The sequence below is a fragment of the Eurosta solidaginis genome, chromosome 2 (genome assembly GCF_040869045.1).
Source record: "Eurosta solidaginis isolate ZX-2024a chromosome 2, ASM4086904v1, whole genome shotgun sequence".
In the NCBI taxonomy this organism is placed as follows: domain Eukaryota; kingdom Metazoa; phylum Arthropoda; class Insecta; order Diptera; family Tephritidae; genus Eurosta; species Eurosta solidaginis.
This window is the reverse complement of record NC_090320.1, coordinates 263,794,934-263,916,829: the sequence shown is the minus strand read 5'-3', so window position 1 is coordinate 263,916,829 and position 121,896 is coordinate 263,794,934. Positions and strand designations below refer to the sequence as shown.

Below are 121,896 nucleotides of genomic sequence, written 5' to 3'. Positions count from 1 at the left end.
GAAATCCGACAATGACCACGCCCACTTTTTCGATATCGAAAATTACGAAAAATTAAAAAAATGCCATAATTCTATACCAAATACGAAAAAAGGGATGAAACATGGTGAGGTAATTGGATTGGTTTATTGACGCGAAATATAACTTTAGAAAAAACTTTATAAAATGGCTGTGACACCTACCATATTAAGTAGAAGAAAATGAAAAAGTTCTGCAGGGCGAAATAAAAAACCCTTAAAATCGTGGCAGGTATTACATATATAAATAAATTAGCGGTATCCAACATATGATATTCTGGGTCACCCTGGTCCACATTTTGGTCGATATCTGGAAAACGCCTTCACATATACAACTACCATCACTCCCTTTTAAAACTCTCATTAATACCTTTAATTTGATACCCATATCGTACAAACACATTCTAGAGTTACCCCTGGTCCACCTTTATGGCGATATCTCGAAAAGGCGAACACCTATAGAAAGAAGGCCCACTCCCTTTTAAAAATACTCATTAACACCTTTCATTTGATACCCATATCGTACAAACAAAGTCTAGAGTCACCCCTGGTCCACCTTTATGGCGATATCTCGAAAAGGCGAACACATATAGAACGAAGGCCCACTCCCTTTTAAAAATACTCATTAACACCTTTCATTTGATACCCATATCGTACAAACAAAGTCTAGAGTCACCCCTGGTCCACCTTTATGGCGGTATCTCGAAACGGCGTCCACCTATGGAACTAAGGATTACTCCCGTTTAAAATACTCATTAATACCTTTCTTTTGATACCCATATAGTACAAACAAATTCTAGGGTCACCCCTGCTCCACCTTTATGGCGATATCTCGAAACGGCGCCCACCAATGGAACTAAGGATTACTCCCTTTTAAAATACACATTAACACCTTTCTTTTGATACCCATATTGTACAAACAAATTCTAGGGTCACCCCTGGTCCACCTTTATGGCGATATCTCGAAACGGCGTCCACCTATGGAACTAAGGAATACTCCCTTTTAAAATACTCATTAACACCTTTCTTTTGATACCCATATTGTACAAACAAATTTTAGGGTCACCCCTGGTCCACCTTTATGGCGATATCTCGAAAAGGCGACCACCTATACAACAACCACCACTCCCTTTTAAAACCCTCATTAATACCTTTAATTTTATACCCATATCGTACAAACACATTCTAGAGTCACCCCTGGTCCACCTTTATGGCGATATTTCGAAACGGCGTCCACCTATAGAACTAAGGCCCACTCCCTTTTAAAACACTCATTAACACCATTCGTTTGATACCCATATTGTACAAACAAATTCTAGAGTCAACCCTGATCCACCTTTATGGCGATATCCCTAAACGGCGTCCACCTATAGAACTCTGGCCCACTCCTTCATAAAATACTCTTTAATACATTTCATTTAAAACACATGTCATACAAACACATTCCACGGTTTCCCTCGGTTCATTTTCCTACATGGTTATTTTCCCTTATGTTATCACCATAGCTCTCAACTGAGTATGTAATGTTCGGTTACACCCGAACTTAACCTTCCTTACTTGTTTTTTATTTTATTTCCTTGATACCTATATTTGACGTTTCTGTTAAGTAAGTTACAAAAACATATATCGCTTCTTTAGAAGCATAGGGCAAAAAAGAGTTCTCTCCACCGAGTTCTGGTATTGGCTAGTCTCTTGACCTCTCTCCACGACCCTTCCGATCGACATTCCGCGTGGAAAATTCTAATCCATGTCGTCCGGGGTCGTCCCCTCCGCCGAGTTCCTTGTGTGTTCCAGTCAAGCACCCTTTTTTCTATACATAATTCGCTTTTTCTTAGTATATGGCCGATCCATCGCCATTTTCTTCTCTTTTTGGGTGTTTGAATCAGCTCAGTGTTCGTCAGTCTTAAAAGATCTTCATTTTGAAATAATGTTGGGCCAGAATATATGGCATATTATGCGGAAGCATTTGTTTACGAACACCTGTAGTTTACTGCTGATGAGTTCCGTCACTTTCCACGTTTCAGAGCCGTATTCGATTTCACGTTGCTGTTGAATATTTTAAGTTTAGTGCTGCGGCTGAGTGTGCTAGATCGCCACACTTTTCCCAGTTTTTGAAACGCCACCCAGGCCTTAGCTATTCGTGAGCTTACATCAATTTCAGCTCCGCCATCACTAGCTACTATACTTCCGGAATAACAGAACTTAAAAACATTTTCAATAGTTTCGGTTGTATCGTCGAGCAGATCTGTCAGATCCTGCGTGTTTTGGGTTTGGAGCCGCATTAGCTTATTTTTCTTTATGTTTATTTTCAGTCCCATTTTTGCTCGCGTTATTATTAGCTTGTCGATCTTTATTTTAATACCAGAAAAAGAATGCGACAGGAGACATATATCGTTCCCATAATCCAAATCATTTCATTTTTCGCGTAATCCCCACTGAATGCCATCTGGCACTGTACGATTTGTTTCAGCTAGTACGCCCATGATGGCATGTGATTTGTGTAGTACGCCATCTAGCACAAGCGTAAACAGCAGCGGCGAGAGGACGCAGCCTAGGCGAACGCCTCTCTCCCATATATGGCAGTGCAAATCTTATTTTTTTAGTCAGCACTTTTCGAAAAAATATTCAACACATGACTTAACGATTTTGATTAACTAACGGTGTCAAAATCTAAACACAATGTAACCTAAATCAATTATGAAATATATCCTATATATTTGGAAAATATGACCTATATTCATTACCATATTTCTACGTAAGTTAGTAATAAAAACTAGCAAAAATTATATACTTATAAACGAGATTAAGAATAAACTCTGTTCAAAAAACTTGCCTTTTACAATTAACAATTTTTCATAAGAAATCATTTTCAAAGCTTTTTTTCTGTAATAGGAACGGGTTTCGCTTCCATTCTGTTGTCAGGGATTCAAGGGGTTGATAAGCGCTATTCATAGCTTCCGCAACCAAATTGTCAACCTCACCTACGCGAGGAGAATCCTGTTACATATGCGCATGCATCATACCCATAATTAGCAGACCAAGCTCTAGCGAGTGCAAGTTCCTAATGGCTGGCCTGGAAGGTTCAATGTGGTCATAATAAATCGTTCCCGCACTGGTCGGGCTTGTTATCAGAACGTACCGGATCTATATCCGGCAAAGTACCATTAACATCGATAGCATTCTTCAAATTTTCGTGGAGTGTCTTTATCGCTAAAACAACAACTACAACTTTGTTGTCTGCCTTGTGCGGTAAAAAATAAAAATTTTTCGACAGATGAATTTTGCGGTGCGTATGATTTCTTTCCACAATAGAAAATTGCATATTTTGTAGCTTAAGACGTTATGGCTGCTATGACTCGATATTTCCCTCTTCGAAAAACTAGATGTCAAACATTTCACTAGCGATTTTCGCAAATATTGGTACTAAATATAAATGTCGACTACTATAAAGCCAAACATCAAAGATTTTATTTAACTTCAAAGTAGTAAACAAATGTTTATCATTTTGTTTTGGCGTACTTCCTGTTGCAGTATGACGATCATTAAACGAAACAACAACACCTATGAAAAGTTGATTAGCTATAAATGTAAAATGAAAAAAAAAAAAAAAATTTAAAAAATAAAAACTACACAACAACGAACATATAAAATTCATTATACATTTTTTGCTACTTTTTCATACGAATTAAAGAAAAAAATTCTCTTTTAACGATTCGCAATTTTTGTGGAGCTCAAACCACATTTGTACTCACCACACAATTATTTCCCAACAAACACTGAAAACAAAAATCTCAAATGTTTGAGAAAAACATTCATTCTCAGTTTGATATTGAACATTATTTATCATTTGAAACAAAATATTTTCTCGGCTTTTTCTCAAACATCGATCTTCAACTTGAGAATAATTTGAGACATATTTGGACATTTTTTTCTCTCAAATGTTTGAGGAAACATTAATTCTCACTTTGATATTCAGCATTATTAATCATTTGAAGCTAAAAAACTCTCAACTTTTTCTCAAATGTTGTTCTTCAACGTTCGTATTCAAGATTCAATAGGCCGATAAAACAAAAACAATTGTTGTTCTTCAACTTGAGAATGGTTTGAGATATACTTGCATTTCGTTCCATTCTGGTTGAAAACCATGGATATCATGGAATATTTTCCGGCTTGAGGTCTGATGATTTGGAAAATAAAACACAGATGTTTTAAATTTTTACCAATATATTTTTGTTATGCACGATAACCAATGGAATATTTTCGTTGATAATAATGTGAATACTTTTTGCGCCAATGTGTCTAAATTTTAAAGTACATAATAAGTGTTCATGAAACCCAAAAATAAAATAAAACATAGTACAACATGCTTATTTTACATCAATGCTATCGATAGTGTCGTCGATAGTTCCGTTGATAATTCGTCGATCTCTAATTTACATACTTTAGCTGGAAATGTAAACAAGCGACTTTGCTGACCTAAGTTGGACATAAGGTAAAAAATAAGGAAGTATTTTACATTTAAATAATATTAAGTGATATTGTACTACATTATGCATAAATCTAAACGAGTTAAAAGTGAAGTGAGGCAAATAATAAATTTGCTTGCCGAAAGTGGCACAACAGTGGATTCTATTTCGTTCCGCTTTATTATCGTTTGAGAAAAAGTTGAGAATCCAAAAATTCTCAATTTGAAAATAAAGAAAAATTCCATATTAAAAATGTGCCTTTTAGCTTGAGAATGCTATCAACGGTTATTTGAAATGCATTTGAAAACTACCGTTTGAAATGTGAGAAATGGACTGAATCTCAAATGTATCTCAAACTGAGAATTGACAAAAATGTTTATTGGGTTAGAATTACCCCCAGCATTATTGTGGTGTTGTTATTATTATTGTCCGTTGTCCAAAGCGCAGATACATACATTCTCACACACACATGTGCATTTTTTTATACTCAGTTGAGCAGAGCTCACAGAGTATATTAAGTTTGATTGGATAACGGTTGGTTGTACATATATAAAGGAATCGAGATAGATATAGACTTCCATATATCAAAATAATCAGGATCGAAAAAAAATTTGATTGAGCCATGTCCGTCCGTCCGTCCGTCCGTCCGTCCGTTAACACGATAACTTGAGTAAATTTTGAGGTATCTTGATGAAATTTGGTATGTAGATTCCTGGGCGCTCATCTCAGATCGCTATTTAAAATGAACGATATCGGACTATAACCACGCCCACTTTTTCGATATCGAAAATTTCGAAAAACCGAAAAAATGCGATAATTCATTGCCAAAGGCGGTTAAAGCGATGAAACTTGGCAGATGGGTTGAAGTTATGACGCAGAATAGAAAATTAGTAAGATTTTGAACAATGGGCGTGGCACCGCCCACTTTTACAAAAAGGTATTTTAAAAGTTTTGCAAGCTGTAATTTGGCAGTCGTTGAAGATATCATGATGAAATTTGGCAGGAACGCTACTACTATTACTATATATGTGCTAAATAAAAATTAGCAAAATTGGATGAAGAACACGCCCACTTTTTAAAAAAAATTTTTTTTAAATTCAAATTTTAACAAAAAATTTAATATCTTTACTGTATATAAGTAAATTAAGTCAAAATTCAACTCCTGTAATGACATGATGCAACAAAATACAAAAATAAAAGAAAATTTCAAAATGGGCGTGGCTCGGCCCATTTTCATTTAGTTTGTCTAGAATACTTTTAATGCCATAAGTCGAACAAAAATTTACCAATCCTTCTCAAATTTGGTAGGGACATAGATTCTATGACGGTAACTGTTCTCTGTGAAAATGGGCGAAATCGGTGGAAGCCACGCCCAGTTTTTATACACAGTCCACCGTCTGTCCTTCCGCTCGGCCGTTAACACAATAACTTGAGCAAAAACCGATATATCTTTACTAAACTTAGCCCACCTACTTATCTGAACTCACTTTATCTTGGTATAAAAAATGGCCGAAATCCGACCATAACCACGCCCACTTTATCGATATCGAAAATTACGAAAAATGAAAAAAATGCCATAATTCTATACCAAATACGAAAAAAAGGGATGAAACATGGTAAGTGGATTGGTTTATTGACGCAAAATATAACTTTGGAAAAAACTTTGTAAAATGGGTGTGACACCTACCATATTAAGTAGAAGAAAATGAAAAAGTTCTACAAGGCGAAACAGCCCTTGGAATCTTGGCAGGAATACTGTTAGTGGTAATGCATATATAAATAAATTAGCAGTACCCGACAGATGATATTCTGGATCACCTGGTCCACATTTTGGTCGATATCGTGAGAACACCTTCACATATACATCTAAGGGCCATCGCTTTTAAAAGCCTCATTAATACCTTTAATTTGATATCCATATCGTATAAACACATTCTAGAGTCACCCTTGGCCCACCCTAATGGCGATATCTCGAAAAGGCGTCCACCTATAGACCTAATGCCCACTCCCTCTTAAAATGCTCAGTAACACCTTTCGTTTGATACCCATATCGTACAAACATTCTAGAGTCACCTCTGGCCCACCCTAATGGCGATATCTCGAAAAGGCGTCCACCTATAGACCTAATGCCCACTCCCTCTTAAAATGCTCAGTAACACCTTTCGTTTGATACCCATATCGTACAAACACATTCTAGCGTCACCCTGGGCCACCCTAATGGCGATATCTCGAAAAGGCGTCTACCTATAGAACTAAGGATTACTCCCTTACTCACCCATATCGTACAAACATTCTAGAGTCACCCTTGGTCCACCTTTATGGCGATATCTCGAAAAGGCGTCCACCTATAGAACTAAGGATTACTCCCTTTTAAAATACTCATTACCACCTTTCTTTTGATACCCATATCGTACAAACACATTCTAGAGTCACCCCTGGCTCACCCTAATGGCGATATCTCGAAAAGGCGTCCACCTATAGACCTAATGCCCACTCCCTATTAAAATGCTCAGTAACACCTTTCGTTTGATACCCATATCGTACAAACACATTCTAGCGTCACCCTGGCCCACCCTAATGGCGATATCTCGAAAAGGCGTCCACCTATAGAACTAAGGATTACTCCCTTTTAAAATACTCATTACCACCTTTCATTTGATACCCATATCGTACAAACACATTCTAGAGTCACCCCTGGCCCACCCTAATGGCGATATCTCGAAAAGGCGTCCACCTATAGACCTAATGCCCACTCCCTCTTAAAATGCTCAGTAACACCTTTCGTTTGATACCCATATCGTACAAACATTATAGAGTCACCCCTGGCCCACACTAATGGCGATATCTCGAAAAGACGTCCACCTATAGACCTAATGCCCACTCCCTCTTAAAATGCTCAGTAACACCTTTCGTCTGATACCCATATCGTACAAACACATTCTAGAGTCACCCCTGGCCCACCCTAATGACGATATCTCGAAAAGGCGTCCACTTATAGACCTAATGCTCACTCCCTCTTAAAATGCTCAATAACACCTTTCGTTTGATACCCATATCGTACAAACATTCTAGAGTCACCCCTGGCCCACCCCAATGGCAATATCTCGAAAAGGCGTCCACCTATAGACCTAATGCCCACTCCATCTTAAAATGCTCAGTAACACCTTTCATTTGATTCCCATATCGTACAAACACATTCTAGAGACACCCCTGGTCCACTTTTATGGCGATATCTCGAAACGGCGTCCACCTATGGAACTAAGGATCACTCCTTTCCAAAATACTCATTAACAGCTTTCATTTGATACCCATATCGTACAAACATATTCTAGAGTCACCCCTGGTCCACCTTTATGACGATTTCTCGAAAAGGCGTTCACCTATAGAACTAAAGCCCATTCCCTTTTAAAATACTCATTACCACCTTTCATTTGATACCCATATCGTACAAACACATTCTAGAGTCACCCCTGGTCCACCTTAATGGCGATATCTCGAAAAGGCGTCCACCGATAGACCTACGGCCCACTCCCTCTTAAAATGCTCAGTAACACCTTTCATTTGATACCCATATCGTACAAACAAATCTAGAGTCAGCCCTGGTCCACCTTTATGGCGATATCCCTAAATGGCGTCCATCCATAGAACTATGGCCTACTCTCTCTTAAAATACTCTTTAATACCTTCCATTTGATACACATGTCATACAACCACATTCCAGGGTTACCCTAGGTTCATTTTCCTACATGGTGATTTTCCTTATTTTGTCTCCATAGCTCTCAACTGAGTATGTAATGTTCGGTTACACCCGAACTTAGCCTTCCTTACTTGTTATTTTTCATTTTCGCGAAAAAACACGATTTTCATTCTTTACTCATTACGTGAAATTTTTTGCGTGTAAATTTTATTCTGCAACATTGTCAACAACATTTTTTAACCAGTCAATATACAAAGATGGGAGTGACAAAGAGGGTAAAGTCAAGAGAGAAGTTTGATTGCAAATAATAAAAATTCATGCTTGCATGAAATTACAAAATAGCGCTGCAAGGAAAGTTCTTACGAGGAAACTACTGGCAAATCAGGCAAGCGTTGAACGTCAGCGAAGCAAAAGAAATTGTAGAGGTGACAATGGCAACGTCAACAATGCCATTAACGGTTGACGACAAACGATGCGAGTGAAATGTTGTTGTTGTTGACATGTATAACACAGCAGTACAACTCCATGACATGACCGTCTCTCATGGTAAGCTAGTTTTTGGTGGGTTCCAATTTACGAGAGGACTTACAGAAGTTCGATAAGCTGGGCGGGAAATTTAAAAAAAATTAGAAAAAATAAGTGGGTCTAACGCAAATCATTTGTAAAGGGAGCAGAAGAGAACATGGAGCAGAAAAAAAAAATGGAAAATTGAAATTGAAAAGAGAAAGCTAAAGTGGGAATTGAAGAGACAGATGACTTCAAAAAAAGGTTTTAACGTAAATGAAAACAAAATGTGAAGAAGATTAAATAAAACGTGAGTACTAAGTACGCGTGAAGTTCAATGTACAAACATATGGGTGTATCTCTAAAAATTAAAGCTTTTAAGTTAACTAAAGCTCACCCAGGGGTCGAAGTTAACACAATAATAGAGATAACAGTACCAGAAATCAGTAGTTTCGGGGATTTTGAGAAGAGGTTCACCGGTTTCTTATCGATAATAATCGATACCTACAAGTATTGTTTTATTATAGGCTCTCTGATTATCGATAGCAAATTATACCGTCGAGTTATAGGTTTGTTAAAGGGTCATGGTCTTCTTATTGATTTCCTTTCGGCTTGTTATCGACTGGTTAAGGATGTGTTATGGATTTTATATAGAAGTTGTATCGGTATTTGCTTCAAAATAAATCGATGTGTCGTAGACTACAAATCAATAACACGCCGATAGCAAATTGATAGCGCTGGAACCAAAAACATTTCTATATCAAATTGATACATTTTTGATAAAAAGTTGATAATCTTTCGATAATAGATCGACAACTTTTCGCCGATAACAAATGGTTAAAATTTCAATTAACAAGTAAGGATGTCTAAGTTCGGGTGCAACCGAACATTATATACTCAGTGTGAGCTTCAATTCGTTTTATTTCAGATAAATTATTTTTCTACACAACACGTGGCACCGCCGGTTTAAAAAAAATGTCTCCCCATTTCCTCTTACAATAAAATTTGATAAGTGAAATATCATTGATTCAAAAATATTTTTTGCTAAGTTATAGCTTATTATTCTTGTTTACGACCCTTTTAGTCTTGTTTTATATTTATGTTGCCGTGGTTTTTAACCGGTCCCGTCCATTTTTACTAGAAGTATTTTCTACTATGGGGAACATTTTTCTACCCAATTTTTAATAATAAACCCAACGGATAAATACCCTCCAAAGCTCGCCCAACCGACACGAGGGGCGACTCCTAAATCAACAAAATCATTTACTGGTGCAAAACAAAAATTACTAATTACGTAAGAGACTGCTGGCAAAGATCTTCGAGAGAGGCACATGAATTTACATTTATTGAGATTCAGCGGCATTGAGTTTGCGTTGCACCAAGCAACTAAGCAGTTTAAAACCGCTTGAACCAAGGGACGTTCATCAATAGACGCATAGGACCTAAAAAGTTTTACATCATCAGCATACATTAAAATTTTGGAATATTTTATTGTGGTACAGATATCATTAATAAATAGCAAGAACATAATTGGACCGAGATGACTACCCCGTGGGACGCCAGAGGGAACATTAATAACATTTGAAAGAGTATTTTTAAAAATTACCCTTTGCGTTCTACCGCAGAGATACTGCAAAGAAAACTTGTATGTGCCATTTATGGAACATCGATATACAAGCACACTGGCCTGTGATGAATTCCGTTAGTGTTCTCACTGCAGACTTGGTTGGCTTGAGAAGAAAAGCTCTTTGGGACTATAAAGTCCGGATCAAGTACCTTGCTCGAATAATGTGTATCTGGACCATGTTCGGGAGATAACTCAGTGATGCTATTACGGAGCTGTCTGCCTCGTTTATATAAATTCCTGAACTTTTCCCTTTCGGAAAGTTTCGTGGCCATCTAAAAACAAATGAGTTTAATTCAGAATAGCCCAGGGAACCAACGAAGGAAGGCATATAGAAAACTTAAAAGCATCAGGGAATGTTAACACCTCCGCAGTATATCCGATTATATGTATCAAGCTGAATTATATTGCTTCAATGCTGCTTGAGTGCCAAAAGAAAACTGAAAAGCAGCAATAATGGAGTCTATATCAAAAGGATACAATTTATAGAAAAAACCCTTTCTGTGGGTTTTGAATTCCGAATTGAACTTGTCAATTTAAGAATCATCAATTAGTCGAAATTTTGTTAGAACCGCCGAAAGGATGTGGTTGCGCGTGCTTGGGTATTTGTTTAGTTTGCTTTAGAAAAAATTTACCAACATTATCGGCGCCATAATCAACATCGCTATTGCTATCATAAAAGCGTATGTGAGCATAGTTTAATTTACCCTTATGTTTCATTCGCAGAAAGAAAAGTTGTTGTTGCGTTGTCAACATGCAGCGGTATATGCAACATGTACATATTTATATATGACATGAGCTTAGCACATGAAACAGCTGTCACCGTTGGGTGCCCTGCATCTTATAAGACCACTACGCTAATGCATCATTTAACATTATACTATGAGGGAAAAATACAAATTTCGAGGGTCGGTTGCGTATACGCCATGCCGTTCAAGTGCCACGTTGCAGCGCGTTTAAAATGCTGTGTATGTGTGTGTATGCGTTTTGGTATGACTAGGAATATAATGCGCGTCGACTTATAAAAGTTTAATAACCACAAAATGCGACATTAATTGTGATTAAATTTATCACAATTTAAGATTTTTATTGCTGTCGTTTAAGAAATTAAAGGCCGACCCAATTTATTTGTTTCCAGAAGTTTGTCTACTGATTATCTGAAATTATTCCTTTTCTTCCTGTTACCAGCTGGGTCTATATTCCGGAATGTCTCGAGTTTTATTCAACCAAGAGCGGCGGATGCCGTGGTGTGGTGGTAGCGTGCCCCGTCTCCAACACCGACGGTCCTAAGCTCAACTCCCAGGCAAAATAACATCAAAAATTTAGAAACAAGATTTTTCAATTGGAAAAACAAAAAATCTAATCATGGTCGTCCCTCGGAAGTGATTTGGAAAACACTCTGAGTGTATTTTTGCCATGAAAAGCTTCTCAGTGAGAATTTATCTGCCTCGCAGATGCCGTTCGGAGTCGGAATAAACGGGATATAACGTTGAGAAGCGTGGTTCTTCAAATGAGAAAGGAAGTGCCAAGCTAATCACGATCAGTGATTCCTTGCCGCACAAAACCCCAAAAAAAAACATAAGAATCGACGCAAAAGTAGGCGAAACCAATCTCTTTCGTGTCGCCTGGTAAGTTTCGGAAGGTTCCAGCACCGGAATGTATCGAATTCTTATCTAACGAAAGACTGCCTATATTTTGATAGATATTTTTGGATTAGGAAAAACATTTTTCGATTAAAGGTGAAACAACAACGTATAGCTGATAGTGTAGATTTTAGGGAAAAAGCTGGTGATAATAATGCTAATGAGAAGATGGAATCGAAGACGAAGATGGGGATGCGGGCATGGCATAAGACGAAGTCGGAAATAAATTGACGTAGCCTTAAGTATTTTTGCATTATGGCCACGATTATCGACGAGGTATAGACGAGTTATCAATTTGTTATCGAAATGTTATAAATTTGCTATCGATAACAAAGGCATCCGATGTTGTGTCGATTTTACATTTCCAAGTTATTGATTTGTTACGAAAAGTAATTGATTTTCTAGAGGTAAGGTATAAATATGTTATCAAATCAAGATATCTGATGCTTTATCGATTTTGCATCGTCAAGTTATAGAACAGTGATTGATTTGATATAGATAAATAAACATATGTTATCAACAAGTTATCGATTTGATATCTATTCGTTATCGGATTCATAATAATTTTTTATCTGCGTTTTATCAATTTTCTTACGAAAAGTAATTGATTTTTTATGGCAAAGTTAGTGATTTGCTATCAAAACGTTATCGATTTGTCAATGTATAGTTATCGGCAATCTAACGACAAATTATCAATTTATAATTGAAATGTGAGAGATTATTTATCAAAAATATATCGATGTGTTATCAAAGATTTATCGATTTCTTATCAAAAAATTATCGATTTATTATAGGCATATTATCAATTTATTATCGGCGTGTTATAAATTTGTTATCGAAAAGTTGTAGATTTTTATTGATTACTTAGCAAAAATTATGGATTTGATATCGAAAAGTTATCAATTTCATATTTTAACACTAACAATTTTTTTTTCGACGTGTTATCGATTTGTTATTGATGACTCATTGGTGCGTTATGAAAAAGATACCAATAAAACTTTAATATATATTTGATGTCACTTCTGTAAACCGCCTATTCGAGGTGTTAAGAAACCAATAAAAATTCTACGACTCAGCAAAAACAAGCCCATAATAGACCGGTAACGTGACGATATCAGCGTTTTGGAATTGGTGTTACCGATAAGAACCCCCACGAAGCTCTTTTAAAATGGCCGAAATTATTTCCTTCTTGTAAATCTTCCTCTGTTCCGAGATTTCGTTAATTCAAAAACATTCTTAACATAAACCTGCATGTTTACATATCGCACTTAACTACTACTTCGAACTCATGCATTTCCTTAGGTAATTTTTGAAACTTAGTAGCGCGCAAAACTTTTTAACATTTTAGATTAAATAAACTTACCAGGAAGATACACTTGCTGCTCTATGTCATATTCTATCCCACTGCTAGTTGGAACATAAATACACCAATTATTGTCCCTGCGTTCATAGTTCATACAGAGATTGGTAGGTTTCTAAGGCAACACAATTACCTTTGTATACATGTGCGTATTTGGTATAATGCTATCTTTGGCTGTGCATTTTGTATGTGCAACACAATCTTTGTAAGAAATCCGGTCGCCTAGCTTACTTTCCGTCGACCGCTGCTTTCGAACGGAAGTGAAATGCAATACAGCAGCTGCGGATGTGCTCGCTTTCATTTGCATGTGCAATGATTCATTCAAACACCCGCTAACCTAGGTTTACTGTTCCTAGGCAACGTTCGCATCATTTCTGCATGATCTGCTTGCTTCTGCATTTGTGGTGGAAAGAATTGGTGTTTTTTGCAGAAGTTCATAAAGTTGCTTTATTGTTTTTGCTTATGCCTTTTGAGTGCTACCGTTAGCTGCAAAAGATTACTGCAGCAGGGACGGGACTCAATATTCGGTGCTGTGCGTATGCCTTGGTTTGCTCTGACCTCTTTGCTTTTGTTTACATTTTGACTGTTAGAATATTTGCGGCCTTTTACTGCGCAATTTCTTAATAATAATAATACTAATTTTCTATTTATGAAAGTATGTATGTATTTATATTTGAATATGACTTCTATGCAAAGAGTATTTATTTATGTGCGTCTATTTCATTTTCAGTGTAGTTCTTCTTCTTTACTACATTTATAGTTTTATCACGAACCGCAGTCTGTCCGGGCAGAAGTATTTGTGTGAATATAAGTTTGTGCTTCAGAGTTTTGCTTTAAACCAAATATTGTTGTCCAATTTTCATTGCTATTTGATCTCGGTTAGTTTACCACAATTGACATCTGAGGGTTATCGTCTTCTCTGGAAAAATAAAAAAAAAATAGTAAGTGCTCCTCTAAGTTCATAGTTTTAAATTTCAGGCTCATAAGAGGCCATGACATCATGTCTTATAACAAAATATGGTCAGACCAACAATTTTCCTCAAATTGCAACTAATGCGAGCTCTGCTCAATGCACGAAAATAGCGATAACTTAAATAGTCCATATAATGTTCTATCTAGCGTATTGTGCATAAAAATGGAGTCTATTGTAGAGAAATTGATTAAACCTTCAACACGTTTCCACACCTTAAAAGCCTTTACCACTCAGATAACTGTGCGCAAGCTCTTCAGGCAAGCACCACGAAAGGAAGAGTGGGAGAAGAAGTTAGGAAAGCTAAAATAGAGGAATTCGCCACATTTTGTGAATGCATACCGAAAAAGGTTCAGTGATAAGCTGTACGAGTTTTACACAGACGCTCCGGCTAAGAATGTATTTTTTATCGGAAACCGCATAAGGTAGCGGAGAAAGAGGGCGGCCACTACTCCGCTGGAAGGACCAGGTGGAAAACGATTTAAATTTCTTTGGTGTGACCAACTGACGCCAGTTAGCAGATCGGAGAAGCGGATAACGTTTTATAAGACGGCACACCACCTAATTTTTATCAAAAATTATCAAAGGTGGTATCAAAAGACGCGTCTCGACCTCCGCTTTCAGAATCCGAAAGCGAAAATTTCAATTTTTATTTCTGTCAAAAAATAAAGGCAACAAGTAAGGAAGACTAAGTTCGGGTGTAACCGAACATTACATACTCAGCTGAGAGCTATGGAGACAAAATAATGGAAAATCACCATATAGGAAAATGAACCTAGGGTAACCCTGGAATGTGTTTGTATGACATGTGTATCAAATGGAAGGTATTAAAGAGTATTTTAAGAGGGAGTAGGCCATAGTTCTATGGGTGGAAGCCATTTAGGGATATCGCCATAAAGGTGGACCAGGGGTGACTCTAGAATGCGTTTGTACAATATGGGTATCAAACGAAAAGTGTTAGTGAGTTTTTTAAAAGAGAGTGGGCCTTAGTTCTATAGGTGGACGCCTTTTCGAGATATCGCCATAAAGGTGGACCAGGGGCGACTCTAGAATTTGTTTGTAAGATATGGGTATCAAACGAAAGGTGTTAATGAGTATTTTAAAAGGGCGTGGGCCTTAGTTCTATAGGTGGACGCCTTTTCGAAATATCGCCATAACATCATCCGCCGGGTAACACTAATTTATTTATCTATGTAATACCACGAACATTATTCCTGACAAGATTCCAAGGGCTTTTGATTTCGCCATGCAGAACTTTTTCATTTTCTTGTACTTATTATGGTAAGTGTCACACCCATTTTGCAAAGTTTTTGCTAAAGTTATATTTTGCGTCATAAACTAATCCAATTACCACGTTTCATCCCTTTTTTCGTATTTGGTATAGAATTATGGTTTTTTTTTATTTTTCGTAACTTTCGATATCGAAAAAGTGGGCGTGGTCATAGTAGGATTTCGGCCATTTTTTAGAAGGACAGATGGTCGAATGTGTATAAAAACTGGGCGTGGCTTCAGCCGATTTCGCCCTTTTTCACAGAAAACAGTTATCGTCCCAGAAACTAAGCCCCTACCAAATTTAACAAAGCTTGGTAAATTTTTGTTAGACTTATGGCATTAAAAGTATCCTAGACATATTAAATGAAAAAGGGCGGAGCCACCCCCATTTTTAAATTTTCTTTTATTTTAGTATTTTATTGCACCATATCATTACTGGAGTCGAATTACTTATATTCTGTAAAGATATTAAATTGTTTGTTAAAATTTGACTTAAAAAATTTTTTTTTTATAGGCGGCGTGGTCGTTCTCTGATTTTGCTAATTTTTATTAAGCATACATATAGTAATACAAGTAACGTTCCTGCCAAATTTCATCATGATATCTTCAACGACTGTCAAATTACAGCTTGCAAAACTTTTAAATTACCTTCTTTTAAAAGTGGCGGTGCCACGTCCATTGTCCAAAATTTTACTAGTTTTCTTTTCTGCGTCATAAGTTCAACTCCCTAGCAAGTTTCATTGCTTTATCCGTCTTTAGTAATGAATTATCGCACTTTTTCGGATTTTCGAAATTTTCGATATCGAAAAAGTGGGAGTGGTTTTAGTCCGATATTGTTCATTTTAAATAGGGACCTGAAAGCAAATTTCATCAAGATACCTCAAAGTTTACTCAAGTTATCGTGTTAACGGACAGACGGACGGACGGAGGGACATGGCTCAATCAAATTTTTTTTCGATACTGATGATTTTGATATATGGAAGTCTATATATATCTCGATTCCTTTATACCTGTACAACCAACCGTTATCCAATCAAAGTTAATATACTCTGTGAGCTCTGCTCAACTGAGTATAAAAAATCGGCTCAAATTTTTATGTGGTTGGTGTTTTTTTTGCCAGATTTATTGTACACACACACACACAGTAATGCAGAAAGGTGTTCCGTGCGCATTTAGTTTTGATCCCCAAGCCGGTGTCGGACCCACCCAGGGTAATTTTTTATAAGCGCGGCCGAAGACCGCCAACGCAGAAAGGTGTTCTATGCAAAAAAACTATGGACCGGGATCCATATTTCGGAGCCTATCGGGGTCAATTTAGGGTTTTTTGTAAACAACTTTCGACAGAAATAAAATTTTTGATTTCCGCTTTCGGATTCTTAAAACGGAGGTCGACAAACCTTTGAGAGCCCTAGCAATAAAACAAAAAGACGCAAGACTATTAATGAAACTTCCCGCTAGAATCTACTCCTGGAAGAAGAAGAAAACGACCTGATTACAGGCCGATTTCCGGATGCTATTAGGAAGCGACTCGAGGGTTAAGACCAACCCTCACAGACTGGAACCACACCAAAAACCTATTTAGGTAGGCAATAAGATCACTTAGAGCTCCAATAATCTCCCGAAATGGATGACATTTATTCAGCCTCGTACTGGCTTATATTACAATGGCTAAAAATGACTATTGCATTTTGAAGTCCTTCAGGTCGAGAAGCCCGACATGTTTTGCGCTTAAAGCAACGGAGAAGATTATAGACCATGAGGCCAGATGTATATAGGACTAGCAGGTCGACAGACCGCACTATTTCACCTGACTATAGAAATTTAAAGTGCGATCGGATGCTGAGAGGTGCTATGAACCTTTTTGGACTTGGATGGTCATTGATAATTCACATAATAGTGGGAGTTAAGCGCTTAAGTCAAGAGAGGTTCAGCGGCAAATCCGCTCTATTGCGTACAAAGATTGACCACAACTCAATTTTAGATGGCACGGTGTAGAATAGGGCCACAACCGGACCATTTTTATACTCAGTTGAGCAGAGCTCACAGAGTATATTAAGTTTGATTGGATAACGGTTGGTTGTACATATATAAAGGAATCGAGATAGATATAGACTTCTATATATCAAAATAATCAGGATCGAAAAAAAATTTGATTGAGCCATGTCCGTCCGTCCGTCCGTTAACACGATAACTTGAGTAAATTTTGAGGTATCTTGATGAAATTTGGTATGCAGGTTCCTGAGTACACATCTCAGATCGCTATTTAAAATGAACGATATCGGACTATAACCACGCCCACTTTTTCGATATCGAAAATTTCGAAAAACCGAAAAAGTGCGATAATTCATTACAAAAGACAGCTAAAGCGACGAAACTTGGTATATGAGTTGAACTTATGACGCAGAATAGAAAATTAGTAAAATTTTGGACAATGGGTGTGGCACCGCCCACTTTTAAAAGAAGGTAATTTAAAAGTTTTGCAAGCTGTAATTTGGCAGTCGTTGAAGATATCTTGATGAAATCTGGCAGGAACGTTACTTCTATTACTATATGTACGCCTAATAAAAATTAGCAAAATCGGAGAAGGACCACGCCCACTTTTAAAAAAAAAAATTTTTTAAAGTAAAATTTTAACAAAAAATTTAATATCTTTACAGTATATAAGTAAATTATGTCAACATTCAACTCCAGTAATGATATGGTGCAACAAAATACAAAAATAAAAGAAAATTTCAAAATGGGCGTGGCTCCGCCCTTTTTCATTTAATTTGTCTAGGATACTTTTAACGCCATAAGTCGAACAAAAATTAACCAATCCTTTTGAAATTTGGTAGGGGCATAGATTTTATGACATTAACTGTTTTCTGTGAAAATGGGCGAAATCGGTTGATGCCACGCCCAGTTTTTATACACGGGCGTCCGTCTGTCCTTCCGCATGGCCGTTAACACGATAACTTGGGCAAAAATCGACATATCTTTAATGAACTTAGTTCACGTGCTTACTTGAACTCACTTTATCTTGGTATGAAAAATGAACGAAATCGGACTATGACCACGCCCACTTTTTCGATATCGAAAATTACGAAAAATGAAAAAATGCCATAATTCTATACCAAATACGAAAAAAAGCATGAAACATGGTAAGGTAATTGGATTGTTTTATTGACGCGAAATATAACTTCAGAAAAAACTTTATAAAATGGTTGTGACACCTACCATATTAAGTAGAAGAAAATGGAAAAGTTCTACAGGGCGAAATAAAAAACCCTTAAAATCTTGGCAGGTATTACATATATAAATAAATTAGCTGTATCCAACAGATGATGTTCTGGGTCACCCTGGTCCACATTTTGGTCGATATCTGGAAAACGCCTTCACACCACTCCCTTTTAAAACTCTCATTAATACCTTTAATTTGATACCCTTATCGTACAAACTCATTCTAGAGTCACCCCTGGTCCACCTTTATGGCGATATCTCGAAAAGGCGTCCACCTATAGAACTAAGCCCCACGCCCTTTTAAAATACTCATTAACACCTTTCATTTGATACCCATATCGTAAAAACATATTCTAAAGTCACCCCTGGTCCACCTTTATGGCGATATCTCGAAAAGGCGAACACCTATAGAACGAAGGCCCACTCCCTTTTAAAATACTCATTAACACCTTTCTTTTGATACCCATATTGTACAAACAAATTCTAGGGTCACCCCTGCTCCACCTTTAAACCGATATCTCGAAACGGCGTCCACATATGGAACTAAGGATTACTCCCTTTTAAAATACTCATAAACACCTTTCTTTTGATACCCATATTGTACAAACAAATTCTAGGGTAACCCCTGGTCCACCTTTATGGCGATATATCGAAACCGCGTCCACCTATGGAACTAAGGATTACTCCCTTTTAAAATACTCATTAGCACCTTTCATTTGATACCCATATCGTGCAAACGCGTTCTATAGTCACCCCTGGTCCACCTTTATGGCGATATCTCGAAAAGGCGACCACCTATACAACAACCACCACTCCCTTTTAAAACCCTTATTAATACCTTTAATTTGATACCCATATCGTACAAACATATTCTAGAGTCACCCCTGGTCCACCTTTAGGACGATATTTCGAAACGGCGTCCACCTATAGAACTAAAGCCCACTCCCTTTTAAAATACTCATTAACACCTTTCGTTTGATGCCCATATTGTACAAACAAATTCTAGGGTCACCCCTGGTCCACCTTATGGCGATATCTCGAAACGGCGTCCACCTATGGAACTAAGGATTACTCCCTTTTAAAATACTCATTAACACCTTTTTTTTGATACCCATATTGTACAAACAAATTCTAGGGTCACCCCTGGTCCACCTTTGTGGCGATATCTCGAAATGGCGTCCACCTATGGAACTAAGGATTACTCATTAACACCTTTCATTTGAAACCCATATCGTACAAACGCATTCTAGAGTCAACCCTGATCCACCTTTATGGCTATATCCCTAAATGGCATCCACCTATAGAACTATGGCCCACTCCCTCATAAAATACTCTTTAACGCCTTTCATTTGATACACATTCCAGGGTTTCCCTCGGTTCATTTTCCTACATGGTTATTTTCCCTTATGTTGTCACCATAGCTCTCAACTGAGTATGTAATGTTCGGTTACACCCGAACTTAACCTTCCTTACTTGTTAAAATAGTAGTATTTTTTGTGAAACGGACGCACCTACGATATACCTAGTCCTCAAGATTAAGAATATGGATATTAACTAGCGATCTAGAAAAGAAAATAGCGAGAACAATACACTAAAACACTAAAACTGGTAGACGCGACGCGGTAATATACTTATCCCATGTAAAAGTGCTGAAAACATAAAAAGAGAAACAAAAGTTTTAAAACATAAAATATACATTATATTAAAAAATTATTAGACATAAAATAAAAGTGCAAATTAAGTACGATATATTAAAAAATACATACTGTAACGAATTTACTTGCAGATCCTCTTATTTGCAATCCTCTGCTAAGTTCGAATCACTAAACTGTTGAATAAATAACTCCGATTTGTAATAATGCAAAATGGCCTTTATTAAAGTACTTCACAATAACACTCAAACTGTGCAACGAATATCTTGCTTAATAACCAAACTCATTGATAGCTCAAATGAAACTCTACTATTCAAAATAATACTGCTCTTGCTCGCAACTCAAATCAAACCGAATTCCAGCGCCTCTACAATTGTCGCCTTTTATACTCTTTGATTTCAACCTTCGCATCTTCTAGGCGCTTCCAGAACCTACTAGTCCAGTAGCTCTCAAACTTCTCAGATGTAACTACAATTGCACAATTTTATAGTTTTTCTCATTGCATACTTATAGGAGTATCTCAGATATATGCATGTGTTTGTGTATTGACTCTCCGCTGCTCATACGTATATGGTACATATATGTAGACGCAGTTATTGTTTCGTTTATGTACGAATGACGATAGCATCGCTCAGTACTGCTAACATTCGTTACAATACATACAAATACAAATATACAAGTACAGAAAAAATAAAAGCAATAAAAGCACATACCTACCAATATTTACTTAGAAAGTGAGTGAGGTGAAGTGAGCAACGCAAACGGTGAAGCTACAGTGGCTAAGTGCTGGAAAAAAGGGTGAAAAATAAAAGCATAAAAACCTAGAAATTATTAAAAAGAAAAATAAAAGATATTATATAGGAAAAAGTTGTCGAAAAACAGGAAGAAAAACAAAAGTTTGAAAATATTAAAAAAGGAAAGAAATCCCTACATTCTTTAAAAGAATTTCTATAAAAAAAGAACGATTTGTATTAAAGAAAAAAATATATAAAACAAAAAAGGTGGAGCGCTTGTTGGGAAAACTAAAAATTAAACCAAACTAGACAAAAATTTACAAATAAAAATATTATCAAAGAGGGTTGGAAGTGCATCCACAAAGTTATTTAATTTTTTTAAACCACGAGCAGTAGACCTGCATAAGTGGTACCAGAAAGCAAAACCCACACAACAACAACAAAGCAGAAAGAAAAAAATGGAGCACAGGACTGCCGCCAACGCATCAAATGACAACAGCATCAGCGACACCGAGAGGCAACAACAACAACAACAATCCCGCAACAGGCCAGAAAAATTAGGTGGTAAAAAACAAAAATATGCCAAAGTAAGTACACCTTGCCCAAAATATGTGCATATATAAGTGTAGCAGAATTCCCCTAAGTAAATAATCGCAATCATCTACGGTAAATTTGACAGGATCTTGGAAAGAATCCGTACAAAACACCGTTTTTGCAAAATCTCTCTCATTTAACCAAATCCCGCTAAGCTCTTCTTATATATACATACATATTGTAACGAATTTACTTGAAATCCTCTTATTTGCCCCTTTTGCTAAGTTCGAATCACTAAACTGTTGAATAAATAACTCCAATATGTAATAATGCAAAATGGCCTTTATTAAAGTACTTCACAATAACACCCAAACTGTGCAAGGAATAGCTTGCTTAATAACCAAACTGATTGATAGCTCAAATGATACTCTACTATTGGCCGCCAGATCGCGTGCTTAATCAATAACTGCTTGATAGCTCAACTCAAACTGAATTCCAGCGCCTCTACATTTGCTGCCTTTTATACTCTCTGATTTCAACGTTGCATCTTCTAGGCGCTTCCATTTCCAGAATCTTCTAGTCCATCAGCTCTCAAACTTCTCAGTGTAACTACAATTGCACGATTTTATAGCTTCTCATTGCATGCTTTCAGGAGTATCTCAGATATATGCATGTGTTTGTGCATTGACTCTCCGCTGCTCGTATATGTACATGGTATATATGTGTAGACGCAATTATTGTTTCGTTTATGTAGATACATAATGATTGAATTATTGATGTGAATTCACGTCACTGCTTAGCATCGGCTTAGAGATAGCAACACCCCTTAGTTTTGCTAATATTCGTAACAATATGTACATATATTGGTAATATTCTCAAATTTGTGATTTTTACATATATCCATATATATACATATATCACATACTCCCATCTTATACGTTTTTTCGGCGTTTCTTTCCAGATCCAAGGATCGAGCGCTATGAATCCGCGAAGGCACCTTTAATGGGCGCCTGTGACTCTCCGATAAGTTGCCGTTGCTGCGGGCTAGCACATCATACTCTGCTTCACAGCAGATTGATTTCTCCTAAATAGATTGGGACGTCTTACCCTTTATCTTCTATCCCTTTATGACCGGCAACCCAGTAAAGATGTATGGTCGGTCCTGGGCGAAGTTTTTCCAATGCTTTTTTGCATTCCAGAACACTTCTTGCTGAAGTACTGTGTGAGATTATTGCCTTAATCGCAGCCTGACAAACAATATATATACATATTGACGCGACTGCAGCTTAAGCACGCTTACTTCAGAATTTCTGCTGCTTTCTTCACTGCTAAAATTTCCGCGTGAAAAACGCTGCAGTAATCTGGAAGCCTGTAGGATCTACTTATTTCTAGGTCGACATAATAAACAGCAACCCCTTCCATTAACTTGGAACCATCCGTATACACGTGTATAGCATATTCTGTAATTTTTGCACTTCGGCACCAACCCTTAGGCTCAATTGTGGCCCCAATATCTCTATCAGCTATCATTTTATCCATTTTCCCGATATAAGATGGCGCTATACTGCTGTGGCCATAAGGCCTGCACTCAATCTGCAGCGAGGCCTTAAGCCGTGTTGCCGTTGCTAATGCGATATTTATGACCGTTAGGTATGTAGGCGGGATGTGTAGAATGGCATGCAATGCTCCTGTCGGAGTAGATTTTAAGGCTCCCGTATTATTAAGAGTATAACATTATACTAAAATTTCACACAATAGTGCCATGGAAGGTACGCAAGTTTGAAACATTTTGAAAACTTATTTAGTCACGTCCCTTTTTTGTAAAAGCACTAAGTAGTACAAAAACTAACTTAGCGCAACCAAATTTGTTAGAAAAGTTGTTTTTTATGACAAAAATGTGCGCAACTGGGAGAAGAGGGAATTTTTTGCGCTTTAATTGACAACACTGAAATGCATTATAGCTCAAGCTAGTTGCATGATTCCCTTTTTTTTACTTTTTACATGCATTTATTATAGTTGCAGTTTTGCTTAGATTCGCATGCATTTCGCAAATGTGAGAGCTTCAGTCACTTATCGCTATTACAAGAAATGACACATTCGTTAGTAGAAATTCCACAGGCCGAGTGGCCTGCATTGCGTGATATTTACATAGAGCAAAAAAAATTTTCCAATTCCTACAACACAATTCAGTGTTTAATTGAATGGAAAGCAGCTAGTAATGAAATTGATATTAAAATATATTCGTTAGGTGGTGATTGGCGAAGAGATGGTACATATTTAGCAATTGTAAGTTTGTGAAATGAAGTGCATACGGAGATTTTGACGAATGACAACACAAACATACATAGTTCATATGTGCAGTAGCGAGCAAGATAATAGCAGTGGTACTTTTTATAAAATTTTATCAATTAAGTTTTTAAATTTTTCTATAATTTAAGAAAAAACTTACACTTTTATACCTGAAATATGCACAAACATTTTCGAAAAAATTCGGATACTCGAAATTTTTTCGAAAACTTGGATTTTTTATGTAGAGTTTCCTGAAGTTTCATGGATTTTGAAACTAAAGCTATGCAAACTATTCTTAAAAATCGTTTTCAAAAAACTCGAAATTTTTTTTCGAAAACTTCGTACTTTTTATTAAGAGATTTCCGAATTTTTTGAGTAAGCAGATTTGCACCGCAAACTATTTCAGTCTAACTTAGATTTTCTTGAAATTTCATATATTTTGTAACTAAAGCTATGCAAGGTTAGGTTAGGTTGAACTGGCTGGTCCATGAGGACCTCACATAGACTGATTGAGTCCGTAGTGTTTCCAGACATTTGTTTTAACGACCAAACTGAAAAACCCTATCAAAAACCAGGACCTATGTTATAAAATAACTCCGTCCTCTTGGCAAATACTAGAAGCTTCCTAGTACTTAAGCCACTTGCTGCTTCTAGGTCTGACAGCTGTATCACTCCTAATAGCTGGAGTCTTAGCCTGGCAAGTGCAGGGCACGAGCACAGAACGTGCTCGATCGTTTCCTCCTCCAACCCGCACTTCCTACATCTGCTATCACTAACCAAGCCTAATTTAAAGGCATGTGACGCCAGAAGGCAGGGTCCAGTCAGAATATCCGTTATGAGTCTACAGTCCTCCCTTGTTAATGATAGAAGGAACTTTGTTAGTCTAAGGTTGTAAGACCTACACATAATTTTCGACACTTTAGAGCCCCGCGCTTGAACGCACACCTTTCCCGCTTGGTCGATCATGTGCACCTCTCGCCTACGATTAATCTCGCCCAGGTCTAATTGGGACGTCTACGGAGCAAGCTTCAAGGGGTGCGCTCTTTTTAGCTAGTTCGTCCGCTTTTTCATTCCCATCTATTCCCATTGGCCCTGGGACCCAATATAGATGTATGCTTCTCCCTGTCCCGATTCTCTCCAGAGACTGCTTACACTCTAACACGCATTTAGATGCTGTGCTATGCGAGATTATTGCTTTAATTGCTGCTTGACTGTCAATAACGCTATGCAAACTATTCTCAAAAACTATTTGAAAAAAACTCGAAAAATATTTTCGAAAACTTCGTATTTTTTATTAAGAGATTTCTGAAGAGATTTATGAGACTAGAATTGATGGGGCTACAAAACTGCATACTAAAAAAAATTCACAAAACTCGCTAGAGTTTTTTGATTTTTTTTTTCGAAAACGTTTTTGAGATTGAGTAGGAGCAAATATGAATATAAATATTTTCTTTTAAATGAAGTCAAGCATTTTTGTTAGTAGTTTTTAAATTTTATTTTATTAAATGTTGGGTAAAAGATTTGAACAATTTAACATCAAGATGGGCCCGACGACAGCTGCTTCGATTATAACTTGTAAATATCTTCAAAGCATTTGCATAGTTTCAGTTGCAAAATACATGGAAATGCAGAACAATTTAAAATAAAAATATTGAAATTTTCGAATTTCTTTTTTCAATATTTGGAATTTTTTTCGAAAATGGTTTTGAATTTGGCTAGTTTAAATTGCGAAATTCATAGATTTTTTATTTTCTTAAATTACACAGGCCGACAAAATGAGACCGATTTTTTTGACCATAAACCAGACCATACTTTCCTAAAGGTTTTCGATGCGCTGAATTCAAATCTGGTCGCACAATTGCTCTATCACATCAGGATTTTGAGATATCCTAACCTAAATGTGCAAAAAACACCGTTTTTGCCTATTTTTGAGGTTATATATAAACGACAGGTTTTTTGTTTTTTAAAGCACACATAGCATCTTAAAGAAGAAGTCTTTCTCTTACGAATGGCGTTGAGTTTGCTCACATATCTTTTTTTTTTTGCTAAGATAGAGCAATTTAAAATTTATAAATTACTACTACTGCATCATACCTACGTTAATTCAGTGGTTTTTCAGCTATAGGAAAATTAGCAAATTTATAAATTTTAAATTGCTCTATCTTAGCAAAAAAAAAAAGATATTTGAGCAAACTCAACGCCATTCGTAAGAGAAAGACTTCTTCTTTAAGATGCCATGTGTGCTTTAAAAAAAAACAAGTAAGGAAGGTTAAGTTCGGGTGTAACCGAACATTACATACTCAGTTGAGAGCTATGGTGACAACATAAGGGAAAATAACCATGTAGGAAAATGAACCGAGGGAAACCCTGGAATGTGTTTGTATGACATATGTATCAAATGAAAGGCATTAAAGAGTATTTTATGAGGGAGTGGGCCATAGTTCTATAGATGGACGCTATTTAGGGATATAGCCATAAAGGTGGATCAGGGTTGACTCTATAATGCGTTTGTACGATATGGGTATCAAATTAAAGGTATTAATGAGGATTTTAAAAGGGAGTGGTGGTTGTTGTATAGGTGGTCGCCTTTTCGAGATATCGCCATAAATGTGGACGAGGGGTGACTCTAGAATGCGTTTGTACGATATGGATATCAAATGTAAGGTGTTAATGAGTATTTTAAAAGGGAGTAATCCTTAGTTCCATAGGTGGACGCCGTTTCGAAATATCGCCATAAAGGTGGACCAGGGTGACCCTAGAATTTGTTTGTACAATATGGGATCAAAAGAAAGGTGTTAATAAGTATTTTAAAAGGGAGTAATCCTTAGTCCCATAGGTGGACGCCGTTTCGAGATATCGCCATAAAGGTGGACCAGTGGTGACCCTAGAATTTGTTTGTACAATATGGGCATCAAACGAAAAGTGTTAATGACTATTTTAAAAGGGAATGGGCCTTAGATCTATAGGCGGACGCCGTTTCGAAATATCGCCATAAAGGTGGGCCAGGGGTGACTCTAGAATTCGTTTGTGCAATATGGGTATCAAACGAAAGGAGTTAATGAGTATTTTAAAAGGGAGTGGGCCTTAGTTCTATAGGTGGACGCCTTTTCGAGGTATCGCAATAAAGGTGGACCAGGGGTGACTCTAGACTTTGTTAGTACGATATGGGTATCAAATGAAAGGTGTTAATGAGTATTTTAAAAGGGAGTGGCCTTAGTTCTATAGGTGGATGCCGTTTCGAAATATCGCCATAAAGGTGGACCAGGGGTGACTCTAGAATGTGTTTGTACAATATGGGTATCAAATTAAAGGTATTAATGAGGGTTTTAAAAGGGAGTGGTGGTTGTTGCATAGGTGGTCGCATTTTCGAAATATCGCCATAAAGGTGGACCAGGGGTGACTCTAGAATTTGTTTGTACAATATGGGTATCAACAGAAAGGTGTTAATGAGTATTTTAAAAGGGAGTTATCCTTAGTTCCATAAGTGGACGCCGTTTAGAGATATCGCCATAAAGGTGGGCCAGGGGTGACTCTAGAATTCGTTTGTGCAATATGGGTATCAAACGAAAGGAGTTAATGAGTATTTTAAAAGGAAGTGGGCCTTAGTTCTATAGGTGGACGCCGTTTCGGGAAATCGCCATAAAGGTGGGCCAGTGGTGACTCTAGAATTCGTTTGTGCAATATGGGTATCAAACGAACGGAGTTAATGAGTATTTTAAAAGGGAGTGGGCCTTAGTTCTATAGGTGGACACCTTTTCGAGATATCGCCATAAAGGTGGACCAGGGGTGACTCTAGAATGAGTTTGTACGATATGGGTATCAAATTAAAGGTATTAATGAGAGTTTTAAAAGGGAGTGGTGTGAAGGCGTTTTCCAGATATCGACCAAAATGTGGACCAGGGTGACCCAGAACATCATCTGTTGGATACCGCTAATTTATTTATATATGTAATACCTGCCAGGATTTTAAGGGTTTTTTATTTCGCCCTGCAGAACTTTTTCATTTTCTTCTACTTAATATGGTAGGTGTCACAACCATTTTATAAAGTTTTTTCTTAAGTTATATTTCGCTTCAATAAAACAATCCTTACCATGTTTCATCCTTTTTTCGTATTTGGTATAGAATTATGGCATTTTTTTCATTTTTCGTAATTTTCGATATCGAAAAAGTGGGCGTGGTCATAGTCGGATTTCGTTCATTTTTCATACCAAGATAAAGTGAGTTCAAGTAAGCACGTGAACTAAGTTCATTAAAGATATGGCGATTTTTGCTCAAGTTATCGTGTTAACGGCCATGCGGAAGGACAGACGGACGACTGTGTATAAAAACTGGGCGTGGCATCAACCGATTTCGCCCATTTTCACAGAAAAGAGTTAGCGTCATAAAATCTATGCCCTTACCAAATTTCAAAAGGATTGTTTAATGTTTGTTCGACTTATGGCGTTAAAAGTATCCTAGACAAATTAAATGAAAAAGGGCAGAGCCACGCCCATTTTGAAATTTTCTTTTATTTTTGTATTTTGTTGCACTATATCATTACTGGAGTTGAATGTTGACATAATTTACTTATATACTGTAAAGATATTAAATTTTTTGTTAAAATTTTACTTTAAAACAAGTAAGGAAGGCTAAGTTCGGGTGTAACCGAACATTACATACTCAGTTGAGAGCTATGGAGACAAAATAAGGAAAATCACCATGTAGGAAAATGAATCTAGGGTAACCCTGGAATGTGGTTGTATGACATGTGTATCAAATGGAAGGTATTAAAGAGTATTTTAAGAGAGAGTAGGCCATAGTTCTATGGATGGACGCCATTTAGGGATATAGCCATAAAGGTGGACCAGAAAGGTGGACTAGAATGTTTGTACGATATGGGTATCAAACGAAAGGTGTTACTGAGCATTTTAAGAGGGAGTGGGCATGAGGTCTATAGGTGGACGCCTTTTCGAGATATCGTCATTAGGGTGGGCCAGGGATGACTCTAGAATGTGTTTGTACGATACGGGTATCAACCGAAAGGTGCTACTGAGCATTTTAAGAGGAAGTGGGCATTAGGTCTATAGGTGGACGCCTTTTCGAGATATCGCCATAAAGGTGGACCAAGGGTGACTCTAGAATGTTTGTACGATATGGGTATCAAACGAAAGGTGTTACTGAGCATTTTAAGAGGGAGTGGGCATGAGGTCTATAGGTGGACGCCTTTTCGAGATATCGTCATTAGGGTGGGCCAGGGATGACTCTAGAATGTGTTTGTACGATATGGGTATCAAACGAAAGGTGTTACTGAGCATTTTAAGAGGGAGTGGGCATTAGGTCTATAGGTCTACGCCTTTTCGAGATATCGCCATTAGGGTGGGCCAGGGGTGACTCTAGAATGTTTGTACGATATGGGTATCAAACGAAAGGTGTTACTGAGCATTTTAAGAGGGAGTGGGCATTAGGTCTATAGGTGGACGCCTTTTCGAGATATCGCCATTAGGGTGGGCCAGGTGTGACTCTAGAATGTGTTTGTACGATATGGGTATCAGATGAAAGGTGGTAATGAGTATTTTAAAAGGGAGTAATCCGTAGTTCTATAGGTGGACGCCTTTTCGAGATATCGCCATATAGGTAGACCAAGGGTGACTCTAGAATGTTTGTACGATATGGGTATCAAACGAAAGGTGTTACTGAGCATTTTAAGAGGAAGTGGGCATTAGGTCTATAGGTGGACGCCTTTTCGAGATATCGCCATTAGGGTGGGCCAGGGGTGACTCTAGAATGTTTGTACGATATGGGTATCAAACGAAAGGTGTTACTGAGCATTTTAAGAGGGAGTGGGCATTAGGTCTATAGGTGGACGCCTTTTCGAGATATCGCCATTAGAGTGGGCCAGGGTGGCTCTAGAATGTGTTTGTACGATACGGGTATCAAATGAAAGGTGTTAATGAGTATTTTAAAAGGGAGTAATCCTTAGTTCTATAGGTGGACGCCTTTTCGCGATATCGCCATAAAGGTGGACCAAGGGTGACTCTAGAATGTTTGTACGATATGGGTATCAAACGAAAAGTGTGACTGAGCATTTTAAGAGGGAGTGGGCATTAGGTCTATAGGTGGACGCCTTTTCGAGATATCGGCATTAGGGTGGGCCAGGGGTGACTCTAGAATGTTTGTACGATATGGGTATCAAACGAAAGGTGTTACTAAGCATTTTAAGAGGGAGTGGGCATTAGGTCTATAGGTGGACGCCTTTTCGAGATATCGCCATTAGGGTGGGCCAGGGGTGACTCTAGAATGTTTGTACGATATGGGTATCAAATTAAAATTATTAATGAGGGTTTTAGATGGTTTAGATGTATATGTGAAGGCGTTCTCGCGATATCGACCAAAATGCGGACCAGGTGATCCAGAAAATCATCTGTCGGGTACTGCTAATTTATTTATATATGCAATACTACTAACAGTATTCCTGCCAAGATTCCAAGGGCTGTTGATTTCGCCTTGTAGAACTTTTTCATTTTCTTCTACTTAATATGGTAGGTGTCACACCCATTTTACAAAGTTTTTTCCAAAGTTATATTTTGCGTCAATAAAACAATCCAGTTACCATGTTTCATCCCTTTTTTCGTATTTGGTATAGAATTATGACATTTTTTTCATTTTTCGTAATATTCGATATCGATAAAGTGGGCGTGGTTATGGTCGGATTTCGGCCATTTTTTATACCAAGATAAGGTGAGTTCAGGTAAGTACGTGGGCTAAGTTTAGTAAAGATAAATCGGTTTTTGCTCAAGTTATTGTGTTAACGGCCGAGCGGAAGGACAGACGGTGGACTGTGTATAAAAACTGGGCGTGGCTTCAACCGATTTCGCCCATTTTCACAGAGAACAGTTACCGTCACAGAATCTATCCTCCTACCAAATTTGAGAAGGATTGGTAAATTTTTGTTCGACTTATGGCATTAAAAGTATTCTAGACAAACTAAATGAAAATGGGCGGAGCCACGCCCATTTTGAAAATTTCTTTTATTTTTGTATTTTGTTGCATCATATCATTACTGGAGTTGAATTTTGACTTAATTTACTTATATACAGTAAAGATATTAAATTTTTTGTTAAAATTAGAATTTAAAAAAAATTTTTTTTAAAAAGTGGGCGTGTTCTTCATCCAATTTTGCTAATTTTTATTTAGCACATATATAGTAATAGTAGTAACGTTCCTGCCAAATTTCATCATGATATCTTCAACTACTGCCAAATTACAGCTTGCAAAACTTTTAAATTACCTTCTTGTAAAAGTGGGCGGTGCCACGCCCATTATCCAAAATCTTACTAATTTTCTATTCTACGTCATAACGTCAAACCATCTACCAAGTTTCATCGCTTTAACCGCCTTTGGCACTGAATTATCGCATTTTTTCTGTTTTTCGAAATTTTCGATATCGAAAAAGTGGGCGTGGTTATAGTCCGATATCGTTCATTTTAAATAGCGATCTGAGATAAGTGCTCAGGAACCTACATACCAAATTTCATCAAGATACCTCAAAATTTACTCAAGTTATCGTGTTAACGGACGGACGGACGGACGGACGGACGGACGGACGGACATGGCTCAATCAAATTTTTTTTCGATCTTGATTATTTTGATATATGGAAGTCTATATCTATCTCGATTCCTTTATATATGTACAACCAACCGTTATCCAATCAAACTTAATATACTCTGTGAGCTCTGCTCAACTGAGTATAAAAAATGGTCCTTCTCCTATTTTGCTAATTTTTATTAAGCGTACATATAGTAATAGGAGTAACGTTCCTGCCAAATTTCATCATGATATCTTCAACGACTGCCAAATTAAGGCTTGTAAAACTTTTAAATTACCTTCTTTTAAAAGTGGGCGGTGCCACGCCCATTGTCCAAAATTTTACTAATTTTATATTCTGCGTCATAAGTTCAACTCATCTACCAAATTTCGTCGCTTTATCTGTCTTTTGTAATGGATTATCGCAATTTTTCGATATCGAAAAAGTGGGCGTGGTTATAGTCCGATATCATTCATTTTATATAGCGATCTGAGATGAGTGCTCAGGAACCTACATACCAAATTTCATCAAGATACCTCAAAATTTACTCAAGTTATCGTGTTAACGGACGGACGGACGGACGGACATGGCTCAATCAAATTTTTTTTCGATCCTGATTATTTTGATATATGGAAGTCTATATCTATCTCGATTCCTTTATATATGTACAACCAACCGTTAGCCAATAAAACTTAATATACTCTGTGAGCTCTGCTCAACTGAGTATAAAAAATCTGTCGTTTATATGTAACCTTAAAAATAGGCAAAAACGGTGTTTTTTGCACATTTAGGTTAGGATATCTCAAAATCCTAACGTGATAGAGCAATTCTGCGTCCAGATTTGAATTCAGCGCATCGAAAACCTTTAGGAAAGTATGGTCTGGTTTATGGTCAAATTTCTTGTCCGCCTGTGTTATCGAATACAGAATGTTGGAAATTTTCAAAATTTTTTTCTTTTCAAAATTTCTTTTTTTTTTCGAGTTTGGTTTGCACAGTTTAACTTTGCGAAATTTGTAGAATTTTTTTCTTAAATTATCGGAAACACAAAGTTGGAAATTTTCGAAAACTTTTTGAGATTGTGTGGGAGAAACAACCACTAACCATGATAGTTATGTGTAATTCAAAAGCGGGGATTGAAAATTTGCTTTTAAATGCATTCACGCATTTTGCAAGCAATTAAGAATTTTATTTTATTATATTTTTGGAAAAAAATTTAGACAACTCGACGCACAGTGTCGCGAAGCGGCCAAAAGTCAAAAAAGTTCATCGATAGATATTTTTATAAAACTTTGACAAACGGGAATATGGGGAATACATCCATTAAATCATTTCGAACAGAATTTTTAATAATAAACTTTTGCTTTTATCGTAGCTTCCCTAAACCCGGGAATTTTGTTAATTGATAATTTTGCCCACGGGTTTTTATGAAAAAGGTCACTGAAACAAACCTAAATTCAGATCTTGTTAGTTAATGTAAATATCTCAAATGAATTCTATATTATATTTGGAAGTTTTCCATACTTTTTTATTTATTCATCGATCAGGTGATGAGTACCGTTACTTTTTATAAATGGGAAAATTTAAGTGAATTTTTATTCGAAGTTAAAAGTTTAGAAGGGAATAAAAAAAAAACTCATGCTAATTTCATCACAATTTTTGGATATATTGTCACAAGTAATGTTAGCTCAAAATTAAGACTAGTAAGAATGTGCGCTAAGTTGCGATATTTACACTTTTTTACTTTATAGTGATACCTGCTATTACGGTTGGCGATGTTTGTGACGTGTGGTTTTTCTTTTGCAAAGAAATGACGTTTACAAATTCTGTTTCACATATTAAAGATTTCATAAATTTTAAAGCAGACCAGAAATTGAATTTTTCCAATTTAAAAGGGTAAACGTTAGTAGCATGCATATTGAAGCCGCATAAGAACGTGAATGAGACTTCATTTTAAAAGATTGCATTATCCAATTTTTCTCAAAACATTTTTTTTGTGGGCGTGTTTAAGGCTCGATCTCTACGAAATTTTACTAGTTGACTTTTCAGGTTAGCACAAATGTATGTACCAAGTTTAATTATAATCTGTGCAGATTTAGTTTTACCGCCCACTAGTGTAGGGGGCGTGACAGTTGTCCAATTTTGATTATATTTGAAATTTTTTTATCTACAGTAAGTGTAGGCTCCATGATGAACGACAGCGAAATTGCAGCGCGACAAGTAGTTTTGGCCGCGCTTATATGGGATCGCGACACTGTGCGACGTCAGGACGGACAAGAGGACCGACGTCTGTTTAGGTTATACCGTGTAAATAGTTTCAAAGCCTTTTTTCTGTGAATGGAAGATTGCCTTGCACATTTTCAGTTGAAAAACTCATGGAAAGGCAGAACACTTCAAAATAAAAATATCGAAATTTTTGGATTTTTTTTTAGTTTGGAGTTTTTTCGAATTTTTTCTCAAAATTTCGATTTTTTTCGAAAATAGTTTTGAGGTTAGTTTGCAAAGTTATAGTTACGAAACTCACACAATTTTTTTTCTTAATTATCGGCAACAGGAAGAAGAAGAGTTTAGTTTACGAAATTGAATAAATATTGCTACTGATATTTACGTGCTCGCTGCTGTATGTACTAAAAGTGTAATGAATATATTAAAGAAAGTATCGTGACCTTTCTTCTAGAAAAGCAAGTAAATTTCAACTTAAAAGATATAAAAGAAAACTAACTTCCAAAATATTTGCTTTGCTTGATTTGATATTAATCATTTTTTTTTTTTTTTTTCAAAATTTATTAGCTGGCATGTTAAAGTAGATATTTGTTAGATATCTTTCTTTTTTAGCTATTATTTGTAACAAATTATTGAGAGCGGCGTTGAAATTACACAAATTACATTGAATGAAAAAAGATATCGATCGGTCCACATGCATGCGAGCGTCTGTGGTATTATTTTATTTTCTGTGTAAAATATAACTTGGGTAATAATTCATTTAATTAATGGAATCTGCCACTTATATGCAATGTATAATAATTAAGTGTGAGAAATAAGTATAACTTAGAATCGAACAATTGCTTTTTTTATATTAAAAATGTTTATAACTTTAAGTAAAATAAAATGGTTTATTGACATGTGTATACTAAATCAGAGAACTCTACGAGTATTTAGTTTGTTTACTATCCAGACAAGGCAAAGTAGTTGATAGTATTTGAGTTCATTGACTCTCCATTACAATGCCATTCAATAAATATATAGCATATGCCAACATCTTATCATGTATGCTATTGCTCCATAAATATGAAAAGATTTACAATTTAAACGCTTATTTACTTCACCCATGTAAGTAGAGTTAAATGCGCTTCTTTTTGCGAGAATATGTGGCTCATGTCTTAACGAGATATAATAATAATTTTTGAAATCGAAGTATCGAACATACTTGATTCCAATGAGTACTTCGAAACTTTTACCAAAGGTGATGAAACTTTGTATTTTTTGTATATTGTTTTCGCTTATCAAATAAAATACATCGCTTATTGTTTAATTCAAAGCTGATTTTTATTGTCGCCTTGCGCGCTCTCTTTACAATACTGCTTTGCTCTACACCCAAAACGAAACTGATTCAATATGGCATACTCTCGCTTGAACATCCTCCGGCCTTGAGACTCGATACAGCTGGAGGCTCAACAGGTTCTATTGGTAAGATACAAAGTTTCTGCACGGGACGACTAATGGTATTTTGCCCAGTCCAAATATTACATTGCGTACTAATCCATCACTACCTGGATGCAAAGCAGTTACTCGTCCCATTTTCCATAAAGTCGGTGGTGTTACTTAATTTTTTATAACTACCAAGTCGCCCACCTTCATATTTTGTCTAGCTTCTCGCCATTTTGGACGCCGTTGTAGCTCATGTTGGTAACTGTCACTCCAAAGTTTCCAGAATCTCTGCGTTATGAGCTGCCGCGATTGCCAGTAGCTGAGCCGATTCTCCGGCCGTTCCACTGGTATTTGATCACCTAAACCTGGAACCAAAGCTTCGCCAATCAATAAATGCCCAGGCCTCAAGGGATTCAAATTCTGAGGATCTGCAGTTTGAGCGCATAATGGTCGTGAATTGAGAACTGCTCCTATTTCTGCCAATAGCGTTTGCATAACTTCTATGGTTAATAGTCGGGCTCCCATCACCCGACGCAGATGATACTTGGTTGCCTTCACGGCTGCTTCCCATAACCCACCTTGGTGAGGAGCTGATGATGTAATAAAATGCCACTCGGTTTGCCGTGTTGATAACTGCTCAAAGAGATCTTAACCACGCCAAGTCTGCGGCATTCGACTCAGCCCTCGTTCCGCACCAACAAAATTAGTCCCATTGTCGCTCCAGAGATGCAGACAGTGGCCATATCGAGATGTAAAGCGGATAAACGCCATTAGGAATGCGTTGGTGGACAGATCGGATACAAATTCTAAGTAGTTAGATACCATGCAAACGAAGACGGCGATATAACCTTTTAGAACCACATTGCCTCTGCGACGGTCTGGCCGCACCTGGATGGGCCCCGCATAGGCTACTCCCGAATGCAAAAATGGGCGAGCTGGGCGTACTCGACAAGGTGGTAAGTTTCCCGTCATTTGCTCGCACGTTTTTGCTTTTAGCTGTTCGCACTTTAACACAGTGTTTGATCAAGGACCTTGCTAATGTCCGCATCCCTATGATCCAGTATTTCTGCCTTAATGCAGCTGTCAACTACTGTGCTCCGCAATGCAGTAGCTGCAAGTGTGTCGAATGTGCTATTAGCCAAGCTAATCTTCCCTTTCCCGGTAGTATAGCTGGATTACGCTGGCAGTCTGGTAAATCTGTCTCTTGCAGACGGCCTCTCATTCGAAGTATCCCATCTCGAAGAAATGGAGTCAATGCTTCGATCGCATTTGACAGACGGAGCCCTTTACTATTAACCACACCTTGTCTAATGTGTTCCATTTGTCGTATATCGTCCCCAAAATGGTCGCGTTGTTCTTGTTTGATCCATATTCCAGCGCGCCCTCGAGTTCACTAATCTCTAAATATGATTTCCGCCTGGTTACTGATGGTGCTCGACAATTTCGCACGAACCTAAACACCCAAGCTGTTACTCTGATTACTCGAGTAAAGGACGAATACCGTTACAATAATGACTGATCTTTTATTACTACTACGCTTATACTGACCATAGGCTGATAACCGTCCCCCCTTGATTCTCGACTAACCCTGACTCGGCATTCATTATTGACACTTGTCCGTACTTCTTCATGTAACTCATCTGGTGGCTTCGGCCACATAGCTTCCGGGAGCCGTAGAAATTCGGGTCCCTTCCACCACAGCTCGGAATTAATCAACTCGTCCATTGACACGCCTCTGGAAATTGGATCGACCGGATTCGCGTCGGTGGGCACATACCTCCACTTGCAAGTCGATGTGTTTCTCTTTATTTGTAGTACCCTATTTGCCACGAATTGTTTCAGAGAGGCACTATCTCGTTTTAACCAACATAATATTACCATAGAGTCCGACAAGCAGTAAGCCGAATGAATTTTGATCTTATGATGTGTTTCGCCAATTGTCATTACACGCTGCATTAATTCACGCAGCAACATTGCCACCCGTAATTCAAGTCGAGGTATTGTTTCCTTTTTCAATGGTGCTATCCTAGATTTTGCCAGCAGTAGATTTGATGTTACTAATTCATTATCGTATATAACTGCATATATCGCTGCTCCAAAGGCTTGAATCGAAGCGTCGGCAAACCCATGCAACGCTATGTCAAGTCGTCGTGAAAATCCAATCCAACTCGGAACTCGTACGTTGTTGAATTGATGTATTTGGGAAAATATTTTCTGCCACATAGTTTTTAGCGGTTCAGGTAAGATCGTATCCCACCCTAACTTCTCCTGCCAGATCTTTTGGAGAAAAATCTTGGATTTTATTATAAACGGCGATGCCAACACATCGGGGTCAAAAATCCGCGCAGTGATACTTAAAACCATGCGCTTAGTCCAAGAGTTACGATCTACATCAGTTAGCGACTTCACGGCAAAGGACAACTCGTCCGTAGAAGGAATCCATTTTAGACCCAGCACAGATGCTTCATTATAGGTATTGAACCAATTGTCATTATTGTCAGATTATAAATTGAGAGATCGTTGGACATGGTTCGAATTTGACCGCCACTTGCAAAGCTCGAAGCCTCCCGCTGCCAAAATCTGTTGCAACTGCTTGCATAGGGATAGTAGCTCTTCTTCCGTATCAGCCCCAGACAAGCAATCGTCCATGTAAAAATTGTTCAGCACGACCTCTGCCGCTTGCGGCCAGTTTACCGCTTTATCCCTAGCACACTGCTGCATGGCTCTAACTGCACAAAAAGGGGCCGAAGCCATGCCAAATGTCACTCGGGTAAGCCAGTACTCACGTATTTTCTCCGTGTGGTCTCTCCAGAATATTCGTTGAAGGTCCCAGTTACGCGGGGATATTTTGACTTGATACCGATACACCATAAGCGTACAAGCGAAACCCCCAAAGCAGGTCGATCAAGTCTCGTTGCAATTTAGGGCCAATCATCTGGACGTCATTCAACGAAACCCCGGTATCCGTTGAACAGGGAGCGTCGAACACTACTCGACATTTCTTTAAAATGGCGTGGTGGGGAATGTAATATGCCTTTCCTTCTGGTGCTCTCGTTGCTAGCATTAAGCAATATTTGGCTATATATTCGTTTACGAAGGCCTTATATTTTTCTTTTAGTTCGGGTTCTCGCCTAAATCGCTGCTCCAACCGTTAATATCTTTGCAATGCTGTTACGCGATTAGAGCTAATACGATCCCAATCACGTCTAAGCGGAAGCTGCACAACATATCGTTTCTCCTGTAATTCAAACGTGTGCGTTTCCAAGAAATGGTTTTCGCACTCTTGTTGTTCTTCTGTCCAATTTGATTCGTCCCCTGCTAAAATTTCCGCTTCGAAAAGATTTCGTACTAATTGCTCAAAATGTTCATCAAATTTCGTAGAATCGCCGTCGGCTATATTGACCCCACAACGTGTGAGTTAGTGGGGGGTTCGCCAAATAGAAGTCAGCCTAAGCGAGCCTCCTGCGCCACAAACCCCGAAGATAGGCGACGCATGTTTTCCTGCATCAGCTGAGCCCACGCACCAAACCCCAACAATATTTTTACTTATGCTGGTTGATAGAAAGTCGGATCTGCTAAGAAATTGGATATGGCACTTGGTAAATTTTTCATCTGCATTTCAGTCTGGGGCAATAGCTTTCCTCCCAAAACCGATGAAACCACTAGGCACGTGATAGGAATCCGAAATTCGTCGTCGTAGAGTGACATCAAATACACGGTAATACACTTGTTACAGATATTACTCTCAGTCCCTAAAGCAGAAGAGACACCAAATAATGTTCGTTGCATATGGATTTGATTATGTGTGACTATATTTTTATTAATTAAATTTTTCTGATCGCGATTTTGACAAACAAGCGCAGGACATCGATGTAACGCATGATCCCCAGCACAGTTTAAACAAGGTTAGTGTTTATCGAAACGTTTGCTCCCATACGCAGATTTGTTCGAGGATTATTAGTTTGATTCTCTCTGTAATAAGTTATAGGTTGTGTTGCATGGCTTAAAAGTCCACTACTTCGACGTTCGAGCCAAGCAAAAAAATCATTCTTTAAATTTGGAATGCGATCCGTCGGACGAACCATATCTCACTGTGTACGCGATGCGCTGTCCAGACGTGATTTCAAAAAATTTAGTATAAACAAGTCGCGTTGCTCCTCAGGCCACAATTGTCTTGCCACCATTCGCATGCTGTTACGTGTAACATCAAGCATATTTCTTATTAGGGCATGGGTGGCCTTCGACCAATATGGCAAGTTGTATATTGCTGAGCAATGTGCGGCATGACATAAATATTCATTGTAATATGCCAAACACAACGTCCGCCACGCATCGGCAAAGCTATCGTTACGCTGGGGCCAAAACCCTAACGCTCGAGCTGCACCGTCCTTAGCACAACTTTGAAGTCGACGAAGCCGCTGCAGATCTGTAAGATGCGGATTTTGTAGCACTTTCGCCGTAAAAATATCACGGAATTGAATCCACTCACGAAGGCTTCCATAAAATATAGGAAGACGACCTGCCAACGGCAATTCTGCAAACTGGTATTGCAACGCTCGGCTAGTGGTAGGAATACATACTGTTGTAGAACAACTAGGCTCTGTCACTTTGATTTTTGTGTTTAAATTTGACCTAACCCTAACAGACAAAGACCCATCTGCTCGCTGCAATTCTTCTGGAGATATCTGCCGCAATTCACGATCTTTCACTTCAAACCTATCCCAATCCCTATTTAGGATGTCCAAACGAGTTCTCAAAACCTCAACACTCATATCATCAAAAGTGGCCGAAGCCAACCAATCCGCTTGACGCTGCATTTATGCCACAATGGACTTTATCTAATTCTGAATGTGGACTACAACATCAGTATTACCAGTAACTGCTCCACTAACAATTTCCGGAGTCACTGCTAACATCTGCGCCCCAACTGCTTACGCCATGGTCACTTGCTCACTTGGACCCAATTCTCCACTAACAATTTCCGGAGTCACTTCTAACATCTGCACTCCAACTGCTTTCGCCATGGTCTCTTGCTCACGAGCTAAAAATAGAAAATGAACAAAACGATTTGCAAGTATTTTCAACAGCTCCAGGTCTTTTAAATTGTATTTAGCCCGATTTAAACTATATAAAGGAACTCAGGTTCCCGTTTATTACAAATCGCAGTAAATCGCTTTGAAAATTTACCAAGAAGTAAACATGTTCATTTCTATCGCCGCTTAAATTATTTCATAAATATTGCGCCAAGCTACCCAACAAAAGTCAATAACAAAATTTATTGCAATTTCATCATGTCACAGCAAAAAGAAATATAAACTTTATTCGCAGAGGTATTTTACATAACACATGTATTTTACAAATATGTAACTATGCATAATCTCCTCAAGTTGCAGCTATGCCCGTGATTGCAAAGAAAACTCCAAATCGCCGATAACTTGCAAAAAATTCGCTGTACCTACATATACCACTTCTAAATACGCACCATTATTCTGGTTTTTTTTTCGTCTTTGCCTCCTCGCACCTTGATTCGCCTACCCTCTTCTTGCCTTTTCCCGCTGAAGATTGCGTTGTTTTTGCTTTCGGCATTGTTCCACCAAATAATACCAATTTATCCAGAAATGCGATTAAACAATCAATTAAATTCCCTTTGGGACAATCGAAAAGCCAAAAGATAGTAATTTGTTAGAAAATTCCAGAAATTTACTTAAAACCTTAAATAGTTTTGCATAATCCGAATCGCAAATTCCGCCGTAAATTTTTGTATCAACAAGTACTGTTAAACGAAATTTGAAAAAACTAAGTTTTTCTCACAGCGCCTGCATTGTATATGGGCCGTCACTTGTTGCTGTTTTCTTTTTTTAATCGCAGTAGGTCATACTCTGCCAATATACACAGCCTACTTTCTTCCTCATGCATACAACTCTATACACTGCTGTCTGCCTTGTGTAAATAGGTATCATGAGAAAAAAAACAAAAACAAAAAAAAAAACAAGTAAGGAAGGTTAAGTTCGGGTGTAACCGAACATTACATACTCAGTTGAGAGCTATGGAGACAACATAAGGGAAAATAACCATGTAGGAAAATGAACCGAGGGAAACCCTGGAATGTGTTTGTATGACATGTGTATCAAATGAAAGGCATTAAAGAGTATTTTATGAGGGAGTGGGCCATATTTCTATAGGTGGACGCTATTTAGGGATATAGCCATAAAAGTGGATCAGGGTTGACTCTATAATGCGTTTGTACGATATGGGTATCAAATTAAAGGTATTAATGAGGGTTTTAAAAGGGAGTGGTGGTTGTTGTATAGGTGGTCGCATTTTCGAAATATCGCCATAAAGGTGACCAGGGGTGACTCTAGAATTTGTTTGTACAATATGGGTATCAAAAGAAAGGTGTTAATGAGAGTTTTAAAAGGGAGTTGTGGTAGTTGTATATGTGAAGGCGTTTTCCAGATATCGACCAAAATGTGGACCATGGTGACCCAGAACATCATCTGTTGGATACCGCTAATTTATTTATATATGTAATACCTGCCAAAATTTTAAGGGTTTTTTATTTCACCCTGCAGAACTTTTTCATTTTCTTCTACTTAATATGGTAGGTGTCACACCCATTTTATAAAGCTTTTTCTAAAGTTATATTTCGCTTCAATAAAACAATCCAATTACCTTACCATGTTTCATCCCTTTTTTCGTATTTGGTATAGAATTATGGCATTTTTTTCATTTTTCGTAATTTTCGATATCGAAAAAGTGGGCGTGGTCATAGTCAGATTTCGTTCATTTTTCATACCAAGATAAAGTGAGTTCAAGTAAGCACGTGAACTAAGTTCATTAAAGATATGTCGATTTTTGCTCAAGTTATCGTGTTGACGGCCATGAGGAAGGACAGACGGACGACTGTGTATAAAAACTGGGCGTGGCATCAACCGATTTCGCCCATTTTCACAGAAAAGAGTTAACGTCATAAAATCTATGCCCTTACCAAATTTCAAAAGGATTGTTTAATTTTTGTTCGACTTATGGCGTTAAAAGTATCCTAGACAAATTAACTGAAAAAGGGCGGAGCCACGCCCATTTTGAAATTTTCTTTCATTTTTGTATTTTGTTGCACTATATCATTACTGGAGTTGAATGTTGACATAATTTACTTATATACTGTAAAGATATTAAATATTTTGTTAAAATTTTACTTTAAAAAAAAATTTTTTTTAAAAGTGGGCGTGGTCCTTCTCCTATTTTGCTAATTTTTATTAAGCGTACATATAGTAATAGGAGTAACGTTCCTGCCAAATTTCATCATGATATCTTCAACGACTGCCAAATTAAGGCTTGTAAAACTTTTAAATTACCTTCTTTTAAAAGTGGGCGGTGCCACGCCCATTGTCCAAAATTTTACTAATTTTATATTCTGCGTCATAAGTTCAACTCATCTACCAAGTTTCGTCGCTTTATCTGTCTTTTGTAATGAATTATCGCAATTTTTCGGTTTTTAGAAATTTTCGATATCGAAAAAGTGGGCGTGGTTATAGTCCGATATCGTTCATTTTAAATAGCGATCCGAGATGAGTGCTCAGGAACCTACATACCAAATTTCATCAAGATACCTCAAAATTTACTCAAGTTATCGTGTTAACGGACGGACGGACATGGCTCAATCAAATTTTTTTTCGATCCTGATTATTTTGATATATGGAAGTCTATATCTATCTCGATTCTTTTATATATGTACAACCAACCGTTATCCAATCAAACTTAATATACTCTGTGAGCTCTGCTCAACTGAGTATAAAAATTTGAGCTACGTAACGCACAAGTCGAACTATTTAGAAGATTAGGCCATACCTTCATGGCTAGCCTCCTGAGTGTTGCAGGCGTTGTAGAATTCTACCTCGTTGAAGGCCCAACTCAATGCACGTCCTTGCATACTTTTAGGCGTACGCGACTTTCACCACGATTCTTTTAGAATTTCAGGCGTATGTGAATTTCACCACGATTTTCAGCTGTAGAAATTAAGTAGCTGAAAAACGATGTGGAATTCTCTTCTTATGATGTACGTTCACCAGCAATGAAAATTCACCACATCATCAATTGTGTTGAACTTACTTCCTCAACAATTGTGATGATATTCACCAACATCGATTGTGTTGCACTATCCGGCTTTGCCAATTATGAGAATAATCGCCAAAAAGAATCATTCAACACATACATCCTCTTTGTCCAACTCACCCGCTCCACCAATATCAAGAACATCGAACAGCTATCATAATTCACCGGTTCATATTGTGACGAATATGAGTGACACTAAGTGATACTCACATCCCTAGTCTGATCCTAAGTAAATGAAGTCACAACAACAATAAAGTAGACAGTCACTTGTATCTACATAAACGAATAAATTATTATGTCTACACATATGTACGTACACGCAGCAGAGAAGAGATGTACAAACACATGCAGATATCTTATCCGAGTTGCTCCCAAAAGTATGCAATTGTTATTGTTAAAGTGTCGCTCACAAATACGCGCATATGAGAAGCTATATACGTGCATCTGTAGTTATATTTATATGGCGGTAACTAAGTAAATTCTGGAAGCGCCTAGAAAATGCCACGAGGAAATCACAGAGTATAAAAGCACAAGCGGTAGAGGCGCTATAATCAGTTTCAGTTAAGCACGCTATCTGTCGGGCAATAGATCAGTTTCATTTAAGCTATCAGTCAGTTTGGTTATTAAGCAGGCTAGTTGCAAAGTATAAGTGTTATTGTGAAGTACTTTAATAAAGGCCATTTTTCCATTATTCAATATTGGAGTTATTTATTCAATAGTTTAGCGATACGAATGTTAGTAGAAGATTGCAAATAAGGGGATTTGCAGTAAGTTCGTTACAATTGGTGTCAGAAGAGGAATTGTTGAATAAATTCCGAATATTGCGAATACAACTTGGACATGGCAAAGTTGAGTGAGTTGAGGATCCAGCCACTGAAGAAGGAGTTGGAGAGCCGTGGATTGAATACAACCGGCAATAAGATCGAACTTCAAGCACGGCTACGAGAGGTAATGGAGTCGCAAGGAATTTATGTGGAAGAGTATGTCTTTTACCCTGATGGGGACGAGACAACAACAAAAATTGAAGAGAAGAACGGAAGGCCGAATCCAGTTGCAAGCGGCGAGAATAATGCCATATTGTCTTTGCTATCACAGATATCGGCAAAAATGGAAACCCAGGAAACACGCATAACAAAAATGTCATCACAAATATCCACAAATATGGCATCCCAACTAGAATCCCAGGAGAAGCGTATAATATTCAAGATGGAAGAACAGAAGACACGTATTGCAGAAATGTCTTCAGAAATAACATCGAAGATTGAAGCACAAGCAACGCGTATTTCAGAAATGTCGACATAGATTACATCCAAGATGGAAGCACAAGAGGAGCGCCTATCATTGCAGGTGGCACAAATGTCTTCGCAGTTAGAAGCACAGAATACAAAAATTGTACAGCTCGAGGACAAAATGGATGCCGAGATAAAAGCTTTGAGAAGTCGTATACAGGAGTTGCAAATAAATCGCCCAACAGTTTCAGCGAGTAATCCAAAGGTAAAGACACCATCCTTTGACGGTTCTGTTCCTTTCCAGGTCTTTAAGCTACAGTTTGAGAAGACCGCAGCAGTGAACGGCTGGAATGCTGAATATAAAGTTGCAGCTCTATTCGTAGCATTGAAGGGGCCAGCAGCCGAAATCTTACAGACGATTCCCGAAGGAGAGCGGAACAACTATGAAGCATTGATGGCCACTGTAGAGAGACGTTATGGAAGCGAGCATAGAAAACAGATATTCCAAATAGAATTGCAAAACCGTTACCAAAAAGCGTATGAGACTTTGCAAGAGTTTGCTTCGGATGTTGAAAGGTTGGCTCATTTGGCAAATGCGGACGCACCCGTGGAGTACACCGAGAGGGTGAAAATCCAGAGTTTTATAAATGGCATACGGGACGTAGAAACGAAGCGAGCAACATATGAAAACCCAAACCAACATTCACAGAAACGGTATCCCATGCGCTGACTCAGGAAACAGCTTCACTTCTGAGTAACCCCACATACAAAGCTCATCGCGTGGAAGTGGAAAGGCCAGACTGGGTAGACACAATTTTGGAAGCATTAAAAGGAACGCAGCAGAAAAGCGATGGTGCCGTCAAATGCTTTAAATGTGGAAAGCCAGGGCACATTGCACGTTATTGCAGTACAAATCCTAACAGTTCCAGCAGTGTGCGTGGCCGTAAACGCAGAGCTGAAGGTGAGGAGCAAATCTCAAAATCCACTCAATCGTTAAACTAAAACGAGTCAGCCGCAAGGGGCGACAGCTGGCTCCCTCAATTGAATGCCCCATAATCTCTATCTCGCAAATTGAAAGAAGGTCAAGCAATTTTACTGTCGGAGGACATGTGGATGGAAAGCAACGTTTACTGACTGTAGATTTAGTCAACAAAAAGATAAGACCATGGCTTGGAGCAAGATTACGTACAGCCACGGGAGAGGACACCCAGGTAATTGGAGAAGTAGAATGTGAAGTAGCAATTGGGAACGTCACGGTACTACACAATTTTATAGTGGCAAATATTGTTGATGAAATCATAATTGGAGTGGACTTCTTAATCAATCAAGGCATCATCGTCGATATGCAAAGCAAGACGATGCGATATAAGAACATGGATGTGCCACTTAATTTTGGCTACGAGAGGGGCTACAGCTGTAAACGAGTGCTGGTGGAAGAGAGTCAGCAAATACCACCAAAATCTGAAGCAGTCACCTGGGCAAAGGTTGATGGAGATTGTGGGAAAAACAAATTGTGGTTGTCGAAGCAGCAAACAAATCAGCACTGAACATACTTGTAGGAAAAACCCTGGCTATGACAAAGCAAGATGGACGTATTTTGGTAAGAGTACTCAATGAGTTCAAGTGACCAAAGGAGCTATTTTGTGAAGATGCCAAGAGGCTGAAGTATTTATTAACTGTGAACAGATCCAGGAACACGTTTCATCTAGTAATACTGATCTTTCAAATGACATCACGGCATGGCCGCAGGGGCTAGAGGAAGCCTATCAGAGTAAGGCAAAACAACTGCTCTTAAAGCACGCGAACATATTTGACCAGGATGGTTCCAAACCAGGCCGCACCAATGTTGTGAAACATCAAATTGACACTGGAGACGCGAGGCCGATACGTCAAGCTCCTCGTAGTGTTCCACTGGCAAAGCGGGAAATTGTGAGTCAAATCGTACAAGAAATGAGCGACAGCGGCGTCATCGAACCATCAGCTAGTCCATGGAGCACACCTGTGGTACTTGTGAAGAAGAAAGATGGGAAAATGAGGTTTTGCGTGGACTACCACAAGTTGAACGACGTCACGAAAAAGGATAGCTACCCATTGCCAAGAATTGATGACACTCTGGACTCGCTCTCTGGTATGAAATGGTTTTCCACATTGGACTTGAAAAGTGGCTACTGGCAAGTGGAGGTGAAGGAGGAAGACAAAGAAAAAACCGTCTTCAGCGTCGGAGATGGTCTTTGGCAATTTACAGTAATGCCTTTTGGACTTTGTAATGCAACAGCTACTTTTGAGAGACTCATGGATCAGTTATTGAAACGACTGCACTGGAAAACATGTTTGGTATACCTCGACGAGATCATCGTATTGGGAAAGAACTTCGATGAACATCTTAGAAACTTGGAGGAAGTTTTCCAGAGAATAGCTGGCGCTGGTCTGAAACTAAGTCCCAAAAAGTGTACGCCGTTTAAAAAGGAAGTAAATTATTTGGGTCACAAAGTAACGACAGAAGGTATCCGTACAGCAAATGAAAAGCTAAACGTAGTAAAGGATTGGCGAAGACCACAGAACTTGCATAAATTAAGAAGTTTCCTTGGGCTGTGCACATATTACCGGCGATTTGTACCAAACTTTTCCAGCATAGCCCATAACGTCCATGAGCTTACAAGAAAAAATAAAGCTTTTGAATGGAAGAAGGAGCAAGAGTGGCTTTCCAAACATTGAAAGAGCGTTTGTGCACTGCTCCAATGTTGGCATATCCGATTCCAGGAACAACCTTTATTCTAGATACAGATGCTAGTGGATATGTTATCGCAGGCGTTTTATCACAACTGGTCGATGGACAGGAGAAGGTAGTTGCATACTACAGCCGTTCGGTTGGAAAACCAGAGAGGAACTATTGCGTTACACGGAGAGAGCTGTTGGCATTGGTAGAGTGCATTAAAGATTTTCACAAACACCTCTACGTCCAGCGATTCCGCGTCAGGACAGACCTCGCAGCGTTGAAATGGCTTCTGCAGTTCCGTAATCCAGAAGGACAATTGGCACGGTGGATCGAGCGACTACTGAGCTATGACTTTTCCATTGAGCATCGGAAAGGTAGTACCCGTGGGAATGCTGATGCAATGTCACGAAGACCATGTAGTTTGGAATGCAAGCACTGTTCAAAGGCCGAAGCTAAAGAAGACATTATAGATGTCCGGCTAATGACTATAACATCTGCGGATGAATGGGACAAGGAACAACTAAAGAAGTGTCAGCTAGGAGATACGGATCTGTCACATGTTATGCAAGGGCTCGAACGAAACGGAAGACCAAATAGAGAGGAGATTTCAGCAGTGAGTCCCATTGCAAAGTCATATTGGGCACAGTGGAACAGTTTAGAATTGATATCCGGTTGCTTGCATCGAGTATGGGATAGTGAGGATGGTCAATGCAAGAATAAACTGATAGTTGTTCCCAGAAATAGGATTCCTGACGTGCTCAGCGAGCTGCATAATGGTCCAAGCAGAGGTCATCTTGGAATCACGCGGACGCTCGTGAAAATTAAACAGAGATTATATTGGGTTGGTTGCCGTCAGTCGGTCACTGAGTGGATTACGAACTGCGAGGTTTGCAGCAGAGCGAAAGGCCCAAAACCCGAAGTCATGGCCAGATGAAGCAATATAACTCAGGTGCGCCATTTGAAAGGATCGCCATGGATGTTGCAGGTCCATTTCCTACTAGGAAACAAATATGTACTGGTGGTTATGGATTATTTCAGCAAATGGCCAGAAGTATACCCAATCCCAAATCCAGAAGCGGAAACAGTAGCAGAAGTGTTTATAAACGATTGGTTTGCAAGGTATGGTGTACCAATGGAGTTACATTCTGACCAATGCAGGAATTTCGAATCAGTTGTGTTCCGGGAAATGTGTCATTCATTGGGAATTCGAAAAACACGGACAACTGCATTGCATCCTCAGTCCGATGGTATGGTGGAACGATTCAATAGAACATTGGAGAAGCATTTAAGGAAAGAAGGAGACAAGTACCATAAGGAGTGGGATACACATATATCATTATTATTGATGGCTTAACGATGGGTAGTGCATGAGACAACGGGCCAAACTCCCGCAAAAGTAATTTTTGTCAATGACCTCAGAACGCCAGCTGATTTGAAGTTTGGGATAGATGCCGATGCGGAGAGAAATGTCAAGAAATCCACTGGTGTCTTGGAAGAAGAGCTGAGAGATATACACGATCTTGTAAGGCAACGATCAAAAATTATGAGTGACAAGATGAAAGCGAGGTACGATAAAGCAATTAATTCGGAAGGGTTTCAGGAAGGAGATTTGGTGCTGTTATACAACCCACAACGAAAAAAAGGTTTGTCCCCGAAATTGCAGTGTAATTGGGAAGGCCCATACAAAGTTGTAAAATGGTTCAACGATGTAGTGTACCGCATACAAACCATTGGCAAACCACGAACCAAAATGAAAGTCGTTCATTTGGAAAGGCTGGCAGCGTTTAGATCGAGAGATTTGTCTGATCGGGACCATCAGACTTAGGTGCAGGGCAGTGTGACGAATATGAGTGACACTAAGTGATACTCACATGCCTAGTCTGATGCTAAGTAAATGAAGTCACAACAACATTAAAACAGACAGTCACTTGTATCTACATAAACGAATAAAACATTATGTCTACACATATGTACGTACACGCAGCAGAGAAGAGATGCACAAACACATGCAAATATCTTATCTGAGATGCTCCCAAAAGTATGCAATTGTAATTGCTGAAGTCTCGCACACAAATACACGCATATGAGAAGCTATATGCGTGCGTCTGTAGTTATAATTATATGGCGGTAACTAAGTAAATTCTGGAAGCACCAGCGGTAGAGACGCTATAATCACTTTCAGTTAAGCACGCTATCTGTCGGGCAATAGCTCAGTTTCAGTTAAGCACGCTATCTGTCGGGCAATAGATCAGTTTCATTTAAGCTATCAGTCAGTTTGGTTATTAAGCAAGCTAGTTGCAAAGTATAAGTGTTATTGTGAAGTACTTTAATAAAGGCGATTTTTCCATTATTCAATATTGGAGTTATTTATTCAATAGTTTAGCGATACGAATGTTAGTAGAAGATTGCAAATAAGGGGAATTGCAGTAAATTTGTTACAACATGTAGCACACATACATCTTTCTACAGTCACCTAAGCCCAATATATATATAGACGTAGTTCGTCCGAGCAACGCCAAAGAACGGGTAGCCATTTTGAACAAATAAATAGAGATCAGGGGGCATATTCATAGTCCTGAGTTAGAGTATGCTTCACTTTGTGCGGCACTAAAAAGATAGAGTACATTTCATTTCTAAGTATATCATAGTCAGTTTAGTGGCATGCTGTAACGAGAGCCTACTTTAGGCAAAATTTTATTACATACAAAAAATCTATTACGCAATGTTGTCAAATCACTCGTCTTGACGTTTGCTTGTTATTCATTTATTGCGCCTGATTGCTAAAAATTCAAAAAGTAAGCAATTTGTTAATAAAGTGTATTTTAACCTCGTTAATTAATTAAAATGTGTATTTATTACTACAGAACAATAAAAGAGAACAAAACTGCCACATAGAAAATTTACGAAATTTAATAAAAATTGCACCGCTATTTTTCTTTTCGCTGCTTTATATGTATATATACGCATATCTGCTTGGAAGAATGATTCCATTTAAGTATTTTGTAGTAATTAGTTTTATTATTTATTTTATACACAAATCCAGATACAAATACAATAAGAAGTGGTTAGCACCAAATGATAGAACGGTGTTAACATGTAGTATATTTGAAATATTTAGATTGAATTACGTTTGTTATTCATATTAGAGAGATGTTTACAAGGACTTGATTCTGAATTTCACTTCATCATGAGCTTGTTTTTCAAATGCAGGTACTTGATTTCGAAGCTCGCTATTCGATGAAGAAGTGAAACTCAGAAACATACCCTGGTAACCATCGCCGTGTACACTTTTTGTCTAATATCAAAAAGAATACAAATTGTATTAAATAATGAGCTTTGCTCGCAAAACGAATTATGTTTTTTTTTTTAGTATTTAAAGAAACCTTGTACCCTAAAACAAATGGATCAAATCGTTCTTTATATATTTTGGGCTTTCTCATTAATCGCGAATCGTCAATAATTTCAAATTTCAATAATAATTTCTCTTTCGATTTCCTCAAAGTAAGACATTTTCACTCTTCTTGATTAAAAAATACAGCTTAAATTACTGAATACACACGTAAATTGAAATTTCATTTCATTTGACAGAAATCTCTAACTTTAGTGATGTCTCTAACCGATGAATGCGGCTTTTTTGCGACTATGATAAAGATAAAGCATGCTTTTTATTGAAATATGCTCTAACTTTTTTAGCGCATACTTTAACTTGACTATGAATATGCCCCAAGAATTTTCACTTAGCAATTACTTAAATTACTAATCAAAGTTGCAATTGCCTACAAAAAGGCAGTACTAAAGAATTGAAAATAAAAAAATGATACAAAAATTTTAAAGACTACCTTTATATAAATGGACGAAAAAATAGAAGGCAATTTTTCCTTTAATACAGACATAGTCTTGTTGAATGTTGACTAAAAAACTTTAACAATAGCTCTTGTAAAAGAATTTTGGGATTAAAAATTATAAAGGTGGAGCGCAATCTTTCAATTTTAGGCAAACCATGTACTTGGAATTAACTAATTGATAATTTAAAATTTAAACACGTGCTCTACTTTTATAATTTTAAATCCCAAAATTATTTTACGTGAGCAATTGTTAACGTTTCTTAGTCAAAATTCAACAAGACTATGTCTGTATTAAAGGAAAAATTGCCTTCTTCTTTTTGGTCCATTTATATAAAGGTAGTCCTTAAAATTTTTTTATCATCATTTAATTTTAGTAATTGATATTAGAGAAAAATTGTCAGTTTACAAACGGCGATGGTTACTAGGACATGTTTCTGAATTTCACTTCTTCATCAGCTAGCTTTTCGGGAGCTGAGCGTTGAACTCGAATCTCCAACATTCATATCAGTGCAAGCCTTTAGCTGCTAAGCCATATGAATGTCCCTTTGCCTTTGCCTTTTTGCCTTTTTGTTTATATTCCTTTTGATCACCATGTAGGCACATACACTCTGTATGTAGTTTATTCCTAATGGTGTGGATAGGATTTTTAGGCGCGCTTTTGAAAGCTTAGTAACATTTGTTCGGATTTTTACAGTATTTGTTTTTAATACTTCCGCTGTTACTATTATATTGTAACGAATTTGCTTGCAAATCCTCTTATTTGCAATCCTCTGCTAAGTTCGAATCACTAAACTGTTGAATAAATAACTCCAATTTGTAATAATGCAAAATGGCCTTTATTAAAGTACTTCACAATAACAAACTGTGCAACGAATAGCTTGCTTAATAACCACACTGATTGATAGCTCAATGAAACTCTACTATTCAAAATAACACTGCTATTGCTCGCTAGATATCGTCTTAATCAAACTGCTTGACAACTCAAATCAAACTGAATTCCTTCTTACTCGCCTGCCCCGCTTTTATAGTTTACGCTGCATATTTCTAGGCTCTTCGATTTCCAGAAGTTACTAGTTAGTTCGGCTACAAAATCGCCAGCCACAACTACGTGCACAAATTATTGCTCTCTCTTGTGACAACTCAGATAAGATATATGCATGTATTTGTGCATTGCCGCTCCGATGTTCGTATACGTACCTATGTGTAGACGCAATAATTTATTCGTTTATGTAGATACATAATGATTGAATTATTGATGTGCATTCACGTCACTGCTTAGCATCGGCCTGGAGATGGCAGCACTCCTTAGTTTTGCTAATATTCGTAACACTGCCCTCCACCTAAGTCTGATCGTCCCGATCAGACAAATCTCCCAATCTAAACGCCGCTAGCATCTCCAAATGTACCACCCTTCTAATCCGTGGTTTCCCAGTGGTTTGTATGCGGTAGATGGTATCACTGATCTTCTTCACAACTTTGTACGGGCCTTCCCAACTGCACCGAAATTGGGCTGGAACACCTTTCCGCCAGTGAGGGTTGTTTAACAGTACCAAATCTCCATTCCGGAAACCTTCCGAATTATTTTCCCGGTCGTACCTGTGTTCCATCTTACTACTCATTATTCTGGATCGTTCTCTCGCACTCTGTTGCTTGGCCAATGAAGAACTATTTTGTAGAGCTTGTTCTTGACGGTTTGGCTTCACATACTCAGTATAGTTCCGACGTTTCCCAACAAAAGTGCGCGCTGGCTTGAAACCATCCTTGCATTCTTTCTGAAAAATTCTTTCAGAGAATTTAGTGCGTCCATTAGGGTTTGTTGATGCCGGTCTTTTCCTCGCAGGTACTTTTAATTTCGCTTTATTTGGCACATTCGATCCATCAACCTTTGCTCGATCTACTTTCCTTGACTTTCGTGGTCTCTGTCGAATCTCCTCCACCAGCACTCGCCTACTGCTGAACCCTTTTGCCAAACTGAAGTTAAGTGGCACATCTTGGTTCTCATAATGCATCACCCTTCTCTGCATATCGATCTTGATGTCATGGTCAACCAAGAAATCCACTCCCAATATAACTTCATCAACGATCTCCGCCACAACGAATTTGTGTAGAACCATGACCTTCCCAATTAGGACTTCACATATTACTTCTCCATGAACTTGGTTATATTCGCCTGTGACCGTACGCAACCTCGCTCCAGGTAATGACTTTACTCTCTTGTATACCAAATCAGATCGAATCAAGGAATGAGATGCGCCCGTATCTACAGTCAGTACACGCTCCTTGCCATCGACATTCCCTCTGACGGTAAGACTGCTCGATTTTCTACCAATTTGCAACACAGATATCACAGGGCATTCAATAGCTGGATCTAGCTCTCGATCTCTACCTCTTACTCGCTCTTGCTCATCTCCTCCAGCTTTGCGTTTACGGCCACCCACATTGTTGGAACTATTAGGACCAAGATCGCAGTGACGTGCAATGTGACCGGACTTCCCGCATTTGAAACATTTCATAACTCCGGCATTTTTCTCTTGTGATCCCTTCAGAGCTTCCAAAATTGTATCTACCCACTCCGGCCTTTCTACTTCCACACGATGAGCTTTGTATGCTGGTTTACTCAATAATGACGCCGTTTCCTGAGTCAATGCATGGGATACCGTTTCAGAAAATGTTTGCTTTGGGTTCGCGTATGTGGCTCGCTTCGTTTCGACGTCCCGTATGCCATTTATAAAGCTCTGAATCTTCACTCTTTCCGTGTATTCCACGGGTGCATCCGCGTTTGCAAGATGAGCCAATCTTTCAATGTCCGAAGCAAACTCCTGCAAAGTCTCGTTAGCTTTTTGGTAGCGGTTTTGCAATTCTATTTGGAATATCTGTTTTCTATGCTCGCTTCCATAACGTCGTTCTACAGCAGCCATCAATGCTTCATAATTGTTCCGCTCTCCTTCGGGAATCGTCTGTAGGATTTCCGCTGCTGGCCCCTTCAATGCCACGAACAATGCAGCAACTTTATCTTCCGCATTCCAGTTGTTCACTGCTGCGGTCTTCTCAAACTGAAGCTTGAAGACCTGGAAAGGAACAGAACCGTCAAAAGATGGAGTTGTTACCTTTGTATTACTCGCTGAAACAGCCGGCCGATCAAGTTGCAATTCCTGTATACGACCTCTCAACGCATCCACCTCTGCCTCGAATTTTTCTTCAAACTGCATTATTTTTTCGTCCATGCGCGCTTCGAGTTTTGATGATATACGCGCCTCTTGTGCTTCTAGTTGTACTGTTATGCGTGTCTCTTGTTCTTTCAGTGGGGTTGCCATATATGTCTTTTGTTCTTCCAGCTGTGATGACATATTTGTGGATATTTGTGATGACATTTCTGTTATACGTGTTTTCTGTTCTTCCAATTGTGATGACATGTTGGTAGATATTTGTGATGACATTTCGGACATTTGTGCCGATATTGCAGCCAATATCATGTTCAGGTCTGTGTTCGCCATTGTCTGCGGTGTTTCATTTTTCTCTTCAATTTTTGTTGTCTCCTCGCCATCAAGATGAAAGACATGCTCTTCCACATCAATTCCTTCTGCTTCCATTGCTTCTCGTAGCCGTGCCTGAAGTTCGAGTTTAACGCCGCGTGTATTCAATCCACGGCTCTCCAACTCCTTCTTCAGTTGCGGGATCTTCAATTCACTTAACTTTGCCATGTCCTTGTTGTCCTCTAGAATTTATTCAACAATTCCTCTTCTGACACCAATTGTAACGAATTTGCTTGCAAATCCTCTTATTTGCAGTCCTCTGCTAAGTTCGAATCACTAAACTGTTGAATAAATAACTCCAATTTGTAATAATGCAAAATGGCCTTTATTAAAGTACTTCACAATAACAAACTGTGCAACGAATAGCTTGCTTAATAACCACACTGATTGATAGCTCAATGAAACTCTACTATTCAAAATAACAGAAGTTACTAGTTAGTTCGGCTACAAAATCGCCAGCCACAACTACGTTGTAAGATATATGCATGTATTTGTGCATTGCCGCTTCGATGTTCGTATACGTACATATGTGTAGACGCAATTATTTATTCGTTTATGTAGATACATAATGATTGAATTATTGATGTGCATTCACGTCACTGCTTAGCATCGGCCTGGAGATGGCAGCACTCCTTAGTTTTGCTAATATTCGTAACAATATCAATATGATCATATTGTTACGAATATTAGCAAAACTGAGGAGTGCTGCCATCTCCAGGCCGATGCTAAGCAGTGACGTGAATTCACATCAATAATTCAACCATTATGTATCTACATAAACGAATCAATAATTGCGTCTACACATATGTACACATTCCGACGAGCAACATTTACATACAAGGCAGCGAGAGATGAGATGTCACACACAGATGAATTTACTTATACGCTTATGTGTGTGCGGGAGACTGTAAACTACAAACTCACATATGTACATCTGAGAAGCGCTAAAAAGTAGACAATTGTAAACAAGTAGAAACTATATGAGAACTATACACACACGAATATAGTTGGTAAGTTCTGGAAATGGAAGAGCCTAGAAGTATGCAGCGTAAACTATAAAAGCGGGGCAGGCGAGTAAGAAGGAATTCAGTTTGAGTTGAGCTATAAATCAGTTTGCTTAAGCACGCGATCTGGCGGCCAATAGTAAAGTTTCATTTGAGTTATTAATCAGTTTGGTTATTAAGCCAGCGAGTATCAAAGTATAAGTGTTATTGTGAAGTACTTTAATAAAGGCCATTTTTCCATCATTCAATATTGAAGTTATTTATTCAACAGTTTAGTGATTCGAACTTAGCAGAGGATTGCAAATAAGAGGATTTGCAGAAAATTCGTTACAATTGGTGACAGAAGAGGAATTGTTGAATAAATTCCAGAGGACAACAAGGACATGGCAAAGTTCAGTGAATTGAAGATCCAGCAACTAAAGAAGGAGTTGGAGAGCCGTGGATTGAATACAAGCGGCGTTAAACTTGAACTTCAGGCACGGCTACGAGAGGCAATGGAAGCAGAAGGAATCGATGTGGAAGAGTATGACTTTCATCTTGATGGCGAGGAAATAACAAAAATGGAAGAAACACCGCAGACAATGGCGAACACAGACCTGAACATGATATTGGCTGCAATATCTGCTCAAACATCGACAATGTCATCACAGATGGAATCTCAAGAGACACGTATAACATCAAAGATGGAAGCACAAGAAACGCGTATAACATCAAAGATTGAAGCACAAGAAACGCGTATATCCAAAATGTCGTCGCAAATGTCATCTCAGCTGGAATCGCAGGAGAACCGTATAACAGCGAAGATTGTAGAACAAGAGGCACGGATATCCGAAATGTCGGCTCAAATTTCAGCACAGACATCATCGCAGATCTCTGCTCAACTGGAAGAGCAAGAGGGACGTATTTCCTCGAAGTTGGAGGCGCAAGATACAAAAATTTTACAGTTTGAAGAAAAAATCGAGGCCGAGGTGAATGCTTTGAGAGGACGTATCGAGCAGTTGCAACTGAATCGGCCAGCAGTTTCAACTAGTAATTCAAAGGTAAAAACACCATCCTTTGACGGTTCTGTTCCTTTCCAGGTCTTTAAGCTACAGTTTGAGAAGACCGCAGCAGTGAACAACTGGAATGTGGAAGATAAAGTTGCCGCACTCTTCGTAGCATTGAAAGGACCAGCTGCCGAAATCTTACAGACTATTCCAGAGTACGAACGGAACAGTTATGACGCATTGATGGCTGCTGTAGAACGGCGATACGGAAGCGAACACAGGAAACAGATATTTCAAATAGAATTGCAAAACCGCTACCAAAAAGCTAACGAGAATTTGCATGAGTTTGCTTCGGACATTGAAAGATTGGCTCATCTTGCAAATGCGGATGCACCCGTGGAATACACGGAAAGAGTGAAGATTCAGAGCTTTATAAATGGCATGAGGGACGTCGAAACGAAGCGAGCCACATACGCGAACCCAAAGCAAACATTTTCTGAAACGGTATCCCATGCATTGACTCAGGAAACGGCGTCATTATTGAGTAAGCCAGTTTTCAAAGCACGCCGTGTGGAAGTAGAAAGGCCAGAGTGGGTAGACGCAATATTGGAGGTGCTGAAAGGATCGCAAAAGCGGAGTGAAAAAGTTATCAAATGCTTCAAATGCGGGAAGTCCGGTCACATTGCACGTCATTGCGATCTTGGTCCTAATAGTTCCAACAATGTGGGTGGCCGTAAACGCAAAGCTGGAGGAGATGAGCAAGAGCGAGTAAGAGATAAAGAACGAAAACTTGCCCCGGCTATTGAATGTCCTATGATATCTGTGTCGCAAATTGGAAGGAAATCAAGCAGTCTTACCATCAGAGGGAATGTGGATGGCAAGGAGCGTGTACTGACTGTAGATACGGGCGCATCTCATTCCTTGATTCGGTCTGATTTGATCTACAAGAGAGTAAAGTCATTACCTGGAGCGAGGTTGCGTACGGTCACAGGCGAATATAACCAAGTCCAGGGAGAAGTAATATGTGAAGTCCTAATTGGGGAGGTCATGGTTCTACACAAATTCGTTGTGGCGGAGATCGTTGATGAAGTTATATTGGGAGTGGATTTCTTGGTTGACCATGACATCAAGATCGATATGCAGAGAAGGGTGATCCATTATGAGAACCAAGATGTGCCACTTAACTTCAGTTTGGAAAAAGGGTTCAGCAGTAGGCGAGTGCTGGTGGAGGAGATTCGACAGAGACCACGAAAGTCAAGGAAAGTAGATCGAGCAAAGGTTGATGGATCGAATGTGCCAAATAAAGCGAAATTAAAAGTACCTGCGAGGAAAAGACCGGCATCAACAAACCCTAATGGACGCACTAAAATGACTGAAAGAATTTTTCAGAAAGAATGCAAGGATGGTTTCAAGCCAGTGCGCACTTTTGTTGGGAAACGTCGGAACGATACTGAGTATGTGAAGCCAATCCGTCAAGAACAAGCTCTACAAAGTAGTTCTTCATTGGCCAAGCAACAGAGTCCGAGAGAACGATCCAGAATAATGAGTAGTAAGATGGAACACAGGTACGACAGGGAAAATAATTCGGAAGGTTTCCGGAATGGATTTTTGGTACTGTTAAACAACCCTCACCGGCGGAAAGGTGTTCCAGCCCAATTTCGGTGCAGTTGGGAAGGCCCGTACAAAGTTGTGAAGAAGATCAGTGATACCATCTACCGCATACAAACCACTGGGAAACCACGAATTAGAAGGGTGGTACATTTGGAGATGCTAGCGGCGTTTAGAATGGGAGATTTGTCTGATCGGGACGATCAGACTTAGGTGGAGGGCAGTGTTACGAATATTAGCAAAACTGAGGAGTGCTGCCATCTCCAGGCCGATACTAAGCAGTGACGTGAATTCACATCAATAATTCAATCATTATATATCTACATAAACGAATCAATAATTGCGTCTACACATATGTACACATTCCGACGAGCAACATTTGCATACAAGGCAGCGAGAGATGAGATGTCACACACAGATGAATTTACTTATACGCTTATGTGTGTGCGGGAGACTGTAAACTACAAACTCACATATGTACATCTGGGAAGCGCTAAAAAGTAGACACACACGAATATAGTTGGTAAGTTCTGGAAATGGAAGAGCCTAGAAGTATTCAGCGTAAACTATAAAAGCGGGGCAGGCGAGTAAGAAGGAATTCAGTTTGAATTGAGCTATAAATTAGTTTGCTTAAGCGCGCGATCTGGCGGACAATAGTAGAGTTTCATTTGAGTTATTAACCAGTTTGGTTATTAAGCCAGCGAGTAGCAAAGTATAAGTGTTATTGTGAAGTACTTTAATAAAGGCCATTTTTCCATCATTCAATATTGGAGTTATTTATTCAACAGTTTAGTGATTCGAACTTAGCAGAGGATTGCAAATAAGAGGATTTGCAGCAAATTCGTTACAATATGTATTTGATTAGCGAGCTTTGCTCAGATTCGAGTTCAACGCTCAGCTCCCGAAAAGCTAGCTGATGAAGAAGTGAAATTCAGAAACATGTCCTAGTAACCATCGCCGTTTGTAAACTGACAATCTTTCTCTAATATCAATTACAAAAACCATTGTCTAAAGCAATATGAGCAAAGCTCGCTAATTAAATACATTTCATTTTAGTTTTTATGAGATGGGAGTAAAAATTAATTAAAAGTTTTTATTCTGTTAGGTGTTTTTTTTTTTTTAATAATAAAACGCTTAGAAAGTTGCTTTCAACTTTTCGCTTTTTTTCTTAGCCTTACACATTTTTATTTATCCTTTTTTGTGAGGCTAAAATGCAGTGTCCAATAAGTCTCTCAACTTTGTTGGTCTGATATCGTAGGATTTTCACATGATTTTAGAAATTTTACAGCCACGCGCTTCCTTCGACGCTTTTCCAGCTTGATGTATCATATGCAACTCTTGTCTACTTCTGATTTCTTCTAAGTGAATTGGAATAAGCTTTCGTCGAGTAAAGCTTTAATTTAAATTGAATTCAGGCACACCCTATCTTGTTTTGCACATTAGGGTGATTAGGATATCCACGCACGATCATAATTCTACTTCGCCTTTCTATTAGCCCATTAGTAGGTATTGTTGTTGTTGTAGCAGTGCTTCGCCCCATCCAATAGGTGCGACCACTCACGAAATGTCATCAATATCCTCTAACGGGAGTCAAAGGCAACTTGCAGAGAGGAAGGGGTGTTAGAGGCGTTGTTTTCACATTGCATTTGAAAAGATGGTTAATGTCTCCACATTACACGTTACAAGTAGGACATATATTATATACGGGTTGATTTTGGATAAGTTCAACCTATTGCAGTATTGAGATCGAAGTTGAGCTAGATGTTGCGTGTTTCCCTGAGGAGATTGCTTTCATCTGCTGCGAGTTTAGGTTCTTTGACTTTGTTCGCCGGGAAATTCATGGCATAGAGGCCCGAATCGTTTTGGTGGATTTTTCTTAGGACCTTTTTGTGCGTTTTTTCTTCATGCGAATGAGCCCTCAGTGCGGTATTCCTTCAACATGCTTAATGAGATGACTTCGTAAGTCCTTGGGAGGTTGAGTTTCTTCAATCAGATGCTGGTTGGGATGTGCAGGTTTCTGGGTAAGCAATTTTTTATTCAGCATTTCGATTCCGCTTATGTGAGGTACTCTCGCTTCACTGTGTAAGTGGTATTCTGGGGACATAAGAAGATAACCGGTAGCGGTTCTGAGAGCGGTGTTTTAACAGGCCTGTAGTTTATTTCAATGAGTAACCTTTAGGCACTAAAGACCACATTTGATCAGGGTATTCTAACAGGTCACTGTCTTACGGGCGCCTATGGTGATCATGTTGGCTTGCAAACAAATGACTTCTGCCGTAGCTGCAGGAAAGAGGAGAGATGGAAAGGGTAGTGCATTATCCATGTCATTGTCCCACCGTGTCGAAGGCCAGGTACCGATGTCTCCACAGTCACTCTTTTGAGTGGTTTGCGGAGCTAGAATCCACAAATATAAACGAAACGAATTCCTGCGCTACAATAGGCAAATGCGCAGGTTCATCTTCATGGGTGTAGTAACCATTTTCTATAAAAACAAGGGCCCCTTCGTGGTTATCATAACAGGCCACAATGACCTACGTGAGCCTGCCCTTAAACAGCGGAGGCGGCCACTTTAACCTAACCTTTCGTAATTTAGGGCAATTCTTATGAATCAAATTTTTTCGATCTAACCCCTTCAGACCTAGGTCAAAAATATATCACGTGTAAGCTTTGGTTTCGATTGGAGATGATTACGGATTCTCGCTCAGGGTTAAAAATTTAGATTTCTTTATGGAGAAAAATTTGTTTGCTCCAAATACGAAGTGCTGAGGGCGTGTTGTACAGGGCCTATGCTCAGATTGCACTCAGAGGTCGCCATATATTAAAGTATGAACTTCAATCACTGTGTCATAACTTTTAAAAGTATCCGATCGGAACCAAAATGTATATATGATATCTTTGGCCTAGGCGGTTCCAGGCTGAAGAGGTGAGATTGTTTGATTTATAAGGTTATTGGTGATACAATTTTTATGCTCTCAATTTTCATTGCAGATGAAGGAACCAGTGAATTACGTATTTTTCAACACACTTAGCGATAATCATGAACGTCTGAGTATTGCACTCAATAAATTAGAGAATGAACCGACTTTATTATTCGGTTATAGCAAACGCTTACTGCCAACGGTGGAAAAATATATTAAAAATCTTGGCGTGAGAGTAGAGAAAGCAAATGCCACAATTTGGTTTCACATCGATAAAGATAAAGCTAAACAATTTGAAGTAAAGTAAGTAAGTATAAAAGTATAGAGCGTGAAATACAAGGTTCTCAAAATTTTTATGATTTTATTCATTGGATTAAATCGCCTCCTTGTATTTAGAAAAAATACATATAAAAAAAATTTAACTTCACTTTCGATTTTAGCATCCCTGAAGGATATAAACACCAACGTTTGGAATTGAAGCATGCTGAACAAGTCAATAGTGTTTGGCCTCATCACGGACCCGGCTCTATAATTTTTGTGAATCGTTTGATCAAATTCAATGATAGCATTGGAGTATTCGATAAGTCAGATAATTTGATTGCTTGGAGTTTAAGGTATCAACTTTAATGTAAGACTCATATTCAGATATAATAAAATTTGAAACTTTTATTATCTTTAGATTGCCCAACGGCTCTTTAGGATTAGTACAAGTAATGGACACTCATAAGCGTTTGGGTTTTGGCAGTTTAGTTGTAAAAGCAATATCAAAATTGCTTGCAGAGAAAGAGCTGGAAGTGACTGCGCCCGTTCTAATAGATAACATACCATCACAGAAAATGTTTAGCAAATTGGGCTTCAAGCCAATTGATGAGATTTATTGGGCCTTGGTACCAGAACGGAAGTAAATAAAATTTTAGCGTAAGCAACTCTACTTCAGTATGCACGGGGGGGATGAAGTATTTTATTTTATGTTTAGAATACTTAATAAATTTTGATAATTTTGATTGAGCTTTAGGCCAGATTATTGAATAAAACTTCTTTTTTTAGTAGTATTCAAAAAATATTTTTTTTTTTTTTCGATATTTCGACTTCAATCTGAAGTCATCATCAAGAATCTACGAAAAGAAAACAATTAACATTTTTAAACATACATTTCCGTAGCAAAAATAGGACTTACACATATGGATATGTATGATCGACTGAACAGAAATTATGACAACATAATTTTAGTAGAAACAAAAGAGCGAAAAATATTAATAAAGATAAATCAAAAAATCCCGCGAATATAAACAATTTCATGTACCGCAAGTGTAAACAAAAAATTTAAAAATAAAATGGAAAATCGGAGAGCACACCGAAAAAACAACAATACACACAATGTGTATAAAACAATCAAAGTCAAGTATGGCACTCACACGAAAAGATCAATTAGACGCTACCAACAAACCACTATAACATAAATAAATAACACTAAAGCCCCCGTTACTGATACTTAGCATAGACTTGACTTGACTTGGCGTAAACTTGGCAACTTGCCACGATTATACTCCACTTGGCGCATAAAATCTGGCATCATAATCAGCGTTGAAATTTATTTTTAAATAAATGTCAATTTGTATGACAAAATGTCAAAATGAAATGGAAACAAACAAATGGCATCTCAAAATGTAAACGTCACTTAGAACTTACATAGAAAATCAAAATTCAACAGACTTCTAAGTCAAGTTAAGTTTTGAGTAATCAGTAGCATGCAATGTTCATTTAACAGAACTGTAAGTGACAGTTCGCAAGCCAAGTCAAGTCTATGCTAAGTATCAGTAATGGAGCCTTAAACCTCGACCCGCATCACTAATAAATAATCTTAGCAAAACAGTGAGAAATACACAAATTATTAAATACGAAAACTTAAGAGAGAAAGAAAAAGAAAAATACAACATTAGGGTGGTACCAGAATATTTTTGCAACACAACTTCTTTAGACATCCCCAAAGACACACAATGGCTTTTATCTCTAGGTCCAAAACATGTTTTACCATTAGAAAAAGAAAAATTCCCCCTTTTCAAATGTATAGCCGACGGAGAAAATATTATCCAAACCGTGCAAAACAAAGAAAGGCAAGAAATCGAAAGAAACAATTTCACGGTATTGATACAAGAACACACGAAGAAGAGTACACACTCATTTCTTGACAAATTCATGTGCGAGACTTTACACTCTACAAAAAAGTTTCTAAAAAACAACAAACAAATTCTTATACTCAATGCCGATAAGGGCAATGTCACTGTAGCGATGGAGAAAAATGATGTTACGAGGAAAATGCAAATTATTGTGAACAATATTTCTGATTACAGGGTCCTAAAAAGAGATCCCACAACAAAGCTACAGGACAAAAACAATGAATTAGTAATGAAAATGTTTAAAAATGGCCACATAGAAGAAAAAGAAAAGAATTTCCTAATTTCCAAAGTTGCAAATCCTCCTAGGATTTATGGTTTACCAAAAATCCATAAAGATGGCATACCGTTGCGCCCGATTTGTTCATCCATCGGGTGCCCTTCATATAACTTGTGTAAATGTGTAGTCCGTATACTTAAAAATATTACAAAATCTTCGAAATACAATGTCAAAGATTCCACAGAATTCAAAGAAAAAGTTAAAGACACATACATTTACGATGATGAGAGTTTGGTGTCGTTTGACGTGGTTTCTTTGTTTCCCAGCATTCCAGTGGGTGCGGCTATCGACATCATTGCCTCCAGGTGGACTGACATTAAAGAGCACACATGTTTAACAAAAGACTTATTCATGAGCATATTAAAATGTTGCGTGAGGGGCAATAGATATTTTAAATACAACGACAAAATTTACGAACAACGATCAGGTATGCCAATGGGATCTCCAGCCTCCCCAGTGACAGCTGGCATTGTTTTAGATGAATTGCTAACAAGATTCGAGATGGAATCAAAAAGCAAACCGCGATTGTTAACCAAATACGTTGACGACTTATTTGCCATCGTCAAAACGAGCGAAATGGAAAACATGCTTAAACTACTTAACACATATTACAAATCCATACGATTTACTATGGAAGTGGAGAAAAACAACAGACTTCCCTACCTTGACACATTAATAATTAAAAATAATAATAAATTATACATTGATTGGTATAAAAAACAAACAGCTTCAGGTAGACTTATCAATTACAATTCCAAACACGCACCCAACACTATTTTGAACACAGAAAAAAATTTTATAAGAAGGGTTCTTAACATAAGTGATAAGATGTTTCACAACAAAAACATAGCGATAATTAGAAAAACCCTGGAACAAAATTCTTTTCCTAGGTCACTTATAAACAAACTGATTCACAAACATCACACAGCGAACGCTAATAATAATACAACCGAGAAAGGTGATAAAATTTACAAATCAATGACATATATCCCAGGAGTGTCTGAAAGAATTAAGGGTTAAAATTTATATGACAAAGAGAAATATGAAATCGCGTTTACTTACAATAACACTCTACGACCAATTTATAGTAATTTAAAGGACAAAATACCAAATCATGAGAAATCCAACGTGGTGTACAAAGTTCCATGCAACGGCGACGGGTCCCACGTATGCGAACAAGTAGGGACAACTAAACTTAAACTAAAGACGAGGCTTTCCGCCCACAAATCGAATATTAAATTGAGAAATAATAATCCAGAAAACAAGACAGCATTGGCTGCGCATTGCAAAGACACGGGACACTATCCAGATTTTGAAAACGTAACCATTCTGGAACATGAAAAACATTATAACAAGCGCTTCATTTTATAAACCTTACACATTTTGAACACCCCTAATGATATAAAAATTAATTTTAAATCAGATGTAGACCACTGTGCACAAACCTAAAGAAATTTGGTCTTAAAACAACAACATCACGCTGCTGTCAGTTAAGCACACTCACTAAACTTAAGCTGGAACAATAACTCTAGCAATGCTGAGAGCATAACATACATTAAATACGTACATACATACATATATATATATTTTTAACTTTTGTTGACACATTCTTTATTGTATACATGTGTTTTTTGTTTACACTTGCGGTACATGAAATTGTTTATATTCGCGGGAGTTTTTATTTTTCGCGGGAGTTTATATTTTTCGCTCTTTTGTTTCTACTAAAATTATGTTGTCATAATTTCTGTTCAGTCGGTCATAAGCTGGAGACATTGGTGCTTTATCGGTAACCGTATCGGTAACCTTTTAACAGCTGATTCGACCAACCTTATGAGAATCAATGCAATCGATTATTGGTGCCGCTAAGGTCGTAACCGTATCGTAGCCAACCAATTGGGTTTTGGTTTACCGTCGTAACGATAAACAGCTGATTACGTTAGGGATACGGATACAGCGATACGACATACGGCACCAATGACTCCAGCTATACATATCCCATATGTGTAAGTCGTATTTTTGCTACGGAAATGTATGTTTAAAAATGTTAATTGTTTTCTCTTCGTAGATTCTTGATGATGACTTCAGATTGAAGTCGAAATATCGAAAAAAAAAAAAATAAATATATTTTGAATACTACTAAAAAAAGAAGTTTTATTCAATAATATGGCCTAAAGCTCAATCAAAATTATCAAATTAAATTAAGCAAGGCTATTAAATTTACCAATAAAATAGAATACGTAATGATAAAAAAATATTAAATACATCGATAAAGAATACCGATTTATTTACCTACTTACTTACTTAATTGGTACTTAACCGTTTAAACGGTTCGTCTGGTACCTGTATCGAAGGTATATATCCCTGGTTCATTTAGGATTTCTAGCCTCAAAGAAGTAAGACTTTCGAGGAGAACTCTCCCTCTTTCGTTGGTTCGTCTACTTCTCCACACAGATGACCATGCATTGAAGTCTCCACACACTAAAAGCGGGTGTTTACCTCGTGCTTCAATGGTGATCCCGTATATCATGTCTTCGAACTCGGCGATGGTCATGCTCGGAGGGGCATAGCAACTGAAGACGTATATACCGTTGATTTTTGCCCACGTGAATCCTGCTACCGTTGGTGTCATAATTTCCTGTGGGAGAAATTTCCCTGGTGCCCAAATTGAGGCTTTCCCTGCTGAATCTGAGAGCCAACCCTGCTCCTGGCGATTTTTGTATTGTTCAGAGAGTACCACTATGTCATATCCTCCTTCATAGACTGTTTGGGATAATAGCTCTTGGGCTGCCTCGCAATGGTTTAAATTGAGCTGCAATACCCTCATGAGACAGTCATTTTGCTGCCCTCTCGTTGTGGGCATTTAAAACTGCCTGCTGAATGTTGTCCCCCACATAGCGCGCATTTCGGTGCATTTTCGCAACTTGCAGCCTTATGACCTTCCTGGCCGCATTTCCTGCATAGGCTAGACCTATCTACAGTCTCCTTACATTTTTGAGCTATATGCCCGTAGCCCCAGCACCTATAACAGCGTTTTTCTTGCTTGAGCTCTCTAATTCGGCAGGAAACCCATCCTACCCGGATTCTTTGCGTATTAAGAACCGCCTTGGCATCATCCGCTGTAAGGCTTATAAGTGCCGACTTCGTGCCACTGTACCCTGTGCGTATGCTTTTTATGGCAGCCACATCTGGAAGTTTGATGTTGCATTGCTGGTGGAGGGCGTTGCAAATCTCCTCGGGCGTAGTAATCTCATCGAGATCTCTGCACTGTAGCGTGACCATTTGGGACTTTGTTATAACTTTAGCTGAGTCCTTTAGTACCGCTTCAATTTCTGCTTGGTACGCGCTTGTTTTCCCATCTTGCGATTTTTTCAGCTCTAGTAACAGCTCTCCTTTCGCCGTTCTTCTAATCATTTTGACGTCATCACCCAGGGATTTTAATTCGTCGCATCTTCTCACTTTACGCAATATGTCGGCGTACGTCGCATCCCCCGCCTTGGAAATGATGATTGCATCCGGCCTAGCCTTAAGTGATTTTTTCTTGCTCTTCTTTTTGGCTAACTGCCACTCTCCCGTCTTTTGGGCTGTAGTTTCCTCTTTCCGCTCCGTCTTCTCTTGCGTTTCTTGCCGTCGTTTGTGTCCACCCACGTGCCCTGGTAAGACATCTTTTAGAGTAGTAGTGGGTTTTACCACGTTGTTCTCCTTGGTCGAGTACGAATTATTCCTCGGTCGCTTTCCTGGGGGTGATGGACTTCTATCCTTGGCGCATTCGCTTGCACGCAATTTATGTTCTAAATTCTTTAACTCTAGGGCCGACTCGATGTACAGCACTTTTATTACGGAGGCCAAGCGCTTGATTTCCGCGTGTATATTATTACGCCCTATGAAGAACTGCATCAAGTCCTCAATCGCCTTGCCTAGCTTGGCCGCCCTCTACCTCTGCTTCCGATAGAAACCCTATCTTGGCCGGAGCGCCATCTTTCATTCGCATAACATGACTTAACCAGCGCAGCCGCTGCGTTTTAATTCGCTGGAATATGTTGATGTCTGCATAGAGCTCGTACAGCTCATCGTTAAATCTTTTTCGGTACTCGATTTATATACCAGGACAATATCGCGACCGCTGTGGTGTGGTGATAGCGTGCTCCGTCTATCACACCGAAGATCCTGGGTTCGATCTCCGGGCAAAGCAACATAAAAAGCTTAGAAACAGGTTTTTTCAATTAGAAAAAAAGTTTTCTAAGCGGTGTCGCCCCTCGGTAGTGATTTGGCAAACACTCCGAGTGTATTTCTGCCATGAACTCTTATCTGCCTTGCAGGAGTACGTCAGAAATTGGTAGAGAAGCTCGGCCTAAAATCTTTTCGGAGGTTATCGCGCCTTGCATTTATTTATATTTACTTTTCCAATTTGCGTTGTGCTCCTTTTATAATTTTTCCTTCAAATTCGCGGACGGGTCCCAGATGTTTTACGCATGCTCACTGGAATCTTTTCATAGCGGAAATACTTCAAAATCTTCCGGTCCCCACGATTCGTTTTGCGCCGTTTCAGTAACCACCGGTTGCGTTATTGCTTCAGTGCTATCTACTTCAGCTGATGCCTCGATTTCATTAGTGTTGTCTTCGGTTGACAGCCTCGCCTTGTAATAATCAATTCCCGAGCTGTTTTATCAGGTCCAACCGGGGCTTTGCGTATTTGGTCCACATGCCGTTTTATACATTTCCCATTGAAGATTATTTCATAGTGCAGGTCACCTAGACGTGCGTTTGTGGTTCCCCTGAGCCACTTACAAATTCGTGGATTTCCAGACAAAAAGTAAACATTTTAATTTGGTTCAAACTCTCTAATAGTTTTCTTGGACTTTACGTATTGCTTCTCTTCTACCTTCTTTGAAATTTCCTCTGGTCGAATCAGATTCAACCTTGTGCGCAACTGTCGCCCCATAAATAGTAGTGCCGGTGATGACCCTGTGGTTGCATGCGGTGCGTTTTTATATTGCCTCAAAAATTCATTCAAATTTGTCTTTAATGAACTACTCGTAGTACCCATCGCTTTCAATGCTTTCTTGACTGTTTGTACGCTACGCTCTGCTTGTACGTTAGGTGCTGGGTGATACGGCGCTGAATATTTGTGATATTTAACACCAACTTCTGTCAGAAAGTTGTTAAATTCTGCAGAAGTGAAATTTGTTCCATTATCAGAAACGACAGTTAGCGGCACGCCGTAAGCCGCAAACACTTCGTCCAACAACGCAATTGTCGCCGTTGCTGTTATAGATTTAGTAACTCTCACTTCTAACCACTTACTGTATGCGTCCGAGATTACCAGCAACATCGCTCCCTCGAAAGGTCCCGCATAGTCGATATGAATACGTTCTCATGGTCTCTTTGGGTATTCCCAATGATGATCCTCACTTTTTGCCGGTTTGTTTGCTTGTCTTGCACATGCATCGCATTGGTTCGCAATATTCTCGATATCATTGTCTATGCCCGGCCAGTATATGAATGACCGAGCAATCCCTTTAATCTTAAAAATTCCTAAATGCCCCCTGTGTAAATTGTCAAGCAGTTTGTTTCGATATTTTGGTGGAATAATAACACGATGTTCGAACGTCAAACATCCGGAGGACAACTTATAATTGACTTCTGGGGATTTGTACCCTGCCCTTTTCAAGCACTGGCCACTTTCGAGTAGTTTAATTATTTTACCGATTCGTTCATCTTTTCTGGACTCTCTTGCTATGTGTTCTGAACTTATTGGTAATTGGTTGATTTCGCGAATCATGAAGTGGTCGAACTCATCATATTCGTCTAGATTCGTCATGGCTGTATGCTGCAACTGCTTAATTTGTAATGATTTCGGTAGCCGAAAGTGGGCGCCTGAAAGATAGTCAGCATTCACGTTCTCCTTTGAGTTCTTGTACACTACCTCGAAATCAATCTGCTTAAAAAGTCTGCGTAGTTCGCCATTCCACTTATGCATAATACTGGAAGCAATTTGTCAGGTTGTAATATTTATGACAATGGCTTATGATCGGTGATTAGTGTCCAATGACGAGCGTATAAATATTCGAAAAATTTCTGAACCGCCCACACAATTGCCAATAGTACAGTAGTGTTGCCAGTAGTACAGGTAGTGTTGGGTCGTATGGCATCAACACTTGAGGTGAAACCAACGTCTCTTTCAATAGGTCAAACGCTGCGTTTGCCTCCTTAGTCCAGTAAAATGTCTCTCTTTTCAGCATATCCCGCAATGGCTGTGCCCTTGTGGCCAAATCTGGAATAAATGCGCTATAATACGTGGTTTTTCCTAAAAACAGCTGTAACTCTTCTAAAGTCGTTGGCTTGGGAGCGTGTAGTACCGCTTCAATGTTTTTTTCGGATTTATGTACGCCCTGTTCGTCGATGCGGTGGCCAAGGAATTCCACCGATGGTGTCGCAAGGACACACTTTGACTTGTTCAAATGCAAACCATATGATTTAATGCGATTTAGTGTCGTTTCCAAAACTATCAGTAGCTGCTCAAAATTTTCAGCAAACACCAAGATATCATCAAAAAATTTTTAAACATTTGGGACTCTGGAATATTTGCTGCTCCATATACCGCACGAGTAGGTCATGCGCAAACTCCTAGTCAATTGTTAAATGCGTATATGCATCTGTTATATCTAAGTGACAAAATATTTTAGCGTTTTTCATTTTATTAAACAAATCTTCTGCTTTTGGAATCGGGTGTTCGTCGATGATCATTTTTGGATTGACAGTGGGCTTATAATTACCGGTAATGCGAATACCCCCATTCTTTTTTGCTACTACGTGTGTTGTTGAGGCCCATTATGAATGCTCTACTCACTTGTAAAAACCTGACTGAATTTAACGATCTATTTCCTGGGCATACTCCTCTCTCAGCGCCATCGGTACATCGCGCGCTCGCGCGAAAACTGGTGTTGCTCCAGCTTTGAGCTTTACTTTTGCAGGTGGCCCACTCAACTTCCCAGCTGTCGTACTGAAGATGTCCTCAAAACGTGTAATGAGATGCTGTAGTCGCGTTTGTTGGTTTATTGATAGTTTTGGTGCTGTTGAATTTATAGTATTGATTCGGTGGACTAAAAAAAATTTGTTTTTCGTATGAAAAACTACAGACGATTTAAAACGTATTTCAAAAAGGAAAAACCCAAATTTGCTTAAATTGTTTGGTTTCCGCACAATGTATTATATTTTCGGAGTAACTATAAAAACTACAAAAAAATTAATTTCACTACAATCAATTTCATCTTTTGTAGTTATAGGAAAAGTACTTTTAGTGCTTCCAAATTGCTGCGTTCTTGGTTTTTTTGAGATGCGTTAACGATATCTCCGAAACCTGTGGACAAAAAAAAAATGTTTTTCTATGAAAAACTACAAACGATTTAAAACGTATTTCAAAAAGAAAAAACCCAAATTTGCTTAAATTGCTTGGTTTCCGCACAATGTATTATATTTTCGGAGTAACTATAAAAACTACAAAAAAATGAATTTAACTACAATCAATTTCATCGTTTGTAGTTATAGGAAAAGTACTTTTAGTGCTTCCAAATTGCTGCGTTCTTGGTTTTTTTGAGATGCGTTAGCGATATCTCCGAAACCTGTGGACCAAAAAAAAATTTTTTTTTCGTGTGAAAAACTACAAACGATTTAAAACGTATTTCAAAAAGAAAAAACCCAAATTTACTTAAATTGCTTGGTTTCCGCACAATGTATTATATTTTCGGAGTAACTATAAAAACTACAAAAAAATTAATTTCACTACAATTAATTTCATCGTTTGTAGTTTGATAAGCCAAGTCAAAGAGCACTTGACTAGCATCAATTCCACCCTTAAATACGTATGTGCATATGTACACAGAAGCCTGTGCCTGTCGATCAGCTTTTGAGCATTGTATCATTGAATATATATGTATGAAATATGAACCAAAGTAGAAATGTACATAAATACATATTCAATATTACTCCAAAGTAAAGGCAGATATAAATAAACACTTTGGTCGCTTTGATGCTGTGGCAGCGTCTTGAGATAAGAAGAAAAAAACTTGCCGCTTCCTACGTTCTAAAGTGACCAAAGAATTTATGTAAATCCGCGTATACAGACATTTATATATACATATGAATGCTCGTAGCAATTAGCTAACGAAATACAATAGGCACGAGCCAAATTATGTGTCGTCGGTCGTTAAAAGTCTTGCCGTTTTTAGCTTTAATCAACTGACAGCTAAAAGGGGAATTTATTATTAATACTAAAATAAACAAATTTATTGCTCTTTTGCGACATAATGTTATTTTTCTTGGCAAAATTACTTTAATTCATTTCGCCCCTCCCATTTATTACTTTTTATCTATGAAAATAGTGTAAAATTCTTACTTTGTACTGACATGTGATAAACAAGTCAGCATATACAATATGACGTCACAGTGCGAATTCGGGCCAGAAACGAGTAAAACTCGACTTTTATGTGTTAACTGCAACCAAGGCGAATTCATTACAGGTGGTGTTATTCCATCAGCTGATTGCTTCTTCTTGATAATTTTCCATACAACGCCTTGTACTGCAACATGTCAGTTAATCGAAATCAATGAAAATTTTCTTTTGACTTGACATTCTACTTTACGGCGAATTGATTGAATTCGCTTTGCCACCACCTAGTATAGATTCTTGACTGCAACACATAGTGTACCTAGACAAGTGTGTCAACTAAGCGATAAACGTCAAAACTACAAACAGCCTCGCTCACCTGTTGCAAATCTCAGGTCTAGAGTTGCATTTTTGGTACGTAAGAGTACTTCAAACTGAGTTGCATTTGATAGTTTTATAAAACTTTGTAGTATTTACATATGAAATAGTTGCATATATTTCCGCGGAAATAAGAATACTAGAAAGAAGATTTCTAGCCTGCAACAATGCGGAAACATACGGAAAGCAAAATTTATTTAAATTAGATTCAAAATATAAAGCGCCAAACGTGTACCGTGGAAAATTTTCACTTCTAAGGCTGTTTACACAAATGCATAAGGGCAAAATTATATAAACGCTTTGGTCGCTTCAAAGCAAAGATAACGTACGGCGTTTCATTGTTTTTCGTATGGCGTTGTTCAAGCGTGGGCACGCAACCAAAGCGTTTTGTAAATTTTTCGATACTTCGCCCGACAGATGAATTAATGAATGCAACACAACCAAAGCGTCTGTGTAAATCCGCCTTAATTTTTGTAGCTGTGAAAGTCTCCTGCAAATAAAATGGTGCTGTAAGTGCAAACAAATCAAACTCCTATAAGACACTACTTTATCTTAATATATAAAAAACACGTGTCACAACATTTTTGGCCGCGATGGACTCCTAAACTACTGAACCGATTTTGAATTTGTTTTGCACCCCGTGTGTAGTTTGATCTAACTTGAGAGATCGGATAGGTTATATCTCAGTTTATAGTCGTAAATTATTTTATTGCAAATTTTTGTATTTGTTTATACGTAATAATAAAATGTTACGTATACGCAGCGGTACTCATATTTTCAGGTGGTGCGGATATACTTCCGTGTAATTGCTTGGTGTTTAATTAAAAAACCTACTTATCAATAAAAAATATTATAACGAATGATATAAATTATAGCACATCACCAGGCCCGCCGAGAGGGTGGGGTTTCTGAGGGGACCGCGATTTAGAGGTAGTACGACATTTTTTTTCATTCAGGAGAATCTTTAGTTGTGTAGAGGGGGTAATTTTCATACCCCTGGGTTACTAGGGTCTCGAGAAATAGACCAAAATGTGGGCCAGTTAATGCCTAGACAGCGTTTATACAATATGGATATCAAATGAAAGCTGTTGAAGAGTGCTTTATTACAGAGTAATATATTATCCAGAGACGGACTGGGGCTGGGATTAGGACTAGGACTGGGGCTGAGACTCGGAGTGGGACTGGGACTGGAATAAAATAATACCACACTCTGGGACAGGCAATAAGGGATGCAGAAGAATGAGAAGAAAGTGAGAGAAGAGAAAAGAGAGAGGGAGATTGAGAAAGAGATAGAATGTGACGAAGATTGAGATAGATGAAGCGAAAAAGATGGAGGGAGGAGTGAATAAAAGGATTAGGAAAAAGTGAAGAGGGGGAGAGGGCAGAGTCAGACGGAAAAAGCTTATTAAAATGTATACAGATAGGCCAAATTTAGGGCAAGACAACGTCTGCCGGGTCTTCTAGTTTTCTATATATTTTTCTTGTATTTTCTCTCATATACATATATTTTGTCGAGGGAGCCAATAAGGTATCAGTACTGGTGTGTGTGAATTATATTTAAAAAAAACTAACGAAATACAAGAAAAATACAATGTAGTTCATTAAAAACAAACAAGACAGTTTGTATTTCGATAGGGTTTTTTGACATTAGGTCGTTTTTTCTTTATTTTTTCTGACAGATGAAAATTTTGTTTTTAGTTTAAAAATTTTGTGCATAAAAACACAACTAAATTCAAAGTTTAAATTGGGTGTGCAAATGAGTTTTCAATAAGTGTACATTTTTCAGTTTTTCATAGTTAAGAAATTGACCTTAAGATTCTTGTGTTACACAAATATAGTGAACTTGGGTACAGAAATTCAAATTAAAAATTTTTTCACAATAATATGAAAAACTCTACGTTTTCTCTGCTTTTTACACTTAAAGAGTAACTCTCCGTAATAAATTAAACTTTTAATGAAAATCAATAAATCTGAACTGAACACTTTTCGCCAAAATATAAAATTAAAATGCTGTGGAACAGGAGCAACACTTTTGTGACTACATAAATCCTGTTTCAATCTTTTACGTCTCTTCGCATAACACTAATTGACCGTTTTCAACCGAAACAACAATGGTAACCCAGATTTTCCCGTTTTGCTCACTTAAGCGAGTGCCTGTCAAAAAGAAGTCAACACACTTGTACTTGTACACTATGGTTCGACTGCGCGAACAATTTTTCGACAGAATAAAATCAGGTTTTTCAAATGGCAAATTAAAATTTCCATAAGCTCTGTCAACTCGGCAATTCGGCATATTGGAAAATTTTTTGCAAAAATGTATATGAACAATGCATGAAAATTTTTAGGTTATATTGCTAATACGTTTCTGGACATTTATTGGGCAATATCTGCGCACCTTTATTTACATTTTTTACTACCATATTATTACTTCGATTAGGGCATATAAATAGTTTGGTACTATTTCATAGGAAAAGTGCCGAGTTATGGAAGTAGTTATGCGCGTTATAATGAAAGCCCTCAATATGCATCGAAGTTGGAATTTATAAAATCACAAACATTTTTCTTTTGAGGATTTTATCAAATGTTGCCATGTTGCCAAATTGCATCACCAATTTGGACAACTTAAGAAGAAGCATTAAGAATGAAAAAGAGGAAGCTAGTTTTTAGGATTTTGTGATTTACATTTGAACATACATATGTATGTATGTACACATGCTTGTGCGTAAGAATAATTTTTGTTGGAAGTGGTTGGTTGAATAGAAGTTTGTTTTGTTTTTGAACATGTGAATGTACAAACATACATATATTAGCTTATGTTTGGATATATTGGTATCAATGAGGTGGGTGTGAAGTGGGGGTGTTGGTTGATCTTTAGTTTAAAAATATATGTATGTTTTTACATATATATCTAAGTTTGTTTATACGCTACGATCGTCATAGCAGATACATTACCATGTTCATACATTTCTTAGCTTACATATGAACATACATACATATGTATGTACGTACACTTGCTTGAGCGTAAGAATAATTTTTGTTAGAAGGGGTATGCTGAAATGAAGTTTGTTTTATATTTGAACATATGAATTGTAAGCAACAATATTTACTTGCACATTCAAAAACTTTAATATGCTTGTAATTTAAATCGAGAGAATTATTCAAAGAACCCATTTGCTATGCAAAAATCATTGTTTGGAATACCCAACCGGGTGCCTTCGAATTTCCCAATTTTGCTAATGGTACAAAGGCGCTTATGGATTATGTAGTATCGGCAACCGAAAGCGGCGCTGTAGAGCAAAAAAAAAAAAAAAATGTTTTTTCGTATGAAAAACCACAAACGATTTAAAACGTATTTCAAAAAGAAAAAACCCAAATTTGCTTAACTTGCTTGGTTTCCGCATAATGTATTATATTTTCGGAGTAACTATAAAAACTACAAAAAAATGAATTTCACTATAATCAATTTCATAGTTTGTAGTTATAGGAAAAGTACTTTTAGTGCTTCCAAATTGCTGCGTTCTTGATTTTTTTGAAATGCGTTAGCGATATCTCCGAAACCTGTGGACCAAAAAAAAAATTGTTTTTTTCGTATGAAAAACTACAAACGATTTAAAACGTATTTCAAAAAGAAAAAAACCAAATTTACTTAAATTGCTTGGTTTCCGCACAATGTATTATATTTTCGGAGTAACTACAAGAACTGAAAAAAAAATGAATTTCACACGTATATAGCATATATTGTTGTCTGAAGAAATCATAGAGATCGGTGGTATATATATTATATACTTCATATAAACTGTCATTTTTGCCCCTTTTTTACGGCTAGAAGCTTCAGAATTCATCAAATTTCCTCAAATAGTTACGTTTACGTCATATATTTTTAAAATACGTGATTCGTAGTCATAGTTTTGCACAAAAAACGTGAAGCTTTGCATCCTCACACAAAGTACCTATCTATTTTTTATTTTATATTTATCTTAAAAATCGTTTAGATATGCTCAAATTTCACCAAATGCTTACGTGTATAGCATATATTGTTGTCTGAAAAAATCATAGAGATCGGTGGTATATATAGTATATCTCATACAACCGATTGTTCAGATAAGAAACTTTGCGCAATTTCTTCCCCATTTTAACAGCTAGAAGCTTCAAATTTCACCAAATGCTTACGTATATAGCATATATTGTTGTATAAAGAGATCATAAAGATCGGTGGTATATATATTATATACTTCATATAAACTGTCATTTTTGCGCAATTTCTTCCCCATTTTAACAGCTAGAAGCTTCAAATTTCACCAAATGCTTACGTATATAGCATATATTGTTGTCTAAAGAGATCATAAAGATCGGTGGTATATATATTATATACTTCATATAAACTGTCATTTTTGCCCTTTTTTACGGCTAGAAGCTTCAAAACTCATCAAATTTCATCAAATAGTTACGTTTACGTCATATATTGTTGAAATACGTGATTCGTAGTCATAGTTTTTACACGCAGACCACAAAAAACCTGAAAATTTCCATCCTCACACAAAGTACCTATCTGTTTTTTATTTTATATTTATCTTAAAAATTGTTTAGATATGCTCAAATTTCACCAAATGCTTACGTGTATAGCATATATTGTTGTCTGAAAAAATCATAGAGATCGGTGGTATATATAGTATATCTCATACAACCGATTGTTCAGATAAGAAACTTTGCGCAATTTCTTCCCCATTTTAACAGCTAGAAGCTTCAAATTTCACCAAATGCTTACGTATATAGCATATATTGTTGTATAAAGAGATCATAAAGATCGGTGGTATATATATTATATACTTCATATAAACTGTCATTTTTGCCCCTTTTTTACGGCTAGAAGCTTCAAAACTCATCAAATTTCATCAAATAGTTACGTTTACGTCATATATTGTTGAAATACGTGATTCGTAGTCATAGTTTTTACACGCAGACCACAAAAAACCTGAAACTTTCCATCCTCACACAAAGTACCTATCTGTTTTTTATTTTATATTTATCTTAAAAATCGTTTAGATATGCTCAAATTTCACCAAATGCTTACGTATATAGCATATATTGTTGTCTAAAGAGATCATAAAGATCGGTGGTATATATATTATATACTTCATATAAACTGTCATTTTTGCCCTTTTTTACGGCTAGAAGCTTCAAAACTCATCAAATTTCATCAAATAGTTACGTTTACGTCATATATTGTTGAAATACGTGATTCGTAGTCATAGTTTTTACACGCAGACCACAAAAAACCTCAAACTTTCCATCCTCACACAAAGTACCTATCTGTTTTTTATTTTATATTTATCTTAAAAATCGTTTAAATATGCTCAAATTTCACCAAATGCTTACGTGTATAGCATATATTGTTGTCTGAAAAAATCATAGAGACCGGTGGTATATATAGTATATATCTCATACAACCGATTGTTCAGATAAGAAACTTTGCGCAATTTCTTCCCCATTTTAACAGCTAGAAGCTTCAAATTTCACCAAATGCTTACGTATATAGCATATATTGTTGTATAAAGAGATCATAAAGATCGGTGGTATATATATTATATACTTCATATAAACTGTCATTTTTGCCCCTTTTTTACGGCTAGAAGCTTCAAAACTCATCAAATTTCATCAAATAGTTACGTTTACGTCATATATTGTTGAAATACGTGATTCGTAGTCATAGTTTTTACACGCAGACCACAAAAAACCTGAAACTTTCCATCCTCACACAAAGTACCTATCTGTTTTTTATTTTATATTTATCTTAAAAATCGTTTAGATATGCTCAAATTTCACCAAATGCTTACGTATATAGCATATATTGTTGTCTAAAGAGATCATAAAGATCGGTGGTATATATATTATATACTTCATATAAACTGTCATTTTTGCCCTTTTTTACGGCTAGAAGCTTCAAAACTCATCAAATTTCATCAAATAGTTACGTTTACGTCATATATTGTTGAAATACGTGATTCGTAGTCATAGTTTTTACACGCAGACCACAAAAAACCTGAAAATTTCCATCCTCACACAAAGTACCTATCTGTTTTTTATTTTATATTTATCTTAAAAATTGTTTAGATATGCTCAAATTTCACCAAATGCTTACGTGTATAGCATATATTGTTGTCTGAAAAAATCATAGAGATCGGTGGTATATATAGTATATCTCATACAACCGATTGTTCAGATAAGAAACTTTGCGCAATTTCTTCCCCATTTTAACAGCTAGAAGCTTCAAATTTCACCAAATGCTTACGTATATAGCATATATTGTTGTCTGAGAAAATCATAGAGATCGGTGGTATATATAGTATATATCTCATACAACCGATTGTTCAGATAAGAAACTTTGCGCAATTTATGCCCCATTTTAACAGATAGAAGCTTCAAATTTCACCAAATGCTTACGTGTATAGCATATATTGTTGTCTGAGAAAATCATTGAGATCGGTGGTATATATAGTATATATCTCATACAACCGATTGTTCAGATAAGAAACTTTGCGCAATTTCTGCCCCATTTTAACAGCTAGAAGCTTCAAATTTCACCAAATGCTTACGTATATAGCATATATTGTTGTCTGAAAAAATTAGAGAGATCGGTGGTATATATAGTATATATCTCATACAACCGATTGTTCAGATAAGAAACTTTGCGCAATTTCTGCCCCATTTTAACAGCTAGAAGCTTCAAATTTCACCAAATGCTTACGTGTATAGCATATATTGTTGTCTGAGAAAATCATTGAGATCGGTGGTATATATAGTATATATCTCATACAACCGATTGTTCAGATAAGAAACTTTGCGCAATTTCTGCCCCATTTTAACAGCTAGAAGCTTCAAATTTCACCAAATGCTTACATATATAGCATATATTATTGTCTGAGAAAATCATTGAGATCGGTGGTATATATAGTATATATCTCATACAACCGATTGTTCAGATAAGAAACTTTGCGCAATTTCTACCCCATTTTAACAGCTAGAAGCTTCAAATTTCACCGAATGCTTACGTATATAGCACATATTGTTGTCTGAGAAAATCATAGAGATCGGTGGTATATATAGTATATATCTCATACAACCGATTGTTCAGATAAGAAACTTTGCGCAATTTCTGCCCCATTTTAACGGCTAGAAGCTTCAAATTTCACCAAATGCTTACGTGTATAGCATATATTGTTGTCTGAGAAAATCATTGAGATCGGTGGTATATATAGTATATATCTCATACAACCGATTGTTCAGATAAGAAACTTTGCGCAATTTCTGCCCCATTTTAACAGCTAGAAGCTTCAAATTTCACCAAATGCTTATGTGTATAGCATATATTGTTGTCTGAGAAAATCATTGAGATCGGTGGTATATATAGTATATATCTCATACAACCGATTGTTCAGATAAGAAACTTTGCGCAATTTCTTCCCCATTTTAACAGCTAGAAGCTTCAAATTTCACCAAATGCTTACGTGTATAGCATATATTGTTGTCTGAGAAAATCATTGAGATCGGTGGTATATATAGTATATATCTCATACAACCGATTGTTCAGATAAGAAACTTTGCGCAATTTCTGCCCCATTTTAACAGCTAGAAGCTTCAAATTTCACCAAATGCTTACGTGTATAGCATATATTGTTGTCTGAGAAAATCATTGAGATCGGTGGTATATATAGTATATATCTCATACAACCGATTGTTCAGATAAGAAACTTTGCGCAATTTCTGCCCCATTTTAACAGCTAGAAGCTTCAAATTTCACCAAATGCTTACGTGTATAGCATATATTGTTGTCTGAGAAAATCATTGAGATCGGTGGTATATATAGTATATATCTCATACAACCGATTGTTCAGATAAGAAACTTTGCGCAATTTCTGCCCCATTTTAACAGCTAGAAGCTTCAAATTTCACCAAATGCTTACGTGTATAGCATATATTGTTGTCTGAGAAAATCATTGAGATCGGTGGTATATATAGTATATATCTCATACAACCGATTGTTCAGATAAGAAACTTTGCGCAATTTCTGCCCCATTTTAACAGCTAGAAGCTTCAAATTTCACCAAATGCTTACGTGTATAGCATATATTGTTGTCTGAAAAAATCATAGAGATAGGTGATATATATATTATATACCCCATATAAACTGTAATTTTTGCCCCTTTTTTAGTAGTTACGTTTATGTCATATATTGTTGAAATACGTGATTCGTAGTCATAGTTTTTAAACGCAGACCACAAAAAACCTGAAACTTTCCATCCTCACACAAAGTACCTATCTGTTTTTTATTTTATATTTATCTTAAAAATCGTTTAGGTATGTAGATCTGTTCACTATATATTTCTTATCTTATATATCCGATTATTCGGAGATTACGAACGGGATAAGATTATTGTTCAGCCCCATTCATGAAAGGTATGAAGTCTTCGGCTGTGCCGTCCTTACTTGTTTTAAATCAAAATAGCTACACACATACATAAAATAAGCTCTTAATTTTCCAACAAAAAAAATTGATCTGCATCGGCCGGGAATCGAACCCGGGCCGCCCGCGTGGCAGGCGAGCATTCTACCACTGAACCACCGATGCTATTGATTTTTATTTGCTCAGTTACTCTTTTCTCCTCATGCCATTGTTGTTGCTTTCTTACAGAGCGATCACTTAGTAGTTGACTACCATAATGTTAAGTAACAGTAGAGCTGCTGTTAGCAGCACAAGCAAGCTGTTAGTATAATAAGCGCTGTGTTAAGCTGCCGGGCAACGCACAAATTTGCTTGATGGTTACCATAGCAACGGCTAGTTGTGTGCGTATCGGATGACTGTCGCTTGCCCGGCCACCACACAAGCAGAAAGCATCAAGCGCCATTTATATTGAAAATTCGTAGCGTGCACACGTAAACATGTCATCGGATGACGATTTTTTATAGCTTGTAAATTTTGCGAATATTCAAAAAAAATTTTCAACTTTATTCTAAGAATTTTTTCGAGTTTGCAGTTTTGTAGCTTATTCAATTTTAATATAATAAGATGCTAATCTTAAGACACTAAGAAAATTACCTGATTTTTGGCAATTTTTTTTCCAACCGACCCACAGTGGGGTAATCGAGCCTGAAAATGGAGATCAATTCATACGAGCATTTAATTCAAAATATTTTGATGTAATTATATGCTTAGTACCGAATGAAGTAAAAAAAAGAAAAATCCGCAAATAGTTTAGTGAAAATTTTTTTATCGAGTTTTTAATATCATTAGTACAGATCAAAAAAAATAAAACTTTAGTCGTTCCTCTTAAAAATAATTTATATTTTAACTAATAATTTGTTAAAGTTCTAATCATCATAAATTACAAATTAAACATAATTTGTATTATTATCTTAATAATCTTTATATTTCTTGACAATACTTCCTTCTTCATCATCATCTTCCGGAAGAGAACATAGGAAATTACTTTACTCAGTTGACATTGTATATATTTTTTTCCTTAACATATATAAGTTTTTGTTAAGTCTAGAAAGTAATATATAATAAATACTAATTATCTTAATTTTTAATAAAGATCGTCATCACCTTCGTCTGAGTCACTTTCGGAACTATTGTCGCCATCTTCATTGCTGTAGTTGTCCATAATTATCAAATTTTGTGCCTCTATCGGCAATTTCTTAATTTTTTTTTAGGTAGTTTTCGCATACTTGATATAAATGGATCGTAAGAGATCAAAAGTCTTTTGAATATATCTTCATTTGTCTCTTTTCTGCCACATTTTCGAGAAAAATTGTCTCTATAATTTTTAAAATCTTTGTTTCTTGCTTCGAGGGGTTCTTCTGACAATTGATTGATAGGTAACAAAGCGTGGGATATTATCTCTGGTCCATGAATAAAATATTTGTGGAGTGTGGGAGGCATTTTGTACCAGGGGTAACACTTAACAAAATACCTTGTCGTACTTTGAGCGTAATCGCGAAACTGGTCCACATTAATTTGACGACCACTAGAAACAACTGCAATAATTGTATGCATCATTTTTATTAGCCCCAGGTCAAGTTTTGTTATAATTGCTGACATTTAACTATTTTGGAAGAAACGCCTAGCAGTATTGCCATCATTGGAGGACCCGAAACCGGGCTTTGGTTGGTGAACGACTAATCCTATTTTCTCTTTAAACTCCTTTTGAATGCGTGCTTTGCTTTGAGAAACTAACAGTTTTTCATCATCCGAACGTGCTTGCCATTTTTTTATTGGAAGTTTATAAGAAACATGCAGCAAACATTCAAAAAACCGAATCCAACCGTGAAGTATGGAAATACCAAATTGTAGGTTTTCTGTTTTTACAGCCCGTTTTATCATATTGTCGATTTCATTGAATTCTTTAGAGGTTGCGCCACATAAGTAACGTTTTTGCGTGGCTGTTGTTTCGGTTAAGGCGTTGCATACTTTTCCATCGACAATAGCTAAAATCAAATCGTGCTTATTTTTTAAGTATTTCTCATTATGAAACACAACCGAATGAAGAAGACCTTATATTTCCCTTTGAATTCTATCTTTTTCATTTTAAGAAACATCTGATGACTCTCTAATAAATTCTATTTTTAATGGTCTACAAAATCTAGTAGATGCAGGTCTAGGATTTTGCCAGATAATTTTGCTTCCACAAGTTACCCTTAGTGGAACAAGACAGGTAATAAAAACTGATGAATCGCATGCATCTGGCTTGAGGCACGTTTGCTTATAGGATGTATGGCCTAACCCCCATTTAGAGCACAGACAAAGTCCCGACATTTCCTCTTCGTTTAATGTTTCAATCATTTTTTGGCTTACCAAAATCAAACGCTGTACAGTATGATCTAAAAGTGCTTGCAAGCTCACTTGTGCTGAAGTTTCGCTTATTTGAATACACTCATTGTTAGGATAACATTTTTGTTTTGCATACTGCACATAAGTATAGCAAGGATATCCTTCTGGACAAGATTTACTTATAATATTGTATTGTCGTCGAGATAACTTAGCTTCAACTAAAATTGATAGCGCTTCTTCTTTAGACATTTGTGTTGAATGTGTGGTTGTTTTCGCAGCAAATTGGCGATATTTTGTTGCTCTCGAAGGTAAGCTAATTATTTCCTTGACAACTTTAGATGCATAAATCTTTCCTTCAGATCTTAAGCTCATTTGAGTAGCATAAGCTAATACAGACAAGGGCGTTTCGTCTCTTAAAACTCGGACTTTCCTTTGCTTCGTTTTCTCACACGATTCATCAAATGAGACTTCTTTCCGACCACGTTTACTTTGTCTTGAATGCAAAAAACCTATTGAGGATTCAAGCCAACTTTTGTTTACTTTCAAAAAACGATCTTCGTGTCTAAAGGACCTGTTCCAACGAATTATGAACTCAGAGATGAAATATCTTAGCTTATTATTGAACTCAATTACATTTTCATCTGATGGCCTCACGCGCTCCTTAACTTTTTCACATAAAAAGTTAAATTTATCTGTAAATTGATCGCAGCCAGAGTTTTTCATTATATTATAGAGGCTTTGACGTGTAACCCAAATAGTATTTGAACTCGTTCCTATAAAAAAAATAAATATATTTGGGCCTATCACTGTTATTATTTCTATTCAGTCCGCATGACACTTACTATAAGTGCTGGACTCGACTCGATATTTTGAAGAACCGATCTATGCAATGAAGATGGTCTGCTCCGAAATATTCTGGATCACATAGTCGGCATTGGACCCACCAAGGTTGTTTTAATGCATCGATTATTCTTTTCTCAAAAAAATATCGATTATATCGAGAGAAAATCGAATCGAGTCCAGCTTTAATTTACAAAAAAAATAGTAGGTAACATAATAAACAATAACAAGAATCACAATTAACACAAAAATATGCAATGTCAATCCTTATGGTTTCACATACACCCTATACATTATTTGACAGTTGAATAACAAAATTTTAACCTTTATAAATAAAATTGTTAACTTAGATATGAGCCGTTTATTTTGAAAGTGGCATAAGTCATTTCCAACTAATGGTCTTAAATGCATTGTTATTTTTGAACGAATGCATATATAGATGGTTCTACAATTATAAAATAATAATAAGAATTGCATCTTTTGGATATTGGACTCTAACAAACTGGAGGCGAGGAGAGATACAAACAAATTATCACTGAACCTAAACGACATGAAATGACTTATGCCACTTTCAAAATAAACGGCTCATATAGTTTTATAAATCTGCGTACAAATGTATATACATTTATATGAAATTTATTACATTTCGTCATTGAAACAAAACAGGATTTAGCTCACTTTTAAAAATATACTTATGTAAATTTCTCATAGTTATGCCATATGTAAAGGAATAAGCAGTAATCGAGCAACCACTGAAAACAACAACAATGCTGACTTCTATTTTCTTTGGTTTATAATTTGCACTTGTAATATTTTATTCCCTCTCGAGAATTTCTATATATTTCAACCTATGTGAGGTTATATCATATAAATCGATATTCTGTAAAAGTGTGCAGCAATAGCGCAGCTTTTTTTTTACAGAATAAAACTATGATTGTCAAAGTATTTTTAAATGAAATCAATTTTGCTCGATCCTACTTGCATCACAACTATATGTATACGTATATAGCCAAAAAACACGTTTTTTTACGCTTTATGAAAAAAAATTAATTAAAATACTTAGAAACATAAAAATAAAATTACAAGATCACTTTTTATTGCTCAGATACCTGAGCAAGAAGGTTCCATTGATCTTTTTGATTTATTTAAAAACAAAAGCTATAAAGACTTTGAAAAATGCAAAGTTTATTTCACGTTTATCGCACTGCGCGCACAAAAAGAAAGAGTGTCAAATTTGAGAGCACATTGCAAGAAAACGGTACATTTCTGGACAAATATATATTTACAGCGTGATGCAGAATTTTATTTACTTTTATTCGGTACTAAAAGAATTTATGCCTTGCGAAATAAAATTTTTGAATTAAACTCCAAAATGGCCATCAATTACCCCACTGTGCGACCTTTGCATTCGTAGGTTTCAATAAACTGCAACGTAAAATCTTTTTCTTCCGCGAAGTTGCTCATTGCACGTTCTCACAAAGCAACACATTAATGCTTGTCAACCACGTCGGCCACGATCAAATAGACCAGCTGTCAAGCGAAAAAATCTAAAAATTAAGTTTTCATCAATGCGAAGCCGACAACAAATACGTGGGAGCACGCATCGCCCGATACGCACACAACTACCCGTTGCTATGGTAACCATCAAGCCAAATTTGTTCGTTGCCCGGCAGCTTTACGTTATTAAAGTTTTGAGTACTTATTTTTTGTATGTGATGAGTGCACGAAACTGTCATACCTATATTTTGGATCTACAGTGAATTAGCTGTAAAATTTCGACATGATTGCGCTGTGTTAAGTTATTAAAGCTTTGAGTACTCATGTTTTGTATGTGAAGAATGAACGGAACTGTTATATATTTTGGATCTATAGTGAATTAACTGTAAAATTTCGCCTTTTGAATTTATGGAAAGTATCAGTTCTATTGACGAAAGACTTGGTTTTCTCGACTCAATACTGACCGACCTCTTTAACTGTAGTTGACAATAATGTAACTGGTTATAGCGGAAAATATTTAGAAAAAGTGTTTTTAGCCCTTTCGCGTCAGTTTTATTTCCTCTCTCCTTATGGTTTTTTGCAGTCGAAAAAGTCCGGGTAAAAAAATTGTCCCATGGGATACCGATAACATGATGAATCATGCATCTTTTGAATTTTTTGAACTTTTTTCAAAAAATTCCACAAATAAAAGTATAATCTGGAATTTTAAGAAGTCCGAAAATAAAAGTTAAATCCGAATTTTATTTTTTAAGGACATTTCGATTTCAATTTCTTTATGACTGCCCCTGTAGCTATGGAAATACTGATCCAAAAGAAACGAGGTTTTTACAAATAGATTCTTCTAAATGACTAGATTTGAAATCTTTAGTTTCTGTCAGTAGTACCAGAAACTTGTCATAGGTGAACTAAAACCAACTCTCATAGTACTAAACTTATACTTTTCCGTAGTAAACTAACACCTATTTTTTCGACATAAAGTTTGATCCAATTATATTGTTTTGAAATTTGATACACTGATTTCTATTGAAACAAGAAGAATTTTGTATGAAATATTTATTTATCGAAGCCAAACAGTAATTATATAGAAATTCTTAGAAAACGAAAAATCAATCTCGGTAAGTTTTGAGATTCTACTAAACTCAATTAGAGTTCTAGTAGTTGGGACAAGCGATTCATATGAAGTTCTACCGACATGAAAAAACTTTCGAAAACTTTTTGCAAGTATGTTAATGGAAATTTTATCAAAGAGTACGGCGCAATCAACTACCGCTTGAAGTAAATCGAAGATAAAGGACAACGACAATATAATTCTCATATCATGCAATGACTGTATGTTGATTAATAAACATAGTCCTGGCGGGGTTGGATCCGAGAAGCGCAAGCTACGCAATGCAAAATGTAGGAATACTTTCTGACTTCGTTCAATTCTGGAAACACGGGAATAATACGGCGTCCAAATAAAGAAGGCGTACTAAAGTTTGGAGCGCAAAAACGCCGAATATGGAAATTTTTTTGTATAAGGGTCGAAGAAATAGCATACGATTCAGTGATTACTAAGTTTATATACTTGCAAAAGTAAACTACTCCCATGCCCTTAATGACATTTACACGTGAGAGTCTCATATACCAAATAGAATACGAGGTATGAAAAACATTGCCTTGCTTCGAAAAAGTCATATGAAAGCATTTTTTTATATTAAGTGATAAATGACTATTATTGCACCAGATGCATAGTTTATAAAGATCTAGCTGCATTAGTTCAGAATCTTCTAAACAAGTTTATGAAGGAATATGTTTTAAGATCATCCACATCCGACGAGGAGAAGTAAGAGAAGATGTCATTGATAAATAAAACAAAACAGCCAAGATGCTCCCTATGCTGCGCCGATCATGTAAGCAGGATTTAATCCATTTCACAAAAACAGAGTGGATGGTTATGGGTTATACATGCTAATTTTTTTAGTGTGGATTACATGGGAAACCTGATCAAAAGCTTTAGAAAAGTCTGTATATATAGTGCCAACTTGATATCCTGTGAATGAAGGTGAGACATATTGTCGCAGTTGTCTCAAGCGAGTTACTATATGTTCTCTTATTTTAAGACTGTCTACGCCATTTATTATTTGTTTCGATATGGTAGTTTTTACAAAAAATTAATAAAGAAAAATGAATTTAAATAAAATTTTACTCATGTTGTTAAAAGAACAAGTTACCCGATTTTTTCAAAAAGGTTGCAGCCCTATCCGCAACTAGTCCCTTGGAGTGAATCACATAAGATATAGTCTATCAACCATGTTTAAATATCACCTACATATTAGGCACATACTTTAACCAGGCTAGGCTTTGTACATCGTAAGAACACTCAAAGTGGTGAAGTAAAAGCTTTCCCAAGACAGTAGAATAAATGACTGGGAGTTATACTACTCTAACGTAGCGGATAATCGAACTCATTACTCCCTAAAGTTTAAAGATGTTTCCTTTGTTTAGCTCGTCAACCGGGTGTGAGAAAACCATCCGTCGGAAAGTTTTCGTAGCTAAACATAGAGCTTTTAGGAAAGTGACGCCGACGAAAGTTTGCGTTCGAAGTCGCAGTCCTATAACTTCTGTGCTGGTATATGTTGTTGTTGTTGTACCGATAAGGACACTCTCCGCAGGCCTTGGAGAGTGTTATCGATGTTGATGGTCCTTTGCCGGATGCAGATCCAGTACGGTCCGGTAACGAGCACCATTAAGACACCCGCCCGACCATATCCGAAGGCCTTCAAGGCCATCCCGCCTATCAGGAACTTGGGGTCGCCAAAGCCTCGGCTGTTAAATTAACAGGATTCGCCACGGCTAGGTAAGGTAGACAATTGGGTTGGAGAAGCATGTATAAACTTCGCTAACATGACTTATGTTTGATATATCTTGTTTAGATTTTCTTTGTGGGTGCCTTGACACTAATCTGCCATGATATTAAATATGATAGAAATCGGACGACTACCACACCCACTTAAATTTTTTTTTAAAGAAATAATGCATCTGTTGGTCTAAATGCTTATCTTAAGCTTAAGATTTTTTTAAATTTTCAAAAAGTGGCATAGCACCGCCAACTTCTGACAAAATCAATTATTCTAAAAAATTAGAAATCGCATTAGGGACACAACCACTTTTAAATAAAAGAGATTCAAAAGAAATTTAGACGAATATAATGTCTTTGTGAAAAATTACTTTCTATCAATACTATTATACATCGACAGTATATTTATAACAACAAAATTTAAAATTAAACATTTCTGTAAGTTAAAGTCTCAAAAAAAGTACGCTAATTTTTGGCAATCGTTTACCACTTTACCGTTTTTTTCTAGCTATTCAAATGCAATGTATGTAGATAAATATTTAAGTAAATTGTTGTAATGAAAAATACTCACATACCTGGTCCACCTTTATGACGACTCCGACTCCGAAAGGCATCTGCAAAGTAGATGAGCTTTCACTGCGAAGCTTTTCATGTCAGAAATACACTCGGAATGCTTGCCATACACTGCTCATGGGCGACCCCGTTAAAAAAAATTTTCTTCCAATTGAAAAACTTTTTTCTAAAATTTTGATGTTGCTTTGGCCGGTACGTGTAATCAGGTTCTTCGGTGTTGTAGGCGGAGCACGCTACCGTCACACCACCTCAGCAGTATAGCGCAACAAAAAAAAAAAAATCAGTTCGAAAGACTTCAGAGTTACACCTAGAGCTTCTAGGAAAGTGACGTCGAAGAAGGCATGAGTTAGAAGTCGCAGTACTATAGCTTCTGTGCTGGCATGTGGTGTGAGGGCAAGGAGGTGTGGTAGTGACAGGCGGTGGACAGGATTACTACTGTTCGCACATCGGGGTATATAGCTCTTAAAATAGCCGAAAAAACTAGAGCCGCCCTTTGCCGCGATCAACAAACGCCCAGCGTTGGTGCTAATCGTTAAAACTATGCCACGAGAGCCTTCAGTATTAAATGACCATTAATAGCAACCGTAAGTCGACTTTATGCGTGACCAGGAAGGGGCCACAAATAATTTAAAGAAATCGTGTCTACAAAGAGTATTAGAAGTTAGACCAGAATATCTCCTTCGGTAAAACACCGCTTTGTACGAGACATAAGACAAAAGTGAGATACTTTTAAGTAGAAATATCAGTCCCTTAGACCGGGATTAGGTTCGAAGCCTCCCTGGAGTAAGTGCATGAAGGACAGTCCCTCCCCAAGGAGCTTCTCTTGAAATTTTTTGAGCGATCTGCCAGACTTTGAGGCAAAAACCACGTATCTTTCCGAAATGGCCAAAACGTTGATTTCCTTAACCTCCTCGGTCCTTGCTTGTAGCCCGCTGGAAGTGGACATAGAATAAACCGTTTACACTTTATTTTAATTCGATGCTACTTTATCGAAAGCTGGGCATCTGAAGTTTACATTTGAATCCTTTGTTTTTTTTTGCTTGCATGACAACCCTGTCGTAATACAATACAATAAGTGAATAGTTCTTTGAAAAAAACAGGTATTCCCTTTGAATGTGCTTTAATAATTTCGCTTTATTTTTTCATATTTAGTTTAATATTGTTACGAATTTTATAATTGTGATTTTGGCGACTTCTTAATTAATTACTTATTTTGTTTAAAACTGGCTTCAGGTCAAATTGATATGCTTTAGTTTTCTACCAATATATTTCGGTTACTCTTCCTTATCTTATTTTGTTTTGATTTTGTCAATAGTTACGCCCTGAAGACGGTTACCGGAAGAGTAGCCGAAATATATTGGTAGTAAAACTTAAGCATATCAATTTGACATGAAGCCAGCTTTAAACAAAATAAGTTACGAATTTTAGCAACACTAAGGGGTACTGCCATCTCTAAGCTGATGCTAAGCAGTGACTTGATGCAAATCAATAATTCAATCATTATGTCTACATATATGTACGTGCACTCAATGGAGAAGCAACGCACAAACACATGCATATATCTTATCTGAGGTGCCCCCAAAAGAGGGCAATAATTTGTACAAGTATCACTCACGCCCATTGTACAAAATTTTACTTATTTTCTATTCTGCGTCATAAGTTCAACCCACCTACCAAGTTTCATCGCTTTATCCGTCTTTGGTAATGAATTATCGCACTTTCGAAATTTTCGATATCGTTTATTTTAAATAGCGATCTGAGATGAGTGCCCAGGAACCGACGTACCAAATTACGTCAAGATACCTCAAAATTTACTCAAGTTATTGTGTTAACGGACGGACGGACATGGCTCAATCAAATTTTTTTTCGATACTGATGATTTTGATATATGGAAGTCTATATCTATCTCGATTCCTTTATACCTGTACAACCAGCCGTTATCCAATCAAAGTTAATATACTCTGTGAGCTCTGCTCAACTGAGTATAAAAATGTCATAGTCCCTCTAAATCTCGGGCCCCTTGAATTTTAGCATTTCTCATATTTCGTGTTAAGTGAATTTGGCAACACGAAAAATAGTGTGCGGCGTGTGGTAAACTAATTGGTTCTTCTGGACTCAACTCACAAAAAAAAAAACTGTTATACTGCGAGTTCAACCTCCTTATAATATATAATTTCTTTGCTTCGAGTACTCATGTAGGGAATTGGGTATTGTAGCTCTTAGAAAGAACCGAAAAAACGCGGTAGAAATTTTTTTGGTGGAAGCAAAGAAATTACAAAGTAATTAGTTTGGTGCGCCTAATATGCATATGTATCAAAGCGTAGGTGTTGCAGGTTCAATTAGCGCCCTCTGCTCGTCTGTTTTTTGTTTTTTTTAAAGAGGGAATGGAAAATTGCGCCAAATTAGCGAACTAATGGTTATATTGTCAAGCAGAAGAATACCTATTTATACATATACTTTTCAAATATTTTTTATACTCAGAGATGTGCATGTATAAACTTTGCTAACATGACTTAAGTTTGAGGTATCTTGTTGAGATTTACTTTGTGGGTGCCTGGACACTCATCTGCCATGATATTAAATATGATAGAAACGCGAACACTACCACTTTTAATATAAATAAAATAATATAAATAAAATTTTGGAAAACACCCAAAATGTGATATTTTAGGAAATAATGCACGGATAGGACAGGCGCGACGATGCCAGAAAACCGCGCATACCCTCCGGAAACCGACGTCACGGACAACGTTGACCGGGATAAAATATCATGGGCTATAAAATCATGCAAACCCTACAAATCAGCGGGACCGGATGTTGTGATACCGGCTATGTTACAAGCCGCTTGTGGCGAACTGATACCACATCTACACGGCATCTTCTCGAGACGCCTACGAGATGGTCATGTGCCCGAAGCCTGGAGAAATGTACGGATGGTTTTCATTCCCAAAGCAGGAAAACTTAACCACACGGAAGCCAAAGACTATAGACAAATAAGCCTCTCCTCCTTTATCCTTAAACCACCGGGAAGACTTATCGATCTACATGTTAGAAACAATGCCAATCTCTGGAAGATTGATGCAGCTCAGCATGTATACCAAAAAGGAAAATCAGTTGAAATTGCCTTTCATGAGGCAGTCACTGCCATCGAGAACTCCCTAAGCTACAAGCACTATACGCTGGCAGCTTTCCTCGACATTGAGGGCGCTTGCAACAACATGCAGACGGAGGCCATCTACAAGGCTCTTACACGATATGGAACCCAAAGCTCTATAGTTGCATGGATTGATTCAATGTTTAGGAGTAGAGTTGTCACCGCGATTTTAGGGACTGGTTCTATTGGCAAAATGACAACCAGAGGCACCCCCAAGGCGGGGTGCTATCGCCTCTTCTCTGGTGGTCAACGAAATTCTTGAAATCTGTAGGTGAAAAGAAGAAGAGTAGTTGCGTACACAGATGATTTAGTGATTCTGATCACAGGCAAATTCTTGCCAACTATCAGCGAACTCATGGAATCGGCACTGCGACATTTCGCGATGGGCAGGGCAAAATGGGCTTTGGGTAAACCCAACACATATCGAACTTGTGCTGTTCACGACAAAGACAAAGATACCCTGCTTTAACTTACCAAGGCTAAACGGCACAACGTTAAACCTATCTTCGGAAGGGAAATATTTGGAAATATACTAGATTCCAAGTTAAGCTGGAGAAGGAACGTTGAGATGAGGTCAAAGAAAGCTCTAGCAGCATACTACGCCTGCAAAAGGGCTTTTAGGCGAAACTGGCGACTGGCAACACATGTCATTCATGGCATGTACAGTACAGTCATTCGACCGATACTAACATATGAACATCTAGTCTGGTGGAAGGCGCTAGACAAAAAGAGTAATCAACAGAGGATCGGGAAGGTACAAAGGCTGGCATGCATAGGAATGTGAGCAGCGAACGTCAGGAATGTAATCTTTCAATTGACGCCTATACAAGTCTTTGTGCAGGAATTAGCCACAAGAGGAGCTCTACGACTAAGAGAATCCGGAAAACAGCTAAGCACGGACACGTGAAGACTTTGGACGATATGACGAAGGGGCAATTAAACGGAATAAAAACCGACCTAACATCAAAAACAGACCACATCACAGGGGTTTTGGGCTTCCAGGTTCAGAACATACGATATCCTTCAAGGGAGAAATGGGAAGTAGGCCAAGACAACGGCAGGGGCATCACAATATACACCGATGGCTCGAAAATGGAAAAGGGAACTGGAGCTGGGATGTACTCGACACATCTACAGCTAAGCCAATCAGTCCGACTTCCTGATGCATGCATTGTATTCCAAGCCGAGGTCTATGCCGTAGACAGAGCGGCAAAGCTGCTCCAAGATAGTGCGGTCTCCAACACCGACATAACAATCTTTGTTGACAACCGCTTTAAGGCCTTTAGAGTCCAGCATGATAAAATCGGACATCGTGAGGAGGTGTAGAGCCTCTCTGGCTTCTATAAGTCATCTCGGTGTCTCCCTTTGCTGGGTCCCTGGGAACAGCGGCATTGAAGGGAATGAACTCGCGGATGAGATGGCTAGGAAAGGTTCTGACTTAGACATAAGTGAGTTTGACAGCTCCGTCCGACCGCCGATGAGTTGTCTCCTAGGGAGAATCGACGAATATGAGAACAGGGCAACGGACTTGCTATGGACTGCGAAGTCTCAAGGTACTTATGGCCATGCTTGGATAGGAAGGGCACCAGCTTCCTTCTCCAACTGAACAATCTGCGGTGCTATCGTACAATGCTCCGACGGCGGCGAACACCAACAAGCTCTCCCTGCAGAAGCTGACAGGATGAGGAGGAAGAGGAGTCGAGCTACCACTTTTTCTGCCGATGCCCGGCGCTTAAAAGAAGAAGGCTCAGATTTCTGGGCTGAAGCTTCTTCGGCAGCCTGGCAGAGGTGGGGAAGGTGGACGTTTCGCTTCTTCTTGGGTTCATCAGGGAAAGAAAGTGGTTGGTTGAGGACCGCTAGGAGGTAATAGGGCTAAACGAATTTGCCGCCACCCTTTACTTACTGAGGGCACTCACAACGAACAAAAATGTCTCCGAGTGAAAGTGTGAGTATCACCCACGCACGCCCTCTTAACCTAGCCTAACCTATGGGAGGTGTCACGCCCCTTTTATGTATCGAAATTATTTTTAGCCGATGACTATCCTTGGAATTTTTCTAGTGGGTTGTGCAAATTTGGGTGTGATCGGTTGATCCGGGCAGGACACAACCCGATCTATACCTACATACATAAAAATAAATAAATGTAAGGTGCGATAACCTCCGAAGAGATCTAAGGCCGAGCTTCTCTTCCAATTTGCGTCGTGCTCCTCTTGATTTTTCCCTACAAATTGGCCGGACGGGACCTACATGTTTTATGCCGACTCCGAACGGCATCTGCAAGGCAGATGAGTTTTCACTGAGAGCTTTTCATGGCAGAAATACAATCGGAGCGCTTGCCAGACACTGCCGAGGGGCGACCCCGCTTAGAAAAATTTTCTTCTAATTGAAAAATCTTATTTCTAAAATTTTGATGTTGGTTTGCCCGGGAGTTGAACCCAGGGCATACGGTGTGATAGGCGGAGCACGCTACCATCACACCACGGTGGCCGCCATACCTACATACATACATATTTTGAATTTTATATGTATAGATTGATGCCAAATAAGGACTATCCTCTATATTCCAGTAACTGCCACCTCTTATGCGATACTCCGAGTTCGTATAAGTCAAAAAGCAGCTAAGCATGACAAACACGAGTACACCATGATCAATTTTGTGAACGCTGTTTATACATAACTGGGTTGTGTGAACAAAAAATAAGCAAACACGTTTGCTTCTAGATTCCAGGAATTTGAACAATAAAAACACTTCCTCATTTTAATTAAAGCTATTGATAGAATGGAAATTTTTTTTTTCACTCAACCTAAATGAGTAGATTTTTGGATAGAAGGGTCTAATTAAAATTTCAATGCACTTAATGATGAAAAATATTTACACAGCTTTTTAAAATGACATTTCTATAGAAATTCCTCATTATATTAAGTTTCAAGTTTCGAGTTTATTTCATTAATTTTGCACTATTGTCTCTTAAAGTACATCAACTTATAGAAATCTAGCATCTAAGATGAATATTAATTATCGCTTTAAATTTAAAAAATAAATACATATTAAAATAAGTATAGATTTATATTTTTATGAAAAGAACAAAGCGTACACTTAAGTAATTACACTTCAAATAATTCGACTAGTCTAGAATGAATCCAGCATGAGTCGCAAGGGAGTATGCGACTATAGCCAGTTCTGTTCTCTTTATATGGGTTGGAGTGATCCCCTTTGAGAACCCAATTGTACCTGTTTATGCCTGAACTTTTAGTGTCGGACTGGTCCTCTTTATACCCCTACGGGTACTATCGGACAGAGCCTTTCTGTACTGTTTGACACTTCCTCTTTGTAACCCTATGGGAAGTGTCCGACAGACCTTTTTTGTATCCATACGGGTAGTGTCGGACATAATTTCCAGGTACCTCTACGGTCATTATCGGACAAGTCAATTTTGTTCGCCTATGGGTACTGTCAGACAAGTCATCTTTCTACCCGTCCGGAAATTCTTACAGATTTTATAATTTTTTAAACTTAATACAATATTATTTTTTTTTTCGTATTGGTGTTGTAGAATAATAACAAGTAAGAACGGGACTGTCTTCGGCTGTGCCGAAAGCTTCATACCTTTCATGAATGGGGCTGAACAATAATATTATCCCGTTCGTAATCTCCGAATAATCGGATGTATAAGATAAGAAATATATAGTGAACAGATCTACATACCTAAACGATTTTTAAGATAAATAAAAAATAAAAAATAGGTAGGTACTTTGTGTGAGGATGCAAAGTTTCAGGTTTTTTGTGGTCTGCGTGTAAAAACTATGACTACGAATCACGTACTTCAACAATATATGACGTAAGCGTAACTATTTGATGAAATTTGTTGAATTTTGAAGCTTCTAGCCGTAAAAAAGGGGCAAAAATTACAGTTTATTTGGGGTATATAATATATATACCACCGACCTCTATGATTTTTTCAGGCAACAATATATGATATATACGTAGGTATTCGTGGAAATTTGAAGCCTATAGCTCTTAAAATAGCGCAGTAATTACGAAAAGTTTCTTATCTGAACAATCGGTTGTGGGGGATATATACTATATATACGGCCGATCTCATCAATTTTTTCAGGCAACAATATGTGCAATATACGAAATTATATGTTGAAGTTTGAAGCTTCAATCTGTTAAATTGAGTAAGATATGACAAAAATCCTCTTTTTCTGAAAAATCGGTTGTATGGAGCATATATGCTATAGTGGTCCGGTCCGGCCGGTTCCGACAAATGTCGAATCCGGCACCCAAATACACTCGCTCACCAAATTTTATCAAGATATCTCAAAAATTGAGGGACTAGTTTGCATATAAACAGACAGACGGATAGACGGACAGACGGACATGGCTAAATCAACTCAGCTCTTCATCCTGATTATTTCGGTATACTTAATGTTGGGTCTATCTATTTTCCTTTAAGGACTTACAATTTTGGGTTTCGTGACGAAATTAATATATCATTTCATTTTCATGAAAGGTATAAAAACAAATATTACGATAATGGAATATATGGTCTTAGTAATTTAGGTACGGTATAGATCTCCGCATTTTCCGTAAATAATGCTATTCAATGACATTTAATCTTCTTATTTTATTCATTTTGGAAATCGTTTAACTTTTCCTCATTTTTTTCTAGTTATTCAAATGCAATTTATGTATATAAGTATTTAAGTACATTGTTGTAATGAATTAATTAAAATATTTTTGTATTTGAAAAAAGTGGCTTAGCAATTTTTATACTCAGTTGAGCAGAGCTCACAGAGTATATTAACCTTGATTCAATAACGGTTGGTTGTACAGATATAAAGAAATCGAGATAGATATAGACTTCCATATATCAAAATCATCAGGATCGAAAAAAAATTTGATTGAGCCATGTCCGTCCGTCCGTGAGTAAATTTTGATGTATCTTTATGAACTTTGGTATGTAGGTTCCTGAGCACTCATATCAGATCGCTATTTAAAATTAACGATATCGGACTATACCCACGCCCACTTTTTCGATATCGAAAATTTCGAAAAACCGAAAAAGTGCGATAATTCATTACCAAAGACAGATAAAGCGATGAAACTTGGTAGGTGAGTTGAACTTATGACGCAGAATGGAAAATTAGTAAAATTTTGGACAATGGGCGTGGCACCGCCCACTTTTAAAAGAAGGTAATTTAAAAGTTTTGCAAGCTGTAATTTGGCACCTATTACTATATGTATTCTTAATAAAAATTAGCAAAATCGGAGAACGACCACGTCCACTTTTAAAAAAATCTTTGTTAAAGTAAAATTTTAACAAAACATTTAATATCTTTACAGTATATAAGTAAATTATTTCAACATTCAACTCCACTAATGATATGGTGCAAGAAAACACAAAAATAAAAGAAAATTTCAAAATGGGCGTGGCACCGCCATTTTTCATTTAATTTATCTAGGATGCTTTTAATGCCATAAGTCGAACAAAAATAAACCAATCCTTGTGAAATTTGGTAGGGGCTTAGATTCTAGGACGATAACTTATTTCTATGAAAAAGGGCGAAATCGGTTGAAGCCACGCCCAGTTTTTATACACAGTCGGCCGCCTGTCCTTCCGCTCGGCCGTTCACACGATAACTTGTGCAAAAATCGATATATCTTTACTAAACTCAGTTCACGTACTTATCCGAAATTGGTATAAAAAATGGCCGAAATCCGACTATGACCACGCACACTTTATCGAAAATTACGAAACAATTGTTTTTGTTTTTATCGGCCTATTGATAAATCATTCAAGGTTCATTAGAAAAAATTATTGTTCTGGCCTTGAGCTCGATTCGAACCTTGAATGAAAATTACGAAAAATTAAAAAAATGCCATAATTCTATACCAAATACGAAAAAAAGGGATGAAACATGGTAATTGAATTGGGTTATTGACGCAAAATATAACTTTAGCAAAAAACTTTGTAAAATGGGTGTGACACCTACCATATTAAGTAGAAGAAAATGAAAAAGTTCTGCAGGGCGAAATAAAAAACCTTTGAAATCTTGGCAGGAATACTGTTCGTGGTATTACATATATAAATAAATTAGCGGTATCCAACAGATGATGTTCTGGGTCACCCTGGTCCACATTTTGGTCGATATCTGGAAAACGCCTTCACATATACAACTACCACCCCGCCCTTTTAAAATAACTCATTAACACCTTTCGTTTGATACCCATATCGTACAAACAAATTCTAGAGTCACCCCTGGTCCACGTTTATGGCGATATCTCGAAAAGGCGTCCACCCATAGAACTAAGGACCACTCCTTTTTAAAACCCTCATTAATACATTTCATTTGATACCCATATCGTACAAGCAAAGTCTAAAGTCACCCCTGATCCACCGTTATGGCGATACCTCGAAAAGGCGTCCACCTATAGAACTAAGCCCCACGCCCTTTTAAAATACTCATTAACACCTTTCGTTTGATACCCATATCGTACAAACAAAGTCTAGAGTCAACCCTGGTCCACCTTTATTTCGACATCTCGAAAAGGCGTCCACCTATAGAACATAGCCCCACGCCTTTTTAAAATACCCATTAACACCTTTCATTTAATACCCATATCGTACAAACAAATTCTAGAGTCAACCCTGATCCACCTTTATGGCGATATCCCTAAATGGCGGCCACCTATAGAACTATGGCCCACTCCCTTATAAAAAACTCTTTAATGCCTTTCATTTGATAAACATATCATACAAACACATTCCAGGGTTACCCTCTTTTCATTTTCCTACATTGTTATTTTCCCTTATGTTATCACCGTAGCTCTCAGCTGATTATGTAATGTTCTGTTACACCCGAACTTAACCTTCCTTGTTTGTTTTAACTGCAGTGTTTGGCAAGCATTCCGAGTGTACTTCTGCCATGAAAAGCTTCGCAGTGAAAACGTATCTACTTTGCAGATGCCGTTCGGAGTCGGCATAAAACATGTATGTCCCGTCCGGCCAATTTGTTGGGAAAATCAAGAGGAGCACGACGCAAATTGGAAGAGCATCTCGGCCTTAGATCTCTTCGGAGTTTATCGCGCCTTACATTTATTTTTTTATTCCCCTCACGTAGGTGAGGTTGACAACTGAGTTGCAGAAGCCCTGAAGCTATAAAGGTTTGTATTGCGCTCATCAATCCCTTGATTCGCAGCTAATGATCGTCCTTGAGCTTCATTGATAGGGATAGGAAATTTAACGCATCTATTATTGAAAAGACAAATCTGTTGGTATCCATGGAATCCTTGGTTTTAAGCTCTTTTGTTTTCGAAATTTTCCGATAAAATGAATTGCTTCAATGACATTCGTAAAAGTTTTGTGATGAAAAGCCTTGTCCCACTACATAAGCGTGGAGAATCGAAACAACGAAGCATAAATATTATGATATTATGGACCCTTTTTTAAGGATCAATCGATGAGGAGAAATTTCTGATGGCTCAAAAGAGCTAATAAACTTAATCTGAAATGCACAGCTTGGGACTCTTCCACTACTTTATTAATAGAGAGATAAGTTGTCTTGGTTCTAGTGATATTAACATCCTCATTTTAACGTGCCTAAAATGCCTTTTCTCAAAGGCATTTATAGTTTGTAAAGATAGATTCAATATTTGGAAGAAACATTAGCTATTAGAGCTTCAGGTGATGTCATAATTTCTCAAAAACTTGCAGGAAAAGAAATCAAATCTGATAGTACAGAAACAGGAATTTTGTCATAATCAACTTCAAGAAGTTGTTTAGCATAAGCTGCTGCTGAAGTGTTTCCGCCAAAATGTACTCTCATATTTCTAAAGAGAGTAAATTTTTATACGTAAAGCCATCGATAGACGAAAAAGCACGCATTTACTTCATCTTCGGCTGTTCCAGCAAGTTAGAGGAAAGCACCACCCTTTTGATGAATTATACACCTCAAATCCTTAAGGGTTCGGTCTAAAACTTGCAGCAACTGTTTACGAGTCATGGTGCACACATCTCACATACTCACTTTGGCCTGACCGTTTGCTTATGTTGCACATCGGTGTATCAGATGTTTGCAGACAGTGGTAATTTAAATACCGAGTGAGCTGTACGTCCACCACAAAAGGGGTATCCGCGGTACCTGAGGAAGCAACTGCCATAGTGGTTTTCTTTTTGCTCTTACATCAATTAAGATCAAATTTAGCACAAATGTTTTTTTCCGGTTCCTCCAGGCGTATCCAAAAATACCAAACCTAAAAGTAACAAACCCGAAAAGAATCCTAAAGGTTGTTAGCCAAACTCAAATCAATCAAACTTTACGTGTCGAAATAACCTGAGTTTTTACTACAGCCATACTTCCGAAAAATCCCAATTGTATTGTTTTTTTCTATTCCATATATTACTGGTGCTTTCAGGACTTAACGTCATATAGCTCCTTATCAATTTTCTTTATTCTACAATTACTAAATCCAGAGATATGCAGTATTAAATATGCCATTTGTATGGGAGGTGTCACTCCTCTTCTATGTATTGAAATTATTTTTAGCCTATGACCATCCTTGGAATTTTGCTGGTGGGTTGTTGAAATTTGGGCGTGATCGGTTGGTCCGTTTAGGACGCAACCAGATCCAAACACGAGGGCGAAAAAATTGCGAAAATTAATTTTAGTTTTAATACTACTTCCAATTTTTATACTCAGCGTGCTATGCACACAGAGTATATTAACTTTGATTGGATAACGGTTGGTTGTACAGGTATAAAGGAATCCAGATTTATTGAGCCATGTCCGTCCGTCCGCCCGTTAGCACGATAACTTGAGTAAATATTGAGATATCTTCACCAAATTTGGTACGCTAGCTTATCTGGACCCAGAATAGATTGGTACTTTTTATATACATAAAATTTTGGAAAATACAAAAAACCTGATAATTTAGTAAATAATACACCTAGAATGCTGAAAATGGGTGCGGCACCGCCCACTTCTGACAAAATCAATATAACACAAAATAAATATTATTAATCATAAATAAAAACCGTTAAACCTATCTTAACAAAATTCGGCAGGGAGGTTGCCTTTACTATAAGGAATGCTTTGAAGAAAAATTACCGAAATCGGTTAAGGACCGCGCCCACTTTTATATAAAAGATTTTTTAAAGGGCCGTGGACGAATAAAATAAGCTATATCTTTGCAAAAGGAGCTTTATATCAATGGTATTTCATTTCCCAAGTGGATTTATAAAAATAAATAGGAAAAACTTCAAATCTAAAAAAAATGGGCGTGTTACCGCCCCTTTTATGACTAAGCAATTTTCTATGTTTCAGGAGCTATAACTCGAAGAAAAATTAACATATCGTAATGAAATTGGATACATATATTTTCCTTATAGCAGAAAATATTTCTAGTAAAAATGGACGGGATCGGTTGAAGACCAGAGCAACTTGGGTATAAAACATGCTTAAAAAGGTCGTAGACTAGAATAATAAGCTATAACTTAGCAAAAAAATAGTTTTGAATCAATGATATTTCACTTATCAAGTTTTGTTGTAAGAGGAAATGGGGAGACATTTTTTGTTAACGGGCGGTGCCACGTGTTATGTAGAAAAGTAATTTATCTGAAATTAAATGTACAATTGAAGCTCACGCTGAGTATATAATGTTCGGTTACACCTGAACTTAGACACCTTTACTTGTTTAAGTATAAAGTACAACAAGATCAATTTTGTGGACGGTTTTATACATAACTGGGTTGTGTGAACAAAAAATAAGCAAGCACGTTTGCTTCTAGATTCCAGAAATTTGAACAATAAAAACACTTCCTCATTTTAATTAAAGCTATTGAAAGAATGGAAAATTTTATTTTTTTTCAATCAACCTTGGGTAAATTTTTGGTTAGAATTGCCTAATTAAAATTTCAATGCCGTTAATGATGGAAAATATTTACACAGCTTTTTAAAATGACATTTCTATACAAATTTCTCATTATATTAGCTTTATATTTGTATGAAGAGAACAAAACCTACACTTACGTAATTACCCTGCAAAAAATTCGATTAGTCTAGAATAAATCCAGGTTGAGTCACAAAGTAGTATGAGACCATAGCCAGTTCTGCTCTCATTATATGGGTTGGAGTGGTCCCTTTGGTTTGAGCATGTCCTATGGAGAGCCCTATTGTACCTATTTATGCTTGAACAAAATGTAGTAAAAAATCATATAATTTTTGTTTACACAGCTATAACTCATAAACGGATCGATGGATTTAAAAAATTCTACTTTTCAGGAAAACTTTGAAATACTTACCTTCGATCTGCATCAAAAAAAAATACTTGATTCCTTTCTTATATCAGCCAAATTGTTTAAACAAATGTAACATTTTTACCAAAAAATACGTACATACATAGCATTCGCTGGGTTATTTAATTTCAAAAAATTATCTTTCGTTAAAAATATTGAATATTTCCTTAAAATTCTTAAACAAAAGTTTTATTTTTTGGTATTTTCGCATGTATTATATCACTACATAGTATAAAGCAAAGTCGATTTTTCTGTCCCTATGTCCCTTTGAATGCTTAAACCTTTAAAACTGCGCAACGGATTTTGATGCGCTTTTATACTCAGTTGAGCATAGCTCACAGAGTATATTAACTTTGATTGGATAACGGTTGGTTGTACAGGAATCGAGATGATATACACTTCCATATATCAAAATCATCAGTAACGAAAAAAAATTTGATTGAGCCATGTCCGTCCGTCCGTTAACACGATAACTTGAGTAAATTGTGTGGTATCTTGATAAAGTTTGGTATGTAGGTTCCTGGGCACTCATCTCAGATCGCTATTTAAAATGAATGATATCGGACTATAACCACATCCACTTTTTCGATATCGAAAATTTCGAAAAATATAAAAAGTGCGATAATTCATTACCAAAGACGGATGAAGCGATGAAACTTGGTAGGTGAGTTGAGCTGATGACGCAGAATAGAAAACTAGTAAAATTTTGGACAACGGGCGTGGCACCGCCCACTTTTAAATGAAGGTAATTTAGAAGTTTTGCAAGCTGTAATTTGGCAGTCGTTGAAGATATCATGATGAAATTTGGCAGGAACGTTACTCTTATTACTTTATGTCTGCTTAATAAAAATTAGCAAAATCGGAGAACGACAACGCCCACTTTTTAAAATTTTTTTTTTTGAATTCAAATTTTAAAAGAAAAGTTAATATCTTTACAGCATATAAGTAAATTATGCCAACATTCAACTCCAGTAATGATATTGTGCAACAAAATACAAAAATAAAAGAAAATTTCAAAATGGGCGTGGCTCCCCCCTTTTTAATTTAATTTGTCCAGGATACTTTTAATGCCATAGGTCGAACAAAAATTTACCAATCCTTGTGAAAATTGGTAGGGACTTAGATTCTAGGGCGATAACTGTTTTCTGTGAAAAAGGGCGAAATCGGTTGAAGCCACGCCCAGTTTTTATACACGGTCGACCCTCTGTCTCCCGCTCGGCCCTTAAAACGATAACTTGAGCAAAAATCGATATTTCTATATTAAACTCAGTTCACGTACTTATCTGAACTCACTTTGTATTGGTGTAAAAAATGGCCGAAATCCGACTATGACCACGCCCCCTTTTGCGATATCGAAAATTACGAAAAATGCCATAATTCTATACCAAATACGAGAAAAGGGATGAAACATGGTAATTGGATTGGTTTATTGACGCAAAATATAACTTTAGAAATAAATAAAAAATAAAACTTTGTAAAATGGGTGTGACACCTACCATATTAAGTAAAAGAAAATGAAAAAGTTCTGCAGGGCGAAATTAAAAGCCCTTGTAATCTTTGCAGGAACACTGTTCGTGGTATTACATATATAAATAAATTAGTGGTACCCGACAGATGATTTTCTGGGTCACCTTGGTCCTCATTTTGGTCGATGTCACGAAAACGCCTTCACATATACAAATAAGGGCCACTCCCTTTTAAAACCCTCATTAATACGTTTAATTTGATACCCATATCGTACAAACAAGTTCTAGAATCACCCCTGGTCCACCTTTATGGCGATATCGTGAAAAAGAGTCTACCTATAGAACTAAGGCCCACTCACTTTTAAAATACTCATCAACAATTTTCATTTGATACCCATATCTTACAAACAAATTCTAGGGTCACCCCTAGTCCACTTTTATGGCGATATCTCGAAAAGGCATCCACATATAGAACTAAGGTCCATGCCCTTTTAAAATACTCATTAACACCTTTCATTTGATACCCATATCGTACAAATTCTAGAGTCACCCCTGGTCCACCTTTATGCCGATATCTCGAAAAGGCGTCCACCTATAGATCTAAGGCCCACTTCCTTTTAAAATACTCATTAACACCTTTCATTTGATACCCTATCGTGCAAACAAATTCTAGAGTCACCCCTAGTCCACCTTTATGGCGATATCTCGAAAAGGCGTCCACCTATAGAACTAAGGTCCACGCCCTTTTTAAATACTCATTAACACCTTTCATTTGATACCCATATCGTACAAATTCTAGAGTCACCCCTGGTCCACCTTTATGCTGATATCTCGAAAAGGCGTCCACCTATAGATCTAAGGCCCACTTCCTTTTAAAATACTCATTAACACCTTTCATTTGATACCCTATCGTACAAACAAATTCTAGAGTCACCCCTGGTCCACCTTTATGGCGATATCTCGAAAAGGCGTCTACCTATAGAACTAAGGCCCACTTCCTTTTAAAATACTCATAAACACCTTTCATTTGATACCCTATCGTACAAACAAATTCTAGAGTCACCCCTAGTCCACCTTTATGGCGATATCTCGAAAAGGCGTCCACCAATAGAACTAAGGTCCACGCCCCTTTAAAATATTCATTAACACCTTTGGTTTGATACCCATATCGTACAAACAAATTCTAGGGTCACCCCTGATCCACCTTTATGCCGATATCTCGATAAGGCGTCCACCTATAGAACTAAGGCCCACTTCCTTTTAAAATACTCATTAACACCTTTCATTTGATACCCATATCGTACAAATTCTAGAGTCACCCCTGGTCCACCTTTATGCCGATATCTCCAAAAGGCGTCCACCTATAGATCTAAGGCCCACTTCCTTTTAAAATACTCATTAACACCTTTCATTTGATACCCATATCGTACAAACAAATTCTAGAATCACCCCTGGTCCACCTTTATGGCGATATCTCGAAAAGGCGTCTACCTATAGAACTAAGGCCCACTTCCTTTTAAAATACTCATTAACACCTTTCATTTGATACCCTATCGTACAAACAAATTCTAGAGTCACCCCTGGTCCACCTTTATGGCGATATCTCGAAAAGGCGTCTACCTATAGAACTAAGGCCCACTTCCTTTTAAAATACTCATAAACACCTTTCATTTGATACCCATATCGTACAAATTCTAGAGTCACCCCTGGTCCACCTTTATGCCGATATCTCGAAAAGGCGTCCACCTATAGATCTAAGGCCCACTTCCTTTTAAAATACTCATTAACACCTTTCATTTGATACCCATATCGTACAAACAAATTCTAGAATCACCCCTGGTCCACCTTTATGGCGATATCTCGAAAAGGCGTCCACCTATAGAACTAAGGTCCACGCCCCTTTAAAATATTCATTAACACCTTTGGTTTGATACCCATATCGTACAAACAAATTCTAGGGTCACCCCTGATCCACCTTTATGCCGATATCTCGATAAGGCGTCCACCTATAGAACTAAGGCCCACTTCCTTTTAAAATACTCATTAACACCTTTCATTTGATACCCATATCGTACAAATTCTAGAGTCACCCCTGGTCCACCTTTATGCTGATATCTCGAAAAGGCGTCCACCTATAGATCTAAGGCCCACTTCCTTTTAAAATACTCATTAACACCTTTCATTTGATACCCTATCGTACAAACAAATTCTAGAGTCACCCCTGGTCCACCTTTATGGCGATATCTCGAAAAGGCGTCTACCTATAGAACTAAGGCCCACTTCCTTTTAAAATACTCATTAACACCTTTCATTTGATACCCTATCGTACAAACAAATTCTAGAGTCACCCCTGGTCCACCTTTATGGCGATATCTCGAAAAGGCGTCTACCTATAGAACTAAGGCCCACTTCCTTTTAAAATACTTATAAACACCTTTCATTTGATACCCATATCGTACAAATTCTAGAGTCACCCCTGGTCCACCTTTATGCCGATATCTCGAAAAGGCGTCCACCTATAGATCTAAGGCCCACTTCCTTTTAAAATACTCATTAACACCTTTCATTTGATACCCATATCGTACAAACAAATTCTAGAATCACCCCTGGTCCACCTTTATGGCGATATCTCGAAAAGGCGTCTACCTATAGAACTAAGGCCCACTCCCTTTTAAAATACTCATTATCACCTTTCATTTGATACCGATATCGTACAAACACATTCTAGAATCACCCCTGGTCCACCATTATGGCGATATCGCGAAAAAACGTCCACCTATAGAACTAAGGCCAACTCCCTTTTAAAATACTCATTAACACTTTTCATTTGATACCCATATCTTACAAACAAATTCTAGAGTCACCCCTAGTCCACCTTTATGGCGATATCTCGAAAAGGCGTCCACCTATAGAACTAAGGTCCACGCCCTTTTAAAATACTCATTAACACTTTTCATTTGATACCCATATCGTACAAACAAATTCTAGAGTCACCCCTGATCCACCTTTTTGCCGATATCTCGAAAAGGCGTTCACCTATAGATCTAAGGCCCACTTCCTTTTAAAATACTCATTAACACCTTTCATTTGATACCCTATCCTACAAACAAATTCTAGAGTCACCCCTGGTCCACCTTTATGGCGATATCTCGAAAAGGCGTCCAACTATAGAATTAAGCCCACGCCCTTTTAAAATACTCTTTAACACCTTTCATTTGATACCCATATCGTACAAACAAATTCTAGAGTCACCCCTGATCCACCTTTTTGCCGATATCTCGAAAAGGCATTCACCTATAGATCCAAGGCCCACTTCCTTTTAAAATACTCATTAACACCTTTCATTTGATACCCATATCGTACAAACAAATTCTAGTGTCAGCCCTGGTCCACCTGTATGGCGATATCCCTAAATGGCGTCCACCTATAGAACTAAGGCCCACTCCCTATTAAAATACTCTTTAACACCTTCCCTTTGAAAAACATGTCATACAAACACATTCCAGGGTTACCCTAGGTTCATTTTCCTTCATGGTGATTTTCCATTATTTTGTCTCCATATCTCTCAACTGAGTATGTAATGTTCGGTTACACCCGAACTTAGCGTTCCTTACTTGTTTTTAATAGATAGAGTGATTGAAGATTGTAGATTAGTTACACTATTTATAACTCAAGAATGGATGAATAGTTTTGGCTGAAAACTGGTGGAGGGGTAGCTTAGAACCAGGAGACAGACATAGGATACTTTTTATCCCTTTCTGGATAGGGTCTTGAGATCAAAACGTGGACCTGGGTAATCCTGGGATATGTTCATACAATATGGGTATCAAATGGAAGCTGTTTATGAGTACTTTGATACGGAGTATTTTTCGTACCCGTGGGTGAATAGGGTCTCGGGATATAGGCGAGAACGTGGACACGGGTACCCCTAGAATGTGTTTATAGAATATGGATAACAAGTGAAAGCTGCTGATGAGTGCTTTAGTACAGGGTAGTTTTCATACCTATTGGTGACTAGGGTCTCGAGATTGAGGGCAAAACGTGGACACGGGTACCCTAGAATGTGTTTATAGAATATGGATAACAGATGAAAGCTGCTGATGAGTGATTTAGTACAGGGTAGTTTTCATACATATTGGTGACTAGGGTCTCGAGATTGAGGGCAAAACGTGGACACGGGTACCCCTAGAATGTGTTTATAGAATATGGATAACAAATGAAAGCAGTTGATGAGTGCTTTAGTACAGGGTAGTTTTCATATCTATTGGTGACTAGGGTCTAGAGATTGAGGGCAAAACGTGGACACGTGTACCCCTAGAATGTGTTTGTAGAATATGGATAGCAAATGAAAGCTGCTGATGAGTGCTTTAGTACAGGGTAGTTTTCATACCTATTGGTGACTAGGGTCTCGAGATTGAGGGCAAAACGTGGACACGGGTACCCCTAGAATGTGTTTATAGAATATGGATAACAAATGAAAGCTGCTTATGAGTGCTTTAGTACAGCGTAGTTTTCATACCTATTGGTGGCTAGGGTCTCGAGATTGAGGGCAAAACGTTGACACGGGTATCCCTAGAATGTGTTTATAGAATATGGATAACAAATGAAAGCTGCTTATGAGTGCTTTAGTACAGGGTAGTTTTCATACCTATTGGTGACTAGGGTCTCGAGATTGAGGGCAAAACGTGGACACGGGTACCCCTAGAATGTGTTTATAGAATATGGATAACAAATGAAAGCTGCTTATGAGTGCTTTAGTACAGGGTAGTTTTCATACCTATTGGTGACTAGGGTCTCGAGATTGAGGGCAAAACGTGGACACGGGTACCCCTAGAATGTGTTTATAGAATATGGATAACAAATGAAAGCTGCTTATGAGTGCTTTAGTACAGGGTAGTTTTCATACCTATTGGTGACTAGGGTCTCGAGATTGAGGGCAAAACGTGGACACGGGTACCCCTAGAATGTGTTTGTAGAATATGGATAGCAAATGAAAACTGCTGATGAGTGCTTTAGTACAGGGTAGTTTTCATACCTATTGGTGACTAGGGTCTCGAGATTGAGGGCAAAACGTGGACACGGGTACCCCTAGAATATGTTTATAGAATATGGATAAAAAATGAAAGCTGCTTATGAGTGCTTTAGTACAGGGTAGTTTTCATACCTATTGGTGACTAGGGTCTCGAGATTGAGGGCAAAACGTGGACACGGGTACCGCTAGAATGTGTTTATAGAATATGGATAACAAATGAAAGCTGCTTATGAGCGCTTTAGTACAGGGTAGTTTTCATACCTATTGGTGACTAGGGTCTCGAGATTGAGGGCAAAACGTGGACACGGGTACGCCTAGAATGTGTTTATAGAATATGGATAACAAATGAAAGCTGCTTATGAGTGCTTTAGTACAGGGTAGTTTTCATACCTATTGGTGACTAGGGTCTCGAGATTGAGGGCAAAACGTGGACACGGGTACCCCTAGAATGTGTTTATAGAATATGGATAACAAATGAAAGCTGCTTATGAGTGCTTTAGTACAGGGTAGTTTTCATACCTATTGGTGACTAGGGTCTCGAGATTGAGGGCAAAACGTGGACACGGGTACCCCTAGAATGTGTTTGTAGAATATGGATAGCAAATGAAAGCTGCTGATGAGTGCTTTAGTACAGGGTAGTTTTCATACCTATTGGTGACTAGGGTCTCGAGATTGAGGGCAAAACGTGGACACGGGTACCCCTAGAATGTGTTTATAGAATATGGATAACAAATGAAAGCTGCTTATGAGGGCTTTAGTACAGGGTAGTTTTCATACCTATTGGTGACTAGGGTCTCGAGATTGAGGGCAAAACGTGGACACGGGTACCCCTAGAATGTGTTTATAGAATATGGATAACAAATGAAAGCTGCTGATGAGTGCTTTAGTACAGGGTAGTTTTCATATCTATTGGTGACTAGGGTCTCGAGATTGAGGGCAAAACGTGGACACGGGTACCCTTAGAATGTGTTTATAGAATATGGATAACAAATGAAAGCTGCTTATGAGTGCTTTAGTACAGGGTAGTTTTCATACCTATTGGTGACTAGGGTCTCGAGATTGAGGGCAAAACGTGGACACGGGTACCCCTAGAATGTGTTTATAGAATAAGGATAACAAATGAAAGCTGCTGATGAGTGCTTTAGTACAGGGTAGTTTTCATACCTATTGGTGACTAGGGTCTCGAGATTGAGGGCAAAACGTGGACACGGGTACCCCTAGAATGTGTTTATAGAATATCGTTAACAAGTGAAACTGCTGCTGAGAGCTTTAAAGTAATTTTCATTGTGATATTCGATTTAGTCGCATCAACCTGGCAAAACTGATAAATATGCATGCGAAGCCGAAATAAAGACATTAATTAATAATACCCACATACCTATTTATATACGTCCTATACGATTTGCCGGAAATTTGGTATATAGATTTGCCTATATTAGTATTTACGATCCTTTTTTCCGGGAAGTAGACAAGAGGCGGGCTGGGAATGGGGCTAGGACTAGGACTGGGACCGAGACTCGGAGTGGGAATGGGACTCGGAATGGGACTGGAATAAAATAGATACCACCCTATGGGACTGGAAATAAGGGATGAAGAAGAAAAGAGGGAAGGAGAAGGAGACTGAGAAAGAGATAGAGTGAGACGAAGATAGAGATGGATGAAGCGAAAAGGACGGAGGGAGGAGTGAATAAAAGGATTAAGAAAAATTGAAAAGGGGGGAAGGGCAGAGTTAGACGGAAAAATCTTATTAAAATGTGTGCAGATAGACCAAATATAGGGCAGAGCAACGTCTGGCGGCTCTGCTAGTATGTATATAAAATATTTAAAGATAAAAAACAATGATGTAAGATTGACTCATAAGTTGAGGGTTAAATGACAGACAGTTTACTTCATACAGTTAATTATTATGTAGCCCATGTACGTAAGTGGTTAGCCACTAGGCCGACAAGCTCAGGTGTCGACTTTTTATTTATTTAACTTTTAAAACTTATAAGATTGATGAATACATTTCCTACATGGCTGTCAGTATTCGGCGGAAAAGCCAGTACAAATATTTTTGAATTTTTTTTTTGTATGTATATCGTTTTTTATTTCTTATTTTGCTGTTTTTTTCTACTAATTGTTCATTCTAAACGATAAAGAATTGACGGTCGAATAGTCAATGCTTTCACTTATTAATATCCAAGAATTTGATTTCAAATAATTGTTAGACGAGTCTAGCTTTTAATTATGCAGCAAAGATTGGTCAAACTATTCTAAAAATATTAAATGTATTAAATGTAAAACCTCTGGCTAAATTATACATACAAAATTGCTAAACGACTTTTTTTAAATACAAAAATGTTTTTCTTTAAAAATAGCCAAATAAACGTTTATTTTAAAATGGATTACATAAAATAATGTAAATTGTGTATGTTTATAATAGCCGTGTTTTTTAACACGCGCGTATACGTTTCGTTTGCGCGTGTTAAAAAACGCCTATCTTCGCTTAGATAATGCTTAGGAGACCCATCTAGCGGCTGTGGTAAAACAACTAGCTACAGCAACAGGGTGTACCGAAAAGCGGAGACGCAACGCTCTGATGGCCATAGGGTATAACATATAGCTGAATCAGTTGCGATGAATTGTGGACACACATATAATACATAGAATTAGTGTACAGGGTGAAACAAAGACACATATTTCAGTTACATCTGAGTATAATGCGTATTGAAATTTAGTAGGACAAAATTTATGCGCAGCAATTTCAGAGGTGTATTTATAGTTTGTCTCTTAGCAGTCAATATAAAGTTTAAGCGTAAACGGATATACGCGTGTTAAAAAACACGGCTAATATATTATTTATTACAACAGTGTACTTAAATATTTATATACACTAGAGTTCGCCCAGTGGTTGAAATTCAACCACAGGAAAGGAAAGGACAGGAAAGGAAAGCAAAGCAAAGAAAAGAAATAGACTTGATGCATGATCAGCTATGTATTTTTGTTTAATTTTTATTGTGTACAAAGCAACTCCTCGGCAATGCTAACGATTCAGCATAGTACACAAAAAGCAAGTATACACACACAGCGTATCTATAGTATGAATAAGTGCATGTGTAGTGGTGTGACTTTTATGTTAAATTTTTTATATTAAAATGATTTTTCAAATTTTTTTTTTCGTTTATGGATAATAGTGCAGCTCAAAATTTCCTATAAATACATATATAATTTGTATAGCTTAGAATTATAGTTTAGCAGAAAACGGTTCCACATTTTTTCATCTTGTCTATTTATATATAAGATTTCGTCGTTGTTCGCACGCCGCCGTCGAACATCAAAAATTTTGGCGCGCCGGCGGCTTTCGGCACGTTTCTATATTTTCTACTCATTTTAGACTGTCTACTAGATTTGGTCGATTTATTAATCGATATCTCGCCATCGATCTTTCTATAGGATTTGGGCTCAGGAAAAAAAGTTCCACTACGCATACCCAAAAAAATAAGTTTCGAGCCCACGAAATTTAATTTTTTTGACTTTAATTTTTAAGGGTTTTTCATGACCTACTAAAAAATTTTCAGTTGATTGTAAAATTTTCATGTATACCCTGTCCGACCAAAAAATGTCCGCTAAAAACGTTGGCGATAACAGTTTTTTGAAAAAGAAAAATATTTTTTGTTATCGCCAACGTTTCTAGCGAACATTTTTGAGTCGGACAGGGAACACATTTATTTTTTAGTAGGTCATGAAAAAAACCTTAAAAATCAAAATCGAAAAAAAGTAAAAAAAAAATAAAATTTCGCGGGATTTTTTTCCTGAGCGCAAATCCTATCGAAAAATCGATGGCGCGATATCGGTTAACTTTCGTCCATACAAACTGACCCACCCTACTGTCTAGGCAATTTATTGTTCATGTCTCAAATTCGCCCGATATGGTCGAAAGACGTATCAACAGATGCGTATCACTGCCAGTTATAAGAATCCAATTGCGAACATTAACTCTTTCGACCCATTTAAAAGTTATTTAAAAAAAACGGTCGCTTTCAATGCCAGCTTAACACGATTTTGCATCACCCAATTTACAAAGCTATTAAAACCAATCGCTAAAAGAAAAGTTATATAAAATATTTAAATACTCACTTTACATAATTTTTTCCAAAAATTAATAAGGAAAAATGAATTCAAATAAAATGGCCCAAGGTGAACATATGTATTTTCGAATTGTCCTTAAGTTGTTAAAAAGCAAGTTACCCGAAAAAATGCCGATTTTTTCAAAAACGCTATATTCAGATTGGTCAAAATAATAAGCGAGATCAGTAATGTAAAATCCTTTCGTAGGTTCCAGGGGTTTAAACACTCCTTTGAAATAATTCCTCATACATGTATTGAAGATATATGTACGCATGATAAGGGTTTAGAAAATCCCTTGGCCATATATTCAAACATCTGTTGTTTATTTGCGAAACTTTGAAATAGCGTCTGAAAAGTTAAATCTGATTTTCACACTTCATCATTCAATACCCAAGTTTCTTGGTTTGACATTTCTTAAAGTTGGCGGCCATGTCCCCAGTGGAGTGAATCACATTGATTATAGCCTATCAACCAAGTTTAAATATGACCTACACGTTTCGGGTCCTGTTACAAATGTGAATACATAAGCACTAGGGTGGAGTGAATTATTTTTTTTTGAAATCGCTTTTGGCTGACCGCCAGAAAGTTGCTTTTCTAGACCAGAAATAAGGTTTAACAGTTTTATTTCACTCATCGTATGTTTAGAGGTGCCCCAACGCAACTAAACTTTGAAAAAGACGGTAGGCACAAATTTTTTTTTTGTCATTGATTTACTTTTGCTTGTTGTTATCATTGATTTCAAAGCCTACTGATTTTCATGGCCTACTATGTACCTGTAAAACTCTTACTTATACACTTGATTAAAAACATACTATTATCAACAAAAAAATGTAAAACACCATTTAAAATTTGTCGTTTTAGTTATAATTAGTAATTTTGCTAAAGTTATGTATATTAAAAAAGAAATAAAATAAATATGTAAATAATGAGCTTTGTAAAATCGCGATTATTTTGCTCAACTTCTTGGGCCATCCCACGAAAATAATATTTGCTGGTTTTGGTTAACTCTTCTAAAGACAACTTTTCATTGCTAGGCCATTACAAAAAAAAAATCCATAGGGTTTGACTCCACCCTAATAAGTAAATACATATATTTACCAGGTGAGGCTTTGTCCTTTGCAAGAACACTCAAAATGGTGAAGCAGAAGGGGTTAGTCATAATGAATTCTTGTATCAAAAGGCAGGTAAACAACTGTTTGGACTGAGCCTTATATTAACATATTTCAACTTAAAATTGGTCGACTTTCATTCTTAAATATCGTTTTGGTTTAACGAAGACTGCTGAAATCAATCTTTCGAGCAGAAAGTCTATTTTTCTTCTAATTGAATAACTTTTTTCTAAAATTTTGATGTTGCTTTGCCCGAGGCGTGAACCCAGGATCTTCGGTGTGGTAGGCGGAGCAGGCTACCGTCACACCACCTCGGCAGGATAGCGCGACAAAAAAAAAATCAGTTAGATAGCCTTCGGAGCTACACTTAGAGATTCTAAGAAAGTGACGTCGACGAAGGTATGAGTTCGAAGTCCAACGACCAAACTGAAAAACCCTATCAAAAACCAGGACCTATGTTATAAAATAACTCGGTCCTCTTGGCAAATACTAGAAGCTTCCTAGGACTTAAGCCACTTGCTGCTTCTAGATCTGACAGCTGTATCACTCCTAACTTGCTTGATCGTTTCCTCCTCCAACCGGAGGAATAGGAGAAGGGAAGAAACTCTCACGGAATTTTTGTTTAGAATTGGGTTGAATATGGTAAAGGAAAACCATGTGCTGTTGGTTCGCTAGTCCAGATGGTTTAGTATCGGACTTTTTCATTTACCAGGGAGCAAAAACTCGGTGGAACAGTAGTGCAAAGACTTGCAGAAAATATAAAAATAGGCAGCGAAATATTTATTGACCGTTATTTTACTTCGATAAATCTGCGTGATTTTTCGATGGAAAATGAAACCGAAGCCCCCAAGATGCCAGCAAAACTATCAATCGACCATGAAAAGGGGCAGAGCTACCTTTAACGGAGAAATTATATATCTTAATATATAAAAATCACGTGTCACTATGTTTGGCGCAAATGGACTCCTAAACTCCTGAGCCGATTTTGAATTTGTTTTACATCCCGTGCGTAGTTTGATCTAACTAAGATAGGATAGGTTATATCTCAGTTTATAGTCGCAATATTATTTTATTGCAAATTTTTTTATTTGTTTATACGTAATATTAAAATGTTACGTACACGAAGTGGCACTCATATTTTCTCAGGTGGTGCGAATATACTTCCGTGTAATTGCTTGGTGTTTAATTAAACAACGTGCTTATCAATAAAACTATTATAGCGAACGATATATGGTATAGCACATCACCAGGCCCGCCGCGAGGGTGGGGGGGGGGGGGGTTTCTGAGGGGGCCCGCGATTTAGAGGTACTATGACATTTTTTTTAATTCAGGAGAGTCTTTAGTTGTTCCATGTGCAATTTTTAAGCCGGATTTCAAAAGCAACGAAAATCCGCATTTTGTTTTAATATTATAGTGAAGTGTGAAAAATAAAAATCTATATATATAAAATGAAAGGCTAAAATGTGTGTTAGTTGGTCGCCGGTGTCTGAAGAGATGCGTCGGTCGATTTTGTTCATACTTTCACACAAGCTGCGTAAACCTCACATGGTGGTTACTACATAGGTTTGGTTGCGATCGACGTACAGGGTTTCGAGATATAGGCCGAAACCTGGACCAGTGAATGCCTAGACAGTGTTTATACAATATGGATATCAAATGAAAGCTGTTGATGAGTGCTTTGGTACAGAGTAATATATTATCCAGAGACGGACTGGGACTGTGACTCGGAGTGGGACTGGGACTGGGACTGGAATAAAATACATACCACCGTAAGGGATGCAGAATAATGAGAAGCAATTGAGAGAAGAGAAAAGAGAGAAGGAGATTGAGAAAGAGATAGAATGAGACGAAGATGGAGATAGATGAAGCGAAAAAGGCGGAGGGAGGAGTTTAGGAAGAAGTGAAGAGGGCGGGAGGGCAGAGTCAGACGGAAAAAGCTTATTAAAATGTTTGCAGATGGTCCAAATTTAGGGCAGGACAACTTCTGCCGGGTCTTCTAGTATATCTATAATTTCTTTTTTATAATATATAATTTCTCTGCTTCGAGTACTCATGCAGGAAATTGGGAATTGTAGCTCTTAGAAACAGCTGAAAAAACGCGGTTAAAGTCTATTGGTGGAAGCAAAGAAATTGCAAAGTAATTAGTATGGTGCGTCTGTATTGCATATATATCAAAGAGCAGGTGTTGCAGGTTCAAATACCACTCTCTGCTCGTCTGTTTATTATACTCAGTTGAGCAGAGCTCACAGAGTATACTAAGTTTGATTGGATAACGGTTGGTTGTACCGGTATAAAGGAATCGAGATAGATATAGACTTCCATATATCAAAATAATCAGGATCGAAAAAAAATTTGATTGAGCCATGTCCGTCCGTCCGTCCGTTAACACGATAACTTGAGTAAATTTTGAGGTAAATTGATGAAATTTGGTATGTAGGTTCCTGAGCACTCTTCTCAGATCGCTATTTAAAATGAAGGAAATCGGACCATAACCAGGCCCACTTTTTCGATATCGAAAATTTCGAAAAACCGAAAAAGTGCGATAATTCATTACCAAAGAAAGTTAAACGATGAAACTTGGAAACTAACTTCATAAGTCGAACAAAAATTTACCAATCCTTTTGAAATTTGGTAGAGGCATAGATATTATGACGATAACTGTTTACTGTGAAAATGGGCGAAAAAGGTTGAAGCCGCGCCCATTTTTTATACACAGTCGTCCGTCTGTCCTTCCGCATGGCCGTTAACATAATAACTTGAGCAAAAATCGACATATCTTTACTGAACTTAGTTCACGTACTTATCTGAACTCACTTTATCTTGGTATAAAAAATGAACGAAATCCGACTATGACCACGGCCATATTTTCGATATCGAAAATTACGAAAAATGAAAAAAATGCCATAATTCTATACCAAATACGAAACGAGGGATGAAATATGGTAATTGGAATGGTTTATTGACGCGAAATATAACTTTAGAAAAAACTTTATAAAATGGTTGTGACACCTACCATATTAAGTAGAAGAAAATGAAAAAGTTCTGCAGGGCGAAATAAAAAGCCCTTAAAATCTTGGCAGGTATTACATATATAAATAAATTTGCGGTACCCGACAGATGACGTTCTGGGTCACCCTGGTCCACATTTTGGTCGATATCTGGAAAACGCCTTCACATATACAACTACCACCAAACATGTGGACTGATACTGAGACTCTTGATAAAAATTTGAAAAAACAATTTAAAATGGGTGTGGCACCGCCCACTTGTGATAAAATCAATTTTACAAATATTATTTATTATAAATCGAAAAAAGTTAAACCTATCGTAACAAAATTAGGCAGAGAGGTTGCCTTTACTCTAGGGAATGCTTTGAAGAAAAATTATCGAAATCGGTTAAGGACCCAGCCCACTTTTATATAAAAGATTTTTAAAAGGATCGTGGACGAATACAATAAGCTATAACTTAACGAAAAAGACTTTGTATCAATAGAATTTTACTTTCTAAATTGAATCGTAACATTAAATTGGAAAACACTAAAATTTTTGAAAATGGGTGTGGCACCGCCCCTTATATGACTAAGAAATTTTCTATGTTACGGGAGCCATAACTCGAAGCAAAATTAACATATCGTAATGAAATTGTGTACACATATTTTCCTTATAGCAGAAAATATTACTAGTAACAAGTAAGGAAGGCTAAGTTCGGGTGTAACCGAACATTACATACTCAGTTCAGAGCTATGGAGACAAAATAAGGGAAAATCACCTCGCAGTAAAATTAACCTAGGGTAACCCTGGAATGCATTTGTATGACATGTGTATCAAATGGCCATAGTTCTATAGGTGGACGCCTTTTCGAGATATCGCCATAAAGGTGGACCAGGGGTAACTCTAGAATGCGTTTGTACGATATGGGTATCAAACGAAAGGTGTTAATGAGTATTTTAAAAGGAGTGGCCTTAGTTCTATGGGTGGACGCCTTTTCGAGATATCGCCATAAACGTGGACCAGGGGTGACGCTAGAATTTGTTTGTACGATATGGGTATCAAACGAAAGGTGTTGATAATTATTTTAAAAGGGAATGGGCCTTAGTTATATGGGTGGACGCCTTTTCGGGATATCAACATAAACCTGAACCAGGGGTGACTCTAGAATGCGTTTGTACGATATGGGTATCAAATTAAAGGTATTAATGAGGGTTTTAAAAGGGAGTGGTGGTAGTTGTATATGTGAATGCGTTTTCCAGATATCGACCAAAATGTGGACCAAGGTGACCCAGAAAATCATCTGTCGGGTACCGCTAATTTATTTATATATGTAATACCACGAACAGTTATCCTTCCAAGATTCCACGGGCTTTCGATTTCACCCTGCAAAACTTTTTCATTTTCTTATACTTAATATGGTAGGCGTCACACCCATTTTACAAAGTTTTTTTCTAAAGTTATATTTTGCGTCAATAAACTAATCCAAATACCATGTTTCAGCCCTTTTTTCGTATTTGGTATATTATTATGGCATTTTTTTCATTTTTAGTAATTTTCGATATCGAAAAAGTGGGCGTGGTCATGCCGGATTTCTGCCATTTTTTACACCAATATAAAGTGAGTTCAGATAAATACGCGAACTGAGTGTAGTAAAGATATATCGAATTTTGCTCAAGTTATCGTGTTAACGGCCGAGCGGAAGGACAGACGGTCGACTGTGTATAAAAACTGGGCATGGCTTCAACCGATTTCGCCCTTTTTCACAGAAAACAGTTATCGTCCTAGAAACTAAGCCTATACCAAATTTCACAAGGATTGGTAATGTTTTGTTCGACATATGGCATTAAAAGTATCCTAAACAAATTAAATGAAAAAGGGCGGAGCCACGCCCATTTTGAAAATTTCTTTTAGATTTATATTTTCCTGCACCATATCATTACTGGAGTTGAATGTTGACATAATTTCATTATATACTGTAAAGATATTAACTTTCCTCTTAAAATTTGACTTTTCAAAAAGTGGGCGTGGTCGTTCTCAGATTTTCCTATTTTTTATTAGGCATACATATGGTAATAAGAGTAACGTTCCTGCCAAACTTCATCATGATATCTTCAACGACTGCCAAATTACAGCTTGCAAAACTTCTGAATTACCTTCTTTTAAAAGTGGGCGGTGCCCCGCCCATTGTCCTAAATTTTACTAGTTTTCTATTCTACATAAGTTCAACTCACCTACCAAGTTTCATCGCTTTATCCGTATTTGTTAATGAATTATCGCACTTTTTCGATTTTTCGAAATTTTCGATATCGAAAAAGTGGGCGTGGTTATAGTTAAATTGCGATCTGAGATGAGTGCCTAGGAACCTACATACCAAATTTCATCAAGATACCTCAAAATTTACTCAAGTTATCGTGTTAACGCGGACGGACGGACATGGCTCAATCGAATTTTTTTTGATACTGCTGATTTTGATATATGGAAGTCTATATCTATCTCTATTCCTTTATACCTGTACAACCAACCGTTATCCAATCAAACTTAATATACTCTGTGAGTTCTGCTCAACTGAGTATAAAAAAGGACGGGATCGGTTAAAGACCACGGCAACTTAGATATAAAACTAATTTAAAAGGGTCGAATAATAAGCTATAACTTAGCAAAAAATAGTTTTGAATCAATGATATTTCACTTATCAAATTTTACTGTAAGAGGAAAAGGGGAGACATTTTTATTTTAAACGGGCGGTGACACGTGTTATGTAGAAAAGTAATTTATCTGAAATCAAATGTACAATTAAAGTTCACGCTGAGTATATAATGTTCGGTATCACCCGAACTTAGACGCCTTTACTTGTTATCTTTAAATATTATATATATATATATGTACATACACATATATTTACATATTTATTTTAATAGCCCCACAAACATTCTCGGAGCAATCCAACCTTAGCCTTCACTATAGCAAGCATCTTGTTGTTGGTGTGAGGGTTTAGCCGAACTCTATAGCGCCCCACTTTGGGACTGAGTGGATAACAGCCTACAGCTACGCCGTTTCCCTTCAAAGGAGGCCGCGGGATGTCGGTGACCAAGAACTGCCATCCTCCTAATTCTGGGTATTATGCGGACCGTGCCTATTGGATGATCTGCAACCAGGGGGTATTTTCGGGAGTATTTGAACGGAGCTTTCCAGATAAGAGGATGCCTGGGGAAGTAATGACGGCTTTACTACAGCAAGCAGCGCTGTTGTGATGGACGGTTTTTATCCCCATTTTTAAAATTAGACCACTGAGCCCGCTGTTTTCACGATTTAGTCATAAAGTTAATATACTCGCCAAATTTTACCACCTTAACAGTATTTTTACATGCAATGTGTCAGTTTTCCAATGTTTTTGTAAACTTTCGATATCGAATAAGGAAGCTCGGTTATTCCTCGATTTTATCTAATTTGAATACCAATCCATTCCGGGCTCAATCTAGTCTACTGAATTTCAATAATTTTGATATAAGGAAGTCTATATCTTTCCCTATTCCTTCATGTCATTATCAACAACCGTTATCCAATCAAAGTTTCAATACAATTGTGCGTATAAAATTGTCTAGACCGCGACCCAAATATAACTAGTCTAGGCTAATATACTTCGAAAAATAAGGTTTGATATTAACTATATAAAGTTACTTTTACCTTGTTTAGGACCCCACATACTCTTGCAAAAACATTAAAAAGTTCACTGTAGCAAGATGGTTTTAGTTAAGGCGTTGTAGACTTATTTTCCAAATTCCATTAGAATCCGTATAAAACACATTAATTTTACGAACATAAGAAGATCTTGAATATGTCATCCCACTTAAGCTCGAGCAGTGTTGTCACTCAAAACTTATTGCGCTGACCCCAACACTGGTTATGTGCTGATAATATAGCAAAATTTTACCGATAAGCAAGTTTTTTTTTACAAAATCAAGGCAATATCTTTTGTAAGAATACAATGATTGCACTAGAACAATTTGACAAAATCAAAATCGAACCAAATTCTAAAAATTTCTGAATTACGTTCAATTGTTAGAAATTGTTTAAATACAAAAATGCTTTTCTTTAAAAATAGCCAAATAAACGTTTATTTAAAAAAGGTTACATAAAATAATGTAAATTTTGTGTGTTTATAATATATGTATATATAAATGGGCGTTCAGCCAACTTAGGATGATTTTCCACGCAGTAGACGATTTACATCAACACCCTGCAATTAAGACCTCATCGCAGAATATAAAAAGACTTGAACTTCTGTATTATATATAGGTGTAAAAACAGTCGGATACATCCAGCTCTCACAACCCCGATTATATGATGCCACCGCACTAAGTCGTCCATCCACAACGCCCGGTGCCCCAAAATCTTCAACGCATACATCAGCTGTAAACTGAGCAGCACAAATCACTGATTCTGACAAAGTTATTTCTGCCGTTCTGTAACGATTCGCACAATCATCATATTGTAATGAATGCAAGAGAGTAGATTGGAGTGTATTCGAAGACTCCCCATATTGTTCACTTTTCCAACCCCACCCACTAACTCTCATTTCTGTGGGGCTGTTAAATGAACAATAGGAAAATTCTATTGTGTCTACTCTTTCCTTAACACGGTTAAACATGTCATGCATTTTCATCACAGCAATATCCATATGTTTTGTTTGGGGATTATAATTACAATGTTTAAATACAGCATCCACAGTGCGCCATTGTACAAGATCGCTTATGTCATAAAAACTCGTTAGACCAGCTGCAACAACGAAAAAGTTTTTATCGA

At 37.4% G+C, this 121,896-nt stretch overlaps 1 protein-coding gene and 1 non-coding gene across 2 annotated transcripts; one reads left to right on the top strand and one right to left on the bottom strand.

Moving 5' to 3' along the window:
* Positions 1–23,735: 23,735 nt before the first annotated feature.
* On the top strand, positions 23,736–62,202 carry LOC137240879 (uncharacterized). The gene is made up of 4 exons (XM_067767802.1): positions 23,736–23,976; positions 61,212–61,444; positions 61,582–61,755; positions 61,821–62,202. Exons 1-4 carry the CDS (start codon positions 23,779–23,781, stop codon positions 62,044–62,046), a joined length of 831 nt encoding a protein of 276 aa, XP_067623903.1. The 5' UTR covers positions 23,736–23,778; the 3' UTR covers positions 62,047–62,202.
* Positions 62,203–80,911: 18,709 nt separating this feature from the next.
* Positions 80,912–80,982, bottom strand: TRNAG-GCC (transfer RNA glycine (anticodon GCC)). Its single transcript has one exon. It is a non-coding gene; the product is annotated as a tRNA-Gly (tRNA).
* Between the last annotated feature and the right edge of the window lie 40,914 nt (positions 80,983–121,896).

Excerpts from the sequence above, each read along its gene's own strand:
- LOC137240879 (XM_067767802.1), top strand. The coding sequence starts at position 23,779 with ATGACACATTCGTTAGTAGAAATTCCACAGGCCGAGTGGCCTGCATTG. Across the intron at positions 61,445-61,581 it reads GCTAAACAATTTGAAGTAAA|CATCCCTGAAGGATATAAAC; the intron begins GTAAGTAAGTAT and ends TTTCGATTTTAG. Across the intron at positions 61,756-61,820 it reads TTGATTGCTTGGAGTTTAAG|ATTGCCCAACGGCTCTTTAG; the intron begins GTATCAACTTTA and ends TATTATCTTTAG.